Below are 138,519 nucleotides of genomic sequence, written 5' to 3' on the forward strand. Positions count from 1 at the left end.
GATCCATTCATTCTTGCCACCATTATTATATTTTTCTGCAGCTCTCATGAGAGGACCTTGTTCTTTCCATCTTTTAAGCACAAATAGGAGCGACGATGATAATGGGAACGTAGATTGAAATCAAAAGGGCAACTGTGCGCGGGTCAAATCAGAGCGCTTAAAAAATTAACGGCGAGTGACAAGATTTAATTAACGAAGCTGGTTATGTACGTTCTACTGGTGCACACCGCTGCTAAAATTTCATGCGCCATTTTGATTAATGACGAAAATATCTTCATTTAATAGGAAAAAAAAACCTTCTTTGGAGGACAAAACCAAATCATAAAAGGACTTAAAAGACATTTTCTTTAATAATTTTCAAAATGCCATGGACAGTTTTTCTTTTGGCGCATGTTTGTTTTAATAATTGTTGTAAAAAAATCGTTTAAATTATTTCCTTTTTCATTATTTTTTTAATACTTACAGAACAAAAAATGAAATTTTATGATCATTAAAAAGGGAGGGTGGGGGACAATTTTTCAAATCCCCAACCACCCCCACCCGCAGTGAAAACCACCACTTCAAGCGGCAGTCCACCAGTTCAAGGAATCGGGTTTCTTGGTAACTATGGGCAAACTTAGCGGGGTCAAGAACCAGTTTGGCTTTGGGCCCTTTCCCGTGGTTGTCCCAATAGCGGCCCCACTTGCCGGTTAGTCCATACCAACTTATCAAAAGTTAAATTTAGATCAATCTATACTTATATCTGTTAAAATGCTTTTTAATAAAAAATTTTAGCTCTGCACACTCTACAACTCGGCCGCTTAAGACTAAACCAGCCAAACTCCAGCTCATCAAATTTTAATTTCACATGACTTCTAAGCCCAAGACCTTGTATTTATTTGGGCACCTAAAACAGTGTGCTGAGTCTGGAAAATGGTTTTCCTGTTTGCCTTGAGATATTTTTGCTACCCTAGTTTTGGGTCCCTTGAGATATTTCTATAGGTCTCCTCCATTTATTAATTAAACAATTAAAAAATGTCAGAATTTGTCAATAAAACAATAAAAAAAGTCACAAACAGAGGCTTCGCTTACACAGGCAGACAACCACTTACTACCCCATTCAATGTGCCGAGTTCATTGAAAATTAGGGATGGTAATGGATCGGACACGAATTAGATATATTCTTAAACGTGAAATATTTATATTTGGATTCGAATTCAAATATAGATAAACAAAAGTTTTATCCGAATCCAAAACCCTATTTCACAAACTAAATCTATTCATATCTAAATTCAAATCTAAATATGAAGCAATTGTATGTCATTAGTGCTGACCATACAAAAAGTTGTGTCATTAATATTTCATTAAAGATCATAAAGAAAGTTAATTTCAATGACCATTCATTACCTTCTTTCAGAAAGCACTAGAAACTTCAAATTGGTGAAACTTCTAGCTCATTTTTAAAATGTAAGAGCATTAGATATAGGATGTTTGTTTAAAAATACATTCGATCCGAATCCGAACTAATGTGATTTCTCTCAACAATGTAATGGCTCCCATTAATGCAAACTCAATTATGAAAAAATTGCATATGGGTAGCAGTAACAACGCTGCACTCGACTTTTGAAGGCAAACAAAGGTGTCCTCAACATGAAGGACAACCCAGTCCACCAATTGGGCACCACCAGTTTGTGGACTAAACATGCTAACAACGTGACCGCATTAATGGTTGAGAGGAACGCAAATAATTAACTGACCTTTCGTCAAACGACAGCTCACAATCACGTCAACTTCGTCCACGATATCTGCATAAAGAGTTGGGCGCTGATTATCTAGCTACAGACAGAAACGTCTCGTCAATTTCTCTGAATGGAAATGCAAGAAAGTTGTCACAATTTGCGTCATCATTTGCCAAATTGATTCCATAAGCCAACAAATACTACATTGTTTTTCTTTTTTTTTTTTTCCTTTTTTCTTTGTATATATCCAACATTTTCTTAATAAAACATAAAAAGATAAAAGGGGATTTAAGATGCCGGCGCTTTCAGAAAATTAGTTTGGCAGGTACTTTGTTTAAACTAAAATGACGAGATAATGACTGCACCAAAATAAAAGGTATGATGAAAATCAAAATTCAAAAAATGTGCATAAAAAACAATTGAGGGGTGTGTATATATATATATATATATAGATATAGGGAGAGAGAGTGAATGAGTGAGCGAGTGAGAGAGAGAGGAAAATAACCTTAACATAAGTCCAACAAAAAATTGAACCTGAAAAGAATGTTGCATCTAAAAGTCCACTCTTAATTCTTGTAAGAAGTTGAAGATACAACCATTCCCCCACAAGTTAAGAGAAATTAACGAGACATCATACAAAATGATGGATGTCATGCACACAAGAAAGAGAAAGAGAGAAATTAGTGAATTTGAAACCATTTTGGTCACTGACAAGAAACCATATCTAAAGTTTTTGTTACAAATGTTTCTAAACAATTATGAGAATTTAATATAATTTAATTAAAGCAGTTGTGATGAACTATATGTTTATAGAAACTAATTTAATATAAAGCATGTTTTAATTCAAATAGTTATGAGTGGCGCAGTTCCAAACATTTTGGGGCTGTCTTACTAAATAGAGCGTTTCGAAAGAATTGGCAAACAAAAATAAACATACTTCTTTAACACTTCAATGAGAGTCTCTACAAACTCAACCCACTTCCAGTTCCGGCTCCTGGTTTGGCAGATTCCAACCCACCCCCTTAGCAGTTTCGATTCAAATCCTGAAAAGGCGAGGAACTAGGACAACAATGTCATTAATAGCCTCCCTTTATAAGCCCTTGAAGATCATTCACAATTTTCATACATGACTAAACACTTGAAGATCCTTCACAATTTTCATACATGACTAAATTTCTAGGATGTTACAGTCTCTTCCTTTGTTCCTTGAACGAGAATGAAAAGCTGGGTGACTCGGGAGTATCTTCTGCTAATTAAGAGGGAACTATATAAAAAGTGACAAGCTATATCGAAACAAGTCCACTCGCACTTGAAACCCCTTGAACCTTTTTGAGACGACATGGGCGATCGATCACACAAGCCCACTTCGGATGCGAGTTATACTGAAAGCAGGATCCTCAACGTTAGTTTTGAATACTATCGACACACAGGGATTGTTCGGCAAACTATAGAAAAAATGTTACATTCTGCGATTAACCTACCAAAAAGTTAGGATAGATTCATACGCCGATATAATATAATATTTGATGAATCTACCATAATTATTTGATTGGGAGCAAAAGCAAAAGCAGATATTTGGGAAAGACAGTAAATGGTGGGACATCGAAGCACGCTAGATCAGTTGAAGCCAAAGCAAGGGCAAGCGAACCTGGATTTTTTGTAAAGATAAAAATGAAAATAGAAAAAATAAAAAAATAAAAAGACAAAAAGAACATTTCTTTTTTTAAAATTACGTAAATGTCCCTGCACTCTTATTGCATATGTTAGTTGCGTGCAGCTATATTTTTTTAACATAAATTTTTTTTTTTTTAATATAATGTACATTTTTTATAATAAAATATACATTATTATTAAATAAAAATAATATGACAAAATAAATCGAATTGAATCTGCCCCCATCAGGTACATTATTGGGTCCGATGCCCAAGCTTACAGCCATGCCGTGGGTGCTTCAGGTCCGTAGTTCCACAACCCATTGCCGCTGTGCTGCAATCTTAGGAAACCCACCTTTAGACGACGGAGACCAGCGAAGCTCGGGTTTATCAAATTTTAATCGAACTCGAGTTCGATACATGAGAGTTTCGAGTTCAAGACCTTGAATTTGGGTTCCCTATACTACTGCGCCGGTTAAAGAATAAAAAAAAAAGTGATCACGAGCGAGCATTAAACTTGTATATTGGCACCAAACAGGACAAATTATTGCCGTCCAATGTTCAGCCATGGATAAATATTTTCCTTTCCGGCCAAGCAATCTCCATGCCATTTTGTCCACCGATGGATGTGAATCCGAATATTTTTAAGTATTTTTGGAGACCCAATTATGTCACTGACAAATGAGTAAGGGGCACAGCTTAAGTGGTTGGGTAGATCATAGGTATTGAGAGGTACTATTGTTATCGCTGACACTCATGGAGCTAATTGAATGCATAAAAATCACTGATTGGCCAGGCAGCTCGAGTGGGTGCGACTCAGCCTGATGATTCATTTATAATATTATTTTATTTAAAAATATACATACGTCTTATTGTAATATATATATATATATATATATATATAATCAAAATTGCAGGCAGTTTGGGCTGGGCCTCGGTTTCTTTCATGGGCCGGCTGCACCCCAGCCCTATGGCCAGTCGTAGGTCCCATGGATGAGATAAGAAAATTTTGAAAGATCAGATTACACTAGAATTAGAGGTGTCCATGAATGTTACTTAGACATAAAAAAGATATGGGTATTTTTGCTAGCTTTTAATCACGTATACTACATCCATAATTTTAGAGTGTAACTGAAGCATTATTTTAGTGTTACTATCAGGTTACATCGACCGCATCCTCACAATTTCCCCACCCCAGACCTACTTGCTTCTATACACACCACTTGGCTTTGTATTTAACGTTGAAGCTCATCTGAACACTTTAATGTATCTTGTTGCGTTCATATGTTCTTCGAATCCTACTGCAGTTATTTTGGTTCTTGTACTAAGAAAACTCGTCATTGTTGGTTATTTATCTATTTGGTGTGGTTATTTATTTAATTTCTGTAAATTTGGAAAATCTGGAAATATATTTTTTTATCATCAAACATAGAAATATATTTCTGAAAATATATTTCTCAATCATCACACACATATCAAAATAGAAATCAAAAAGATTTTTCTCATTCCATTTTTCCAAGAAATATATTTTCAGAAATATATTTTCAAGCCATCAAACGGCCCTATAATGAAAATCTCTCCTTAAAGTTACTCAATAGTTAATTTGTAAAGTCCAATTCGTTGTGGCCAAAATGGGAATCTTGGAGCAGGTGATTGAAATCGCATCAATGCCCATTTTATTTCGTCGTGGTATAATTCGCTAGTGAGACGTTCCATATTTTGTTGATTTCCCTGTTTCATTTAACTGTAATGAAGTTATTTGTGGCTCTGTAGTTTCTTACAGAGATACATCGTTGGAGGCCATCTTTTAACGGCAATGTATTATATGAGCCAGAGACTCCACTTAGCCTGCAAAGGCTTCCCTAATGTACCACTTTGCTAAAACAATTAAAAAAGCATGAGATAACTTTATTTTTAAAAGGAGCGTTTGAGATGATAAAAATAAAAATAGTTTTGCATCGTAAACACCATTTCAAGTAAGCTGGGCTATATGAAAACTGAGTATGAGTTTGCCAAAACTTAATCAGGGGATGTTTGGATGACACGACAAATCTAATTTTTAGAGGTGCAATTGAATGATGTCCAAAATAAGTTTTGCCAAAAAAAGGTGCTTTAGTCCTAATACTCAGACAAGCGTTTGTTTGTTGCAAAGCTTGTCTTTTAAAAAGAAACGAGTAACCGGACACCCCTAGAATGTTCACAATATATATATATATATATATATATATATATATATATATATATATATTTTGGTTCTATTGCCCAACCATACTAATAACCGGTTTTTCAAAACTGTTGCGAAACTAGTTTCCAAATAAGTAATTTTTTTTTTAGTGTCATCCAAAGCTACCATAATGTTCTTTAAGAGAGGGAGAGAAAAGGTACGAAATGCACTTTCTTAGGTTTTTTCATGAACTTTGACATGTAAGGGGGTGGAGCCAAGGTGTTGACTGTAGGGGCCTTGGCCGCCCACCCTCGGTCTTCAAAGTTTAAAAAAAAACAAATACGTGCAGTTTTTAAAAGTTTTCATTTATCATGATATAAAAATTTTAAAAATTATATTTCAACTCCTGTCCTGCTAAAATTTTAAAACTATAGTTCGACCCTTCTAATAAAAAAATCTTAACTCCATCCCTACATGTAAGCAAAGGTACATGGATTTGTTAGTTTTTTGAATAGTAATCACATTGGGACAATTCGATCAGTCCTTAGAGTGTAATTGACCCATTATTTTAGTGTTACCAAGTCAAAGGATTGATTTTCCGTCAGCTGTGAAGAAGTTATAGACATGGTCGGGGATGTTTCTGCTTTGCATTCATATAGGTGTTGTAACCAGTCGACCACTGATTTGAGTGGTTAGAAATCCTAATAAAAAATATAGGGCCTTTGTGTCTGAGTCTGGACAGTGCCATATAAAGGGGAATATATAAACAGTGAAAGAGAAAAAAGCAGACTTGACATATATGATACTATTGTCCTGATCTAGTTATCAAGATATTGGAGCTTGCTAGATCAGGCTATATTTGCTGGTTGTCACTTTGTGAACTTCCATCTTCCCCACTTCAAGCCAGATGAATATTTGAAGCATCTGGTAAATAAAATCCTTCCGGTTGCTGCCAAACAGGGGTAAGCTAATCAGCTAAATAATGGAAAAAATGTGTGCCCTCATGGCTTTGAAGAAGTCAGTGAATTTACATCTCATGCACAAGATCATGACTTTGTGAGATTGGTTCTTCAAGGTGCATAGGTATAATCAAACATCTGTGAGATTGGTTCTTCAAGGTGCATAGGTATAATCAAACATCTGTTGCAGAAAAGATTGGAGAGGTATTATATTCCCTACGTCACATGCACCTTTCAATGATTAATGAAACTTGACCTTTTACCAACCAACAAGGACAACTCAATCAAAATAGCTTCCTTCTATTCTCCCCCTAGCCAAAGCCAGGGTTGGAAGAAACTTTTACTTATGCATACGCACCATATTAGTGCAGGAATTTTCATGCACCAGTATGGTTAATAACTAAAACACCCTTAGTTCAGACTTGAAAAAAAAAATGAAAATGAAATAAAGAGAGACAGAGAGAGAGAGGAAGGGAAGGAGAATAGAGAGGTTAAAAACTTAAACATCAAACGCTGGATCCTCGGCGTTAACTGTAGGTACTGTTGGCAAATTTCTATCTTGCGATTTCAATTTCCTTGTCACCAAACTTTTACTTGTAAGTATTTTTTTTTTTTTAAAAGGCTTTTCTATGGTTTCCCGATGGAAGTTGAGGCCGATGGAGACGAACGCCACATTCTCCGAATAATTAACGGACCTTCCATCAAACCTTGTGTTTGCAGCGCGGCTTGCAATCACCATGATCACGTCAACTTTTTAATCCTCTAACAATGAGCCGTCAACGGCATGTCCAACTACTTGACCAGCTTGCTTAGCATAAAAGCATTTTTGGAACTCCCATCCATTCCTATCAGACCCTTGAAGAGTTCTGCGTCGATTATCTAGTTAAAGAACAAAAGGTTCCATCAATTTCTCTCCATGGAAATGCAAGAAAGTTGTCACAATTTGGGTTATCATGAGTTGCTGGCAAATATTTTGGTTTTCTCTGCCCTTCCTGTTGCTCATCTTCTCTTGATCTCCTGTCTCATTTTGTCTTTTGCCCTTGGATTACGCAACGGTTTCTTATTTATATATTTAAGTGATCTGGTACTTTCTCAACGAATACAAGGGATGGAGCCCGACCTCCAGTACTAGCGTTGCAGTAGAACCGTGTTGGGACACTATTTGCCGCACATTTTGCATAAATTGTCAATATAAGCATGCGTAGAAATACACAAAGGCACTCTACATATAAGCATACAGAGACACACGAAAACACATAGACATAAGTTTTATATATATATATATAAGGCATTTTTTTTATCCCTCTATGCGCATCTTATCATGACTTTAAGATCAGCTATATATTTCGCTCAAGCATAGCCACGAATGACATGCTTCCGAAGGCCATGAAGGTGCTCGTTGACAATGTAATCCCTCCATTCGATCGCTGCCACATCAAATGTGAAGTTCATTATCTCCTCTCGAGACATTTCCTTCATCAATTTTTTGTCATTGGCGATATCAAACCTGCAATTCATCAATCATATGAAAATCCACTTTTTCCATTTTAATTATTGCAGTGAAAGAAGCATGTAGTGGTTCATACATATGTGTGAGTGAGTGGATTGATTTACTTGAACACCTTACCTTCCTTTGTAACTTGTCTATGGCGCGTATGCCATCGATAACTTTTTTAACATCATGTTCGTGCCCTTCACTTCTTTTGAGCTACCATTCCTCTCAGCTGACAAATGTGAAGATATGGCTGCCAGTGTGTCGAAGAGCTTCACCCTCTCCACTCGAACCGCTTTTCCTTGTGAATCAATGAAAGGAAAGGAGTGATAGTGCTCATAACAGTGTTCAAACAGCTCATCCCATCGTAAGGGGTTTATGGAACTTGTTCCGGTGTGATAAATGTTCAGCCCTGCAACACCTGACGATCCATGCCTTGCTATTGCAGCCAAGATTGCGTTTACGACCATGTCTGCAGGCACCTAAAATGATTACATATACAACCTGAACATTAGTTTTGTGCCAAGTTGAAAGAGAGAGAGATCAGAGAGAGAGATGGGTACCAAGTCAGCAATCGTTTCTCCTCCTGCCGTGAAGAAGTTCAGTCGGCCTTTCCCGTAGTAGACCATAATCGGGTCTAGCATCCTAGAAGGCCGAGAGAATGCTTTATTTTACATACATAGCTATGGAAAACTTATGACGAGGGAGGCTTGATAAGATGATGAGTTTCGAGCATCGCAGTTGGCAGTTTCAAGTTTCAACGCCAGCGGCATGCTATAGATGATTTTTTATTTTTTTTCTTTTTTTTTGGGTGTATGGTAGGTAGATCCATTCATTATTGACGTGGGTAGAGTCAGAACACTTAAAAAGTTAACGGGGGGCGACAAGTTTCTAATTAATGATGGTGAAAATTTCATGGGCCATTTTGATTAATGATGAAAATGTCTTTATTTAACAGAAAAAGCCTTTTTCTAAAAACAAAACAAAATCATAAGAAGACTTAGAAACATTCTTTAAATAATTTTGAAAATGTCTTATTTTTTTTCTTTTGGCGTATGTATGTTGCCTCGTACACGTGCATTTTTTTTTTGTCTGCTTTTCCCGGCAGAGCTGAAGCAGCAGTCCACCACTTCAAGGATGCAGTTTTTTTTTCTATGCTTTTGGTGTATTTTCCTGATGGCTTCGGTTGAGATATTTTCACACCCTTAGTTTTGGTCCCTTTGAGTTATATCTATAGGTTGCCCCCATTTATTAATTAAAATCACAAACAGAGGCAAAAAAAAAAAAAAACTAAGTTCCCATATTGCAAAAAAGAAGCTCACCGAAATATGAGAGAGCAAGAATTTTCAACAAGCAACTCCCTCCCCAAAAGAAAGCCCCATCTTGAGATCCAAAAAGTTCATATTACTAAAAATTTTTCAAAATCTCAATGATTTCTCTCAATAATATTATTATTGATAGGACAATAATGCCTCCCCACCCTATGTAAACTCAATTACGAAAAAATTACATCAATATTAGAGGTAAACCAAGGGAGCCTCAACTTTACGTATGACTTGAAATTTAAGCACTGATTTGTAATTCTTTTAATTACTTTTTATATATGTGCCTGTGGGAGGCATTTACGGACCCGCATCATTGAACGTATATAGCGGTGTTTGTCAAACTTTAAAAGAATGCAGAATTTTAAAGTCGTATTTTACTGCCTTCCCTGAAATTCATGACTCGCATGCATGTGCTCCGAGGGATTTCTTGAGTTTTTTTTTTTTTTGATCAGTTATGCAGGAGATCCTGGTAGCTGGAGACTCCCATCAACATAAATATAGATCCAACAAATATGATTGGTGCTTTTGTTTAGGTTTGATGGCCCCCAGATTTGAAGTCCATGGATACCACAGATCTTGAAACCGCGAATCACCCAAGTGTTCATGACTTTTATAATGTAATGTGGATTCGAATGTGATATGGAATGCATGGTTGTGACATCATCCACTGTTTAACTTAGTAGAACATATTGACATACCGTCTTCGTTTGAAAAAAAATGCGTCGTTATTGGTTTCTTCTCGAATTTTGACCAATAAATTAGTAATCAGAAAGATCTCCCGTCGTCCCGCGTCTGTTATTCGTTGAACGCACTCGCCACACCGTAATGTACTCATTTTCTTCTGAAAAATCCTTCGGCTCTAGCTTTTTGTAATTAACAACCTAAACGTCATTACTCAAACGGCGAGTGATCTAACGAAATCAATTTGTTGCTCCCGGCCCTACTGGGGTTTCCGTTCTTAAAAGGTTCATTGTCATTAAAAAAGAAAAGAAAAAAGGGCAATATTTCATTTGTATTAAATGAGTAAAATTTTTTCCTTAATTTTTGTGGTATTGAATGGTATTTTAATTTTTTTATGTTAATCAAATATTTGTCAAAAATAATTCAAAGTTTCAAGCATAATCGTTCTTTAAAATTAAGTCAAATTGAAATAAGTTCTACAGCGTCAAGGAGCATCAAACAATAGCAAACACAATACCTATGTACCATATGTTCATATAGGCCTCAAAGGAAGACATGACCTTCGAGACATAAACATTGTGGTGGTACGGCGGAAGTAATTTTTCCCAAATAAACATTCAAAAAATATGTATTATAAAAGAAAAGGAAGGATACTTTTGTTAGAGTAATAGATGATAATGTTTGGCCGCTGAAACTTTGGTTTTCAGAAATCCAAGGTGTGCATGGCCGGTGATAGGGCTGGGCTAGGGAAGGGTCCCTCCTTTTTCACTAAGCTGCCGGTGTAGGCACCTAAGTAAAGAGAAAAGAGGTCATCTTTTCTTCTTTCATTTATTTCCTTTTCCTTCTTCTACTATCACACCAACACTGTTCTTCTACTATTATATTAATAATTTTTTATTTTGTTTCATTTTTTTTGTTTTGCTTTTTTTTCTTCCCCTTCTTTCTCGTGGTAGTTTCCCTTCATATACTGTTTTTTATATGCCTATATATACAGGTGCTCCCTGGGCAGTTCTAGGGCCTAAGAATTTTTTTTCCCTTCTCTCTCCGTCTAATTTTACTTTCTTCGTTCTTTTTCTTTTGTTTTTTTCCTTAGTTTTCTTTTTTTTTTTTTCTTTTCATTCTTCATCTTCTTCCTTGTTATATTTTCCCATTTCATATACTGTTGTCTCCCTGCCTTGGCTTGCCTGGTGGGCCACCGCCGAGTCCCACCTCGTACTTCTGACTACTAAAGTAATGAGTACAAAGGCCTTGTGATGGTACACAAACTATTGGATGAAAATGTCGGCGTATTTGCTACGGATGTTTACATAAGAAACATCTAGTCTTAAAGGTGAAATGAATATTCAGCTCAGTTGACGACAAAAATCGCAAGTGAATTTAGGTTAAGCAGTGAAGGCTGAAAAGAAATATAAAAAAGTTAAATCACATTGTTGACTGTATCTGCTGTCCAAGTATCCCAATTTTTTTAGCATATCATCTGTGTGGATAAGCATGGATAAGCTTGCAAAGAAAAATGTCTGTTGTTATAGCTGAAGCATAATGCAGATTATTATGCAGCTTGTGGGTGTGGTTGCATGCTCCTCCACTTGGGTTCTCATTTGATATTCTTTTCCATATAAGCTTGTTTCTTATGTTAGATTTTGATTATATTATGAAGCCTCTAATAAGGCCTGCATGTTCGCTTGGAATGATGCTCCGATCATAATGAGCGGTGATTGGATAATTTGGATTGAAAATGACTTTTTCCTCCAATTGCCTTTGTGGTTTTTTCCCTTTCTTGTTTCCAGGTTGACATTTTCGGCTTTTTACTACAGCATAAAGTTCTACATGCAGGAAATTGTGTTTTTTCGGCATGATCTACTCTACAGAATGTGTTGATCTTGCCTTATTCCTCCTACAAAGGATGAGACAGATGATCCTTTGAGCATGTAAAGTTTCCTTCTGTTGTAGTTGCAATATTCTTTCCTAAACAGAACCTCTAATGAAAGCATCTTTGTTTGATGCAGCTTGTTGTTACCATTGCTGTTGTAAGGAAAGGATATTTCACCAACGTCTACCAAAATTATAGCAAGTTGTTGAAGGCGATCTTGCCTTATCTAGATTTTCCTTATCTAACTTTCCTTCCTCGTTTTTCTTGCCCTGTTATGGATGAGTCATCCAATCTGGAAAATAGCTGTTAACATGACGTTGGGACCTTACCTTGTATCATTATAAGGCCTGTGTATTTGGTAAAAGGAATATAGTGAGTGAGAGTTTTCTTCTCTCGTGGATGTAGGCCAATGGTTGAACCACGTTAAATTTCCATCTTCTTTTCTTCTTAACATTCCAACATGGTATCAGAGCATTAGGTGTGTTCCTTCTTCTTCCTGGCTGTTACAGGCACTTCTCCATGGCCCAGATGATGGAGAAAATTGTGGTTCAAGAACACTCAAATCCGGGCAACAAAATCACCTTCGCTTTGCTAAATGGCTCAAATTACTTGGCTTGGTCCAAGTCGGCTATGTTCTACCTCAGTGGCAAATCGAAGCTGGACTATGTCAACGATGATCTTCCCAAGCCCAATGAGAACGACTCATCCTACAAGGAATGGAGATCCAATAATCATCTTGTCATGTCTTGGCTCCTCAATTCCATGGAGCCCAAGATTGCGCAGGGATTCTATTTTGCTGAAACTGCGTCTCAAGTGTGGAAGAAGGCCAAGGATCTATATGGCGAAAAAAATCAACTTGCTCACATGTTTCACCTGTCCCAAAGCATTAGGGCTGCACACGAGCCGAGTCGAGCTCGAGCTTGCCCAGCTCGAGCTCGACTCGACTCAACGAGCTCGAACTCGACTCGAACTCGAGTCGAGCTACCTAACACAAGCTCGAGCTCGACTTGATTAAATAAAGTCGAGCTCGAGCTCGACTCGATTAACTCGATTAGCTCATCTAAATAAAATATGATCATTCTTTTTAAAATATCTAGTAAATTTCATGACGTGGGATGAAATTTGTGAATCACTCAACCGAGTCAACCCTGCCAACAGTTTAGAGCTGCAAATAGACACCATTTGGTATTAGACTGTTCTCATTATTAACTATTATAGAATCATAAGCTGATGACTGAACAAAATGGAAATAGGACATAATGTATATAAACGAGTCGAGTCGAGTATAAACGAGTAGAGTTCTTAAAACTCGAACTCGACTCGTTTACTCATTCGAGTTTCATTGTAAGCTCGAACTCGACTCGTTTATAAACGAGTCGAGCTCGAGCCGAGTTTAACCGGGCGAGTTCGAGTCGAGCCCGAGCTGGCTCGACTCGTTGTGCAGCCCTACAAAGCATCCACAACACAAGAAAGGATAGTCAATCTCTTAGCAAGTGTTTCGGGGAACTACAGGGAAAATGGGACGAGCTGGACTATCTTATGGCCATGTCCCAAAGATTGAGCTCAAAAGAAAAGATTCGTGAATAGCAAAAAATATTTGAACTTCTAGCCAGTCTCGGACCCGAGTATGAATCTACAAGGAAGCATATTCTTATGTCTCCTATTCCTTTGCCCCTATCTACGATATGTTCTCTTCTCTTAAGTGGTGAATCTAGAAAACTTGTGATGAATTCTTCGTCTGGAACTAGTGAAATAGAACAAACCGAAAGGACTGCCTTCATTGCAAACAACTTCAGTACTCAAGATGTTAAGGGTAGAACCAGACCCAAACGATTCTGCACTTACTGCAAAAAGGATGGTCACACTCGTGACCGTTGCTGGGATATTTATGGGAGACCTAATGACAGAAAGAGGGTTGACAAACCTAAGGATGCTACACCAAGTGCCAAAGTCGCCACAACAAATGAAAAATCAGACACTCTGGATCTTCCTATAATTCTAGGAAAAATCAATGAACTGCTTCAAAGTGTCAAAGGAACTCAATTTGTTGTTGCTGCCTCAGCCCAGTTAAACTCTGCAGCAGAAAACAAAGGTATGCTCATCCCTAACCGGTGGATTGTCGATTCAGGGGCCAGCGAACATATGATCATGAATAGCTCTATTTTACGTGATATTACTCCTCCACGAAAATACACTACTGTTACTATAGCCAATGGGTCGCACATAAATGTTGAAAGTATTAGAAATTTACGGTTCTTTGATTCCTCTGACACTTCCAAGGTCCTATACATGCCTGATCTGTCCTCTAATCTACTAACTGTCTCCAAAATCACTAGAGACCTGAATTGTGAGGTTATTTTTTCACCTTCTAATGTGATACTTCAGGACATAGTGACAAAGAAGAAGATTGGTGAAGGTCACATGGACCGTGGCCTCTACATTTTAGAAGACAAAATGCAAGCTCTCTCGGCAATGGTGCAAGACGATGGCTCAATGTGGCACCAATGCCTCGGACATATTTCGAGTAGACCTTTAAAAATTTTATTTCCTAGTATGCAATTTGATTCCGACCTTTGTGAGAATGCAAAGAGGCAAAAATGACAAGATGACCTTTTTCTCACTCTGAAAGCAAGTCTAGTGTTCCTTTTGAGTTAATTCACTCTGATGTGTCGGGCCCTGTGCCTATGGATTCTTATTCCAATTTCAAACATTATGTGTTATTCATTGATGACTTTTCCCTTTTCACTTGGATTTATTTATTAAAGTCCAAAGATGATGTGTTTTCCAAGTTCAAGGAATTATACAAGTTGATTGAAGTCCAGTATGGAGCACATGTTAAAATTTTTCGGTCTGACAATGAGACAGAATTTAAAAATCACCAGTTTGATATCTTTGAGAAGGAACATGGTATTATTCATCAGTATTCATGTGTTAGAACGCTCCAGCAAAATGGTGTCTCCGAACGAAAAAATAGACGAATTCAAGAGGTAACAAGATCTCTCTTGTTTCAAATGAATATGCCCAAGTGTTTTTGGAGTGATGTTGTACTTACGGCGTGTTATATTATAAATCGCTCTCCCTCAAAGGGGCTACATGGTAAGGCACCTCTTGAAGTGTTAGTGCAAAGAAAATTAAACATCTCTCACATGCGTGTTTTTGGGTGCACAATATACGTAAAAAATTCAGAGGGCGACAAATTAAGTCCTAGAGCTACTAAATGTGTTTTCCTAGGTTACTCATCCTCAAAAAAGGTGTACAAGTGCTATGATGTTAAGAATAGTCGTCTGTTCATTTCTCGTGATGTGGTGTTTCATGAAAAAACTCCCTTCTTTCACCCTATTGATTATGTTGGGCGGGGGAGGAAGCTTCACACAACCTTGTTCAACCTTGTATAGACGACTACAAGGAATTTGATGTTGTGATTTCTACTCATCATTCAGCTGATCAGTCAACATATGCATGCTCCAAAACCGGGACACGTTAAAATGGTGGATCAAATTTTGAGATATCTAAAGAAAACTGCCGGTCAGGAACTGTGGTATAAAATAAATGGAAACATTGACATCAAGGGCTATTTTGACGCAGATTGGGCAGGAGGAGTGGATAGAAAATCTATAACAGGCTATTGTGTATTTCTTAGAGGCAATTTAGTTTCATGGAAAAGTAAGAAACAAAACATTGTTTCAAGGTCAAGCGTAGAAGCTGAATACATATCTATGGCTACTGCTGCTAGCAAACTCATTTGGGTAAAGAATTTCATTCAAGAACTTGGCTTCAAGGTTGATTATCCTATTCCTATGTTTTGTGACAATCTGGCTGCCATTCACATTGCTGCAAATTCGGTATTTCATGAACGAACAAAGCATTTGGAAATTGACTGCCATTATGTAAGGGAAAAAGTGCAAAAGAAAGATATATGTACCCCCTATAGCAAGAGTTGCAATCAATTGGCTGATGGTCTTACCAAGGGACTCACGATCAAGCATTTTAATGAAATCAAAGTCAAGTGGGGCTGCTGGAATCTTTATGCCACACTTGAGGGGGAGTGTTGAAAGGAAATGATATTTCACCAACGTCTACCAAAATTATAGGAAGTTGTTGAAGGCGATCTTGCCTTATCAAGATTTTCCTTATCTAACTTTCCTTCCTCGTTTTTCTTGCTCTGTTGTTTTTCTTGCTCTGTTATGGATGAGTCATCCAATCTGGAAAATAGCTGTTAACGTGTTTATCTTTACACGTTGGGACCTTACCTTGTATCATTATAAGGCCTATGTATTTGGTAAAAGGAATATAGTGAGTGAGAGTTTTCTTCTCTCCTGGATGTAGGCCAGTGGCCGGACCACGTTAAATTTCCATCTTCTTTTCTTCTTAACATTCCAACAATTGCTCATCAAAGTCATCTCTGCCCTTTGCCACTGACTGTACAACCAATAATTTGGAACTATGACCACTGTATCCGATTGTACCCTACACCGCATACGGCAATATTGTAACATTGTGCTTTCACAGTTTAACTTGATTCTTTTGTGTTTTTCTTTATCTTATTGCCTCTTTATCTTGTTTGTCGCCAATGCAGATAGTATTAGGTGATCGGAGTGACCAGAAGATGTTCAAGTATATGGGCACTACTTGCCTCAACCCAGGATCGTTTTCTAATGACAGTACATTTGTTCCCTATCGGCCTTGCACTTAGGAAGTTGAGCTCTCGTCCTTATAGCGTCACTCCTTAGTTTCTATGATCATGACGGCAAGATGTGTAAGTGTTGGATCCAGCCGACCTGATACCCAGTGCCTGCATTATGGGCGTCTGCAGAGAACTCAAGAGGGGCGGTGCCCACGCCTTGTGGGTGGTCGAATCAGACGTGAAGAAAGAAAAAAGCCAATTGCTTCCACACTAGTTCCAGTTCATCTGTCAAAGGTTGTTTATCATTATGCGCTTGAAGGAAATTTTCTTGTGCTCAGAGTGTTTGTTCTTTTCATTTCATAACAAGAAGCAGCAAAGCTGTTGATCCCATGAAGCCCAACATTTAGCAAGCATTACAATCGTATACGACCGACACATGTAAGAGTAAAGATGCAATTTATTTGCACGCACAACATAGGCTTCTAAGATATATATATATATATATATATCTATATATATATATATATATATATATGGACTGTGAAATATTTTGCTCATGAAGCATCGGCATTGATGACATGCTTCCGTAGACCAGGAATGTGCACGTTGACAATGTAATCCCTCCAGTCTGTTGCTGTCACATCAAATGTGAAGTTGCTTCTCTCCACTCGCGACATTCTATTCATCAATTTTTTTTGCATTTGCGGTATCAAACATGAAATTCATCATGTCAGGGCTACCCATTCCTTTTTTAATTATTATAAAAGACAAGAATGTGGTGCATTATATGTACGTGTGTTTGTGTGGACTTGTTAACTTAAGCACCTTCACTTCTAATGTCAACTTGAAAGACCTTACCTTCCTTTATAACTAGTGTATGGCGCATATGTTACCGATAGCTTCCTTAAGATGTGCATGTTTTTTGCCTTTTTCAATCTGCCGTTTTCCCCAGTCGACAAATATGAAGATATATCTGCCAGCGTGTCAAAGAGCTTCATCCTTTCTATATGAACAAATTTTCCTTGTGAATCAATCAAAGGAAAGGAAAGATAGTGCTCATAACAGTGATTAAAGAGCTCATCAAATCGCAGGGGGTTTATGGAACTTGTCCCAATGTGATAAATATCCAGGCCGGCAACGCGTGACGATCCATGCCTTACCATTGCGGCCAAGATTGCGTTTACAACCATGTCCGCGGGCACCTAAAATGATCAAACATCCTCAACATGAGCTTATTGGGGAGGGAGGGATGGAGTGAGAGAAAAAGGGAGAGATGGCTACCAAGTCAACAGTAGCCTTTCCTTCCGCTGTGAAGAGGTTAAGTTGGCCTTTCCCGTAGTAGACAATGAGTGGGACTGCCAGTCTAGAGAGCGAGCGGATACGATGTTTTACTCAGTTTCCTTTCAAGTCAGAACATCAGGAAATTAAGTTAAGAGGGGCTGACCTGAGTCCTTGAATCCACCCCGGGAATGGGTCTTGGATTGTGCTTCCAATGATGGTAGGCCGAACAATGACTGTTGGGAGGTCGCTTGAGATGGTACCGATCACCATCTCACCCATCGCTTTTGTGAAAGAATAAACATTTGGCCAACCGTGGATCTTTGCCCTGGTCCACAGCCAACAACCACCATTAGCACAAACCCTGCCCTCCATTGAGCCCTCAGCATTAAGAAACACATAATAGTAAAATGGGAAGACAATATGTTAATAGGTTAAAAAAATATAATCGTCATCACGTGCTCAGAAAGCTGCAAAAAGTGTGAAGTAGTCTCATAGGCTAAGTAAAGAGAGGGTATGGGAGAGAAGGGAATTAGTCAGCAAGAAAGATAAACGCTTGTTATAATGTTGAATATATTACATTCTTGAGGTAGATTCATGAGACAATAATATTGTGTTATTGTTGCCAAACAGTCCCTTAAAACCTGGTTGTTGCCTTGTTGTTGCTCCCACTACTAGCCTTCCTTCGAAGATAGTAGGAAGAGGGAGTGAAAATTAAGGATCAGCTGGCAAGGGGTAGATAATTCAGCAAGATTGTTACAAACTATTTGGAAGTTTCTATTTTGAGATAGACTTTTGCTTATGATTTCAGGGGAGAACACCTTCAGTAATGTTTAGTGATTCTCACCTTTGATCAAAGCTGCCTAGTTATAAGAGATACCAGTGGAATTTTGTGAATTGAGAAGCAAAAAAAAAAAAAAAAAAGAAGAAATGGGGGTAACAACTTTAGAGAAATTTACATAGGCGGCCTCTTATTCAAAAATTTTCTAAACAGTATGAAATTCCCCAATAAATTAGAAATCATAGGCATGCATGCAAGGTAAACCGGAGAAAAGCGTTTTGCCGGTTGACTGGCTCTACTGCAACTTAGTTAATATTCCGAGTGTTTGTAGAAAAACAAACTATGACAAAAAACATGACGGTTTTGGATACCTTTCGAGACCCAACTCTTTCATTCTTGGAGTTAGAGATGCCGTGTTTTCCACCCGTCCTTCCAGAGTGTCGTTTATTATCTTGGTTTCGCCACCAATATCCAAGATGGGTGGGATTTCCTGAGAATGTGTTGCCATGGCTTCCTCTCACGCAATGCTATCTCCGGATAAAAATGGCTTTTCCTTTATCAGCTCAGTTCTCAGTCCATTCACAAAAGCTACAATTCGGAAAAGAAAGAAACAAGAAGACAAAGAATTATGTCCATTGACACCCTTGGCTAAAGAAAGGGTACAACAACCCATCAGTACTACCTGTGGAGACGTGCAAGAAGACCTGAAGTTTCCTGCATCCTCTTGCAAGCTTTACCAGCCTCGACCCCCCATTGGTGTTTGTATTCAGAGCAACATCGTACCTGTCTTGTGCTCAATTTAAAGTTTGATAGAATGGAGAAAATTTGAAGAGGAGATAGGCAAGAAATCCACATGCAGATTCTACGAAGTACTAACCTTTCGTCGAACTTGGTGTTCGCAGCGCAACTTACAATTACGTCGACATTGTCTGCAAGATACTTCTGCACTTTTTCCTCCATTCCCAAAGAGTCCTCTTGAAGATGTCCAATTACTGGGACCAGCTTGCTTAGCATAAAAGGTGCGTAAGAACTCCCGTGTACACCCTTCAAACGCTTGAAGAGTTCGGAGTTGATTATCTTGTTAAAGAACAAAAGTTCTCATCAATTTTTTTGAGAATGGAAATGCAAGGATCATGGTGATTTTTTCTGTCATTATATGCTGCCGGTCGCAAGTATGAAGATCGAAATGGCGGTGGCAGAAATTTTAGTTCGTGCCATATGTATGGCAATAAGTATTAAAAATATTTTACATATTATTGTTTTCTTGTATAGATGCGTCATTCTAACATGTGAACCCGATCTTAGAAGTCCGTAAATAGTTTCTTTTAAATTTTAAAGCGACAAGCTAAGGACTTTATGCATGCTACAGAAAGTATTTTTTTAACATTTTAAAAGTAAAGCAGATCATATTGTATAAAGTAAGTACGAATTTTTTATTATGATTATATTAAAATTATACTCTTGGCAAAGGTAAAATAGTAAGGTAACTAAGTGATTTTTTGATAAAAATTGTGCATATGGCCAAAATTAAATTTTAAAAAAAATGTGGAGAGAGCCACGAAGGACATGAAAATGCCTGACCAAGAAAAGGAAAAGGAGCCCAACCAAAGTGAATGAATAGAATAAATCAAAAGTACCTTTTAGCAATAGAAAAAGGGAGCCCTTGGCATATTAAACTATCCAGGACAAATTATAACAATACACAAAACATTTTTCCGAAACAATGTTGAAGCTTTCTAAGGAATCAGGATAAAGAGAAAAGAACAGAAACATGAAAACATGAAGGGGTGGTTCCAAACATTACGGGGGCTGTCTGTCTCTTACTAAATGGAGTGTTTCGTGTTAAGCTGTAAATCTGAGGGAGGGTAAGTGCCCACATGTAAACAAACAAAAAATAAACATACTTCGTGTCTTAATCTTTTGTTCACAGCCTCTTGGTTTGGCCCTTGAATGAGAAGGAAAAGCTTGCCCACGTCAGGCTGACTCCGGAGGATCTTCTCTATGAGCACTGCATGATATCAAGCAAATATTAATTCTTAATCACAAGAGCTAAAACAACCGTAGGAACAAGTTAATGATTGTGAAAGTTATACGTTTTCCAACAAAGCCGGTTGTTCCTGTGATAAGCATGTTCTTATCTCGGAGGAACTCCTCGATCCCTAGACCACATTCGTCCTCTTCGTCTTCTTCAGCCACCTCCCTATCCTTCGGCGTCGTCAATATTCCTGCCCTTGTGACGACCAAATCTCTTTTCGATTGAGATGTGCACTTTCGGTCCACCATTCTCACGAGCGGAGCTGGTTGCGTGATTTTGAGCGGCAAAGAATTGAAGGTGCATGAAGCCGGCTGTGGTGTGGATGAACGGAGATGATGGGAAGGGCTGATAAAGCTGACGGACTAATTCACGGGCACTTGCATAGCTGCTAGACGTGTATCATTCAATGTGGGAGAAGAGATGAAAGAAAGGTGGCTTAAGCTAGACATGATATGGTGATGAGGAAGGAAGAATATCTCGAGATTGATCTTTGCGGGAGGCTTGATAAGCTGAAGAGTTTCGAGCATTGCACTTGTTCTTATAGCAGTTCCAACGCCAGCGGCATGCTATAGGATGGATGATTTTCTATTTTTCTTTTGGGTGTATGGTAGGTAGATTCATTCATTATTGCCACCAATAGTATATTTTTCTGCAGCTCTCATAAGAGGATCATGTTCTTTTATCTTTTTAAGTACAAAAAAAAGCGAGGATGATAATGAGAAGAGCATAACGCACAAATTGAAATCAAAAGGGGAACTTTGCGATGGTGAAGTCAGAACGCCTAAAAAATTAACGGCGAATTAAAGATGCTGGTTATGTACCTCCTAGTGGTGCACCCCACTACTAAAATTTCATGCGCCATTTTGGTTACTAAGGAAGCAAGAAAATGATAAATGCAACCCGATTACCAAACAGGACATATGATCTCACTCCTAATTTGGCCACCTTAAACCGTGTGCTCACTGTAGGAGTCGGGAAAATGGTCTTCCTGTTTACCTTGAGACGTATTCGTTACCCTAGTTTTCGGCCCCTTGAGATATTTCTATAGGTCTCTTCCATTTATTAATTAAACAATAAAAAAAAAAAGTCATAAACAGAGGCTTAGCTCGCACAGGAAAAAAAAATCCACATGATGAAAACCCTAGCAACCACGTAGTACCCTATTCAACGTGCCGAGTTTATTGTAAATTAGGAATGGTAATGTATCGGATACGAATGGGATATATTCTTAAATATATCCATTTTTTTGAAATATTTACATTTGGATTTGAATTCGGATTCATATATGAATAAAGAAAAGTTATAATCCAAAACCCTATTTCCCAAGCCGATCTATTCATAGCCAAATTCAAAACTGAATCAGAATTTTGAACTAAATTTAGCTAGTTACACTAAACGAGTTTTGTCAGAACTGTCATACTAAACGAGTTTCCGTCAGATGTGAAGAAGTTCGTTGGCCTTTCTTGTAGTAGACAATGATCGGGCTTGCCATCCTAGATGTTTCTGCTTTACATTCAAATAAGTGTTGGGTCTTATGAAAAGCGGCAAACTTGAGTCCTTTAATCCACTCTAGAAAGGGGTCTTGGATTGTGCTCTCAATACAATTACTTTCCATTGGGCTCTCACCACTGGTTTTGTGAAAGAACACAACATTTTGTCAAGATGAAGGTGATAGGGGTCTCTGAAATGGATTCTCCAATCACTGAAAGTGGTCAAATGGGTAAACATGAAAAGATGAAAACAAGAAGTGAAAGTTGCCAATCTCCCTTGCTAGGTTTTAGGATTGCTTTGGTTCGTGGGTATGCACTTCAACTCCAGTGTTTTGCGTGCTACCATTTATAGTTCAAACGAGCATATATAATATTCAACTTGAGTGTTATACATGTCACCGACATCTATAGGGATCAAATTGATGAGACATTAAAGAAAGCGACACAACAGGCGAATCTGGTTATATGCATCACATTGGTGCATGAATTTTAGTGCACCAACATGATTAATGACTAAAATACCCTTAGTTCACCCTTGAAAAAAACTTTTTATTAAAATGAAAATGAAAGAAAGTAAAATGACTATAGAGGATATTTCTTTTTTAACAAATTACCAAAATATCTTTTCCTTTTACTTTGTACAAAGCGCACGGCGCATGCAACTTTCTCTCCTCAACAGGTAGCGGGACAGGAGAGAAAAGGGAGGGAAGGAGAATAAAGGGGTTAAATATCAACCAAGCTGATCCTCGGCATTGGCAAATTTTTATCTTGCGGTTACCATTTCCTTGTCACCAAATTTTCACTTTCAAGATTAGCTTTGGCTTATAAATTTTTTTAAGAAAAAAAAACGCCTTTCTATGATTTTCTGATCGAATTGAGGCCGATGGAGACGAACGCCACATTCTCCGAATAATTAACGGACCTTCCATCAAACCTTGTGTTTGCAGCGCGGCTTACAATCACCGTGATCACGTCAACTTTTTAATCCACTAACAATGAGCCGTCAACGACAAGTCCAACTACTTGACAACCTTGCTTAGCATAAAAGCATTTTTGGAACTCCCGTCCATTCGTATCAGACCCTTGATTCTTGAATAGTTCTCCGTCGATTTTTTGGGTGAGCGGGAGGTGAACCCCCACCGCCCAAGCAAGACCCGAAGGTCCCCCCATTTTCCATGTCTTCGGGGTTCTAGGCTGCGTCGGTGTTAGCAATAGCAGCGGTGCACCCTTCAGCTTGGATGTCGCGCCCTACCGCCTTAAGACACAGGAACATAGTGCCCACGAAAATCGAATTAGGAACTTGCCTTAATACATGCCCCTAGCTCGACCAGCTACGCTATGCCCCTTGAGGCGAAGAGTTCTGCGTCGATTATCTAGTTAAAGAACAAAAGGTTCCATCAATTTCTCTCAATGGAAATGCAAGAAAGTTGTCACAATTTGGGTTATCCTGTGCTGCTGGCAAATATTTTGGTTTTCTCTGCCCTTCCTGCTGCTCATCTTGTCTCGATCTCATGTCTCATTTTGTCTTTGCCCTTGGATTGCGCAGCGGTCTCCTGGTACTCTCTCAACGAATGCAAGGGATGGAGCCCGACCTCCAGTACTAGGGTTGCTGTGGAACCGTGTTGGGTCTCTATTTACCGCACAATTTTGCATAAAATGTCAATCATTGTTTACAGAAAACACATTTGAAAAAAAAAAAGAACACATATAATACTCAAAAATAAGTCAACTGTATAAAATGGTAATTAGATGCATCTTTTTTAAAAAAAAGTTAAAAAATTAAAAAAATGTGAAAATAACGCGTATAATACGTGTTTTGGCGCTTTTTGTATTTTCTTATTAATTTTTTTTATAGTTTTAGGATTTATTAAATTTTTTAAAATTTTGTTAGATTTTCACGAAATATATAAATTTCTCACTGTACAATACTCAAACACAATATATATAACAAAGATGCATAAAATTACACAAAGGCACTCTACATATAAGCAATCAGAGACATATGAAAACAAATAGACATAATGTATATATATATATATAAGGCATTTTTTTTATCCCTCTATGCCCATCTTTTGATGACTTTAAGATCAGCTATATATTTCGCTCAAGCATAGCCACGAATGACATGCTTCCGAAGGCCATGAAGGTGCTCGTTGACAATGTAATCCCTCCATTCGATCGCTGCCACATCAAATGTGAAGTTCATTATCTCCTCTCGAGACATTTCCTTCATCAATTTTTTGTCATTGGCGATATCAAACCTGCAATTCATCAATCATATGAAAATCCACTTTTTCCATTTTAATTATTGCAGTGAAAGAAGCATGTAGTGGTTCATACATATGTGTGAGTGAGTGGATTGATTTACTTGAACACCTTACCTTCCTTTGTAACTTGTCTATGGCGCGTATGCCATCGATAACTTTTTTAACATCATGTTCGTGCCCTTCACTTCTTTTGAGCTACCATTCCTCTCAGCTGACAAATGTGAAGATATGGCTGCCAGTGTGTCGAAGAGCTTCACCCTCTCCACTCGAACCGCTTTTCCTTGTGAATCAATGAAAGGAAAGGAGTGATAGTGCTCATAACAGTGTTCAAACAGCTCATCCCATCGTAAGGGGTTTATGGAACTTGTTCCGGTGTGATAAATGTTCAGCCCTGCAACACCTGACGATCCATGCCTTGCTATTGCAGCCAAGATTGCGTTTACGACCATGTCTGCAGGCACCTAAAATGATTACATATACAACCTGAACATTAGTTTTGTGCCAAGTTGAAAGAGAGAGAGATCAGAGAGAGAGATGGGTACCAAGTCAGCAATCGTTTCTCCTCCTGCCGTGAAGAAGTTCAGTCGGCCTTTCCCGTAGTAGACCATAATCGGGTCTAGCATCCTAGAAGGCCGAGAGAATGCTTTATTTTACATACATAGCTATGGAAATATTTCCATAAGTGGAGGAGACATCTTATCTTACCTGAGTCCTTGAATCCACCCTGGGAATGGGTCTTGGATTGTGCTTCCAACAATGCTGGGCCGAACAATTATTGTTGGGATGTCGTTGGACATGGTTCCGATCACCATCTCTCCCATTGCTTTTGTGAAGGAATAAACATTATCCCAACCATGGACATTTGCCCTGCTCCATCCACCAAACCCTTGATGCTTAGAAACCGAGTGGGAGAGGGGAGAGAAAGAGAGGGACAGGCATGCATGACCGTTTTCGTTACCTTTTGAGGCCCAAATCTTTCATTCTTGGAGTTGCCATGCTTTCTTCTAACCCTTTCAGAGTGTCGTCTATCATCTTGACTTCTTCTCGAATATCCAAGATGGGTGGAGTTTCTTCAGATTGTGTTGCCATGGCTTCCTCCCGTGCTAAGCTATCCCCAAATATGAACGGCCTTTCCTTTATCAGTCCAATTCTCGCTCCATGTACATAAGCTGGAATGTGAATAAGAATTAGAATTAAGTCTGAGAGGAAAATATTTGGTTCCCCAATATGCACACACCCTGTTGCTGCCGAAGTTGGAGGGCATGTATTCTGTGAAAATAATTGAAATGGTATTGCTGTAGATTGTGTTCAACCCATTTACACCCTCGCTATATAGCTACGCAGAATGTTCAATAACAGATCAGAGTTGTAGTACAACCTGTGGAGACATGCAGGAAGACCTGAAGTTTCCTGCATCTTCTTGCGAGCTTTACAAGCCTGGACATGCCATTTGTGTTTGTACTCATAGCAACATCATACCTGTGTGTTCAGTTAAAGTTTTAGATGAAACAGAGAAAAAATTGAGGAGCAGATAGATATTCATGAACGCCACACGTATTCTGCAAAGTACTGACCTTTCATCAAACCTTGTGTTTGCAGCGCAACTTATAATTAGGTGAACTTGGTCTTCAATAACCTTTTCGATCTTTTCCTCCATTCCCAATGAGTCCTCTTCGAGATGTCCAGCTACCGGGATCAGCTTGCTCAGCATAAAAGCTTCGTAAGAACTCCCGTGGATTCGCTTCAAACACTTGAAGAGTTTAGCATTGATTATCTAGTTAAAGAACGAAAGGTTCCATCAGTTTCCGTGAATGCATATGCCAGATCCTCACGATGTGGTCAACTAATGCTGCTGGCAAAGAGAATGAAGACAGAGATGACGGTGGCAGAAATTTTATATATAGATCTAACGGGCACAAGCGACTAGTTCAGTTGGAGCAAATTAATACCATCATCAAGCCAACAAATATAATGGCTGTGTCTCTCTAAACTGAGTAATATTCGGCATTAAGCTGTAAATGCGAAGGTGGGAACGTGAGCATGCAGACAAAAAAGAACATACTTCCTTTTTTAGTCTTTCAATCACAGCCTCGTGGTTTGGACCTTGAATTAGAAGAAAAAGCTTGCCAACGTCAGGCTGACTCCGGAGTATCTTCTCTATAAGCACTGCATCACATCCAGTTGCTAATTATTTCTTAATGGCAAGGTGCACGTAGAGCAAGTTCTGTAGAAAAGCTAATGATAACCAAGTTCTTGAATGCGAGAGTTATACGTTTTCCAAGAAATCCGGTCGTCCCTGTGATAAGCATGTTCTTATTTCTGAGGAAGGACACAATTCCAAGACCACAGCCATCCGCTTCTTCAGCCAAAGCGCTCTCGTTCTGCGTCAAAGGTGCAGCCCTCGTCGCCACCGAAGCTCTTTTCGATCCCGACGGCCACTTTCCGGCATCAACCATGCTCACCGTGGAAGTCGGTTCTGAGCTTTTGACTGGGAAGAAAGATTTGGACATGGCGCATGAAGGCAGCTGGTGTGGTGTAGTGGACGATGGGAGAGGGAGAATGACGACGGAAGGCCTTTGCTTAGTTGTTAGGCAAGCATTCGTTGGGAGAGAAGACATGAAAGGAAGATGGCCTAAGCTGAACATGATGATGAGGAAGATCACGAAGCAAATTGCAGAAGAAAGATTTACAGCGAGAATCTGTGAGGGAGCCTTGATTGGATGAAGGGTTTTGAGGTCTTTGTTGTTTTATATAACTTTCTGAGTTTTTTTTTTTTTCTTTTTTGTTCTTCAGCAACTTTAATTTTTGGTCTCCCTTCAAACTCCACGAAGGCTTTCTAATATCAACGGTTGACAACTCACCACGTGTCCTTTCTTGGAATCTTTGCAGCGGAAGGACGTCTGCCGTAGGCTCTATGCTTCACGTGCCCTTTGGTGTTAAATTTGCTCCACGTCATTTTACCGTGGTAACTTATTAAATTTTAATTTTGTTCAATGAAATCTTTTCATTTAGAAATCAGTTTCTTTACAATTTATTCTCGTAATCGGTTTTCAGGTTTCTGTTGTGTTATATAACATTCAGAGTTAAAGAAAAAAGTATGTATCGTATCCCCACGTCCAATCAGGCACATCTAGCTCAAGGATGATGTATCAAAACTTGGATTGAAAATCAATCCATTGTCATAAAAAACGAGTCGACCCTAAACCGAATCAGATCATCTCTGGCCCTTCTTAATTCCAACTACTGATTAACAAGTTTCTTTATTGCGGAAATTAACGCACGATGGATGAACGGCACTCAAGATTGAAAACGGCACACGTTCATTCAATGCAGAAATTCAAATTCTACTTATTTTTGACTGGTCGGTGTATGTTTTATCAGATACCAGTTATTTTCTCGAGTCGGTGGTTTAAGTGGGATCGATTCAATCAGAAAGTCCACATGTCAATTACTTATGTTATTTAATGTCAACAATAATTGTAACGAATATTGTTTTTTTTTTTTTTTTGGGAAAAATAATTAATTTTCGTGACGTGTTGAGTTGCTAGTAAATATTTTAATAAAACAATCTAAAGCTAAATCTTCGTTCCGTTTGTATTCACTTGAATCTTAAACAGAAGAAGTGAAAAGAAAACTTAAGGAGACGGAAAGTTAAAGAGTCTCCCACTGGTTTATTAGGCGCTTTTATGAAGCGTCCTTGTTCCCCAAAACTATGTGCTTGAGAGACAAACCTCCACATGTAATGTTAGCAGAAGAGGAAGAAGCTGATGTATTATTAAATGATGAGATAATACATTTGAAGCGGGAAGCGGGAAGCGGATTCTGCAGAGGGGAAGCGGGTTTTGTTGGTAACTGTGGGCTGAGCGAAGGGGGGCTGCGAGAGCGAGCTGCCGAAGGATCCGGGTCGGGCCCCACCCCCAGCGCATTGAGATCTGGATATGGTTGTCTGGACTGACCAAGTTCCATCGAGAGACCCGCCAGAAAGGGTCCCAATTTCCGGTGGGCTTCCAAACCCTCGGTCCCGTACGCCTCAGTTGACCTGAGGAGTCGGATCTCGGATCAGATCATAATCCAAAACATGTATCTTTTCAAAAAGAAAAGAAGGTTAACGATTTATCGTTTTTTAAAAACTTGAAAGCCTTTCATTTTGTTTTTTAACAAAAAAATGCACTTTTTAATTTAGATAATCTGCTTAGACAGTGCCTACAAAAATCAAAACTGGACATTCAGATGGATTTGGATCCAAGCTCCGCCTGACTTCCGGAAAGCAAAATCCAGATCCAACAGTAGTAGGATCCATCGCTCTCACTGAACGACGCTTGTCAGCTTCCAGACTCGCGGCCACCTAAAACGCTGGATTCGGTGGAAACGCCCAATCATGTTTCTCTTTTGGAAAATTCTCCACCTAAAACCGCGGAAAATTCCTATATATTTTGTTCAAAATCTCCTTTGATATTTTTAAACAAAAAGTGGATCTCAGATCCACCTTTTTATAAAATCATAATTGCCTCTAAAATACTTATAAATTTAAGAACCATGGATTTCAGATCAGGCCCATCGCTCCCCATCCATTTTTAAACCAAATCTTTTATCAATGTAAAACGATAAAAATAAAAACTCCAAGTGTTAGATCATTGATGAACCATGGATGTCAGAGCTCGTTGGATGTCGTCTCAGATCTTTCTAAAGAAAAACATTTACCGTCAGTTTTGGCTCCCTTCAAACTTCGAAAAGACAAAGTTCATGTTACTAAAATAATATTAAAAGATCTCGAGAAAATTCCAATATAATGATAATACCGGACCCACATCGTCGAATCAGGGGGTGCAATAACAATTAAATGGCGAATGAAAGGAAAAGTGAGAAACTACAAAATCATATCCTACGCCCGTCTTTGTGGCCGTATGAGTCTATGTGCCCTGAATCGGGATGCGCGGGAGATGTATCCGGTAAGCGGGCAGTCCACTGGCTGATTTGGATAGACTTTTATCTGCACATAACATAATGTCTCCTGCCAAACATTGTAATTTTTAAATTTTACAACAGTTATTGATCAAATAGCAAAAAGTGCAGAATACATCCAAAAACCTGATTTTGTAGGAAGAAGTTCAGTTTTCCATGTGCCATTCAAATTTTTTTTAAAAATATAACTTATTAAAAAACTTAGGTTTTATAAAATCTAGTTTTTACAAAACTAGATAAAAAGAAGGAGGTGTTTGGATCCTCCAAACGCCGGCTTAACTATTCAAGGATGAGTTGCCTCCGGCATTCGAGGCGCGTTCGAGTGACTCGGGATACCAAGATTTTGACAAAGTGCGGCTTTTGTGCGCATCGTTCACACGCTAACTCAGAAATATCCTTTGCTTTTCAAATGGTTTAGCTGTTACGTGACGAAGAAAAGTTTGCAAGTTGTTCAGTCAAATCGAGGAGGATTGCTCTTGACCAGACTTACTTGAAATGGGAATCGCATTTCCAGCGAAGATGGAAAACCAGTCCCCATCTCTCGGAGGGCGTTCTCTAATTTCCTGGCGAAAAGGAGTTCGACGTCTTCGATTTTTCCATCTCTTCGAGCTCCTCCAAATTCTAACGCAGGAATTCATCTTCTGTTCTCCTAAAACCCAGATATGAAATATTCGGTTATAACATTTCGAGATAAAAGGATTTCATTTCACCTCTGGTTATCGGCCGCTGATCGTCGGCGACATCCACGGCGCGATGAAAATGAACCATCGTTCACCGGAAGGAAGGAAATAACATAAAAAAAAAAAAAAACCGCCGGTATTCCAGTAAAACCTCCTCCCATGCTTTCCCACGAGCCCGCCCGTCTCGAGAAATCTAGGGGCCGAAGTATCTGACCGCGCTTTCGAACCGAGTCGTACTGTCTGCTTTCTTTTCTTCGTTCATGAATCATGGTAGCTTCCTTTTCTCTGCCCCCTTTTACTTTTCTTCCAGTGAGGGAAACTAATAACACCAGGTCAAGCAAAGAATATCCTTCGGAACCAAGAAAATGGCGGTTCACCGCGTCCTTAATCCCCGCTTGACCCTACACAGTCACCGAAACGACCTGACCGTCGCATTGATGGCATCACGTCAAAAGAATAGAAGAAGAGAGAGGCTTCATAGTCATAGAGGGGAAGTGGAAGGTGGGGTTTGTGCTCCGGCTCCGCCACTCCCTGGTCCGAAGTCCAGGGATCCGAACCTTCTGGTATAAAACCGCCCCCACCTCCGATTCCTCTGCACATCCCAAATTCGCCATTGCCCTTTTAGCGATCGAGTTCTCTCCCTTTCTCATTCCCTCACCGGAAAACCGCTAAGTGAGGACAATGGTTTTATCCAAAACCTTTTCGGAGTCGGACGTCTCCATCCATTCTACCTTCGCCTCACGATATGTCCGAACATCGCTGCCGAGGTCTGTATGTCTTCTTGTGTCTGTAATCTACATGTCTTCGCGTGATTGAGAGATGGGGAAAGTTTCTGAATCTCGAAAACGTTTGCAGGTTCAGGATGCCGGAGAACTCGATACCCAAGGAGGCGGCGTACCAGATAATCAACGACGAGCTGATGTTGGACGGGAACCCGAGGCTGAACCTGGCGTCCTTCGTCACCACCTGGATGGAGCCGGAGTGCGACCGCCTCATCATGTCCTCCATCAACAAGAACTACGTCGACATGGACGAGTATCCCGTCACCACTGAGCTTCAGGTACTCATATCGTCACGTCGCCGGCTGAATTCACGATCCCCATTTTCTCTGCTGTTCGTTCTTTCGCTTTCCCTTTTGCTCCTCTGCACTTTCTGTTATCAAGCCAACGGGAAGATTAAAAAGAGTTTCGTTCTGGAAGAATGCAGGATGTGCCGGCAAATGCCAACACCTCTCTCTCACTCCCGGAAAATGTGAAAGCTAGCCCATCGGCTGATGCTAAAGAAGGTTGCTGACTTCTCTGAAGCAGTTACCGGTTCCATGGCTTCCGCTAATGAACCGGTTCTGTTCTTTTCTGATGGTTCCACGTTGTGGTCGGGCCCCGGCCTCGGCTCGGTCGCTTCGTAATCGCAACCGAGCTTGGGGTCCGGCTCGTGGCTTACGCCGCTTGCCTCGAGCCCGACCCAGCAAGTTTCTCACAGAAAAATGGAGCCTCACTATTCGTTTTTTTAATAAGATTAATACAACTATTTTGTTTATCATTTTTTAGACGTATATGGTGAGGAAAAAAGAGAAACTTTTTCTGAAAATCAATCTCCATCTTTTATATAAAAGAGAATTCTTTTTCTTTTCCTAGTCGGGAAAAAAAAAAAAACTTCTTCTACAGTTCGGGAATCTGTTTCTTGCGAAAGCAAATTGTTTTATGTTGCTTTTTTTTATTTTGTTTGGAAGAACAACATGGTTATATGTTGGGACAACGTGATTCCAAATATCTTTGAGGCTGTCCTACACGGACGACAAACTATTTTTCTGAAAATTTTATTGAAAAGCGCTTCAAAGGGTTGACAGGATAGCAAAACTTGTTTGAGTTTTAATTTTCTTTCCGTTAATCGCTTAAATAACTGAAAAAAGTAGTTAAATAAAAACGAAGATTAAGTTTAAGCATGTTTTTTTAATCAAAAGTATAATTCCGATTTAAATAATAATAGATGGAAATCATGTGAAAAATGGTGGGGAAAAAGGTCGAGTTTATTTTCTTTCTAAAGACTTTACCAGGCAAATCAAACACGACTGAAATCATGAGGTAAGTCACCGGTGGATGACTTTTTCGTGTTCAGCGTGCCACTGGTCCGACTTTGCCAGGTCTCTTGGGAGGAGGCTCTCAACCATTTGACTGAAAATTTGCTAAAAAAAAAACTTTCTTGACCTTTTCAAACACGTTTAGAAAAATTTTACGAACTAACGGCCTTTAGGATAAAGATTTTTCATTCAACATAGAAATATTATTCTCTGCTCACATGGCTGTGGGGGAAAGGATTCCCTTCTGACAATGAAGAAGAAAGTAAGAAAGTCGAAGCACTTTTGAAGCCTGACAACACTATCCTAGCACCTGCCTTTGAGTCTTTTTCTTGAAAATTGATCTCCCTGTGGGTTGGAGGTAGTTTAACATAAAGGAATCTCGAAATGAAGGAAGGTAGATGTAGAACTATTCTTTTATAGATCTATGTATAGAGTGTCCTTCGTGCCCATTGCAAACGACCCCATAGGAGATTCTGATGTATGGGACACTTTGCCAACTGCGTCTGGATATCGATGTTATGGGACACTCATAAAATGTGTCTACTGTCGAACGATGATCCTGCAAGATCTCTTGTGTGGTCTTCTTTTAGAATACCAAGCAAGATCTTCTTGTCCAAATTAACGAACTCAAGTCATAGCCTTGGTGGCTTCTGGACTTGAGCTCGTGCTTGACCATAGATCTATGTTAGGTACTTAGTATTGTGCTTATTTGAGCAGTTGCAGGAATTGAGTCTAGCTAGCTGCTGCAGGGAAGGAATGAGGGTAGCTGATCTGAACTCCACACTTTGTATGACCCATTGTTTAAACAAGGATAGATTTGGGCGCTGCAGAATTTCAAATTCAGGTTGATTAGCAAAAACTTTAGTTCTGAGGTCCGACATGAGATTCTCAATGATCTCAGATAGAGCCAGTTTCACAAAGAAAGCCTTTGAGTGTGAGTGATGAATGCGCGTGATGAGAGGGAGGAGGGCTGTTTACTGACGGATGTTGTTGCAGAACCGGTGCGTGAACATGATCGCGCATCTCTTCCACGCGCCGCTGGGGGAGTCGGAGGCAGCGGTGGGAGTGGGGACGGTGGGCTCGTCGGAGGCCATCATGTTGGCCGGCTTGGCGTTCAAGAGGAAGTGGCAGAACAAGAGGAAGGCGGAGGGGAAGCCCACCGACCGTCCCAACATCGTCACCGGCGCCAACGTACAGGTGTGCTGGGAGAAATTCGCCCGCTACTTCGAGGTGGAGCTGAAGGAGGTGAAGCTGAGTGAAGACTGCTATGTCATGGACCCCCACAAAGCGGTGGAGATGGTGGACGAGAACACCATATGCGTCGCCGCCATCCTCGGCTCCACACTCAACGGCGAGTTCGAAGACGTCAAGCTCCTGAACGACCTGCTCGCCGAGAAGAACAAGCTCACTGGGTAAGATCTTGGCGCTACCAACTTAAATTCTCCCTGTTTTAGAGCAGAGATGGAAATGATGATGGGTAGAACAGAAATTAGTTGAAAATGGTTTTTATCTCCTTTCTTATTTCACTTTTACAATTCAAATCTATGCTTTTGATAGATATTGTGTGTGAAAAGGAAAAAAAATCAAGTACTTAACCGAAATCATCTTGAATTGGTTTCCTGTTCTCTCGATCAATCGTTTCCAATTACCAAACTGAACCTGTAAATGAGATTGAATTGGACAATCTAGTGACTTAACTTGGGGGTCGTTTGGTTTCTCTAGGTGGGATACGCCCATCCATGTGGACGCAGCCAGCGGTGGCTTCATTGCACCGTTCATCTACCCGGAGCTGGAGTGGGACTTCCGGCTGCCCTTGGTGAAGAGCATCAATGTTAGCGGCCACAAGTATGGTCTCGTCTATGCCGGCATCGGCTGGGTCATCTGGAGGGGGAAGGAGGACCTGCCCGAGGAACTCGTCTTCCACATCAACTACCTGGGTGCCGACCAACCCACCTTCACTCTCAATTTCTCTAAGGGTATTGAATCAAGGAACTTGCTTCTCTGCTCCCTACTAATACCACCAATGTAACTTGAATGAGAAATTAATGGCTCTCAAACTTTTGCAGGATCGAGTCAGGTGATTGCTCAGTATTACCAGCTTATTCGTCTTGGTTTTGAGGTGAGGCTCCCCAAGTGCTTCTGTTTTCCGTCCTCATGAACTGAGATTCTCTGTCATTTCAAAGGTTGTATTTCTTCTTATTAACTGATGAATAATCTGGTTAACTGAATGGGGAATCAGGGGTACCAGAACGTGATGGAGAACTGCCGGGAGAACGCGGTGGTGCTGAAGGAAGGTCTGGAGAGGACGGGGCGCTTCAAGATGGTGTCCAAGGACATGGGTGTGCCGCTGGTGGCCTTCTCCCTCAAGGACAGCAGCAGGCACGACGAGTTCGAGGTGTCCGAGTACCTCCGCCGCTTCGGCTGGATCGTGCCGGCCTACACCATGCCGGCCGACGCGCAGCACGTCACGGTGCTGCGCGTCGTCGTCAGGGAGGACTTCAGCCGCACCCTGGCGGAGCGCCTCGTCATGGACATCGAGAAGGTGCTCCACGAGCTGGACGCTCTGCCGCCCTCTAAGCCCATCGCTACTGCCGTCACCGGGGTCGACTTCCAAGAGAAGAAGAAGAAGCTCGACGGCAGTAACTGTAATGGCAAGGTCCTGGTCAGGAAGAAGTCGGACTTGGAGACTCAGAGGGAGATTACTGACGTCTGGAAGAAGTTCGTCATGCAGAGGAAGATAGCCAACGGCGTTTGCTAGCCGATCTGTCCATGCCCCTTCCCTTGCCTTCACCCATCGGATTCATCTTTACTTTTTTTCGCCTTTTTGTTTTCTGTTTTCGCCAACTCCCGGTGTCAAAATTTTGCCGTCAGTCTCGGTTCTGGTTCTTCCTCTTTTTCTCTTATTTGATTTACCGTCAATATCTATGTGAAAAAAAAAAATATGTATTCTTGGGGGAACGGGTCAACATACCAGTATTTAATCATTGGAACTTGTTGGCAATCAGAATGTCATATGTAATTGATCAATTGAATACGATTCATATTCTCTGTCTCAAAGCAGTTGTATTTTTCCTTGTTTCAGGCGTTGTTTTTCCTTTTACTTTTTTCGAACGCACCACAGATTAGAATTCTTTCTGCATTCATTCAGTTCAACGTCTATAACTTACAACTACGTGGATCAGATTTGAATTGAATATAGTTTTTTGCCATATTTGTTTTCCTTCGGATATTCGATTCAATGCAGATTTGAAAGAATAAAAGAAAAATCTATACTATATCTGAATGTGAATCCAAGTTTTACAATCCGAATTCAATTTCTTAGATTTGTATCCGACTTTTTAGACCAAATCGAAACCGTGTATTAAGATGTATATAGAGATTGGTAAAAGAATATTTATTTAAACCTGTTCTGATCGGATTACAAATACGATCAGACATCTATTTAAATATGAATCCTGAATACAAATATGATCAGAAATTTACCTAAATATGAATTCAAATTCAATTGGATGTAAAACTGTCTCTGGTCTGTACTATATTTCTATTGTAGATTCTCCAAATTTTGACTATGTAGATACACTAAGACAAATACCTGGTGCCATTGGACAATACCACCTCCTCCTCATTGTCAATATCTCCCCAAAAAAAAAAAAAAAAAAAAAAAACTAAAATGAAAAGGCTTTCAGAAACATTGCCAAATGTTTTTCGAGAAAAGTATAATAGAAAAACTTTATGACAAATTTATCTGTTAACAGTTATAAATCATGAACCAAAGTCCAGCTATGATGACAAAGTGTTAACAACGTGGTTTTTTACTGCTCTTGATATGCCCTTGCTCATGCTAGAGAGAGAAAAAATTGCACCAATGCAGCTGAAACTTCAGGATAAAAGTTGAAATTTCTTCATCAAACTAATATTTTGATAAAAATGATGAACACATTACATATGTACAGTAAGCACAAAACCTACAACTATAACTTTGTGGGGATACATATATATAGATAATTTTACATGTTATTTACTTGGCTCAGAACTTGATTTACCATGGTAAATGCTAACTAGTAAGAATGCACACTCTTGACCAAGAACTCTAGTTGAAGTGTTCTTAAGCATTATTAATTTTTTCATGAACCAGTAGTCAAGTTCTACAGCATGACTTTCAAGAGGCATTTTGCTGGACTGTGCATAAGCATGTGAAGCAAACCATACTATTGAAAATGTCAAAAAAAATGTACCTGAATCCATTAACTTAGTTCCAACCAGCGATGGAGCAAGATATTTTGAGTGAGGGCGTGTTTGTTTAATTAAACGAGGATCTTACAATGCACTCCTTTTAATGCAGCTTCGTATTTGAGATCCGAAGCTATCAAATTCTTCCTACAAGAAACCTTAGGCTTGAGAGACGAACACCAATATGATCAATCAACCCGATATCTTCAACGGATATCAAATGTTTCTTCGATATCTTTTTTTTTTTTTTTTTCTGAAAAGGTTTTGTTGGATATCAAATCTAAATCAAACTTATTGTCATCCTATTTACAATTAAATATCGTAGGTGACATTTCTCTCTCTCTTTTTTTTTTTTTTTACATCGGATTAGTGCGCCCTAAAAGTTCATGAAAAGCCCTAATGGCTTAGACGGAAGTGAAAAACTCTTAGCACTGCTGGTGGGGGTGAACAACGTTGGAGCTTGACTCGTTAAAGCTAAGCTCATGAACGAGTTCGAGCAGAGTCGTTTGCTTAACAAGTCGAGCTCGAGTTCATGAATCGACTCATTCAAATAATCGAGTTGAGTTCGAGTTCATTAAATTCACGCTCGACTTGGCTCAAAAATAATGTCTAGCGATTTTTTAAAAATCTGACTTTTTTTTATTTAAAAACCGGTGTATTGATGTTAATTAATTATGTAAATTTTTACAAAAGCTCATTCAAGTTTGTTGAGCCTCGATTTATGGCAAAGTAATAATCTATATATTCAAACAAGTTTTTCGATCCTTAATCGAGTCGAGCTCCACATGTAACTGTTTCTGTCAAGCAATTTTCGACGAGCTCACTGAACTCGGGTTCGACTCAACTCGTGTTCACCTCCATCCTCCGGCTGGCAAATAATGAATTAAGAAAATATCCAACCATCTATCAGAATTTGCGGTCATAAAGTTTGTCCTCAATTGATGCCTACTGTTGAAAGAGAACTCCGCCACAAACGGTGAAGTTTTGAATTGACCTTGACTACTTCTCTTTTTGATGTTTTGAATTGATCTTTGACTTCTTCTCCTTTTGAATAACTCTTTTGTATAATTTCCGCTTGGTGGTGATGTGTGCTTTCTTAAACCACTCGTTTCACTGTTGGATTCTGCGATGCTTTAAACCATACGTGCACATCAAGCAAGCACGTTCACACTTGTATAGATAGTATGCACCGATGATAATATGTTTCCCTTCCTATTATTTGATTATATATATATATATGTCCACTCAGGAGTCACGAGCACTCGCGGGTGTATTATATTAAGGTTGGTACAATCATAAAATGGCTGGTGTGATTAAACATGAATGGCTGGTAGGCCGGAGGGATTTACCCTTCCAAACTCAGGATTTATCCTTTCTTATTTTCTTAGTCCCTCAACTAATTTCCAACTATTTTCTAGTTTCTCTAATAATAGGCGAGTAGAGAATTAACTTTAAACAAATATGTAAGAGAATTGTATACAAATCAATATTTTTAAAAAATTGCAGCTACTAGGAGATCATGACTAGCACAATGATGTCATCCAAAAGGAAAGAGGTCCTAACTACAAAAATTGAAGTGTTACAGGATCTAGTTACTCTTACTCCAGTTAGATAAATTTAAATTAAAGTAAACAAGCCTGAAGAGTGGAGCCAGTGAATTGAGTAACAAAATAGAAGTCCGTTTGAAAAGGGAAAAACCAAACTGGGGACTGAACATATTACAGATTAGATTAATCCCAATCTGGTTTAGTAAAAAAGTAACAGAAATTCCAAAACCATATCTTAACGATCTACATGTCCAGAAGACGGGAACAAACATGATCATCCCAGAAGCAGATACAAGAGATACAAAGTTCAACAGATTACATCAATTGCACACTTATCTTACAACACACCGAGAAGTAGCATCAGAGGGTAGTGAAAGAGGCAAAACTAGTCCTTATCTGCTACTCCTTCCTTCACAACAGTTACAGCGCATGCTGCATTTGTCACGACGTAGTTGCTTACACTGCCGAGTAGAACCCTGTAGAAAAGAACATGTTGGTACCTTTCTTTTTTCTACCATGTTCCAGAATTGTTTACATCCATTGAATTGCAGAAAGAAATCTCTTGGCTTTATGAAACAATTTGATGAAGAAATTCTTTCTAACCAAACTGCTACACAAAAAAAGTTGTAGCAAGATTTGACGCTTTACATGGCGTTTGACAAAAGAGGAATTCGACAAATCGAAGGCTCCATGATCAATAGCAGAGGGGAAATGGTGGTCATGGAGATGAACACAAGGGGCAGAACATCTCTTGAAAATTCTCAATTTCAGAGAGGAAAATAAAAGGATCGAGAGAGATTGATTACCCTTTGAGTGGCCCCAGTCCCCTGCTTCCTACGACTATCGAGTCCAGCTCCAACTCGTCTACTGCATCGCACAACTTATCCCTTGGATCTCCCCAGTAAATTTTCGCAACCACTTGTGCCTGTTTGTGCAACCTATCAATATGCTTCTTATACAACGACAGTAATGAACATTCTAATTAACAACTGAATTCAGTGCCGCGCTAACCAACACCAATAACTCAATTTTGGGACATTTTCTCCAGGGGAACGAAATTCAACAAGAAGAAAGAGATGATAGATCCTGGGGTTTACCTTGTTGGAGTTGGAAACTGTCTCTAAGATGTCAAGAACCTCAGGATCAGGGTCCCCAAGTCCATACTGCTTCAATGAATTAGATTCCTTCAACTCATGCAGAGGAATGAGCGCTGCCAAATTTCGTTCAAACCATCAAGAACAAGAGCCGGACAATCAGAAAAAGAAGAAAAACAAAGCAAACAGGAGAATTCGTAAGATCAAAGGAAAGAAGAGGAGAAAAGACAGAAAGAGGGGAGCAGGGGTACGTGAGCCGGTGGATTCCCAGAGCTTCTTTTGAGGGAAGTCCGATTTGGTGGACTGCACGTCGATGATAACGAGCAGGTCTCCTTCTCCAACTATGTTATGGAATATGGACTGCCCATCTCAAAGCAGCCTTGCTGCTCCCGGAGTAATCCATGCCGATACCAATCTTTCGACGCCCAGACATCTCTCTCTCTTTCCCTCTCTCTGTGGGGGAAGCAGCTAAATAAAGACTTCTATGGCGAAGAAGAGAATACGTTGACGACGAAGAGACAGATCAGAAGAGGGAAGAGACCATGGGCCCCTTTCGCTTCTCTTTACAGACTACAGTACAGTGGAGGAAGCTCCGCGATCAGAATGAAGAGAAGAGGGAGCATCTTGTTTTATGGAGAGAAATTTGCTTTTTCCCGGCTAACTTTCGAACATATTCTTACCAGTGGTCTCACCTTTAGTTGACAATTGTTGAAAAGAGAAAACTGCAAGTGAACACGTGAAGGTTTATAACTTTATACCTTCCAACTTTAAAATTAGTTATTTATTTTTATAGAAAAATGAAGAATAGGTGCGTGTAATTTATTCAATTATAGCTAGTCAAAATGATAAGAAAAAAAACATTTTGTGAATATGTCATGAATATAATTAAGAGATTAAGGTAAATTTATTAAACATTAAAACTAATGTTTGATGAATTTACTTTAATCCATAAAATATTTTGAGAGTGTCCCTAGTAAAAGACTATCCGTAAGAACATAAATCTCTTTTTGCATCTAACTAATTTTCTTTTTTTTTCTTCTGTAATTACAAAGGGCGCCACGTAGAATAAAATTTCCGTTTTAAGTTTTAAAAGCTAATAAATAGGCATTTAACTTTTCATAGTAATTTCCAAATACTAAAGTTTGGTATAGAATGACAAAGTACCCTTTAAATATCCTTTATCAGCCAAGGAAAGGGTAGTTCTTCGAGAGTATAATTTTGTCATTTTAAAACAAAAATTAATGTTCTCTTCCGACAAATGCATTTTTTTAAATCTCTTTAAAAAATTAAGCATGTATTTGTTAATTTTTTAAAATCGAATGACGGGTAGTTATTTATTAAAAGATTAGGTGTTTTTCTATAATATTTTTTTAGATGCTTATCTTTTCATCTTAACGATGATGTGCAACGTTTATTTTAACAATGATTTCTCTTGACCAGCGACTTATTGGCCTGAAGTCGACTTTGTCTTCCCCCAACAGGCGTTGATGCACGCTCGTTTTGCCTTCTGGTGTTCACAAGAGCTGACTACAGACATAGGCGGTTTATATTCAGTTTATATTAAAATAAAATTACTTAGATTACATTTATATCTGCAGCTAAATTTATTTATAAAGAACAATTTAGAGGGCTGTGATCTTGATATGATTTAAAAAAAAAAAAAAAGTTGTATTAAAAATTTCAAAAATATGTTAAACCAGGCGTACACCTTACGGTTTTCACTCTTTGAAACGTTAATTTAATATTAAAACTTAGGTAAACTTGAGTGGAGTAGCCCCACGAGATCGGGATCACTGTTTCATGTTTAATTGAAAATTTATTAATCATATATCTAGCTAGCGTTTCATATATATATATATATATATATATATATATATATATTATATATATATATATATATATATATATATATATATATATATATATATATATATATATATATATATATATATATATATATATATATATATATATATATATATATATATATATATATATATATATATATATATATATATATATATATATATATATATATATATATATATATATATATATATATATATATGAGTCCCAGATGGCATTGCTTGGTTGGATAGTCAAGGGCAGTTGGGATAATAGATGTATGTCCAATAATTTGAAGAAGGTAGAAAGGCAGTGGAAAGTAAAGTGGGAGACAGTTGCAGAGCAAGCAGTGTTATCAAATCGTAATATCGAGTATCAAATTCTCTGCCACTGTTGGTGAAATGATGTTGAACAATATATAAGTTTGTTTAGACTTTTGTCAAGCACAGCTCTTTTGGGATGGCTAAGTTGGATGTTCTGTCTTTTTTCTGGTTGATTCTTGCATCTCAGTTATATATATATATATATATAGTTCTTTTACAATAAAGGATGAGATCCTACCTGCCAGACATCTTTCTTTGGAAAATATGCTTTGTCAAAGTTTTGAAAGTAGGAAAGAAATTTGAAATGTGTGCGTTAACCCAAATACACGAACCAAGTTTCAAAACTCACTAAAAGAAAGTTGATCTTTTAAAGATTAAAGTTTCACAAAACTTGGTTAAATCCAAATGCCCTCTTAAAGATCACGATAACGCCATTTTTTAAAACCTATTATCCCATGTAATGATGTGACCAGCCGATAATCAGTATACTTGCTTGAAGAAGGTTCTACCAAAGGAGGAATTGAAATCAACATCGCCATCGCCATCACCATCGCGGTCGGGGCAGGCAGGGTGGAGGGAGGGGGGGCCACCTAGGTCACGCTCGTTAATGAAAAAAAAAAATACATTGAAAACAAATAAATAAAAAAATTAATTGTGTCATGTATTTTTTGGATTTGAATTCAGTTGGTCCTACCCAAATTCAAAAGAAAATCTTGGCTCCGCCTCTGAAGAAAATCTTGGCTCCGTCCTTAAGGGCAAGAACAATGAGAGAAAGGATTTTGCCTGTTGAGCGTGAGTACCGGCGACGACTTCCACTAATAAAAATTGGGATAACAACTAGAAGGGGAATCAGATTCTGCCTGGCCAAATGGGTGGCGAGTTTGGTTTCTGGGATGCGTACTAAATAAACTTCTGTAGTTATCGGATCTGATGTAAGAAGCGTATTTGATTAAATGTTTATTTTTTAAAATGTTTATTTAAGGGAAACCGTTTTCATTGTAAAACCCTTTAAGTCATTTCATTATATAAGATTTTTCGTTCTTTCTGGGATTTGGTGAACCTATGGTTTCAACACATATTGTATCACACCATGATCTGCAACCATGAGATTTGAACCTCGAATCTCTTGAGTGTGAGACATCTTGAAGCTAGAGTCCTATCGTGGAGTGCTCTTTTTAGATGTTAGTAATGCCTTCTTAATTCGGTTCGGCATTATAAAAACGTCTCTTAAAATCTTTGAACCACAAAACCTTCAACCTATATCCTCCAAGTCTCTAAGTTTTCGTTTCTCTCTCTCTCTCTCTTCAACAAAAGACCGGCATATTGTTACCTTTTCTTTTGTTTTTAAATCTCTACTAATATGTTATTTGAAAGTAATATTCCGTTGATGATATATTGTCTCGAGAAATTAATAATTGTTCACATTGTTGCAGCTGGTTATTGAATTTTCTCACAAACTTTCTTTTTCACTTTTCTAACAACTTACTGATTTTAATTTTTTATCTCAACAATTTTTTCTCCGCCACAGCTGTCAAAAATGGGCTTCCTTTGCTTCTGAGGAGGAAAAAATGAATCCAAAGAGTGGAAAATTTTAAAGCTAGAAATAGGAGGGTGTTAAATGTTTTCTTTAGTTAAAGCTAGAAACATGTTTTTTTCTTAACAAATATGTAGTTAACTCTTGCTTAGGCACTTGAAAAGCAAGTGATGAAGAGCTGCAAAGAACGTTTATATGAGGATATTGGATTAAGTTTCAAGCATATTCTTTTAATATTATTCTTCTTTTCTGAATGCAACAAAGTCTACCCATAATTTAATCTTTCAAAGAGACGACGATTGAGTGGATAGGCTCTTGAAAGATTTCTATCAATCAACAGAAGAAGAAAAATAAAAACTTAACTGAGTTTGACGATGATAGATCAGTCGTGGATAAATCCAACCAATGAAAAACAACTCCCACCATCTGTATTAAATTTACAATATAAGTTCTATACGATTAGGAAATAGGAAACGGTAGGCAACATGAAGTATCCTGTGAGATATGATAAATATTGTATTCTACCGAAATGGTGTTTGCACAAGACATCAAAAGCATGCTTTGAAATTATCGGTAAAGAATATATTAAATTAAATAAAGTTCGGCGTTAATCTGGATTTCTCATATTACTGATGCTGGAAACACGTTGGCAGCGGGACCCTTGCTAATTTTCCTCATCAAGATCCTATCTCTCGAGCAACCATCTCCACATCAGAGCTTTGGTCAATCAACCACTGATACATATAACTTCAATAAAATTGATCTTTCATCTTATTAAATGGTCAATAATATAGTATTAAATGAGAATTTGATTTGTAGTGTCTTCCTCTTGCTTTCTTATCCACCAAGAACAGTTGGTGAAGCTCCTTATCCACATGGGGTTTAAATACGATTGTTATTTTACAAATTAAAAGTTATATATATATATATATATATATATATGGTCTGTCTGCTCTCATATTTTGGTGGTCAACGTAGAAAACTAATCATTTGGAGTACGTTTGGCAATTCTGGATCTCAAATGTGAGGCTGATCTGAAATCCACGGTTTGTGCGACATTTTGTCAAATTAAAAGCGCAGTTCTGCTTGCTACCTGTCAAATGGCATTTACAATCCAAACATAGTCCGGAAACGGTTAACACTGGTTTTTATATGCTCTCATATTTGGTAGTTACACAGAGAAAAAAATCATTTAGGTTCGGTTTGATAGTCTTGATCTCATATATGAGGCTGACACAAAATCCAACTTTGTGGGACATTTTATCAAATTAAATGCTTAGTACTGTTTGCCGTCAAAACTCTAATCTGAATGCAAATCCAGAACTTATGTTCCTTTGGCGTCGAGAGGAGATCAGGTCACAGAGTTGGTATCATGCAACACCACCGCAGTTCAAACAGTTTGTTAATGGTGCAGTCCAACTGATGGGAGACTGCGGAGAAAGTATGTGGTTCTAATCGCGTTTCACCTTCACAAGGTCACCCAACGTAGACCTCATCCGCTGCATGGCAAGGCGGCCCCCCAGTCAGCCCCGCAGATTGCCAACTTCTCATATATTTCAAGCAATAAAGTTTTCCTTCAGATGAATTAGTTAAGGAGTTTGGCATTTTTAGCATCTCAACATGTTTGTAGAGCAACTGAATCCGTGCTTATATGCACTGAAACAATCGGAAAAAAAAAATAAAAAAATCTCATGGCACATTCAGTTGTATATTTGAACCTGAAAATTTTGCAGAATCTGCAAATTGTGCTCAACAAAAGGGTGTGCAGAATTTCACATAGTTAAATGGGAAATAGAGAAAAACACTGTAAGCCACTGATCCCGTTACTTCTGGAAGATGCATGGCCAACTGGTCTACAATCTTCTCCCCCCAATCTTACTGAATCTTCTCGCAACTCCAAAGATCGTTGCCTTTGTCAAGAGCCTTTGGTCGAGACTGCAGGCAAGAACCACGGCGCTGCCAACAATAAAATATTTAGGTATATTTATCCGCCATGCCTTTTTTGGGGTTTCTACTTCTAATTGTGATGACTCCACCAGTTCCATCGGCCTCGAATAATTTGGATCAACTTTAGTGTTGATCTGCGCCATCGCCGCACATCGGGAAAGTGGTTCTCCTCTCGTCCTTGCAGCCTGATAGGCCCTGAGACCTGGTTCAATCTTCCTGACAGCTCCCCACATTCCTTGACGAACACCAAGCTTGGCAATTTCCCATGGGATCCCCATATCTTCGTGATGAAAGAGAAGCACTTCGCACGCGGTTAATTGCCCATCCCCTCTCCTGGATTCCACTGTTGGAAGGCAGATGAGCATTAGACCACGGGCCACAAAAACATTAACTGGTGGTTAGGCAAAATCAAATAAGAAATTAATGCAAGTAATTAGCTTACCAGCTCGAATACACCAACTTGAATAGTACAAATCCACCCGCCTTGGCTTGTTACGCCTTGGTAAGGAGGGGTATGCTACTCCCTGCAACATCAGTAGGAAGCCTCATAAGTCATAAATAAGCAAATATTATGCAGGGTGAACTGGAGACAACTGTACATGATATATGAGACGGGTTAGGACATGGTCTCAGTGTTCAGCTCTTCAAGCAACAAACATCAGTATTCGTTACAGGAACTCCTAGGAAAACAATTAAGGAAAAAAATTCATCTTGATAACTGTGACTTGATTGGTTGCCCAGAACAACTAAAGCCACAGCAATTTTTCCCTTTTTTGCCTCTCCTTTTTCCTTTTCATGCTTCTCCCAAACTTGGCAGTTCTGGGGATGGAGTTGGAACTCCAATTGCAGTTCAAAGTTCAAACTAATGTGCAAATACAGGTACATGTTTTGCAAAAACCAATAGAACAAATACAATCCAGGCACAGAAAATGCATTGCATGTTCAATCTTATGGCACCATAAGAGAATAAGAAAACAGTTACACTAACAGCAAATATAGTTTCTTGCAGTCAACTCATAGCAACTGACATTGCAAGAAAATCTCAAAGCATAGAGAAGAATATGGTCCATCAAATGCAGCTGCCGAGAGGCAATCGGTGTCAATATGAGATCTTACTGCAATATCTCACAAGTCAAAACAATCTTAGGATTGCAAAAATGCTTTTCAAAACTCTCCTAGTGACCCGGCCAACTCCAAAATCTAGATCACAGTCACACACAAGTTCATAGTGTAGTTGCCAATTAATACGCAAAGACACACTTCTTCCTCCCATAACTGGTAAGGCTTCTCCCGTTAATGTAGTGCATCTTCTTCGGCAATTAGCATGATTCCACAGATAGGGATGTTCATCACATAAGATGAGAAAATTTATACGCTACACCACACTAGAAGCAACATACAGCTACTTGAATTTTCAGCATAAATGTAGTCAAGGTGTGGGGAAATAGAGCATGCCAATTGTTTTCATACCTTTGTCACGCAGTAATATGATCCTCCTGATTGCCATATTCGGCGGCCTATGATGTATTCTCGGTCACTACAGAAGAAAGGGAACTGCCAAAAGTTGCAACCCATATGTGAGAAAAGAAGCACAATTGCTTCAGAAAGTGAAGGAGACTAACAAGTACATGGAAGGCCTATCTTTCTACCTTCCTGACCCAATGAACAATCATAGTTCCGGTGTCCTCCCATTCCTCCAAAGTCGCAGCATTTGCGAGCATGTCATCCCACTTTACCCTGAATTCATCGTCCCAGAAAAAATCCCTCACCAACTCTGGTGTAGCATCTTCATAAACAGTCCGGCTACGGTATTGGGGAGGTCCAGTCTAAATTTTGGCAAAAAAGACAGAAGAAAATCAACCCAGTTAGGCAACTCGGGGACCAACCTATTCTCCAGTTGAGATTCAGTAAAAAACAGAGCATTGCCTGCGGATCCCTCCGCCATGCCTGATACGTCATCGTCGGAGTTTCCCGGTCCATCATTTCATGCCAATCTGGACCTCCATCCCTCATCTCAACCAGCCGCCATAGGTGCTCAAAGTCGCTATCATTCACAACAGCCGATTGGTCTTTCTCTGGACTGTATCTTGCAGAGAAATGAAGTTACAAATGCAAAAACTACGAAAAAAATCGGAAGCGAAACCACCCGAATCCCGCAAAAATACCAAATCCCGGCTATGGAAAAGGACAATTACGAGGAATCCCCAGAATGAAGCAACCGAAAAGCATTAGAAATAGACCATAACTGAAGCAAGAGAAATACCTGGAATCCATAACCGCCGATGAACTCCCCTCTGACGTACCCTCTGAAACCCATGAATTGCAACTGCTGCACTGAGGAATCGAAGAACCGGAACTCGCCGACGAGCTCGAATCGAACACCGGCTGCTGCTGGATAATCTGACCGGCTCTCCTCTCCCTCCCGCCCCTGCCAACCGCCACCACTTTTTCCACCCATTTGGGTTTCCACATCCATCCCACCAAAAGCCCTACTGAGACCGCCACCCACAGCGGAGTAACGAAGGCGAAGAGGTCCCAGAAGAACCCATTCGTGAGCACCATCTCAAGAACAGCAGCCATGAACGCGAAGAGAAAATCGATAGAGGTGGGTGGTACGCCTCTCTGTTCCTCTTCCTAAGGTGAAGGTTTGGGGAAGAAGTCAGGCGAGTCCGCCGAATTGCTGACCGCCTACATGTGAATTGGACTCGGAGAGGCTCACCGCCTTGACCTCAGCCATTGCCCCTGCTGCTAGTCATTTTCCATCCGTCACACGACGAAAACCGGCGGCGAAAGAAGGAGAAAAAGACGATTCAGGCCACAAGCGAAGTAAATGAAGAGACGTCGTACGAAAAGCGACACGAAGAGGCTACAAAATGAAACAGGAGGCTCCAATAGTTCTTTACGTACATCAACAATTTCGTAAGCATGGTTCACAAGTTTCTAGAAAGCAATCTAAAAGCAAGCAGCCAGGATTTAAAAAGAAGCGAAGTTAGTCCATCGATAACCATGGACTGAGACAAAGATGACTATTTTTATGTTATTCTTAAGTGTTAGTTGTCATTGGTGTTACGGACACGGCCCTCGGAGTTCCTCGTTGTCAATTTTTATTCTCTCTATATTTTGACTGTGTTTGCGAGGGGAAGGAAGACTTGCAGGAGAACGTTTATCACGTTGGACGGTGACGCGACCACAAAACCTTTTCAAGAAGCAGCACTTTGATCTGAACCGACCGGATGGAGGAGCCACCGACCGGGCGGTGGAAGACTTTCCGGCGACGGTATACCAGAAACGATGATGGCGACAAAAGGGTTGATACCATATTTGACCGGTCACCGGATGCAAGTTGATGAAAGTTCGGTCATTAAACACTACTCACAAACATTATAAAAAATATTCTAGTTGAAGGTTTGATCACTTTTTACCAAAGACGGAGTTAAGAGGTAGTAAGGAATGGCTAGCCCCTCTTAATTCTTTTTAAATTAACATGTAAATTTTTAAAAAAAATATTTATATTATATAAAAATTTTGACTAGTAACATTTCGACTCTTATCAAAATTTTGAAACTATAATTCAACATCCTTCAACTTCAACTTTCCATCCAAATTTGAAAACTATGAAACAAAAAAAAGAAAGGAAAAGAAGCTTTGGCCTCTTCAACATATCTAATTCTCCATGTTTTTTTATTGGCTTCAAAGCGTGTAATCGCCAAAGCCTTAAGAATTAGGAAAGATTTGGCGGCACACGTAAGTGCATGCCCACCACACAGAAGTTCATGGTTCTGCTTGGATGCTCATCAATGCGTCGCGCCGTAGTTCATGATCATGAAATAAGATTTGCAAGCAAAATTCGCCTCTGTTCCTGCACAAATATGCTGGAAAGAATTACGCGGCTGCGATCTGGTTTGAAGGTTTTATTGTTCTTCATTATACTGAATCTAATTTTAACAGGTATTTTGGTATTCCAAATTCAATCCCATTTACAAACCTAGTGCTCAAGATGAACATTTTGTTTAAGAACACTGAAATAAATTGTGCGTGCGTGAGAGAGATAGAACTATAAAATTGAGAATCTTATATCAAAATTTAGGGACAAGAAGTCCCTTGGTTACAATAATTTGGGGATAAAAAGTCCCCTAGTTACAATAACAAAAGAGAGAGAGAATTAAAACCCGTTTTATTTTGGGATTAATTTTTTTTAAGATTCACAAACTTTAAGATGAGGAAGATAGAAAAAGCAAAATGCAGAAAAGTAAGTATATAATTGTACTTGTGTCCCAAACACTTGTCGTTTCATCCAATAATATTAGTAGCGATTTCCAAAACTGAGACCACTGTTCTTATCATGGCATTTCCTAATCAAATGAAATAAAGGAATGAATTCCCCTTGGCCGCCAGTTGTGACCAAGCAGGAATTCCATCTATCTACACCATGCTTGGTAGTTCTAAAACCTATAGTCCATAAACTTCCCTTCAAAATAAGTTATTGAAAGGATTTTGAAGAGCATGAAAGCGAAAATATCTGGTAAAATTGATTCATTCATCCTTGAAAAGTGTAATACATTTCAAAAGATGATATTACTTGAGAGTCTTGATACATTTAATTACCGTGTTGAACAGTTCAGATTGTGCTTCTTCTTCGCTCTTTCACCATTTCATGGAAGTATTTAGTATTGAAGTCCCCGTCTTACAATCACTTAAAAAGTCATTTCTTACAATTTTTCTTCTCCTTCAGGATGGCACCCATACATCAGATGTTTGCATTTTCTTGAGTATTTTGGATCCCATCTCTAAGATCAGCAATCTAGTCATTTAACCATTTCTTCCCAATTCTAGCCCAAGATGAGAGCCACCAATTTACTAATTAGTTTTCTTTTTTTTAACATGGGGCACCATTTCGCATTTATTTTTCAACTTTCGTCAATATTTTCATGCAATCTGCATTGTGCATTAAGAAATTACAGAATAAATATACAGATAGTTGGTTAGGGTAGGGGACATGTAAACGGCATGTCTTTGCTTTGATTCATGTGGATGATATTCCTCTACATTGCAAAAAGTGGGACTGTTCTGTGAAGCTGAAGCCAGCCGCTGCATACCGATGTTCTTATGCCAAGGTAACGAGATTTTTTTTTCTTTTTCTTTTTTTTTGAGAGAGGGGAGGAGCGCGTTCAGGCATTTTTGAAGGCAGTGGGTTGTTAATCTCTCATATACCAAAAAAAAAAAAACAAATTTCTCAAGCTGGATTTACTAATTGGTGGGAAAACGAGAATAATTAATGGACTGCAATCAGATATTGATATTTGCAATCACTTGCCCAGCCAGCTCATTGTGTTCTCTTGCCTTGTGCTATTGTTTGTCCATGTATGTGTGTGTGTATATATATATATATATATGACCGTTTTTTTTGTAATTCCACTGCCTAATAAACGTAATAAACCCAACCCAGATCTTGAAATAGACTTGGACCCTATGGCAAAGAGAAAGGAAAGGAGAGAGGAGCTCGTAGTCCCTCCCCTCTCCCTTTCCCGATCTTCACTCAGTTTCCGAAGCAGCCCTGAACCTTAAGGCAAAGGAAAAGGGAGGAAGACCGCAGGGGAGGGGTGAAGGGCTTCCACCCTCCAAACAGCTGCAGTTTAACATTGAACACACTAACAAGATAAGAACTAAAAAGGAAACTTCAGATAGGTCTTTCTTTTGTGAGTATAGAATAAGTAATGATGGTAGTTGCAGGTTTATGTGGTGCAATCAACCCCTAAAGTTCTCTCTAACAGGCGCCCTAAACTTTTAGCTAATTAACTTCATTTGTAGAAGAGATCAGACAACATGATCTATTGAAGCAGCTTTGCCACTTCATTTTTCATATTTATAGTCTATCTATCTATCTTCTAATCAAATCATGAGAAAAATGTCAACTGCTTTAGTTTTTTTTTTTGTCTTTCACATGGATCATCTACTTGCATTGTTAGAGCCACATCTTGCATCTCAGCTTTCCTATTGCCATTTGTTTGACCTATACCAACATCCTTAATCATGGAAGGCAACTAGCTCCATGAGGTCCAGTGGGTAGTCCTTTTCTTGAAAAGATGCCCCCTCTACTCTTTAAAGCCATTTTCTTAGCTAGAATGTTGGTTTTTCTTTTGTTGAGTGTCTCATCAGCTATCTTCATTTTTTTTTAGTTGCATTTGGTGCTTGGGATCTTTGACCTCTTCTTCTTCCTTTTTGTTGCATCTCTCTCTTTGATGCCATTGTCATACTTAGTCACTGGGGTTCATGAAAGGGTTGGTGTAATGAACGGAGTAGAGGCTGGTAGCGATTGTCATACTTAGTCACTAGGGTTCATGAAAGGGTTGGTGTAATGAACGGAGTAGAGGCTGGTAGGCAGCCAGCCTTTTTTTCAACCATATATAGTGTTAACTTCATGTGCTACAAAATGAGAAGAAAGGGAGAAGAGATACTTTTTGATGTCGTTGTTATAATTAGTCACCAGGTTTCTGAGAGAGTTGGTGCAATGAACAAAACAGAGATTGATAGGCAGCCAGCCTTTGTTTCAAGCTTATGATTGTCAACTTCATATGCTACAAAAGGAGATGAAGGAGAATGAGGATACTGATATGCAAGTTGTAGTATAATAAAAGTACCCCGATGCACCGAAATCAAGCTTGGTAACATAAGCGGATGGTAAAAAGTTGGGGTTTCCACTCTTATATTAGGTGGTAAAATGAAAACACTCCTCCTGCTCACCAAACATATTGAACCAAGTTTGATTTACTTTGATATTGTATGTATGAGTTGATATGAATGAACATAAAAAGGATTTATAGAAAACATTTTACGTCAGCCAAACTAAGAGAGATATAAATGATAAAGCAGGATGACAAAGCCGGAAAAGTGTGAGACATTAAACTGAAAGCCCTACTCATCTCACTAAAAAGATGAGCTAAGGCAAATTGCTACTAAACAAAACAAAAAAGGATGAGAGGTTCAACATCCCAAACTTGAGAGATGGATCTGTGACGGGTACAGGTGGGTTGAATTTAATAAGCTATAAAATCAAATCAATATGAACATGATAAACTGCAGACAAATTTTTATTTGGGTTCTACCCTTTGCCTATAATTGGAGAAAAAATTATAACCTTGTAATGACGCAATTTTTTTTTTCTCGCTGAAATACTGAGAGTGTAATTTGATGGTAAACTGTAATATTGAAAAAATATAATTTACCTCTTCGACTCTCAAGTTAACACAGAATTTTATTTAACAGCTTTCGTGAATATGGATTTTGTTATATAAGACCATTAAAGTTGTTTTTCTTTAAAATTAGTAAAATTGGGATCCGGAAAATAAATTTCCCCAAAAATCTTAAATTCTAGTGATGGGGTCTGGGTCGATCCGATATCCACTCAAACCCAAACCAACGAAATTTCCCCCCACGCGTGGAAACAGGGGGAGGGAGAGTGGGAGGGGACAGGGCACGTTTGCAGGCGTGAAGCCCTAAGACCTCTCTCTCTCTCTCTCTCTCTCTCTCTCTCAGAAGACAAACTAGAAGAAGAAGGAAGAGGAGGTGGTGGAAGAAAGGTAGGCACCCTCGCTCCTTGTCTCTCTCGTGCTACCCCTTATGTGACGCTGCAACCATGTCAATGTCTCAGATCTAAAAGGATGCAACTTGTTTTCCCTTTTTATTGTGATGAGATGCTGAATTAGATTGGTCGTACCATCACAAACAGGACCCCACTGAATTTCGTATTGATGTTTCGTTTCTATGGTTGATTACGAAGATGAAATGCTGAATTTTTGCATCTTATGTTAAAGAAGTCTGTTAGAGACTACACTTCTCGCCTCTATGTTTTGATGGCAGAGTATCCTGTTCCATATATATGATTTAATTGATTGTTTTCGGTAATGAATTTGCAGTTCGGTGACTATGGCAAGTTCAACGAACTCCATGCTATCTTCCTTCTTCCTCTTCACCGTGATGCTGTCACTGCAGGAGATGTATAGAGGAAAACTGGCCTCGTCGGAGTTGTTGACGATACTTGGAGGATTTATGAGTTCCATCCTATTCCTTGTCTTGCTAACAGTATTCATCTAAGGCTTTTCTGGTTTCATCCTTTTAGTCATCTTAAGAAATGTTCTCCTTAAACTTGTGAAGGAACTTGCGTAAGTGTTTTTTTTTTTCTACTAATAAGAGGAAATGATGTCGATTGTTCAAGGATTGCATTGAAAATGAATTTATGCATGCATTTCTGTCAAATAATTTCTCGGGATTCACCCGATTATCCTGATCGTGAGGTAAGATTGCGAAACAGGAACCGGTTTTAAGGAACTTTCCATTTATGACTAGCAGAAACTTGGCAATCTTATTGAACACGATAGCTGATGTGATTTTGGTGTCAGTCATGAATTTAAATCTTCTGACAGTATCATGATCATCTCATAACCAAGCTTTCAATTTTAGATGGCAGAATAGCTTGGTAACTGCAATTACTAGTTTCTTACTAATTATCAACATGCCTCAGTTAAAAGAAGAACCTGCTGCTTTAATTTTCTGACATATAATGTCATGGGTTCTTGACAGAGAATGATGTAGTTTCTATGTCTGTCATGAATTTCGATCTTTAGACAGTTTCATTATACTCCAATAACCAAGGTTTCAATTCCAGATGGTAGAATAGCTTGGTAAAACATTGACTAGTTAGTTTCTTATTAATAAATATAATCAGTGTTGCTCAGTTAGATGAAGAACCTGAAGTTTTAATTTTCTGAAAATATAATGCTATGGATGCTTCCAGTTACAGAGGACCATGTCCACAACCAATGATAGCATCAGTTCTGCAAGTTGTTTTAATGCTGGAAGAACAGCTTATGAACAAAAGGTTGTTGCTTCAATGAACTTGTAAATGGAAGAACAACTAGTTGTACCCTGGAATTGCAAGCTGAAAAAATATCTCGATGGTTTCATTGACTGTTTTATCCATGAATCGATCGATCACGAGGAAAGGAAAATTGACCATTTAAAACTTAGTCTATCAATGCCTTGTGGATAGGCTAGTTTCATCTAACCAATGCCTGTTTTCTGGAAGTTTGCTACTAAGAGTATCATAAATAAAAAATGTTCTGAAGTTGGGATACCGCCTTCGTCTCACTGTTTGACTATGGGTTTATAGATAACATACTTACTGGAAGGCCAAGAAAAAGAATTGATTTGAGCGGGGATTTGCAGGTGGATACTAAGAAACTCTTTGAAGACTGGCAACCAGTGTCTGGAGGAAAAATCTAGCTACAGATACTGGGAGATGTAACGAGAGCAAGTGTCCTGTTAGCTTTTGCTTTTGCAAAAAATTGAGAATCTTTGGGCTACAAATCATAGAATTAAGTTAATGTAAATTTCTTGATATAAAAAAGTGCATAGTTTTTCTCCTCCTTTTATAAGTTTATCTCAAAATTTTTGAATCTCAAGTTTTTCTTGTTATTTATGATGACTCAGTGTATCTGGTGCAAGGCTTGCCATGTCATTTTAGTAATGTTATAAAATGTGTATCTTGACTTATTATAACTATATAACATGGCATTGTGGTCTAATTTATCATAAAATTTACTTATGTATGTTCAAGAGATGCATTATCTGCTGCTATTAGTAATTGATGCTCTTCCTCTGCAGTAAGTGTGTGTCTCTTCAATGTATGCTACATATCTGAATTTTAAAATTTGTTTAAAGCAAAAATTGTGAGTGTTTGCACTTGCTTTTTATAATATTTAAGATCAACAACTCACATGTATTTTACATGCATATTGTGCAACCAATTTTTCATGTTAAGAAAAGCTTGTGTTAATGTTTTGACCACAAATGTGCATGTAGACTATAGAGTTTTCAATTCCACCAAAAGTAATAAACACCATTTACATGGCAATTCTTGCATTTTTGCATCATTCTCTGCTTCTTTCACCTTGTTCATGTGATCCTTTCGAAGTTGATGGAATATCTGCATTACATGCATTGTATAAAAGTTTGTTCTATTTCCAATTTTTCAATATTTTTTGGCAAGCTCAATGCTGAAATTTGTGTGGTTGCTCGTACATTGGCATTCAAGTTGCTTTGTTTGTATGTCTTGCAGTTCATTGGGAATTTTCAGGAATCATGTGGTGTTCGAACTGGATGGGGTGCTGGTAGGTTGCTTTGCCTCACATATTTCTCTTTTTCTTTCTCTATTATAGTAATCTGAAAAATTTGAATGGTTTTGCAGTCATAATCTGAAAATTTGAACGGTTTTGCAGTCATAATCTGAAAATTTGAACGGTTTTGCAGTCATACTAGCAGAGTTCGTTGCACTTGTTGCTGCTGGAACTGTTCATCGTGTTTGTATTACAACATGGTAATTCCGTGTCGTCATTATTTCTTTTCATGGCATGTGTTAGGACAAGTAGTCCAGGGTTTTCTATTTTTCTTCTTAACTGATAATCTGATTAGCATATTGCACAGGTTACAGGGACAGAAAAATTTATGTACTTCTAGCATTATCCCGTTGTTTTAACTATAAGCGCTTGTCTTTTCAAGTTCTCTCCACTTCCATGAATTATCTAGTACCTAACCTCAACAAGCTCTCGATCATGAAATTTTCAAGATATGATGCCATCGAGGGGAAACTCCCAAACGTAAGGACTCTTTGGACCATAATAACTGGTAGGAAAAACATAATAGGCTGGCAATATCAACTCCAAATCCATCAAACAGTGCTCCAGGAAAATGAAAATCTGTGCTTGAGCAGATGGAGATAAAGAATATATGGAGTTACTTCTTCTGAAGAATAATTTGTTTCTCTTTGGCATATTAGTATCAGTAGCAACTGAAGCACCTACTACCCAAACTTTAATTTGTCCTAAAGTCCTACCTTGAGGGTTCAGTTTCTGCGCCCAATTAGTATTACTTCAATCATTTAAAGGTCATGATTATGAAAATGCAAATGAGGTTGATCGCAAACTCTCTCTGTTTAAATTTTACTTCAAAAAGGCCATCCAGGATATCTGTTGGCTTCTTAGTTGATAGATGATAGGTCTTAATTGCTGGTGTGTTTCTATTCTTTGATCTTCCAAGACCAATTCTTCTTCCCGTCTTTAGTTGTCAGACTATGTTTTTATGCTTTGAGCTTAGTTTTTCTCTTCTCTTACTGGATTGGCATGTTTGGCATATATGATGCTCTAATATAATACAGCATTATGAAGCATGTTGTCTTTATGATCATCAAGCTTGATTTTTTGTATATTTACAAAAATTGCACCAAAAACATGATTACTCTGCATTCATGTCTAGTGCCAAACTGAACACTCCATTAACTGAATTTCTTATAAGGGACTTCCATAAGAATAAATGCCTTTGAATTGAGTTTTCCAATTCACTTGGCTAATCTCGGGTTACTAACATGAGGTTTTTGTTTGGTCTCTGCTCATCCCATTTTAAAAGAAATCTGCAAATATTTAGTTTGGTGGGTTTCTGATAGCAGCATTGACTTATTCTGGTTCTATTGTATATTTCAATGCAGCTTCCTGTTCTCAATGGTGTTTCTTTACGAGATAAATAAGCTGTCTGGCATGATTCATGGCAAAGCTGAGTTGAAAGCCAAGCGGTATTGAATTGACACGCTCGTGAAAGTGAATTCATGCCTTTCTGAAGCGAAATGTATTTGGCTGTCGTCATGCTTTGAGGAGTAGGTTAAATGTTTGTAGGCTTTTTCCTTGGAATGATTATTTTACCACTTGTAGCAATTAAAGTATTAAACCATTTTTGGTGATGCAAACTTGTACCTTTGCAAGGTTCTGCTGCTGTCTCCTAAGTTCATGTGCCTTATTGCTATTGATGCTGGTCTAAGAAGAACCAACGATGAATCTGTGGGCATGTCTGAAATATCCGTTCTCATGCTTTTGCAAGCACATTTTTATGCCTCTTTACGGTTTACAAACTCACGTGGAACGGGAGGTCCTGTCGCCTGTGACAGCGGCTGGTCTAAGCCAGTAAGCCTGTTGTCCGACAATCACAGTCATGGGGACTTCACTTTCTCAGCTCGAAAGCTTGCGATAATCCAGAAAAGCTATCAAAAACTTAAATTTGAGCTTAAACCTTATCCCCATTATTTTGATCTCATCGCGAAAACATTAAGCATTTCCAATGTCGGTACTTTTCGTGCATTTTCTAAATTTTTTTTTCAGGATTTTCCTTGGAAACCAAATTTCTTTTTTAACCAGAAGGTTGCTCGCTATAGAGACCGTCCAACTAAAAATGTTTCAAATCATCTAGCTACCAGTTTGGCTTGCGCCTCCGACTAGCAAAATATCTTCCGAGGAGTGGAAACGGATCGAGTTCAGGACGACGGTTTTGTAAATTGTTACTTTCCAAATCCAATTTTGCTCAAACTCTTTATATATGTAGCATATCTGAATCAGAGCCATCTGCAGATTTAGGCCTCGACCTCTTTGATAGCACGAGCTGCATTCCTGAACCCAGTTATTAGCCAGAATTTTGGGCTTATAATGACATTGGAGAGAGGGAGAAAACTCTCGAGATATTGCAACTTTGCAAGGAACCTTTTCTTTCTATAAGAATGGTCAAAATAATTTCTAAAAGATGTTCCTTCTCGTTAACATATAAAAAAAGGTAATACTTGGATGGTGAGTCGGTATATTGGAGATATCTTAAAGATCGAAGCACTTCTTCTTTTCCTCCACTTCAGAGGTAAGAGACTGTTTTGAAATTGGGTTTTCAAACTTGGGTGAAGAAAGTTTGGGTTTTGAAACTTGGGTGAAGAACAGTATGCTCATTAACTAGAATATTGTGGATATTATACTCATCAACTAGAATATTATGGATAAGTATTGTGTATCCACTAATTACAGCACACAAAAATAAGACCCACAAGAATTTCTGACAATCAGACTTTCGTGACCGACGCATAACTATACTAGCGTGAGTCTGCTAGCCGCGGGGCGTGAGTTTACATACTGGAAACAACAAACTTTCGCCGTTATATAGGCTTTGTCAAAACTAGGCTATGGAGACGTTAGAGACTCACGATATTTAAGACCTAGTCTAGGAGCAGATGGAACTGCCTGCCCGGCAGCAGCGGGATATTTGCTTCCCGGCATCACTAGTTCACTACTGCACCACCACTACTGGCCCTGAAGACTGACTCTGCGGTCTTGTTCTGCGCGTGCCTCGCCGATCTTTAGAAGTAGAAGGCGGCAGAGCGGCCTTCATCGATCTCTACCGTCATCATCCGTCTCCCAAGCGCGCTTCTCCCGTTCACCATGGGAGCGCAGGGGGCATCCTCTACCTTCCTCTTTCTTCCCTTCTACTCGCCGTCGCCTCCCAAGCCCACCGCCGTCCCCTTCTTACCCCATAGGTCTTCTCTCCATCTTCCTGCTGCTACCATCTTACCTTTGTCTTTCAAGAGTAACTCTCCTCGTTTCGTCTCCGCCAAAATAATAGGTATTTGTTGACTCGCTCGTTCTTTCTCGTGGGATACTGTAACATCTTCTGTTGTGCTCTCCCTCATTTACTCTGGCTATAATTCCCCAATTGACCATAATTTAGATGAATGGTAGTTGGCTTTATCTTTTGCTTATCCAGATTCTTTTGGGTTTGTGGCTGGCTGGTGCCAGGTTCGTGTTCGTTTCCGCTGGATGGATCCGTTTTCATGCGTCGATCATGTCTTCAGGCGGTTTCTGATGACACGGCAGCAGCACCAGCACCAACAACAAGTTCAAAGGACGGAGAGCCATCTGGTTCACATTCTAATGATGTTGCAGAACTCGAGAAGGAGTTTAATGAACATGGTAATAGCGATAACGAGCAAGCTGAATTTGGGGAGCATGGAGATTCCGATTCTTCCGTCGACGAGAAGATGATTAGAGTATGTGATAAGCTAATTGAAGTGTTCATGGTTGACAAGCCCACTACAGCAGACTGGAGGAGATTGCTAGCTTTCAGCAAGCAATGGGATGACATCAGGCCTCATTTTTATCGCCGTTGTCAGTCGCGAGCAGATGCTGAAAGCGATTCGGACATGAAACATAAGCTATACAGACTAGGGAGGAAGCTGAAAGAGGTAATTGTGGATTGACGGTTATACTGTAAGGTTTTCTGTTTGCTGTTATCATGTTAATGTTTTGTGAAGTTTGTTGTCGATTCACTTGGTTTCTTCTTGGTCTTTAGCTTTTTTAGGGAGCAAACCCTTGCAACTGTAAAATTAGGAAGAATAATATGTATTAGCATATTTGTTGAGCCTCTTAGCAAGAAGAACGGTATATGTCAGGACGGCTTTGTTATATCTTGCTAGTGACTTGGGTGAACACCCTCAATGTAAACGAATGTCCATAGTATTCCATGTATCTATATAACCAAAAGAATCATTGAGGCTAAAAATTTCAACAAGCTGGAAATCCTCACATCTGGGCTGGGTCTACGTTATTGCAAGGTCAATTTGAATTAGTCTATTATTCTTCAACAGTTAACTGCATGGTCTTTCTTTGCCTTCAACTGGGGTGTTTATCGTTTTGTCAATGATTCTTTCAGTAAAAACCCTTCTTAAGACATTCTTTTCTTATTCAGTTTTACATGCAATGTGCTCAGGTGAATGATGACATGCAAAGGCACAACGAGCTTCTTTCTCTAGTTAGACAGACGCCATCAGAGATAAATGCGATTGTTGCCAAGCGTCGGAAGGATTTTACTGCAGAATTTTTTGAGCATATGCACGTAGTTGCTGAATCCTATTACGATAATCTTGAAGAGCAAGATGGTATTGTTCGAAACAATATTTTGCACTTCACATTTTGTTTAAGGGCTCCATCTCCTACATGTTCTCATGTCTGTAACCATTAACGGAAACTGGGAATTCCCATAAAATAGTTCCTGATGAAAGTTGAGCTAAAGAAAAATCAAACTTGTGCATCTAGCATGTCATTTGATCAGCCATAAATTTATTATTATCTTACTTGATGAGTGCCTCCGATTAAGCCATGTTTATGTAAAAGGATTTTGGTCGTTTGGAATGGTGAACATCTGAGCATAGTGAAAGACAGACATCAGTTGGAATGGTGAACATCTGAGCATAGTGAAAGACAGACATCAGCTTTATTTTGGAAAATATGATAAATATGATAAATATCATTCATGTTAGAGGGGGATTTAAAAGTGAGAACATTTGTGTTGTTTTAAAGATACTTTGGCATTTTTTTTACGAGAATACAAACACTATTATGATGAGGACATCAGGTTGTACCCTACATGAATATCAAGGAGAAAGAAAGGTAGTCATTTAAGATGTTTATGAAGTTACTGCTGCCTAGTTATCGTTTAATTCATTGATGGAGACCCTTTTTCCTCTTTTCTTGACTAGTTGGATGAAAATTGAGGATTGTGGCATACACAATAATTCATAAGCATAAATGTTGTCTGCCCTTGTCAAATTGAAATTGATTTGGTAAAAGTGAAAAGAAGGGGAGCTCAATTGCAGCATGCTCAGTTGAGGGAGTTTTTATTGATATGAATATGATTAATAGGAACTAAGCATATGACATGCTGCTTATTGAATTAGGGCTCATCAACCTGCGGCTTACATGCTTAGCTGCCGTACAAGCATACGATAATGCATCTGAAAGTGTTGAGGCTCTGGATGCTGCTGAACTAAAGTTCAAAGAGATCTTAAATTCACCATCTTTGGGTGAGGCATGCAAAAAGATTGATGCTTTGGCTGAAAAAAACCAACTTGATTCAGCATTAGTATTGATGCTTACTAAAGCATGGTCTACTGCCAAGGAGTCAACGATGATGAAGGATGAGGTATGGTAAATGTTCATTTCATATTTCTCCAAATTTGCATGCTTGGATATTAACTGATATAATATAGGACTGCAATAATTTTGAATCCTGTGTTACTGCTTTTTCTGCTGGAGCAAAGTAATAGTAAGTCTACCTCTGCATGTTATAGATTCACACGTTTTGTTTTTCAAATCGAATATTCATGCTTCCTGTGCACCCAAAACATTTTGATTTCTTATTTTGCTGGAATCGTTCTTTCCGTCTAATTTTTGGTGTTCACTGGTAAGTTATATAAAAGTGTATATTTTATCTGGCTTTGGTTTCTGTCCATCATGTTGTTTCAGTGGAATCCGTCTTATGGTTGACTTTTCTTTCTTCCTCCCCACAGTTGACAATTTCTTAAGGTTACGCGCATCACATATGTTACTCACCCTGGACAATTTGTCATGTTCCTCTTTTTCTTTTCTTTTTTTTCAGGTAAAAGATGTATTGTATCACTTGTATGTTACTGCAAGAGGGAACCTTCAGAGGCTTGTGCCAAAGGAAATCAGAATATTAAAGTATCTCCTTACAATAGAAGACCCTAAACAGCAACTATCTGCTTTAAAAGATGCTTTTACTCCAGGAGATGAACTTGAAGGAAACGATGTAGACTGCCTCTACACGTACGTCTCGAGCACACACTATGCAGTTCCTTTGCTTTTGTGAAATCATTAGCTTTTCAGTCACACCATACAGTTCTTTTGCTTTTCTGAAATTATCAGCTCTTAGCTAGCAGCCATTCTGATGTATATCTTGTTGGCTTACTGGTATGTTGCCAGAAAATAGCCGCTTTGTGCGTGATGTCTGTTTAGGGCTGTCCTGATCGCATACCAACAGAGCTTGCAGTTTGGTTTAGAGGTCTTGGAAAAGTTGAGGTCTTATGAGTTTTCCCTTTCCATTTAGGCTAGCCAGATGTTTTCTGCCTCACCTGATATTCTGTAGTAACACTAGTTATATGTTTTTGGTTCTTCTCATCCATTGCTCATGCCTTCGATGTTTCCGTTTCAAATTTTTATTTGCAGAACCCCTGATAAATTGCATACGTGGATACGGACAGTAGTGGATGCATATCATTTCAGCAGAGAGGGCACTCTCATCAGGGAGGCTAGGGATTTGATGAACCCAACGATCATGCAGAGACTAGAGCAACTGAAAATTATGGTTGAGAAAAACTTCATGTAGAAGCAGCTCCACGTCTCAATCATATAGAAGGTGCTATTATTTTCTGGTACAGAATCAACATCGGCATGAAAATGCAAGGAAAGGTGGATTGGAGAACTCCAGGGGTCTTCAAAAGCTTGCGTTTATCATCTGATCTACTGTTTGCGAAAGCGATGGTCGGACTTGTCCATTTGCTGATCTCCCATTTATGCCAATTCACCAGTGCAATTTTCTCTTTTGCGCGAGCACAATGCTTGAACTTGGAAACTTCTTGCTTTAACATAACGTGAAAATTAGTGAAGCTCCCTGACGAATCATCTTTGCCAATCTTGACCACATTCAGAATTACTTTTTGGCCTAACGCAGATTATGGATGCCACTCCCCATTTGAGTCGATTTTGGTTTCTCTCATCAAAGTCGTGTACATGGTTAAACATGGAGGAAGCATGATTAAAATCTTCGAGTATGGCTTCTCTCTGTGTTTTTACGTGTGGAAAAGCGATGAAAGATAAGAAAAAAGAAAACTACATATAAAAAACTGTTTACTTAAAGGTCAGTCAGAGATGAAATTTCAAATTCCCTAAATTTCAATAGGCAAAAAGATGGTGATACTCAATAAGGAAACCGGTGGATTTAGCAAACCTTAAATTAACACAAAATTGTTGTTTATCTTTGAGGCGCATCAAGAGGTCAAATTTCATTCCCTTCTTCCTGTTCTAAAGGTTTAGAGCTGCTTTGGAGATTAGGAGATCTGACGACCCAGAAACTTAACTGTCGATTATCTTTGAAGTTTGGTATCTGATCGTTTTAGAATGGTTGATTATCTGTTAAGCTGAAGCGTGTAGCACAATTTATTGGAATAGCAGCTCGGTAAACTGTGTGGGATGTTAAAAAGTCCCTCAGCGATCTTGCATGGGAAGTGTGAGAAGACCAAGGGGCTTTACACTCCTGGCAAGCAACCAGCTCGAGGTAGAAAAGAGAGAAAACAAACATGCTCAAGTTGGTAGAAGAAGACATGCTGTTGATGTTGATGAAGTTAATCACATGTTGATGAAGAAAACAAACATGCTCAAGTCAGACAAGTTTATATTAAAATTTTTTTTTTCGATATGTGTCCCCCAAGTTGGTTGAAGATTAGGACTTCAGAGTTCAGACTTGGCTAATGGAACAAGAGTGGCTCGTGTTTGTCCAATGAGGAATCTCCCGGTTCTAGAGCGAAATGTGCAATAACAGAAACTATGGTAGGAGAAAACATAAACACATTCAAAGCAGCAGCTTGAGGATTAATATCTTCTTAGAGAAATTGGTAAATACTAAACCAATTTGGTAAGAGATAATAATCAAACTCATTAAAATAATTATTAAAGTATATTTTTTGTAATTTAATCCGATTTGATGAGGAACATCTATTAAGTTAATCATTTTTATTTTAATAATAAAAATATAATTTTTTTATGGCATCAAAATTGTGATAGTAAAAAAATCATTTCTTTATAAAAATAAATTGAAGTAAAACATGATTTATATCGAGTTAATTGTTTATAAAAATAATGGGACGTTCACATTTTATCTGAAATAATTTCCAATATAAATTTAAGTGATCATTTAACAATTAGTCCATGTTACACCTTTTCTAATTAATACATTTATTTTTCCTATATGTTCCGTATTTTGCAAAAGTCTCCTTGGAAAATGGGAGCACATTTATCAATTCTTCCGCGATGTCATCTGCGGGATGATGGCGGGACGCTGCTTTTGTTTCTTGTCTACCGTTCCGGTTCCAGTCGGAAGGAGACAGATGCGACCCAGCGGATTCTTCTCGACCTCGTGAAATCTAATTAATTTTTTACCTATTCGTATCGTCCGACAGCGAACGGTACTAAATCCGCCAGTTACTTTTATTCGACTGTTTGTCTTCTTAACGCATAGCTGACCTTGCTGTTCATGCCTCCATTAATCCAACGGGTGGAGAAACAAGGTGAAGGTGAACGAGGAAGAGGAGGGGGAGAGAGTGAGAGAGAGGAAGAAGGAGGAGGGAAGAATAAAGCCAACTCAACTGTCAATTGTAGCGCAAGGCAATAGAGTGGTCTCTCTCTCTCTCTCTCTTTCCGTTTCTGTTATCATAACTTCATTAGTTCATTATTATTAGAAGCTTTATTGGGAGAGCGAAACTGCTTGCTTCTTACTTCCTTTCTTCTTTCCATTTTCCTTTGTCTATTTTGTCTTTCCGCAATACTGGGAGAAGTGAATGGAGTCCACTCCGTACAACCCGCGAACTGTGGAGGACGTCTTCAGGGATTTCAAAGGACGCAGGGCCGCTTTGATTAAGGCCCTCACAACCGGTCTCTCTCCCTCTCTCTGTGGATGTCTTTTTAGTTTCTCTCTTTTGTTGTCGTGGTTGTCGGTGTTTCTTGAGGAAAGTAACACCTACTAGTTTTTGGCTCTTCTGCTTTTCATTAATTCGTTTAATTTTGTTTTATGTGTTGTTCTCCAGAGGTGGAGGATTTCCACCGGCAGTGCGATCCAGGTTAGTAGCTTCTCGTCGCTTTGATTTTTTTTTCCAGACTTGTTGTTTGTTTCTCTGAGTTTCAAGTTTTGATTCGCAGTGTGGTTTGCTTGTTGGTGTGCTTGTTTTGGACTTTTGTACGAGTTTTTGCTGCTCCCCTTCTTACTGTCCATTCTGTGGCATCATGATTTTTCTCCTTGCATGAGTTTTTAAGTTACATTGCGAGTGGCTTGTTGTTTTCTTTTGGCACATAGATTTTTATTTTTTATGTAGACATATTTGCAAAACTTCGTTTTCTTTCTTTTTTTGGTGGTCTTTCATAGCAACTCAAAATTTGAAAAGTTATGGAATGTGTTCCTTTTCTTTTTTTCTCCTTATCCACTCAATGCTTGCATGTTATTTTAGACTTCGAAGTGCATATTATGTGAAACACTTTTGTATAGGAACAGTTAGCTTCTTTTTCTTTGAGGTTTCAATGAAGCTTATTTTCCCAATTTCTGAGCAGTTTGCATATAATGGTGTTTTCCTTTTTTTGTCTTGTGGGGAAGGGACTAAACCTTCAAATTTGAGTTCAGGGATCATTTTTTTCATTGCGTGCTACCAGATTGTAGTTCTCGTGCTTTTCCTTTTTTTTTTTTCTACAAAGATGTCGTAACATAGGTTTGCAAAATGAAAGTAAATTTACTAGTAGTAGATGTAGCGGTCACCACTATGCTCCATGCTGTCACTTCTCATCACCATCTCTATTCTTATTTTTCCTTATATTATTCTGGATACTGTTCTTGTGGTGGTGGTGGATTATTTTTAGGAAGAGAATTGTTTATTTTATTGGGTTTGGATGAGTTTTACAACTATGCAGAGAAGGAAAATCTATGCTTGTATGGATTTCCTTCCGAGACATGGGAAGTTACCTTGCCTGCAGAGGAGGTGCCGCCTGAGCTTCCAGAACCTGCATTGGGCATCAATTTTGCGAGGGATGGAATGCAAGAGAAAGACTGGTTATCTCTTGTTGCTGTACACAGTGATGCATGGTTGCTTGCTGTGGCATTCTATTTTGGTGCTCGGTTTGGGTTCGATAAGAATGACAGGTAATTGTAGTCATTTTGTTGCATACAAAAGTATGCACCCAAAATCTTGGAACCTATGCTGTTTCCCTTCAATCTTTGAAGTCACATATTGGATCAATGCTCTATTGTCTCTTTTTCTCTTAGGGGTTGTGTAACATTTAAGCTTCCTAGCAGAGAAATATAATTCTGGTGATATTTTGTTTCTTCTAATTGGTGCACGTTTACAAAGTTAATATAGAGATTATGACCGTCTTATGTTCTGTTAATCCCCATCTAAATTTTTATCTCATTTTTTATGTGCTTTCCTTTGGCTTATGGTGCTTTATTGGTACACTTGTAATGCAGTGTATCATGTTAATCTTTATTGCCATCTCTGAAGATTAATTAGCAAAGAAGCTTCATCTTTTCCATGTAGTTTTGTGCATGGAGCTTGCATGAACATTTTTCACCTGCATTTCCAGTACTTTGGTTCGTGGAGTTACATTTTCACTCACACTTGCAGTACGTTGCTTCACCCTGTCACACATTTAAGCAGAAGGTATTGCACCTACATGCAGCTTGCATTGGAAGAGGTGGTGGGTATAGTTGGTAGCTTGACAGCTTCTTTCAACGTGAGCATCTTCTTTTGGCTCATTACAATGTGTTGCATTGGTGCATGAGTTGGCAAACTTTCAGGTTAGTCTGCAAGCTAATACGTGAGAAACACCTATTGAGGAACTACTTTTAATGGCAACAGCAGTAAGCTTACTGCTAGAGACCCTCCATCTTGATCCTGAGGATGAAGCCTATGCAACAAGTATCTTGAGTATATTCATGCCTTGGTTCCTGTTATTGGCTTGCAGTGCAGGCAGATGTGAGCATTAATACATGCACTTAGCATGTGTTGCTGAGCCTATGTGAAGGAGGTCAAGCACGGGCTCTTGGTGTGTGCATGCAGAATACAGAATGTGCAAACTAAGGGGAAATGCACATGGGCTGCCTGGCTCATGGGAAATTATGGTTCAAATGGCCCTTGCATATTGGGAGACACCTCTGAGTTTGAAAGACTGAAAGAATAGTGAACTACTTAGGTGTGGCTGGAATGCCACTTGTCCTCTTGAGTCTTGTACTTGTTACAACAAAGGCTTTGTACATCAGACCTGGCTTGACCTCTGTGTGCATATAGGAACAGAGTGCAACTGGCAGACCTGTGCATTTCATAAAATGATTCCAATTTTTTGTATTTTGACTTGTAAGGAAATGAATTTAGCAACAAATTCCTGAATGGTGGAAAGTATGATTTTGGTGATTTGTTGGTCCATGTGCCAATTTCATGTCTGAGCTTTGCTATAGCCTAGAAGCTAATTGATTAAGTGAATTGTCTCGGATCAATTTTGTGCAATAAGTGAATTGTTTTGCATTAGTTCCTGGGCAATCATAATGTCTGCTTTTGGTTTCAACTATGAAAAATTTGCCTCCTTTGTCATTGCTTTTGGGTTTCTTGCCATGATCTGTACTATGTCTATATATGAGAAACAGTACCTTCTTTAATATTGACAAATATTCTGGTATATCACTTTTTTCAAACTTCGAGTTATTTTCATTGTTAGGGTTCTGTTGTTTTAATATAAGTTCTGGTGACGCAGGAGGAGACTCTTCAATATGATAAATGACCTCCCAACCATATTTGAAGTTGTGACAGGGACTGCACAGCTAGTGAAGGAAAAATCATCAGTCACAAGCAATGGCAGCAACAAATTGAAGCCAAATGCTAAAGTGGTAAAGTTTGAGTCCTTTTCCTTGTTACCAAGTTTGGCATTGGTAATCATCATTGTTTCTCTTTCGCAGCCACATTTGACTGAATCTCAGACCAAGTACCCTAAAGGAGTGCAGCAAAAGGAAGTGGACGAGGAGCTAGAAGAAGAGGATCATGAAGAAACACTTTGTGGTGCATGTGGTGAGAATTATGCTGCTGATGAATTCTGGATCTGCTGTGATATTTGTGAGAGGTGGTTCCACGGAAAATGTGTGAAGATCACTCCTGCACGTGCTGAGCACATTAAGCAATATAAGTGCCCCTCTTGCAGCAGCAAGAGAGGCCGCCAATGAAAAATTCTAGTCGACAGATGTTAATATTATCAAACTCTACTAACACCATCTAGTTTTCACTTTTCTGTTAAGGTCGTCACGTTGTCTTCCGCTCTTCCCCTAGTGAATAGTGCAGTCTAGTTTTTGGAACTTCATGTGCAGCTATGTATTCCTTGACGAAGACGTTTGTATGCCCTTCTATGCTTTTCAACATGTTAGGTATATGGATACTGAACAAGGCGCCAGCCTTTTTACTCTTTCAGTGGGCTAATGATCAGGAAACATTGGAACAATTCTGTGGAATCCGGAGCTTTTCATCACATTCGGCTACACGACAAACAGCAGGTACTGGTCTTGGGATGACATTGAGACCAACTAATTAAATCGTCTACCACCACATATCAGTCAGAACTTGCAAGTGCACTAGCAGCAACTGTTCCGACCTCCGCTGCTGCTCTGGACTGACGCTATTCTTAGAAGTGCAAATGCCATGGTGACTAACTATGATTCGCCACACGCAATCGAGGCAGAAATGGCGGAGTATCGAAGCATCCAAACAACCTTCATGGAGTGAAGGAATCCACAGTTTCCACGTTATATGCGGAATACACAAATCCATCACCATCCTTGCTTTCAAGAATAACCTTACGAGTCGATAGCCGTCTGCTCAACGTGATCAATATACCAGCAACAAGGACGGTGCTCAAAGTTGTCATCTGTATCCCAAACCTGTCTCGCACCGAACCTTAATTTAGCAGGAGAAAGAGTTCCTCCTGGTTGACAATTCCACTGGCAGTATAATTCATGATCTTGATGGACTAGAAATATGGTGATGCCCTGTTCCTAGTACACAGACAAGCACACACATAGAAAGAGAGGGAGAGAAATGTCTTGGAAAAGATCCAGGCAAGTGGGAGAAAAAAGAAGGATTATGGGGTCCTCAAGCGGGTCCATGAAAATGATAGCTCAATGTCTGAAAAGGTTGCAGTTGTTCCCTTTTACATTACAGAGGCTTTCTTGATTTTTCTCGAGGTAGGAGGGTGGAGTTGGCCGACGTCTGAGCTTTTGCTTGTTCACGGGATTCGATTTCCGTGTGATGCTTCGCTTGCCGGCGCACATGCATGTTGAACATCACGGAAAAGTGATCAATTCACGGATGCATTTGTTACTTTGGCGTGTTTCAAGTGGTAGAAGAACCGAACTTATTGTATTTTGTTTCCTTGTCCGAGATTTGGTGTCGATATTTTGCTTCTGGTGTTTCTACCGATGAATAAAAATCATGATGATGGTGGCTTCCGTATGGCTGTTCGACTTGGGGTAGATTGACATAACAAGGTGAAATTGGTGAAATAAGCACGGGAGTTTAATAATAGTCTCCCTGTGCCTGAAACAACAATTACAAATAACATTCTTCTTATAATTTTGTTTCACGTTTTTTCTATTCCATTTACGGACGATAAGAAGCAGTTTTTGATCCAAATTCAAAAGACATCAAGCGGCCATGAGATGTACTAGTGTTGATTTATGGTATAGCAAGGGTTTCTGGTGTCTTTAGCAATTGTTTATGGTGTTTTCAACAACTGAGTGTAAGTTTTAGTCGTCCAGCAACATCGAACAGTCCGCTGATTTCAATTCTTCTATATTTTTTAAACCTTTTCATTTTTCCATCGCAAGCTTGCATATAGCCTAAATACTAAGTCTTACAAAGCGCAGCCAAGTGTATAATTAGTTAATTAAGCTAGACCACCGGCCACCGGCTGTTTGAAAATACTACAAAAGCTTAAGATTAGGTTAATTAGAGTCCGATCCACTCGAAAGTAAAAGAAGGGTCTTCCTTTTCTTTTTCTTATCAAATAACGACGAATGTGGGACCGGACAGTACAGAACCATAACAGGAAAAGGAATGGTAGGATTGAGTCTTGATTTAAAGGCTTTAAAAAACTTGCTACTCTTCACAATCCCTTTCTTGTTGTCTACCGGTCATGATAAAGTAGAAAGCTGTGATTTAGAAGAATTAGGCGTCAGTTTCTTTTTCTGAATGTTTCTCCCGCACCCCTTCCTTAACTTGGGCTTCACCAAAAGACAACTGAGGATCAAGTTTTCCTCGTTCAATCCAAGTTTCTTTTAATCTATTTTCTAATGCATTTTCATTAAAAATAAATGTTTTCGAACAAATTAGTCTGATTGAAAAAGTGTACCATTTACAAGTTAATGTAATCTAAGTTTTTCCAACACTCAGTAGAAAGGAAACATACGTAAACGTTCAAAAGAGTTGATCTAATTCACGTCTTCTACGAAAAAACATCTATCAAATTCTATTCACCAAAATCACCTTATATTTTTTATTGTGTCCTAATTTGAAACCGATATCTCGATTAAAGCATGTTAAATACATAAGATTACAGACATTTCAGTGTCTTAAGTTTTTTATCCCGAGTTTTTAGGAGCAGTGATCAGGTACCCTTTCCGGAGTACTCCATTAGGAGCAGCTCTGAGAAGAGCGTGTTGAAAGGGCCTACCCTGAGTCCATGACCTACAACTCGCGTCACCTGCGGGACTCTCTCTCTCTCTCTCTTTGGCCCCTTGCCCTCTAGCTTCCCATGGAAAGAAACGAGCTGGCCTGGTGATCTCTTGTGCATCTGTGCCAATCTCTCATCACCCCATGAGATCGCCTCTGCTTGTCTTCAATATTTGATCCCGATTGCAGCAAAGAAGGGAAAAAGAGGTGAAAGACAGGAACGGAAAGAGAGTGTCGGAGGGAGATAGAGCGAGAACGAACAAGAAGCAAGGCGAGAAGTACCTCGTCCTGAAGTGCAAGGGGGGTGGTGGGGAGGGGCAGAAGATGGTGAATTACGTAAACGCCTTGTTGTATGGGGTAGGAGGGATCGTGGTGGCGGGGATGTCACTGCTGGTGGCTCTTCAGGAGAAGTTGGTCTACGTGCCCGTGGTCCCTGGCCTCACCAAGGGGTACCCAATCACCCCGGCCCGCCTTCATCTCAAGTTCGAGGATGTCTGGCTCCGATCCTCTGATGGCGTCCGCCTCCACGCCTGGTTCATTAAGCTCTTCCCAGATTGTAGAGGTAAAGGGAACCCTACCTCTCTCCCGCTGTTTGTCTCTTCCTTCGCCTGTCCCTTTTTTTGTCTTTGGTTTCCTTTCTGTATTCGACTTGCTTGGGGTAAGCCAACAAAAGGTTTCATGCTGGATCACGGTCTCTGCGTACTCAGTGCCAGCTCTGAACTCTCTCACATTGCTGATTTCATGCATTTTTTCCTCTCTATCTTGCCTGCTCTGATTTGTTGCATTTGTTCTCTTGCCTTCTCTAAAGTGAATCCGTCATGTCTCGTAGTTTTGGGGGAAACGAGTAGTTGTGAGATATTGAGTTGCGACGGAGCAACAATTTTCTTGGTAGAGTGTTCTGTAAATGTATTCCCAACTTTGAAGAGGATGTGACGAAAATATGGTTAGGATTTTCATTTTGGAACTTTTGCAGCTGAGACAAGCGCATGGAAAGGCCTGGTAATGTTGTGAAGAGTTTTGAATTGGATATTACTTTCACCCACCAGATGTTAATGTGGCTTGTACGGATGTTTCCAGCGTTGATCATTTTCTAGTGGAATGGAGATACCAATTGAATCTGAAAATTTTATTCAAATGTGCTGCTGGAATTTGTTGTCTGATCATATGCTTACTGTAAGAATGTTAATAGTCTGTTGAGTGGGCATCCAATGGAAGGGTAGTTCATGATTGAATGTCTAGTTGCTTCCAACTGAAAGACACCGTACAGGATCTATGATTCTGAAAGTTATCCTAAATGGATAAAGCTACTTTGGAGGGTCGTTTCTGTTTTTCTTTCACTGATGAACATTGCGAAAGTTATGTTCTGTAATGTTTTTAAAGCGTCCAAATGTAGGTTGACATGATAACTTGTTGAGGTTTGACTTTGGCTTCATTCTTACAATTTTATAAGTCGGCCCCTTTTGTCACTCTTTAGACAACTTTCTTCATCAAAAAATGCCCTCAGACGATATAAAAATAAATATCACTGCACTCGATTACCTTTACAATTATATACAAGAAGAAATTCAACATTATCAAGTCTGCCTCTAATAACAGGTCTAACTTTAAAGGTATACAAGTTTAACTGCCTGTCCAACTCAAGATGGTGCAGTGGATACCATGTGGTCTGTTTTGTGAATGTACTAATCTAACTTTTAAGTTGTTCTCAAAGATTTACCAGATAGACTGGGTTAGGTGCAATCACAACCTATCTTGCCATAAGATTATATAGAAACCCAACCAAGATATCACCAGGTAAGCCAAAGTATGAAACTATCGAATAGCTGTCTGCATACTCTACGGTCATCAGGCAATTTTCCTTCTGTATATTGAGCTTGTGACTGTTAAACAGGATGATATCCAAGGTCTATATAATATTTGAGTCTAGTTGGACTATCAAAATTGCTGAGTACTTTTGTGAGGAGAGTTAGCAATGCAGTGTGTTTAGATCCTTTGTTTCAAGAAGCTTTCCAAGTTTTTGTTTCACCTGCTCAATATCACACATCCTCTCGTGTAATTTGATAACTTTGGTTGATTCTAGGTTGTTTTGTTGTTGATCTAAAATTTTCAAACCATGCTAATCGTTACTCCTTATGGCCATGCAATTTCCTGGCTCGATGGCATATATTCCTCAGGATCATTCACCCTTGGAATTTTTTCAATGCATCACTCAGATTGTCATGAGAAGAATGTCTCTTACATTAAGTTGCCAAAGCATCTATTCTAATTCCTGCAACTGCAAGCAATTTATTTCTAGTGATTATGTCTGCGACATGAATTTTTTATACATAGTCAATGTCAATCTATGGAGTGTGCCCTTTGAAACTTAACATCTCTTCATGTCTTTAATTAAGATACTCATCTACAAAGTATAAACCATTGCTGTCCCTGAACAAGTAGTCATTGTTATCTATAAAGAAGTAATCCAACTAAATTTCATGTATATCTTTCCTTGGACATTGTCTATTGCCACTCAAAGATTATTTGACACGCTAGATGACAATATGAAGCATATTCGCAAATGCACAAACCTGAAAAGAAGAAAATCGGGAACATGATTAGACAATCCATGATCAAACAATCTTTTCTGGAATTTGTCATGACCTGAGCTTCCTTAATATTGGCAACTTTTTCCTTAGCATATCGTATGGAATATTTTCTACAATGGAGTAGTGAGTTATGGCTTCTAAGATGTATAGTATTTCAATGGCACCATTGTTTTTCAAAGATGCAATGACATTAATTTTAGGGTGTTTTTTTTTTTTGCTAATAAGGGACTGTTGCAATAGGATTTTATTACATATTTATGCCTTGAATTTGGTGTGTAAGTTGCACATAGGCTCAGAATAGAAAACTATTCTGGAATATCAGAAAAATTCACTGCCGCTTTCTATTTTTGAGCATAAAATCATACATGTATACTCTAAGTGCATTGTACATTTATGTATGTCTGCTCCTATGCTTTAGATACAAAAGTTTGTTGTCCTACTCATTTGTCATTTTCGTTGTGGATAATATTGTTGTATGAAAATTTCTTATTACTTTTGGTTCACTTTTGTGATGTATCCCTGGTGTCTTGTACTTCTAAACATAGAAAAGTTTCATCTTTTGATATTTGCAGGGCCAACGCTCCTTTTCTTTCAAGAAAATGCTGGCAGTATCCTATGCGACCAATTTAAAAAATCTTTCGATAATTTGCTTGCAAATAAAAGATTTGTCATTCCTGGTTCTTGCAGAAAGGCCTTTACTATTTTCCTGTAGATATTGCTCATCGTCTGGAGTACATTCGCATAATGCTGCAACAATTGCAATGCAATGTTTTCATGCTATCATATAGAGGGTATGGATTTTCTCCACACTGAATGGTTAACTAGGAATTTTTGCCTTTTAGCATTCATTCCATGATATTTTGTTAATGACCTTATTACTCATGCATATCAGATATGGAGCAAGCGAAGGCTATCCTTCCCAACATGGTATTATTAAAGATGCCCAGGTTTTGTTTTCCCATCCAAATGTTTGCAAACCACGTACTTTACCTTTTTTAGTCTGGAGTAATGGCAAATTTGCTAAGATATGTTTGACTCATAAATATTTTCCATCAGGCAGCATTGGATCATCTAACTCAACGTACTGACATTGACACTTCTAAGATCATTGTGTTTGGAAGATCTCTTGGAGGTGCTGTTGGTGCAGCTCTGGCAAAAAACAACCCTGATAAGGTGCTCACTCTTTATCCTGTTTTTGTTGTTGTTCTTTTGTTTCTTTCTTTATTTGTTGGCTGCTTTCCCGTGTTAGTGCAACTTCTGATCATATGAAAAGGAAAAACATTTTTTTTTTGTTTTTTGTATAAATTATTGTCTATAAAGCAGTTCAAATACCTATTTTCATGTTTGTTTCCTGGGACAAAAGCACTTGCGGAGCCAAGCATCAGGATTCCAGGACAGAGGCTACGTGCAAAAGAATTCTGCATTTCTGTAAAATATTCTGGGGCAGAAGCTGTTGCATTTATGAGCGTGACTCATTTTGGTCTTTGATTGTTTTGAGTTACTTTATGTGTCATAAGAAATATCTTTTACTTTCCATTTAGATGCATTATTCTAGTCTGGAATTTTTTTTGGACCATTCATTTATTTATGTTTATTATGTTTTTTAGTGTAACTGGAGTGGACTACATGCTGTTGGGTCATATCCATGTTTTCTGTCTTTGATTTGCAATTGCTGCCAATGGCCAGTCTAATTGCTGCATATTTGGATTTCACTTTCAGAAAAACCGTGGATAGCATGACAAAGATTATTAAGCATCTGCAGCCCATTATGTTGATTGCTTCTTCTGAGTCCACATACCAAGTTGTTGAACCTCAAAAAGTGTTTACTTTTTGCCAGTAAACAGTTTGATTTCAGTGGAGAGAGACAAACGAAATGGTACTGAAGAAGAATTGACAAGAAAATGAAAAACAGTTGTCCCTGATGGGAGACGTTATGCTGCTGAACTCATGTCTTGTTGGTGCTGATAAATTTGATAATCTTACATGTCATGGCATGAGTTCTTATTCACAAAGGGTTATAATGAATAGTTATCTGGCAAACCTTTTTCTTGACTCATATGAATTGTGATGATTGTCATAATTTTTTTTTTTCTTGTGTCTAATGTTGTTAATGCTTGACACTAGAGTATCTCTCGTGGAATGGGGTGGTTAAACATAGCATCGCTACTGAAAATTGGAGAACAACATTCACGTAGCAAAAGCAGCAAACTTTAACTAGGCCAACTCTCATATATTCCTATTTACAGGTTTCGGCATTGATATTGGAGAACACTTTCACTTCTGTCCTGGATATGGCAGGCGTTCTTCTACCTTTCTTGAGGTGGTTCATTGGAAGTACTGCATTCAAGGGGCCAAAGATTCTCAATTTTCTTGTTCGCTCTCCCTGGAATACGGTTGAAATCATTGATAAGGTGCAATTTCATTGTACTTTTTTTTCTATGTCGACGCCTCCATCTTTTGTTGAGCAAAACTTGAACTAGTATCACACTACTGAGATTTAGCTGTGGTGCATCTCTGCTGGATACCAAAAGCTAGAATGAATCGAAGAGCGTTTTTCTTTATTTCAATCAAAATTTAAGCATTTGAGGCATTTTCCTATTCCTCTTTCCTTTATAATCATGTATTTTGTAGAAACAGGGAACTCAATGGCTTCTGCAGAGCTTTCAGTCCCAGGGCTTTACATTGACTTGTTTGGTTTTATTTGTTCAGATCAAACAACCAATCCTCTTCCTATCCGGCTTGCAAGATGAGATGGTGCCTCCAGCTCACATGCGGATGCTTTATGAGAAAGCGTCTTCAAGTAATTCACGTACTTTATTTGTAGACTTCCCCGATGGGATGCACATGGACACTTGGTTGTCAGGTGCAGAGCGTTATTGGAGATCAATTCAGTTATTTTTTATGCGATATCTTCCACAGGCGGAGGCGCAGATGGTGCGCCCTGTAGGTGATTCCATACATGAAGGTACATAAAGTATATGCTCGCTATTTCAGCAAAACACTCTTGGTTCTTAAAGAACCGAAGATACTAGAAAGAAGGAAAGAAAAACTATAAGGCGGTCTATTTATTTTAAGATTTTAGTGTCTTCAATGGAAGGTTACTGTGAACAGCATAATATCTTACCCGCCGATCTCCTGTCTGACTGGTCTCTCAGGGGCATGTCTTTTTAGGCTTTTTGTGACAGCCTCTTAAATGGGCCAAAAGCTTTGGTCCCATTATGTCTTTTACTGAGAATTTGATCTTAATAGTCTTAATCTTTCCATGCGACAGTTGTAGGCGCACCTCTCTCTCTCTCTCTCTCTCTCTCTCTCTCTCTCTCTCTCTCTCGTGGGTTCTGGTGGAGCTCTAGGTACCAACTCATGATGAAATTAAGCTATTTCTGTATTCATTTAAAAAAACTACTTTTCTTTTCTTTCTCATTGGAGATAGTTCTACATTTCTCAATAAATCTTTTATCCTTACAACTCATGCTCCCTTTTTTATCCTCGTGGAAAAGTGCTCCCAAATGATGCTCATCACTTCAAGGCTTAGGCATTTAAGATCCTTCTAACTTAGACTAGGTAAATTGCTAGAGGAAGTGGTAAGAGGGATTCTGTACCTAATTAACTATTTTCCTTACAAATGCTAAAGCTCGGTATTTAGTGTTTGACTTATTATAGCGGGTAGATCCATCAATTGAACTTTTGCTTTCTTTGTGTGACAAATTTCAGACATTCAAGAAAAGTTATGAATGGTTCAAGACAGCTAACGGAAGTGTGAATCATGAAGATCTAGCGCACCAAAACCTGCTACAATGCTTTAACGATTGCAGAACCCATAAGATCTCTCTGGAGAAAATTCCTTTTTCCCTTGGGCTCCTCCTTTTATGTGAAGTCCAGGTTTGTAATGCAGATGCTGAACAGAGATGTTCCCCGCCAGTGTTCTCTTCACATCTCTGTAAAATGTTATTAATTGTGTTCCGGAATGTTGATGACAAAATCACGATTTGGAAACTGCCATTATTTGATTGTGCTGTATTGTTCACGACAAGATGCCGTTCCATCATATTGTTTACTTCCTATTTGTTTCTCCATTCAAGCACGCAAATACCCAAGGGCCCAAATCCAGAGCCACGGTCCAATCTTCAATATCAAACCGTCTGAAAGCCTTGAATTCCTACCTTTTGCTTTCTATGTCGAGTATCCAGTGTTGGCCATATAAATACTGATGAAGGTGGCATTTCATTCCTTTCAACAGACCCAGATGTTGGATCAAAGCGGTTCAGACTCGGAGATAATCAATTACAGGATGCTGGCTAATGGCACTGCTAATCATGCCGCAACTTAAGATCTAAAAAAAACATGCCGACTTTTGAGTTTCAAACTTCTGAACACGTGAAAATTTTAACACGGGATGAACAGCATTGATGAAGCTAAAGATATTGCTTCTCATTCAAAACCACTTATTGACGTTCTCACTAGGGAAAGGGCCGGTCTCCACGAGACTTGAAGCACTTTTTTTTCTTGCACGGAGACAGCAGGAGGCCAGGTACAAGGCGACAGACTTCATAACCACAATGTTGTATCAGGTCAATTATTTTATACTGAGAGAGGCGAATCCTCTTTCAGCGCCCGCCAGCCAATGTCTTTCCGGAAGAAGCCCTCCGGCCAGTCTACTTCATTCACGGCTAAATATGCTTTATCACGTGCCTCGGATATGTTCTTCCCCGTGGCTGTCACTCCAAGGACACGCCCGCCGGTTGCTATAAAATTCCCGGCAGCATCCACTGAAGTTCCTGCATGAAAAATCTTTACATGTGGAGCCACAAGCTCGGCCTCGTCCAGGTTCCTGATGATGGTACCTTTCTTGTAATCTCCAGGGTACCCTTTGCTTGCCATGACTACCACCATGGCTGGCTCTGAAGACCAACTCAACGACACATCGGACAACCGGCCTTTGCACGCTGCAACTAAAGCTTGAGCAAGATCTGATTCAAGTCGCATCATCAAAACCTGCGCACGGCGCCTCAGGGTCATTGGAGCTATCATAAAGCAAGCAAACAAAAGCATGCGATGACGTTCAAAGGCTTATCGTTTCGCTGTAAAAGTTTTACAAAGAAAACTGAAAAGAAACATATTTTGAACATTTACAAAATATGCAACTCCTTTACACGTAAAAAATTCATGGCATTAAAATAGATACATTTTTTTGGACATCAGCATTTTACATCTTTTGTGCATGATATCATACTTCTCTGGGAAATTGTGTGGAAGTATCCCCGACCCGGGTCTCAGAAAAAAAACAAAGAAAAGAACAAACAAAAACCCGTGGCCAGTTCGTGAAATGGTGAAATGGAGCCACACTATCATGGTGAGAGATGCGTTAAGATTAACACTCATGCGTCTAAGAGAAAGCAAATGCAGTTGCAATCTAAACACGACATTAGAATCCACAACAGGTTGTATTTCGTTTTAGAAGCATAAGATTCTTTGATGATAAGAGACTCATGCAGTTTAACTTAAACAGGTTTACCATTAACATGAGGTTTAGCTTCTAAGTTCTAAGAAGCTCAACTGCTCAAAATATAAGTATCATTCAAATCAAGGTGTAATGCATTCGTTTTCAATATTTGTTCAATGTGAAATTGAATCCCTTATAGATGTTTAACTAAGTGAAGATATATTCGTGATTGATATACATTCGTCATTTGCTTTACACAAATCGAAGATAGTAGCTTCTACTTTTCTCCCGTTTGTCTTGGACTGGTAGTTCAGATGTATATATCATACTTAAATACAGTAAGCATCTTCTTAACCCTCCCCTAAGTACAGTATCTTGTATATGAAATGTATCTTGAAATTGTCAGAACAGTTAGCTTTCTAAAGCGACATAGGAGTACAGGAAAGAGTTTTTTTTTTTTTTTGCTGCAACAAGTGGATGACCATCAAAACAAGATTAGTTCAGTCCTTATGAAATGAAACCAATAGTGACATACATGATACTTCCACATTTTTAGTTTAAGTTAACAGAAATCACAGATTTGTGATCCACGATCACCAGTCAAGATATCATGCAGGATGGTGTAGGGGAAGTTTTCATGAAAGACAACAAGCCAGTACACAAAATGGTACACATTTCAACAAGGTAAACTATTAACAAAAATAAATAGAAGAGAACAAATTCCAAGAAACAAGTAAAAACTCCCCAAGTAATAAAGGAAAAAAAAAAAATTAAGCTAATTAACATTTACCTGGCATTCGGGATCTCCAAACCGAACATTATATTCAACAAGCTTTGGTAGACCAGACTTCTTATCAATCATCAACCCTGCGTATAAAACACCCACAAATTTGTGGCCTTCTGCAGCCATCCCCTTTACAGTGGGAACTATAATTGTTTCCATTACAAGTGACTGTAATTCTTTTGTCAACACCGGGGCAGGTGAATAAGCTCCCATTCCACCAGTGTTTGGACCAGTGTCACCATCACCCACTCGCTTATGGTCCTGTGCAGATTCAAGAGGTATGGCATTCTCACCATCCACAAGAGCAAAAAATGAAGCTTCTTCTCCTTCCAAGAATTCCTCAATAATGACTTTGCCCCCAGCAGAACCAAAGATTCCTTTGACAAGCATATTGTCAACAGCTTCATAGGCCTCCTCTAAGGTCATAGCAACAACGACGCCCTTCCCTGCTGCTAATCCATCAGCCTTCACAACAATAGGTGCCCCTTGCTCCTTGATGTACTTTTTAGCATCCAACGGATCTGTAAAAGTTTTGTACTGCATATTTTATTACAGTAAGAAAAATTAACCATAGTTGATAAAATTCATGAAACATAATAACGTGCATGGTAAATGAAAAGTAACACCCAGCTTTTGAAAGTCCCAATGGTGCTTGTAGATCAAGCAACAAGACACCCTCTAAGCACATCAGATGTTCAGCGACAGATAATGCCTGACATGAGAATTAAAACATTATTGAGATCTATTTTTGCTATCATAAGATGGCTCCTAGCCAGAAAATTGGGCAGGCTAGCCCAGATTTAGGCATATACAATTGCATATATTCCTTAGCCCCTGCAAAAGGTCCACCTAAAATGCTTGTACAAAATGAAAAACCAACCTACAATTCCATGCCCATGGTCCGAACAAGTTATAGTCTTAACTCATACACCTAAATCATCTAATATGCATGAAGTCCAGCATTAAAGAAATTTGGAAATGCAACAGACAGATCTGATAAATGTACAATATTTAATGTAAATGTAATCTGCAACACAAGCAAGAACAACAAGGCCAACAACAAATAATAGGATAATCCACGAAAGTCCACATTTTTAACCCAACCGTAATGATCAAGGAATTGTAAAGTAAGTCGGTAGTAACAATAACAAAAGACCACTACTGGTTGCCCTTTCCATTATCAAATCCATACTTTACGACCACAAAATGGAAAATATTGAAACATACTCATCTAGTTACAGAGAAATTCTTGACAGGATAGAACACCTTAGCAGTAGGAATCCCGTATTTATCACACAACTTCTTCATGAAGTCTTTTGACCCTTCTAATGCTGCAGCCTCTGACGAAGGGCCAAAGGTCGGGATTCCAGCCTTAACAAGATCATTTGCAAGACCAGCAACCAAAGGAGCCTCTGGGCCTATCAAAACCAATCCAACTGACCACTTCTGACAGAAAGCTACAACAGCTGAACTGTCTGAAACATCAAGGTCTGGTACACAAGTCGCATTCCCTGAACTGGAAATGCCTGCATTTCCAGGTGCACAAAAGACTGCATCACAAGATGGTGACCGTTGCAATGCGTAACACAAAGCATGCTCCCTACCCCCGCCTCCAATGACCAATGCAACAACTCGGTCTCCTGTAATGTAAACACCCAATTCAACCATCTGTCTTTGATTTGCCAAATGAAGGGAAAGGGAAAATTAAAAAGCAGACCCGAATTGACATAAGAAAAAAAAAGAACAAGATAAGATCTCTGAGATATAACAAGATAATTTCTTTCTTCGTATGCCCACCTCTCCTAGTTTTCTGGAAAAGTGGTTCATGTAGCTTTACTCATCTAGGCAATGCTTATGCAATATAAGCTGATGAAAGTCTTACCCATATAGTAATAATCAATATAAGGAACAAATACTTCAAAAAAAAAAAGTCCAAATCTATAGTTAGTTCAATCAAGCTACGGCAGCAACCTCCGAATCTGACGTATAGGTATAGGTTGAACTTGAAGTGTTGAATCGTCAAGAGCATCAGAATTAATATGTCGTAAGGACGCAATGAGAGGCCCAAAGGAATCAGGAGCCGCCTCGTTAAAGGATCAGACACAACAGTTCAGACATAATTTAATTGGATTGAATCAAATCAGTCGGACTCGACAATGCAAAAAAGCGAAACTTATAGCAGAATGTGTGAAGAACACATCCTGCATGTGAAAAAGAAATTACTTCACACAATCTAAAGAATGAAAACAGATTACCTAAGGATCCTCGAAACTGTTGAACAACATGCACCGAACAAGGTCGACGATAACAAGCAGAAAAAACTTCAGAACCATATAAACGAAGTAAGGAAAAGTAACTTGGTCAATCAGAAGAAGAAAGCAAGTTCATCAGAATGGGACGGCCTCGCCGCTTTCCGGCACCCACGAATCCACCACCCAAGTTTGCACTATGACTCACCAGAGGAACCATTTTCGGCCTTAACTGCGGCCCCCGACATGGACCTCACCACCGGGAAACCCATGGGCAGTCGCCTTGAGAAGCTTGCTCCGCCGCACTGCAACTTCTTCACCCCACCAAAGCACGACTCTTGACTCTCGCCAAAGAACGCCAAAGAATGCCGGAGCTTCCCACCATCGTACTTCCGAGGGAGGAGGCTTCCTTGGAAACCCACAACCCTAACGTTGCAGGAGAGGCTAGCCATTCGACAACAGCCGCCGAAGGAGAGACAATCTTGAGATTTGACTAATACTATCTATTTGGGATAATCAACAAGGTATGGAGAGAACCCTGTTCTCGTCAGAAGCTCCAGCAAACCTCCTTACCACGCAAACACGAAGACTAGAACAGAGGAAAGGACCGAAGTATAAGTAATACAAATAATACGAAGATATTGGTCGATGGGAGGAGCCAGGAAAATCCCCAACTTTCGTTTACTCTGTCCCAGAGAGAGGCGGGTTGCCTGTAGAAGAAGAAAATGGACGGGGAAACACGGACTGGAGAGAGGTTAACTTATAAAAAGTATAAAGGAAACAATCAAAATCCTAAATCCATGGAGCTTGCAAGTTGCAGAAAACGACGACGACGAGGCGCCGGCGCTCCGCCCTCGATCAAAGAGACGACCTTTCCCGCCCTTCCAGTCGCTGGAAAACGATGGCGCCACTGGTATTCTTGCAAAATAGCGCCCGCAGGAACCTCTCTGTATGTGCGCCTCGCACGAGCTCCTGCAGCGCGCCCTTTCCCTTTCATTTTTTTTTATTTCCTTCGAGTTTGGGATGGTTTTATAATAAAATCATCTTTCTAGCTTGATCCACTACTCGTAGGTAATTAACATATAAATCTTCTCTTTATTGTTATTGACGATATGCTCCCTGATGTTTGCACTTTAAAGATGGATTTTCCTTTTCGTATTGTATCCTTTATTTATATTAATAATTTCTATTATGATATCTAGCACTTACCTGAAAAACTATTATGCTCTTGTGACATTTCAGCGGAAGAAAGACAGAGAACATGATTATCTTTAGAAACTCACAGTAAAGAGAAAATTTGTCAGAGGTCAAACTAAATTAAAGAGAAAATCTCCTTTCCTAACATGTTCTACATTAGGGTTTGTAACATTGCCAATCACTGTATGTTTGATAGATTACTTGCAAATTCAGCATTCATTTATGGTCACATGAGCTAGGCAGGACTTAGTTGAGCGACTCACCTAAAGTGCCCTATAAATTTGGTAGAGTAGATAAAGAATCCGCTCTCTAAAAGAAAGAAATTTTTTTTATATGATGTGTGTTGCCAAGATGTGTTTTGACATGAAAATTTTGCCTCAGAGAATTGAGTAACTCAACCCTTTGTTTGGAAAAATATTGTAGTTAGGAGAAACAAAACCTGCAAATAGATCATGACATTAGTACTCATCTTTAAGCAAAATATTATGTTCACAGTGCAATTCAAAGTAGATATTTTTACATGATCACAACATCAATCGGGTTATATGGAGTTAGTGGTCGTTTGACAATAATAACAGAAATGTTACCATTCCATGCAATTTGCTCCAAAATTGGGACGGGGCAGATACATGAAACACCTTTAAAAGTATTCAATGAATCTGCTTCATTTTTTAGGGTACTTGAATTCAGCTTTTTAATTGGGTCTAGTAATTAGTTCACAACTTGGTTCAATTTGATTTAGTTTTGAGTGTTCCTTGGATTTTGAAGCTGTAAATGAATCGATTGAGGCGATTTAGTGGGTTTGTCTATATGTGAGCCCTGGGTTCGGGTCCAAATCTCTGATCAGCTCATGTACTCTACTTGGACATTACGCTTGCACTCCAGTCGGGTCAAATCAGCCCACAACAAATTTTCCAGAGATCCAACAGCAACAATGCTCTTCGTGAGGAGAACAAAGAGAGAGAGAAGGAAAAAAAAAAAAAAAAAAAAAAATTGATGCCGATTTGAATTCTTATGGTTAGTTATATTTTGGATCCATATTTTGAGTGTCATTATCCATTTAACTTTTGGATATGACTTATATTTAGATCCATATTTTGAGTTGGATTCAGAACTAGATTAACCTGTTCACCTTATTTGTATCGGATCAAAAAACGCTGCGATATTTATTGAGTTATGGAATTCAATTATTCTAGTATATTGATCTTAGTATTCGTTTATGAGGTTTTCCTGAATGTGGCAAGGAGTCAGCTTACATTAACAAATGATCTATAGCGCATGTAAAATCAGAGGTCCTAAATTTGATAAGTTGAATAACAGTTTTATGCATATGCATTGGGTACCCAAGACCCAAAGAATCAAATTGTTTCATGAAACTTTGTGAATCATTCAGAGTAGAGATGTGGAGTTCTTGGAATAACTAAATTGTTTCATGAAACTTTGTGAATCATTCAGAGTAGAGATGTGGAGTTCTTGGAATAACTAAATTGTGGATATAGTGACTCTCTTGAAGATCAATTTGCACTACTCGGATAATTTTTTATGAACAGCTTGGCAAAGAACTGGCTATGGATCGATTAGGCAAATGACCAACTGAGTCCGAATTATCTACTTCTCAGACCATGACAGGTCATAAAAGTCTAGAGCTCCTTAATTATGTTTGAATGACTATTATTTGTTCATCAATAGACCTTAACGTCTTGGTTGATTCTGACATGTTAGGAAGCAATTAATTCGCATGTTATGACCTAGATTGGACATATAAACCACCTTTAAAATGGAGAGTTAGAAGAAAATTGGAAAGGTATATTAGACAGGTCGGAAAACGCCATATATGGTTTAAAACAGTCTCCAAAACATTGATGCTTTGCTTTTTATGAAGACATAAATGAATTAGACTACTCTTCGGCAGTTCTTTTAAGTTGACATCCAGGCGGACATGAGTAGCAAGCAATAAAAAGTATTTTTGTCTATTGATATAATTGCCAGCATTTTGATAAAAGGAATTCTGATGACAAATACACATTCAAAGTACCTGTGAATACGTTACGATGGATAAACCTGAGTATGGAAAACCTCATTAACTTTCCATAACAATAGAGTTATGAAGAAAAACATAACCACATAACCATCTTTGAGAGAAACTCATAATAGTTGGAGCTGGATGGCAATCTCATGGCCAAATGAGAGTGTTGGTTTATGGCCATAAGTCATGCCTTTTTTAAAATGGTTACCATAGCGTTGGTATATATATATATATATATATATAAATAAAAGGATAACTCTGGTTATCTAAAGTCACCCAGTCATTTAACTAATGTTATTGATCTAAGACGAATAGTTGAGAGAAAAACAAAGATAAATATTAAATGATAATTCTCTTTATTTTTCTTTTAACTGTCCATTATGTTGATTAAATGGTGCATATTAAATAGCTGGAAAAAAGCTAGAGTCCCCATTGTCTCTCTCTCTCTCTCTCTATATATATATATATATATATATATATATAATATATGTGTGTGTGTGTGTTGGTAGACCAAATTCTTTAGATCACAAAGGGATTACAGAACTTCGCTAACTCCAATGTGCCACGGCAACACCACTCGAAGAAAACACATGCTCTTACCGAGTTCTTTCAGTCCCAATTTGATTTGCAACAGATGAAAAGCGACAACCTACATGAATCCAAATTCAGTTATGCGTCTAGTCACAGTATCAACCTTTTCGCCAATGCAGATCAAATCACGACTCTACTTAAAAGGATGGCACACCACTACATCTGCTCATTAATTTATGTTGTATGTCAATTTATCTTTATCAGGACACTGACAAATTGGAGACGACCAAATCTCTGGGTTATAATATTACTTGTGGGCCTTTTTACTTGAAATGATTGATGCTAAAAAGGTGTATATGATAAGAGTATTTAGTAAGCTCATGGGCAGGCTTGCGGGAGATGTAGTCATTTGAATTACATAGTCTCCATTTCCGTGCACAAGTTAAAATAATTGGTATGGGCATTACATTCAAGAACTGAAATCTTTCAAATATCCTATCTTGTCTTCATTGCTGTCAAATATTGAGAAGGATCCTTTTGGGTATGGAAATAACTTGCAGATCTTGTTGACTCTACTCCTTCTGCTTCAGGGCAATCTTCCTTTACTTATTTTTCAACATTATCCGGCCATAAAAGTAGCATTTCTTAAAGATGCATGCCTAGAAAAAGAAGACAAACCATTTAGTTTGGGATGTTTAATTATTTGAGAGCATGGTAGCTTCTAAACGTGTATGCTGTCACAAACTTTTACATATTAAATGAATGATACTTAATGCCCATACCATTTTTTTAAAAAAATGTTCTAACTAAAGAAAAGTTATGGACAATATAACATTTCAATATGGGCTAGAATCTTTCAGGCGTCATGCATATCTTCATTTAAACCCAAAAAGGGTAACTGATATTCAAGTAATTTTTATAAGATATTGAAACCTTTTAAATGTGTAGTAATTTGTTTCTCAAACTAAAGAGCGAGACTGCTTGGCGCGAGAGGCATGCATAAGAGTTAGGTTTTCGCTAATCTAAGTCTATCCAAAGCCAGACTCAGAGGTTCGGATCACTTTTGATCCAAAGTGGTCGGTTTAGAAGAGCTAAGAGAACCTCGGTTGCATTACTCCGGCAATCTTTCTAGGAGTGTCTTCGAAGCCGTTGGAAAAGAAACATAGTAAAAAACAATAATTTTTTTAAGTATACTTTAAGAGCAGAAAATTTTTTGAAGGACAAATTTCCAACATGTTTGTTTGTCTTACTTGTTTCTAGATTAAAAAATTAATACAATTTATGCTACCATGGGGAGAAAAAAATTCACTCGTTTACCAAAATACAAAGTGAGCATTTACTCGGGTGTATCTAGTTTAATTGCTTTCCAAAACTTCAACTTGACTGTCCTATGTTACAGAATATATTTATGTGCGCAATGAAACACTACATGAAAAGAGGAAGTTAGTCCCACTTCAGTAGCCAAATTTTGTCCGAATGTTCGCAAATGGTTTATTCATGTAAGGTGCGTAAGACTTAGATAACGAAGTTTACAAATGATGTAACTAAACGAAGAAGAAAGTGCAACAGATGGAAAATGCAGAACGGCGGCGAAGTAGAATTTTCTGCGGAATCTGCAACAGACAGAAGTAAATGAGATGATGCGTGAATCAGAATAATCATAATCGGCAGCCACGAGGGACAACCTCAGTAGCGAAGGAGGGCCCCGATAGCAACAATCGAGGCTACCATATACAGACAGTTGTGAAGGGGGCCGCCATTTTTCCGCGTGAGTTTGTTGCCACACATTGTTGGCCTGCCCTTTTCCCTCCAACCAAACAGGGCGTTAACGTCCGAGGCGGTTGATTGCTTCTACTGATTTACTACGCAAACTCGAGAAGCCCTGCATATTTGTGGAGCCACCGAGCCCCTCCCCATCTCTATAAATCTCGAGCCCAACGATGGGGGATGGGAGAAAGACGAAAGGGAACGAATAAGAGAGTGAAATATCAGACGACGTAATCGTCCTGTTCGAAGAGGAAGGAGAAGACAATGGGCAGTGGTGATAGCGAGTTGGTGGTGTTGATAACCGGGTGTACTCTCGGTGGCATAGGCCATGCTCTGGCGGTGGCGTTTGCATCCAAGGGTTGCAGGGTTGTGGCCACCAGCAGGTCGCTGAACTCCATGGAAGCCCTCGATCGCACCAACGCCGGCATCTTTCTGGAGGAATTGGACGTCTCTTCCCCGGACAGCATTGATCGGGCTATCAACAGTGTTATGAGCAGGTACGGCAGGATTGATGTGCTTGTTAATAATGCTGGGGTTCACTCCGTCGGCCCCCTTGCTGAGCTTCCCTTGGAATCGTTGCAGAGCACCTTCGATACCAATGTCTTCGGTATAGTCCTCGAACCCATATCTCTGTCTCCCTCCCTCTCTCTCTATCTCATCCATTTTTGCTGGCTGGCCAATTTTTACTATTTTCTGATTTGGTTTTCTTATACGACCATTTGGATTGGAAAGTCTGAATTCGCATTTATATGATTCGTTAACAGTACCCTTTCTGGTTTTTACTGTTCTTTTGCACCTCTTGCAGTCGTTTAACTTTGCGTTTCAAGATCAACTCTAGTCGACCAGGGTTTAAGAAACTTGATCCGTTAGTCCTGATCTGATAAATGGTTTGGGTTTTTGCGTTCATACCTGGTTTTTCCAAGATTTTCGCGCCCAGTAACGAAGTATTTCGGTACCAAACTCTTATCACATTCCTTTGCTGAAGTTAATTGACTCGGACATCATGCTCTCTCTCTATACACACACATTCTTGGTGCCACTGGAGGAATAAAAATTACACGTTTTCCAAATACGTGTAATTTTTGTCAAGTATATTGTGACTAATTTTTGGAGTTGTGGTTTGCATGATCCGTTTAGAAGAGGAGAAATCGTGAGATCTTTGTTGAAAAGAGTAATAACGTGTTTTCCTTCTCTGATTAAAGGGTGAAGACAGATATTTTCGTGTTATGCTTTTTAACACCACTTAAGGGATAGTCTGATGGAAATTTGTGGGTAAAAGGAAATACAGGCATTTGTAATCAGCCTGTCTCGGAATCTGAGTTCCTAAAATAGTCATGGGCTGCAGCCTACTAAGGTAATGATTTTATTCAGAATTGCTACTCTGCTCGATCGTACTTGCTTGTATTTCAATCGTGCTACTTTTAATGAGGGCAGGTTCCGTTCTCTTTCCATGTTCATTGTTAATTATTAGGTAGAAAGCAACGACAAGAGTGCCAAAACATGGGAAAGCTTCCTTTTGGATGACCACAGAGAACAAGTTTCGACAATCTTTAGAGATTTTATGAGATTCTTTCTTGAAGGAAACAAGCAACCAAATGCAGGTGGTGATGAGCACATGAGAAATGACTCCTAGTTATATTAAGAAGCTGAAATTCAGAAGTTGGTCAGCTGGGAAAAAAAAAAAAAGAATAAAGAAAATAATGGACTCAAGGCTTGTGAATGCATATGTTGGAAGTTATAAACAAGGAAACCTAAACCAAACATTGCCGAATGCTAATCAAATTTGGCATCAAATAGCTCATCAAATAAAAACACTGAAAGATTGGGAAGCTCAAGCTCCAAAAGTTAACTGGAGAGCAGCATCCATGGAGTTTTACATGCTCAAGGATTTCAAATCATTACTGGATTTTCCTGAGCCTTCAAAGAGAAGGAACCATGAAATTTTTACAATACTGCAAAGGATAAAAAGTGGTTGTGGGGTAAACAAGGAAATTGTATCCACTGAAGAGTAGTTTGGGTTGCTTTTGTTTTATAGGCCTTTTGGATTACAAACTATATTCTAATCGTCTTATGAGCAAAGAACAGAGATAATTCTCGATGTCTTACACCTGCACTTTTTCTCTTTTCTCTCTACTGCTAGCAGCTAATTTCTTTCTATTATTGATTCTGTCATTCCTGTTTCTTATCCATTTTATACGCCAAATCAACAAGCCAAAGTATGAACATCATTTTCTGACAAATTGGCAATCCGTAGCTTTGGAAAGACGAGCAATGTTACTCATGGGTTCTTTTTCTTCTAGTTTGTTCATCTTCATGCTACCTTGTGTAGTCTTACAGGACACTATTATATTACAGACTTCTTCACTAGTAGAATTATCAAAGTTCCCTATCATAGGAAGCAGCATTCTTCTATGAAAATTGGCCTCTCTGAATGAAGTTATGTGGATAAATACCACTAGATTGTGGAGTTTCAAAGTTTGTTTGCACTTATATTTGCTTTGTCCTATCATACCTCTGTTCATTGTGCCCTCTTTATGCATTTTGTTTTTGTTTTGCTCTACTTTTTTCCTTACAGGCCCCATGAGAGTTATTCAAGCAGTGACCCCACACATGCTGAAGAGAAGGTCAGGCAAGATAGTAAATATTGGAAGTGTTGTTGCTTTGGCACCTGGACCTTGGGCTGGTGCTTATTCTGCATCTAAAGCTGCGCTTCATGCTTTGACTGACACCTTAAGGTTTGCAACACTTCCTTATTTTCCCCTGCTCTCTCTTTTATTCTTTAACACATTGCATTGCTTCGAAAATGTGGACCTTTGTTAGGTATTTTATTCAATGAGTGAAAAAAAGGTTGCAACTTACACTTTCTTGCCAACAAGACTTAACACGACGTGTTTTCCATGTCAATGGAAATAGAATTCTTGAACCAATTCTTCTGATTGGGGAATGCAAAAAATAGTGGAGCTTAGCAAATCATTGTGGCATTAAGTCACGCATAGCTTGGTGAACTGATTTACACACCTATAAAGATGAATGGAAGCATGGTACTAACTACTAAGACATGTCCAAGTAATTCTTGTACATTTTCATGCAACAGGCATTTCTCTTTAATTACAATGTAAACACTAGTATGCAAAGATCCAGATTGGGCAGGATAACCAAGCAGAAATTCTATCTATGAGTACTGTATATATTCAGGTGATAATTAGAATTTTTTGTGCATCAATAAACGGAAACTGTAAATAGTTCAAGCAGGAGAATTGTGACATGCCTATGGCAGTGGTAAGTTATGAAATAGCTTCATGAGACTTGCGTAAAACTCTGGATTGTGCATTCTCACAGTCAGGCTTAAACGTCAATAACAATACGTGGTTACAAATTGGCTAAATCACTGTATACTATAAATTGAAAGGTATGGTTTACTTCACATTTTTCAGAAAGGATAAAATTGTGAAATATGATTGGTATTTTTATAGCACGTATCAAGTAGTGGATTTTTCCTAATGGCGTCAACTCTAATGAGACATTAGTGTCGGACAAAAAGCTTTTAATGGGCATTTCCAAAGGGTTCTGCTACTGCTCCATCAAGGCTACAGGACCAAAATTTCCTTCCTAACTGATTAGGAAAGGCATGCACATATTCCTTATGCCACTTCAGAGACTACTGGAAGTTTTTATATTTACACTTCCTTCCTTTTACGTTAGTCCTTTATATAACTACTGTAGCAATTCTATGTGAATTTTCTCATAAGATGATGATGATGATAAGTAGACTAATTTCGTTCCTTGTTGTGTTTGGAGGATCCATTCCTTCGATTGTTATTATGTCTCTGGGCTTTTTTATTCTCATTATTTTGAATTTGAGATGTGGTTTCACAAAAGGGTTGTAGCTGAATCTCGTCACAACTGTTGGGGGAGAAATCAATTAGAAGTGTCTTAAATTTGAAAATACTCCACTTGCAACACCTTGCATCACCCCTTTATTTTCCAGTTGCATCATCCTGGACTCACGGTTGGCGTTAAATGTTGGGTACCTGAAGATTGGATGAATGAATAAATAAGCGAAGTCTTCAACTATGGTTCAAAGAAGAAATTTCATCCTTTCTCCTTTATTTACAATATAGAAGATTACTTAGTTGCTTATTAGTGTCTTACATGTTTATCCTCGTCTTACTAAAGCCAAAACCATTTTATTTTCTCATTGCAGAATGGAACTGAAGGGTTTTAACATTGATGTCATTACTGTTGTACCTGGAGGTATTAAAACAAATCTTGCAAACAATTCATTAACCAGTTACTCTAAGTTGCCTGAGTGGAAGTTCTACAAGCCATTTGAAGCGGCCATTCAAGCAAGGACCCATGCCTCACAGGGCAAGAAATGCACTCCAGCAGAGGAGTTCGCAGAGAAGACTGTGACTGTTGTGCTTCGAAAAAATCCACCAGCATGGTTCTCTTATGGCCGATACTCCACTATGTTTTCCATTCTATACCATGTTCCTCTGTGGGTGCGTGACTCGCTATTCAGACAGATAATGAAATGTTGATATGTGGCTGATTAATATCGGTAGGGCAGAGTGTTCGGTCACGAACTAGTCATCAGATATTTTGGCAATGGTAATCGCAGCATTATCCCTTAATCAATAAGATGGTTTCCTTTGATTGAAAATCCAGAGAGTGGAGACAAGGAGAGGCATAAATCTATTATTGCCTCTCAGCAGGTCTCTATAAGATGGTCACTCTGGTTCTGGTTGTTTATTCTCGGTATCTAAGATGTCGTTTAAGACATTGTAATAAAAGGCTCTTTTATGGAGTTTTGGCGTTGGGAACCTTCTATTCGTTGTTATTGTTTGAAAATAAGATTAAAGAAAAGCAGTTGGACGTTTTCTTTGCTTCTGATCTGAAGAACATTGTGTCGAAGGGGGCCACCCAAAACGTTTATGTGCTCCAGTAAGATCTTTAACAGGTTCAGAGCATGTTACCTGATGCATAAGCTGGAAGATGTATCCGTAAAATGAAAAATCATATTTTCTTTGTTAGGAGGCATTTGAGCAGGTGAAATTTGTCTTGAACAAGTTTATATTACTACTTATATCCAATCTGAGGGTGAAAATAGTCCCTGACTCGGTGAGCATCACACTGCAAGATCATAACAATTGGAAGTACATATAAGATATCGACAATTAAGAGATATCACTACATCAGTAAATTTTCAACATATTTCTTAAAATTGTTTAAGCTTAAAACATAATTGTTTGCTATTGGATCTCTAACTTTCCAAATCAATTTCTTACTTAAGGTTGGCTCTGTCGCCTCAAGAGAAATTTGCTTTCCTCTTGAAGTCCCACACTTGAAGGACTTGCTCCTTTGTGGAATCTTGAGACTAGTGACCATTTTTCTTTTTCTTTCTTGCGATTAGTGACAATTTTTCTTTTTCTTTTTTTTTAATAGAAGACTTGTTCCTCGCCCTTAGCAGGTCATGCTCCTTGCGTGCTATCATTGGTCACCACCTTTAAGCAGCCCTTGCAGCCAATCATGATAGAGACTTGCTGAAAGTTTTATTAAAATTCTCATATGAATATGAACTATTCTAAGATGACTGCTTTCTCACCAAACAAACCTTCACAAATATAATGAGGCAAAACATCTTCAAATAGCTATGACATCTAAATTTCTATTTGCTTAGCATAACTTATCAAATCATGAAATTAGTAAGTATAGCAAATGGAGCATGATAGGCATCTTGAAGATACTATTCTTCTCATTTGAGATACGAGAGAGTGGGGAAAGTTTTTACTCGTGTTTGACTAAGGAACAGAGACTGCTCAACCCTATGGTGCAATTTGACGAAGGTGGCAATTCTTCTTACTTCCAAAGCACCCTCCTTCACATTGGAACTTGTTTATTGAGTAACTGGAAATCGGAGCTCATCCCCTTTCTCAAATTGAAACCATTCCCACTGGGCAATTAGACTCGAGTTAAGTGTTGGACCAGTATAACTTTTTATGTTCCGTTAATTCATTAAGTAACCGGACCTACGATCCAGTTTGAGTATTCATTACGCCCCTATTATTTCCAACTGCAGATTGTATGGAACTCTTCTTGACACCTTTGCTTTGGTGCTGGATGATGAGGACAGCTAATCACTGGTCAGTTTGCTTCTCAAAACTAAGCAGAGAAGAGGGGGAAAAGAGGAACTTCCGAGGGCTTGTTTGACTGACTAAGCATTAAGTTCATGTGCAAAAAACTTGGATTTTCTGTCAGACCCTTTCAAGGCCTATTGAAAGTTCAGAAAAACTTTACTAACTTGTATCAAACCAGATGCAGAAGTTTTATTCTTTCTAAGGGGGCGTTTGGATGACACCCTCTTCTAACCCAGTTTTTTAAAGGTTTAGTTTATGAAAACCAAGTTTTTTAATGAATTTTAGAAACTTGTTTTTCTTGTTTGGGTGACACATTCTAACCTGATTTTTAAATAACCTAAAGGGAACCAGGTTTAAACTGAGTTTTTCTTCAAGCCCAGTTTTAATGGCACCCTAAAAACATGCTTTTGCTTTCAAAACCTGGTTTTTGAAGTGTCAACCAAACACCCCTAATTCATTTGCATTTCCATGAGTACTACTGTACATCTCTCCACCGACCCACCTTCAAATAAGGTGGACCAAGATATTCTGTTTCTTTTTTCCCTTTTTAATTGAAAGGTTATGTTTATCAAACCGATGTGAGATCAATACAGTTCCGTGGAAACGAATGGTGGACACTAAGAAGGGACGTGAAGGCTGAGTTCATGTTAGGCAGCTGTAAATGCTGTGATTGCTTTACAGAGTTTATGGAAAAGAGACAAGGTTACGGATGAAAGGATTTCTCAAAAGAAAAGAAACTTAAAAAAATGTTCCCTTCACAAAGCTGTCCGGCGGGGCGCTGGTTCCAAAAAAGATGAAGAATGAAGAACACAAAGCACCAAACATACTTTCTCTCGGGATCTTCAAAAGAAACCGAAACATCCAATTAAAAGAAAGGAGTTCTTCTCTCTTCTGCGAGAGCGGAACGCGACCAGTGGGGAATGGCAGGAATGTGGGATATCTAACTCGCTTCTTTACATGCAACCAAAGCTGCCATTTTCATCTGTTGCTGCTGCGGCTCTTGTGTCAGTTAAGTTCTCCCTTTTCCCATTAGTGGACTAGTACTTGAGCTTTGGGAGTATTCTCGTCCTTCACCTTTCTTTCCTTGCACTGTTCGTTATCCTCACACTTTTTTCCTCGCTGTTCCTCCCTCTCTCTCTCTCGAGAACTTGAGCTTTGAGAGTATTCTTGTCCTTCACCTTTCTTTTCTTGCACTGTTCGTTATCCTTTCGCTTTTTTCTCAACCTCTCTCTCTCTCTACGTGGGTGGCTCGCTTCTTTTGCTGCGGTTACTTAGCTGCGGAGCCTTGAGACGTGCAGCACATCAGATTTTGAACTTGAAATAAAGCCAAAAGAACAAAAGGAAAAGTAGTCTAGAAGGGAGGGAATGTGATGGAACGGATTGGACTGGTGCTTCTTTTTCCCTGATGCTCTTGAGAAAAAATTACGATTTACGATGGCGGTAGGGTGGCCACACCACCACACTTCACGGCATGCGATGGTTCCTGTGCAGCTGTGCTAGAGCATCTCCATAGAAGAACGATTGCTCATCAACGATACATCACTGCAGCATCTGGAATTTGCTTGAACCCCCTTCATCTGCATTACCAACGTGTCTATAAGTTCTTTTGATCTACATGTTGAGGGAATCCAGTGACGTCTTTCAGACTCTGTTAGTTCTACATGTTGAGGGACTCCAGTGACGTCTTTCAGACTCTGTTCGTTCACAAGAATATCGTACATGACATTAAAAAGAATTACAAGGACGACCAATCTCTTCCCCTGACCTCATACTGGTTTTGATGAGTTGTATCTCAGTGTAAAATGGCGTCTATTAGCTGCCAATCAGCCGATCTTACAAGTATACCGGATATCATTGTTCTAATTAAGACGTGCAGAAACGAATTTCAATTGCCAATATGAGTCCAAAACTTGAGTTTCCTTAGCATTTCTGAACGATGCACGGTCATGAAAATGACAAATGAACAGAAACATATTTTCACATTCATCGAATGGACCGTGTAGTGATCTAGAGTACTGGAAAATACAGAGTTACAGCGCAAATAAGTAGCCAATCTAGAGCACTAATAAACGCTGACATTTCCTGTTCCTAATCAGCACGCATTTACTGGTGGGCGTACCGTTACAAAGTAACTGAGAAGCCTATCCGTGTCAAATCAGGTCTATTACTGTCACGCTTCCACTAATGAACTTGATTTGAAGCCACCGAAACGCAAATTTTTTTCGTTTGAATACATACCAAACGAGGACAAATTTCATAACTCTGCCAAAAGTAACTGCCGGATAAACCCCAGCCGTCATTCAGTAGATCACTAGATCAGACAAGATCTTAAAATATTTCAAGGATGTGATCGTTAGATCTTGTCGCGGCTGTTCCCATCTGATCTTGATGTGAAGGGTGAGAGAGAGGACACAGGCGTTTTCAGAACATGGAATTCCGTTTCCTTAGCCACCGATACGATGAAAAACTCAGATCAACCGATAGTTATTGCGTACCAACAATAATTTTTTTCGCCCAAAACATAGGGAGCCCTTCGCACTAGTTGAAAGCTTTGAGTAAGAAGAAAATGGAAAAAGAGAAATTAAGCAAGCATGGTTATTTTTAGTTCTACCCACAATAGTTACAGAATCAACCCCTTGGCGATGGCGCAGTTCGTCTCAAGACTGGTGGTTTCGTAGACGGGCAGCTCCGTCAGATTCTCCAACTCAAAAAGATCGGAGCTCGAACAGCTGGACGCGTCAAAGTCTTCGTCCTCGGCCGGTTTGGAGCTCGGCGAGAGGTCGAACAGGAAACCGGCGGCCGTGCTCGATTTCATTTGGTACTCGGCGATGAGGTCCTTCACTTTCACATCCTTGCGCGGCAATGGCAACGGTGAAGACAGCAGCTCCTCGTAGAGGCACTTGTGGCCGCAGGGTCGCGAGTTTTCCCTAACAGTAACGCTCGTCGGGAAAAACCGAACCGACCTCTTCATCCCGTCACCCCTCGTCGACGGCGTCTTGCTCAGGCAGGACCTCGACGACGGCGTCATGGTGGTCGTCGGCGCCGTCGACGACGAGCGTGAAGCAGGCCGCTTGAACGTGTCAACGGGCAAGGAGGAGGGCGGCTTGCTCGGCGAGTTCAAGGTGGTGGTGGTGGTGGTGGCGGTGGCGGAAGAACGTTTGGCCTTCTTGGCGGTGGCAAAGAGGGAGTTGAGGAAGCCGGCGATTCGGCTACCGGGGGAGATGGGCTGCTTCGCCTTCTTCAGTTCGTTGTAGAGCTTTGACACGCGAGCTCCACGGCTCTTCTCGGGTTCTTCAGTCTTCTTGTTCGCGAAGAAGTCAGGGGCGGCGATAGGGTGGTGCTTCTTTGGCGGAATGATCACCGGAGGAGGGCGGCTCTTCTGCTCATACTGGCTCTCTTTTGCCGCCAGTTTCTTCTCTGTGTGGGACAATACAGAGTCGGCCTCAGAGGAGGAGAAGCCGCTCGACTCGGATGATGAAGAAGCGGTACTGGAGTTGGCGCGGGAGGCGTTGGACTTAGAATTCAGCCTGTACCAACCTGTGGCGTCAAAGACGCCGAGCTCGGAGACATTGGGGCGTGAGGGATGCTTCTCAGCTGCTTTCTTCCCGTCGGTCGTCCACTTGAAGAGGCGTGGGGTTTGCTTCGTGTTGTATTCGTTCCGGTTGGTCCTATCATGCATGACGGTGGCGATGGTCGTGGCGTTCATCGTCTTCCGGCAAACACAGAGGCTTGCACCCACGTCGTCGTCTGTGGACCTATAGATGGCGTCGAGCAACGCAGAGGAGAAGGATGTATTCCTCGGGTACCTTTCTGCTTTCATTTCTGAACTCCATTTCTCCATCCTCTTCGCCTCACATGTATATATGTACATGAGACGACAGAGACACGGAAGAAGACAGAGGAAGATGGTGTCTGCTGAGATGGAGTCAAAAGCTGCACAGAGTCGTCCGGTGGCAGCAAACCGGAGGACTAAGAGTGGGACAAGGAGACATCCCGGCGTCTATTTTCTTAGACTATATGATGATCGATGAGAAGAAAAGAAAGCAAGGGCTGCGCCCGCAGGTCGCGCAGCAGGCTCGCGCGATGGATCACACTCGCAAACCAGACGGAGTGAGTTAAAGAGAGAGAGAGAGAGAGAACAGCATAATAAAAGCAGAGAAGCTCACGCTTTGGTCCTTTCAGAATCTTAGAGCGATCGCGTTTTTTTCTTTCCGTTTTTTCTCTTGCAATTTCTGAAAACAACACATCTTCTTCTGCCTTTTGCTTATTTTCTACATAAAGCGGCTCTATACTGATCTCTCTCTCTCTATATACATATATATATATCTCTCAGGTCTGCCCGAGATATTCGGTCAAGTGGGGAGGGAGGAAGGATGGCCTTCCAACTCAGCCCTGCCCACCAACATTCCTGGCTCTTCTGCTTTCTTCTTTTTGACGGAATGGTTGTTTGGTTGCTTGGGAGTGCCTTTTCCAACGCATGTGTGGCTCCAGTAAAAAGTTGGTGGGAAAAGAAAGAGGTGTTAATGAATGAATGAATGAATGAATATGCAGGAAGAGGCCGAGTTGGAGGGAGAAGCGGAAAAGGGTGGAGACGTCGGAAGTTCGAGAAACGAACCGTCTCCTCGGCGGCGGTTGCAAGGGTCAGGTGGCCGCTGCCGCTGTCGTTCGTCGTTGATGAGACGATCTACGTATCTGAGCTATTCCTTGTAATAAACTCCGCCCCCTTTTGTGTACTTGCCACTGCGCTTGTCTTCATCCTCTGCAATTCCTTGTCAGTCACTCCCCCATTCCTGTCCTTTGTGTAACTTTGTCTACAATTCTTTTGCTTTCTTTCTTTTCACATCAGTAACGTAAAACAAGCTGCGGGATTCAGTGAATCATCCCAATTCAGCTCGATCCTTGGCGAACGACACGTATTGTTTTATTTGAAAATAAACAATTAAAGATGAAACAAGAAATATTTAAAAACATTTAAAAATCATGAATACATAAATACATAGTATGTGGACGGGAGTTTATGATTGGAATCGATTAATATTCACCGATTTCGTTTTCAATTGGTTTGATTCAGTCTAATTTTTACGACGACGCCATAAAATTATACCCGTCAACTAAGTGCCGGGCACCCAAAGAGTCGGTGTGTGTATTTGATTGCCTCTCAACTAAAATATTCAAATTTGAAAACTATGGATTTAAGATCAAACCCTCTCTTCTTGGATCTTAAATTATGTCAATACAATCAATTCTAGCACTAGAGATGTTTAATCACTGCCGCAAGCTCCTTCCACAAAAAAAAAAAAAGAACAATTGCAGTCCGAGCCCTGGCGCTACAATAGCACTGGCGATCATGTTCAGTGATGCTATTTGAGCGCCAGATATGATGTCAATTGCTGTAGTATTTGCATTTCCTATAGATCTTTAGCCACATCAACAAAATCGTGCAATATCAGATCCATGCATTTCAAATGTGAAACAATGAAACGCCTCTTCAAGCTCTAATGTCAGGCTCTAACGTCAGGATGGACCTAATGCTTCCCCAGTTTTTGTTGTCTTTCTAAATTGTAGATGGTGTCTCTCCCAGACTCTTAACTCAAATGACAAATGACTAAAAAGGGTGTTTAAGAAGGAACATCTTAAACAAAAAGTTTGAGACAGCTACCATCTGTTCCTCACTTGAAATAAAACATCTTTCCAAACAAGATTTAGTGAAAAATATCATAAACGTCCTCTACTTCATTCAAATTATACGGTTTGCGTTTGACAGAGAACGTTAGTAGGCTCTTCTCTACCATTCAAACACTAGGTAGGTGACTCAACAGTTTATAATGGTTGGGCAGTGTGAATCCCTGCTGCTGTTGCAGGTGCAGTGGAGATTGTTTGTGATAAAGAAAAAAAAAAAAAAAAAAAAAAAAAAAAGGTACACAAAGGCCCCATGGATGCTGTGCTGCACGACCCAAATCACTAGAGGAGAGTGTGCGGCCATCAAAATAAGAAGATGAAAGGTGGATCCTTTTGAACCAATCGCCAACCCGCAGTGCTTGATTTCTTTTCTTATGGCAGTGGCAGTGTGGAAGACTTGGATTGAGGATGCATCACACTCAGAAACCCAACTTGGTTGTGGTCCGGGCGCGTCTATTAGACTTTTTTGACTTGACTGATCATGAAAAGAAGAGAAGAGATGCTAATGGGCCTGACTGCTTTCTCACTAATTTGCATACAAGAGAGAGAGAGAGAGAGAGAGAGGGAGAGGTCTAAGCCCACGGTTCCTTTCAGTTCCATACGAAGTCTGTCGGCCACCAACTGTTCTGATTCTCAGTGTGTTAACATTGACCTTGTTCAATGGACTTCAAACTTGAGAGTAATATCATATATCGAATTTTGAAGCTTTGCCAGCTTTGCTCTCTAAGAATTTTATAAAATAAATAAGCAGACCGTGTCTTAGGAGGATCAGGATCAGATATTGTGGTGAGAGCTTTCGCTGAACCAGAAATAAGCAATGGTGATCGGCCTGATATGAATAAGAGGCAAGTGCAGTTGAAGGACTCGGCTGTATGCCATGAAGGGAAGGCACACGTGCCGTGGGTGACCCCTTGGTGGCCCATTTCTGCAAAATGCAAACTTAGTGCGCACTCAGTGGAGATGACCTTTCCAGCAAAAATTATAGGATAGAGATCAAACATCATCCCACGGTTAGATCCTTTTTCAGCCTCCTTCTTGATAAGCATACTGCGATCGGCCGGATCTCCATCAGATTATGCTAATGGTGACGCGTCTTGATATTGAACCCTTCACCTTCTTCAAGGCTTAGTTAACTCCATTAAGCTCCCAGCCTCGGGTCCTTTTGGCTGCCGATAAGTGCAACAAAGTTTCATAACCCGATTTCAGTACCCTGGAAAAGAAAGTTTAACCTGTTAACTACGTTGATCTAGATCTTGTTGGGATCTAAAGTTAGAGTTCAGATTGCTAAGTTTAAAGAAAGCAAAAAAATTCTGCTGGCTGTAAAATTGTACAATAAATTAATATAATAATAACACTGATAGTATCACCCACAACAGTAATAGTAATGATAATAATAAACAGAGAAGTTGAACGTGCTACGTTTCCCTTCACTTTTATATCCACTTCTGATATGTTGGTAGTTAATTAATTGGTGCCTTTACAACGTCACCGCACTGGTGTAACATAAGCTAAGATAATTGGGAAAAGAGAAAGGCCATTGAAGAAGAAAATATGGAGAAGCAAGAGCACTGACGAAAGCAACGAGAAGTGATGCTAATCGGCCATAAGAAACAATAAAAGTGAGACCTAATGGTTAGACCTATAAAACTAATCCCAGATGGTTGGGATAAAAGATTGACAACGGTACTGGTTATTGATGTCGAGGTAGTTTTAAAAGGCTTGCTTATACATAAGTAAATTATTGTAGCTCATGGCGGCTGACCTAATAAAGCTGAAGAGATCATAATGGCAGATTGAATTAATACAGTTTTCTCCTTTTACTTCCCTCAGAGAATAAACTCGAAAAGAACAATTCTTTTTTTCCCCCTTTTTATTTTGTTGGTGGAGTTGACAATGGTGGTTGATTGAAACAATAAACAGTAGCTAGGAGTCTATGAGCAGAATGGCGTTAGCTCTCATGCTTAGAGTGAAAGTGGGGCGTCTACTTTTGACCTGTAAGATTCTCTGAATGACTTCAAACAGAAATGTCAACGGATGGGATTCGGGTGGCATCAAGGCATTACCATATCCCACTTGATCTGATTTTATGTGATCCAATTGGGACTAAGCTGAATCTTATATGGAATTACGTACTTCTTTTACTTGGTTCATATACATGTGGAGAAAGCAGTAGAGTCATAACCTCTTATAACCTGACCCTCTTGAGTGGGATCATGTTTCATTATGGGCATAACAGCTCCCACATGGAAAGAGCAGCCTCCTGAATCTATTTAATACAAATGGAACTGCAGATTATCCTTTTCGAAAAGTTAGATATAATGAAAAGGGAGAAAAAGTGGTATCGAGTCCCCATCCACGACACCTAGCTAACCATCATTTCAAAATGCAATGAACCTTTTCTTTGCCGATTCTCTTAGAGAAAAATGGATCCAAAATCTTTGTTCAGCACATAGCACAGCATAGCTGGTCGGGTCAGTTCGATTTCCATGAGCACTACTCTATACTGCAAATAGTAGCAAACCACTTTCAAATTGAACAAAGTAACTATAAGTTCACCATGTCCCAAAGCAGTCTGCATTTTACATGCGAGGAGAATGGAGAGGAGATTCAGCCTCTTCGGTTACGTCCCCCTTCCAAAATATTTACTCACTTAAGTTTTCATGGTTTTATCTTGTAAAGGGTTTCGCTGGTTGTGGCCCATACCATGTGAGATAATAAGCATGACTATAGCAGAAGCATGTGTTCTGTAAAAAACGAATTTGTGGTAACAAAGAAATAGGAATATGCAGGATAAAAAAACGGATCCATTTCAAACACATGGTCTGCCTGTATGAAGCTGGTAAACGATCCAAGCAACTCACTGCTGGGTCCGGCAGGTTCGTCGGAAGCTCGTTGGCTCATCTAACCTTAGTAAATGAGCTTAGCATAAATGCAGGGTCTTCATATGGGTTTGGCTCTTTCTGACAAACGAGCTAAGCCCAACATGGCTTGTTCGAGTTGTTTGTTAGCCCCACCATCCACTAGCGGTCTTGCTCCATCCTCTCTTTTGATCAGTCCACAAACAATGGTCAGCGCTCAATAAAGATGTGGGCATTGGGTGAGTGGGTTTGGCACCTGGATCTCACTGTATGGTTGGCATCACTGGGAGGCCGTGGCCATCCATTTGGGCGATATTTTCCACTAGAAATGATCCCATCAAAACCCTACATGAAAGTCTTTTAGTTTTTTCATAAGGTGGGCTGTATATGAAACCTCATGTCATGGTTCATACACGTCATTTTCCGCATGACTTCCTTTGGGACGGTCGTTATCCCTTCAAAAAGTACTCTACATTCACCATGATCATCCTATCACAAGAAAAACTTTCAATAGGAAAAATTCCCCAATTAATTAAACGAGGAACAATGTGGAACTCGTCTTCTTTAGTTATGTCCTTTCTCTAGATCTATATTGTTAGGTGAGCAGGGTTATCTATAGTTTGGATGAGGCCCAAACGCCTTCTGTCTCATCTTCCTTTGGGGTCCTGGACTGTATCGGGGCTTGGGTGGGCAGCAGACCACCTTTAACTTGATGGACCTTTAATGAACCAAGAGAGTCGCACCCACAGAAATCAAAACAGAAACATGTCAGCTACGAGCCTTAGCTCCAACCAGCTATGCTACCCTCCTTGAATCTCTCTTTGATTTATATTTGTTTATAACTTTCCTGATAGCATAACGATTCAAGTGTTTAGCCTACGGCTTTTCTGTCATCGCTTTCTGTGCTTGCAAATTGTGTCTTAGTTTATCTCTCATGATTCAATGCATGTTCGATAAAGGCTTAAAAAAAGATGGGGTCACATTTTTTTTGTATATAATTGGATTCAGGAACATAAAGAACGTGCATTATCATCATTGAATCAATAAACCTAGTTGGGTGGGTGGGTGAGTTTCAGAAAAAAGTTGAGGACCATACACTTGCTTTCACTGTTTCTGTTTGCCCATCAAAGTGGGGCATCGCGCATGATGCCTGCACAAGTAGTGACATTTATGGGAATTAAATTTGGATCAATTAAATTTCGATCGGCCGAACGATAGTCAATGTCATTAACACTGGTGATTCAACAAAACTTCCAATGAAAAGCTTTCCCATTATTAAAAAAGAATAACCTGTGAACAGAAAAGAAAGTTTACATCATCCAAATAAGAAAAGCTACTAAAACCTGTAGTTCCCTACAAGGTAAATAGAAATAGCAATCTAAAGCGAATTACTTTCAGCTCACCTTTCCCCAATCCACTATACTATCCAAAATCATATCTACCACCAAGAGTTCGACCCTTCATGGCCACCAAACCTACTCTCATGCTGGTAGGTTCATTTACCAAAACAATGCTGCCTGCTATATTCTTAATATCCATCCATCTTGATCTCCAAGGTCTTCTGCCTTCCAACAGCCCTCTAATTCTTCTAATTCACCTCCTATTCTTAGACACTACCATCATTTTCTCAATTCCACCCCCTCCCTCAGCCAAACACCATCTTAACAGCATCAACCCCATCTTGCACCTCTCTCCAAAACTTTATTCAAAATCCTCGACACTTTCAGCAACTTTAATAACTTTACAAGGATTATGGCTTATGTACTTGCACAACAGTGATGGTCTCACATAAGTCAGACCTTTGATAACTTCCAAGGGTCAAACTCACGCAAGATCTTAACAGAAGATCTTCCATAAGTCCATGCCTGACTGCCACTTACCACCTAAGTGATCATGAAAGCATATACATTTGCCAAATCCTGCCGGAGACCCTTTGCCTTTTGTTATCTTCTTGAGAAGGGTGGTTCTGTGCAAGGATCCTCTTAAATCTGAACGGGATAACGAAAATGCAAAATCTTCCAGCGTCCGACCGATCACTTCCGGGACTCGAACAACAAAAGAGATCGAAGATTTAAACATACAGAAGGATCCTTTACACGTTACAGCAACTATGGAGGAAAGAACAACCTACAAGTTCTACGCAGAGCAGACTAAACTTGAAGGGATGCTAACGAACAATTTGAAAGGCCGTCGAAGACATCCTGAAATAACCCAGAGTTAAATCCCGTCGGATTAAGGAAAGGGAGAAGAACACCTAGAGGAGGCAAGAAAACAAAAGGTTATTTTCCGATTCTGGAGAAGCTGACAACAATGAACACACGATCTTTAGATTAACAATTGAATGCACGTTACTGCACTTTGTTTAAGGAACAAGGAAACAGGTCAAAACTTTATTTTACAGACTCGGGGCAAAACTCTCTCAGAAGTCATCTTTTGGGGTTGTGACTCAGTGGCCTCAAATGGCAAGCTCACTGTACGAACAGCAAAGCCAGTTTACAATACGTGGATGATAGCTAAGCGTCTTGGGTAGGTTGTAATTATTGTAAATTTATGAACAGTCATGCAAGATGTACAAAAGTTATATCTATCATGTGATAATTCCTGGTTTGTTATGTACATTTTTCCCGTTCTTGCCTGTCAATTTGACATACTGCTTGGATGTTGGTGGTGTGTGTGTTGCAGCCAGCTCTCTCACTCGTACAAGGATTTGTGCCGGAATTGGTATAGAAGAATGCTTCCTCGAACTCTTGAACTGTGGATCAAATAAACTTTAGTTACAGGAGTAACTTTAACAATTTTTGGTCGCCAGACACTGTAACACCACCGTAACAACAGAACGTGAAACTGCCAAATATTACTTCACCATGAAAGACAGGCCCATTTATCTGTAATGCACATTAAAGGAACTCACCGCTCTGTCCGTCAGTGCTTGAGCACTTGCCCTCAGTAGGTTCCTCCATTTATCCTACATATGACAACATTTTGCAGTCATTCAATACGATCCAGCTCCAGGATACACAGAGTCATCATACGGCTGAGAAAAACCTACAAGTTGGCTTTCCAAACTCCATAATTGGCTGGAATTGTTTGCTTGAACTTCAGGTTCAGTCATGGTAACAAAAAAGGCCTCTATCCAAAGTACAGATTTTTTCAAATGCTTCATAACTACAAGATTATGAACAGACAAACCTTTAGATCAACGGATGTACGGTATGCACATGATGCAAATGCAAGCCTTTTGATCTCAGACCATCTTCCAGCTCCACAGCGAGATACACCTTCAACAAGCCTCATTACCTCAGATAGAGTCCAGGCACGATGATGTTTCCGTCTAGTCCCACCTTTTGCAGTCGGGACCGTCAAAGGATACTCCTCCAGATCCTTTACTGGATCTAGTTTTGTAACCTCCAGACCTTGCTGTCTGCGTCCCAAATATGGGACCAAGGCAGTTTCATTGTTTGAAGCTTCAACACCAGCCTAAAGGAAACATTAGATCAAAGTTTCAGGTGAAAGCTAAATGTCGTTTAGTTTAAAAGCTAATTATGATCATAAAGCTACCAAGAGGCCATAAAAAGTAAATGATTCCACCATGAGATGACCCTCACATTTCATCTAGAACTCCATACTCAAAGATGTGACTTCATAAAAGACATAAAAACACAAAAAAATGTCCTATCTTTCATATCATTTTGTAAAACAAGCAAAAATATTATCATATAAAATTCCAGGTTCTTGTAATGTTTTTCGCAACATTTTAAACTTTTAAAGTATGAAAATATTGCTATCTTTCATAAGATTTTGTACTACAAGCAAAAATATTATCACTAATATTCAAGGTTTTTGTAATGTTTGTGATAACATTTTAGACTATTACAGTATAAAAATATAACCAATGAAAAAACATACATGTATTAAAGATCATAAGCTGACAGTGTAACACACGAATAGGTAAAATGGTAAAACACCAAAATTTCAACAGATGTGGAATATGCAGTCAGAAATAGAGCCCGTGGGGAATATACCTCACAGCAAAAAAATTCATATATAAAGATATAAACAACGACATGTACATGTGCTTGCTAACAATCAAATACAACGAGTCTGGCAAGGAAAAACATAAGTTCTAATGATCACATGAAAAGTAAAGTGCTTGAAATCTTTAGCATCAATTTATGGATATTTTAGTGTGTGCCTACATGTCAATGCTTTAGTATCAGTGCCTCACTACAAGTAAAAATAATATTGCAGACTACCCATAACACATCGGATTGATGTTTCAATAGCAAAAATCCAGAAGACAAACAGGAGAGCTGTGCCCATAAAATGATGCCAGTTAATTTTAGTACTTTCTGTTGCACAGGAGCTGAAAGAGCTTTCGGCTTCCATGATCTATTGTAAGCTTCGGCATCTTGTCGCCTACTTCGAGTTCCACGGGCTTTTTTAACTAATGTGGCAGACATGCCATTTTGATGCTTCTGCAATTTTTACACCACCGAAGGCATCAGGAAAAAGAAAAAGCAAAAAGAGATAACTACATCATCTGTAACGAGAAAACAGCGAGAAGGTAAACCATATGGAGCACAGCATTAACAGGCATATGCCCATTTTTAACGAAGTATCATGCAAAACACTGTAACAGAATAAGTGGGGCAATTGTATTGCCTTCAACCATTGAGACCTAGCACTAATAGTCACGCTAAAAAATGAAAAATGGAAAGTGAGAAAATGACAGAGAAGTTAATTTAATATTTTAGCAGCTGCCACTGCTTTTAATAGTTTATGTCCTTTTGATAAGTTCCAATAGAAAGCTATGTCACCTGGGTGCTTCTAAATGGCCGCCGCACCCATGTCGACACTGGTGCTTCTCTAACACAGCACATTCGGTTCAGTCAGCTGAACCAGGTCAAAACTGACCACTTTAAATGAACACATAACTAAATTATCTTTAATACAAAATTTATATATAAATATAAATGAATAAGGCTACTAAACAGTTAAATAACTATGTAACAAATCATTTATATACATATACACACACACACACACATATATATACACACCGTCACTGCACCCGCACCTAACCTTTTTCTGAAAAATTGCTGCATCTGCACCCGCATCTGCACCCACACTCAGGTGACATAGATGGAAAGTTTAAATCCCTTTGATAAGTTGATAACGACTAGACATTCTAACGATTTAATTCATCTGCCTAAAATTTGTGAATCATCCAACATAAAATTTTTACATTATATTGGACCGCCAAGAAAAAAACACCAAAAAATATGTTCACAAAAAATTATTGAAGTCCACATCAGCAAATTTATGTATCAAGGGAAATAAATAATTATCCACAGCACACAACATGTTCATGCAGCTTTTCTGATACTACTTCCAGTGAAATTTGCAATCAAAGAACAACAAACAAACACCTCAAGTTTGAAAATAAAATGACATACCAGAAGACCCATGAAATTTTTTCTTGGACGACCTCTTCTTAATCTTGAGACATATGGAACTTGAACCCCAGAACCTCCAAAGGAGTCTTGCCTGGTCAAGATAGCCGCCACTTCTGCTGATCCAGTACTACAGACAACCGTTGATCGAGATTTTTGAGAAGGGTACCGATGTGCAGATTTTTTTCCTGTTAAACTTGACTTCTCATTACTTTCCTTGGTATCAGCTTCTGACAACTCTTCTATATAGCGTTTTGTTGGTTTCCTGAGTCTTTTAGCTCCTCTTTGCTCCATTTGTGGATCTTCACTTGAATAATTTTCATTCTTTGCTGCCGTTGATTTCCTCTCTGGACCAGCTAGTCTACCTTCATTTTCACTATCAAGTGCCACTGGCATTTTACAGCTCTCCTCCTTAACAACATTATCCCCAAGTTGAGCATCATCTAGCTTGTTATCATTTGCAACAACATTCAACTCATCACAAAATAACAATGACTTGTCTATGATAAAGCCAGTAGCAGAGACATCACATGAGTTAGACAAACCCATTGCAATGCGGCGCTTGAGCCACAATTTGTCCTTAACAGATGTATCTCGCCCAAAAGTTGCCCGGAAAGTTTGCTGAAGTTCTCTTATGGACAAGTTATCCAAGCAAATATCACCTTTGGCAGAAGAAACTTCCGATTTTGTACCTTCAGAACCATTTGAAACAAAATTTCCATTCACAACTTTTTCAATTTTGGGCTGAACACATGCTTCAGAGTGGTTCTTTAGATTTTCAATTGAACTGGTAGGGAATGAAGGAAGGGTTGCCATCACAACAGAACTGGGTAGGAAGCTTGCATCACCAACAGGCAACTGTTCACAATGATCAGACGATATTGCAACAGAACTTGCAAATTTTGGAGCATCATCAGATACGCCATGCAACAGCCGAAGCCTCTCCTCTTCTTTGACCTTTTTCAACATGTCCTCAATATACTAAAAGATGTTAAAGGTGATGAAAGATAAGAAACAATAGTATAGAAAACTGGGCAATAGATTCCCCAATAAAACAGCTGCAAGGCACAATACTGGACAGCAGAAAACAATACTCATCCTTATGGAGAGATGGCCTTTGTTAGAACAACCAGCATGAGTCAGGACAATTTAACTAAACAGTTCGCACTGTGCCCATCAGGTATACAACTTCAATTAAAAAATAAAAGGGCAGAATACAACAAAGTTTTGTTTCTTAAAAAATACCACATTCAAGTATCTCAAGAAAGAAAAATTTCAAAAATACATATCAGATTGCTGGAAATGGTAGGCTGCCACAGCTAATAAATACTTGGAAGCAACAGAAATAACCAAAACCTACAGTAGCTAATATACATAACAAGAAACTGTAAATACAAAGTATACGTAGCTACAATATATGTATGTATAAAAGCAAGTGAGACGATACATGATTCAATCGTCCAGGCTCTAACCAAGATGAGAAAAAAAAAAAAAAACAACAACAACCATAATAGAAGATCAAAAACATAACAATGGTACTGACAAATGCAATGATATTCCAATGCAGGTGCATATGATGCAAAGTTGCAAATGTAACACGCACCTCACGTCTAGCATTCCGTTTCTTGGGACCAGAATCCAAACTCTCAGACTGAGCAAGCCCTGTCATTAAAAACACACCATTTTACCATCAATTTGTGCATGCAAAACAAAATAGTCTACCAAAATAATGTGAACATGACAGATGATGTTGTTGCACTGTCCAACTCTTTTAATTTGTTCTGTGGAGAGCTGGATAAGACAGACTATCACGAATTCAGAAGAAGCAAATGTACATGTCAAAGTTCCCTGAGATGGAGACCCAAGTTCAAGTATTTAAAAGAGACCCAAGTTCAAGTAGTCAAAATATTGCATATGCAAGGAAAAAAGAGTTCAAAAGGAATTCAGTTACAAACAGTTTATTTGGAGGTATGCTTGAACTTGTAAGAGACTTAAGGGGCTCATTATGAACTTGTTGCAATAGCACAAGCATATTGTGATATTTCCAAATTAATCAACTAAGAGCAAAATGCATATATTCAAGGGCAACATCAGTAAAATTTTTGACATATAGGTTATGCAGTCAGCAAGTGCACACAAGATTTGTTTTGAAAAATCACAAATGCAACAATGTTGTGTCACTGATATTGTGCATCCACTACAATTTAGGAGGCATATTCAAATGAAGATTAGAGAAGACATGTTCATAAACCATTGGATCATATCCATACTCCTCAATTAATCCTAACACTTTCGAATCTAAAAGAACCCAAGTATAATGCGCCATGTTCAAGGGCAACATCAGTAACATTATTTTATCAAATAGGTTATGTGGTTAGCAAGTGAACACAAGATTTGTCTTGATCAACCACAAAAGCAACAACGTTTCATCACTGATGTTGCACATTCAATAAATTTAAAGGGAAAGAAAGTCAATATGCACATTCAATGAAAATAAGGGAAAACATGTCCAGAAAACATTGAGTCCTAGAAAAGACAATTGCAACAAGAACAACCTTCCGAATCCTCATCATCACCACCCCTATAAGAGAGATCATCACTAGAAATGAATCTTTCATTCTGCCCAGATGCTTCAAGTAGTGGCTGCTCAACCTTGTCTTCTTCAAGCAAATCCTCAACCTCTATAACCTCATCATCTGTAGCAGGAACTAGAGTTCCATCACCTTCAACCTAAAATATACATGCAACATAAGCACAATCAGTAGATATTCAGGGGACAGAATAGGCACAACAAGTCACCGATTGCAATCCTCCACACTAAATAAACTACAACAAGAATACAAAATATTATGTGTATATGGTCTATAAAGATAGATCAATGAATAGCTGCACAAAGTTCAAACAGCAGGAATGTAAATAAGCTCATAAGAATTTCGAGTTTGATTTACGAACAGCAGTTCCAAGTGTGATCGCTAAGCTAGAATTATGTACGATACTGGATTCAATGATGGCCATAACCCAGTACACAACAAAGAATAAAAACAAACAGAAATAAATGCAAGCATTGTCAACACTCCAAGATTCACTAGTCTCCAAATCTCTAATATATTTGCTGCAGTTTTTTTTTGTTTAACTTCCAGGCAAATAAACAATTAAATTGAACTAAACTTGAACTCTTATATTTACATGTGGGTTGTTTATATGGAAAAAATAACACATAAAGAATATCCAAAAATAATTGCTAACATGCTGAACTCTTGTAATTTCTCTACCATAGAAAACCTTCTCACTAACTCCCTCATCAACACCCTACCATTTCATCTCTCTCTCTACACAGCCACACCCACAGTAACTTCCACTCTCCATCTTTGTTTTCTACTCTCCCCATCTATTAATCTTTTTATCTCCACCAGTTTCTCATTTGAATACAAGAGAGCACCAACTATTCTATCTACTTGAGATCCATATGTGCTTTTATGTAGCATCAAGTGGGCAGACTTTACACATTTCTCCCTTCTCCAATAGGCACTACCATATTTTCTAATTGAGAACAGCCACACATTCTCTCATTATCTAGAGGCTAGGCATGCATTAAGCATGTGAAATGTCATCTTTCCCCTGCTGAATCACCTGTGGTACCAATTATTTCATTCAGGCAATCCACACACTATTGAATGGTGAGGTGCGAATTATTTGTGCTATGTGCATGTCAAACCAAAGAAAGGGTGAGAATGAAATATTCATCAATGGAGGACGCTTCCAAGGGCAAGCATAACAAAGAGTAAGTTCATCCCAAATAACATATTCAATAGAATAAATTTGTTTCATAATTCATTTCTTCTCAAAGATTATTACTGTATAGTGTATGTCACTTACGAAAAATTGTCACATAAATTTGTTATTTGTTTTATGTAATATGTATAAAAAAACTTTGACAACTACATGTGAAATTTAGGCCCTACTAGAGTTTCATGCCTAATGGGCAATGGGATATGTAAATCATAGAGAAATTTAAATTTGTTTTATGTAAGATCATATAGGCACGATTAGATATTGAAATCACAAGCAGCATTTAACTCCTCAGTCTGTGCAGGTTGATCTGCCAGTTAATAGCTCACTTAACTAATGATCCTAAATGAGTTAAGCCCGAACAGCAACAATCTGTTCATTACGTCAATAGACCAGTTGAGTTTTCAAATGTTTAACTCATTTAACAGAGTTGAGACGAGCTTTGCATGAGCTGAACCAACCAATTCAAAACAGGACCTACATGATCGAAGCACCAGACCTTAGTGAGAAAGGTTACATGGGATATTCATGCTAGCGTGCAAAATCAGATGACAGCATTAATAACAGGAGGATGGAAACTGAGAACAAGACCAATGATAAGTCGACAACAAACATGAGAGAGAGTCTTGAGGCAAACGAGAAAACAGAAAAATCATGATGATAAGGACTGTGTTCATAATACAGCAATAATAACAAGAAGAGGAATGACAATGATGTTGATGATGATTACGGTCTAGTTTTGGTATGTAGAAAAAATTTTCAGAAGAACTAGACACAAGAGAAATCTGGAAGTTATCAAAACGATGAAAGCCAATGACAACCATTTCAGAAATGATAAAGAGATAAAGAAGATGCTTATTGTGATTTCCTTTGTAACCACAAAGCCATCACTTCTAAAAGGTTATTTATCTAACACATTAACAAAAAATCATAATGATTAAGAAAATGTGGCCAAAGTGACACTCATACGATACAGATGAATCAACATAGTAGGAAATCCCACCTAAAATGTTTTATCCAAATAAAAAAGGTTAATGATAAGGCTCGAATTGAACTATAGATGAATGGGGTGGTGCAGGGGCGCATTAAAAAGATCAACCGGAGTAACAATTGATAGAAATCCTATCGACTTGTTTTCATGAGTATGGGACAATCAATAAGCGAATAATAACCTGAGAGCCCATCCTGTATTGTGTCTAACAAATCCCGCTGGTAAAACAATGGACTTAAGAATGGAAAAGAAGCTCAGAGAATGATAAAAGAATGGATACGGTGGAGAATTCTCTCCAACATTTAAAGCTGATGAGCAAGTTAAATGGTGAATCCCCATCATCTGTAGAGAAAAACATGGGCAAGTTCTCGACCTTCAATTTCAATTCTCGTCGACGGGACGTTGATAACACCCACAAACATATACATAAACACACACAAAGCTAAAGAACAAAGAGTACGCCCTGATTCTTGCATTGCAAAATATAGCTGCTTAGTGAAGAAACGATCAAGAACTTAAAACCGACAGTTGTTGCATGATACGTAATTTTATACTCATCCCGGTGCATTGCTTACTGCAAAAAAAGCAGAAACTCGTTACACCATTAAATGAAAAAAAAAAAAAAAAGATTTCCTCCACAAGCATCTTTCAACTAAAGTACCGAAAGTCACAGCACAAAGTTCATAAAAACTGAAAAAGGAAAAAAGAAGACGAGAATTGAGTCACTAATAAAAATTGCAGTTTCACCGAAAGCTAAAAAAGAAAAAAAGTGTCATCAAACCAGCGGAGGAAGAAGAAATTACCCGAACAAGTTTATAAACAACCGGGTCGGCAATCGGCTTCGACGACGCCAGGGACCCATCGGTCCGAACTACACTCTCAACGTCGAGATGCTTCCCGCCACTCCCAACTTCGCCGCCCGCCATTTCTTCCATGGCCATCCCAAAGCATGCAGCTCTCCAGCATGGAAAACTGAAGCCCCTCCCCAAAGAAAACAAGAAAAAACAAAACAAGACCAAATTTTACAAAAGAAGCTATGCTGCAAGATTTTTTTTCCAAAAAAAAAAACATAAAAGAAAATAGACTACCCACTCCACAAGCGGGAGGAACTCACCATAGGACCAAAGCGATCAACGCACCACAAACGCTAAAAGACACTCTCCAGGGAAGAGATTCACATTCTTCCCCGATGGTCGGACGACAAGAAGCAACTCATCGAAAAATCAAGAACTTAGAGGTGGCCGGAATTTCAAACGATCGGACAAACCGACTCCCTTCTCAGTTATCTCTTGGAAGGTGGGAAAAAGGAAAATGAAAAGAAGAGAGTTGGGCGTCTTTCCCTCTGCGGATTTCAACCACGCTATTACATCGATTTAACTTTTCGTTGAGAAGTCCACTAATAGACGACGATCGTACCTCCCTCGGCCTCTCTGCTCCCGGGAACTGCAGTGACCCTAAGTTTAGCCGACAAAGTCTCTTAAATTACCATCACTGCCACCATTCACTTGCCAGTCACCTCTATAGTGCCGAAACTTTTTCTTTTGTGTGTTCCTTTTCTTCTCTTTCACCTTCGTTTTATTTTACATGCTCTTTTTTCAATGTGCCATACAACATGTTTGATCTCACACATGCAATGTCAGGATTGATCTAAATCTTTTCCTGGACAGATTACAAATTCATGACTTTTGCTTTTGAACCAACTAAATCGAGCAATCGAACTTGGCCTTAGTTTAATCGCTTGATTGTAAAATAAATCATAAAATCCATATATTTCCAAATCATTAGTGTAAGCTTATATTCATCGGTCACGTCATTTTCTTGGCAAAATCTAATCAAGCCCCATGTATTCAAAAGAGTGACTGAGCGTCTCATGGCACTCAATCATAATCTACGGCCTTGTATCTTGTGGGTAGCTCAAAAGAAAGTTCTTGTTAGTCTTCAAGAGCAGCCTGCCCAATGCTTTCTTTGCTTGTGTTCCATACCCAACTCATTCTCCCTCCGCATTTAGTAAGGCAGGCATAGATTTTCAGTAAACGCCACGACCCCCTGCCAAAAGCAGCTCCAAAGAACAGGTGTTCTGTCGACGACGCAGACTTGCTTCTGTAAATGTGGCAAGATGCAAGTAAATATCCATCCTTGTGAGGTTGGTGGGTCGGTTTTCATGAAGCAGTCCTCCACTTGTTGGGTCCGACTGGTCGAACTGTTGCCCTGATAACGTCCACTTTTGGTGTCAGTATCTGGAAAAATCAGTGAAACGCAAAGTGATGGGGCATTATCCGGAGAATCTATCTTTTCCCACTCGACAGAGAATCCCTGTTCATCTTTTTCAATATTAGATGCACAGATCATGCCCACTTCGTCTGTGAGCTCCTGCAAGACATTAATTGGATCATGACTGCAGGAAGCATGGCAATTTTGAGAGAGATGAAGAGGAGTTGGTGTTGTCAAGACTCGCGTGATTTGCATGGATGATATTTTCCGTGCTGTCTTTCTTCTTTTCCTATGAGATCCAAAGTGAACCTAATTAGATTATTGGGGCTTGTTTGTTTCCAGGTAAATGGATAAAAAAATGTTGAGTTGGCTGAGAAAATTTTAGCACTTTCCCACCAGCTTTTGGAACATTACCAGAAAGTTTCAAGTTGGCCAGCTAGTTCTTTTCTGCCTTGCAAACCTCATCAAAGTGGAGCTACCTCTGTTTGGACGTTCTCAATTGAATCCCGATAGTAAATGCTTGGGGCATCATTTTACTTTCACCTTTCCTTTTTCACTGGTTGAGCATCAGCATGTTAAAAAATTAGATCCAAATCTGACCGAATTGATGCGGATTCACATCATGCATGGTATGAGGACTGTCAGGCAAGAAAAGTTATTGAACTTTACTTTGAGAAAACATTCACTGACATTTTCAGATTGGCTTCATGAAAGAGAGCAAGTAGCCATTGACACCTCAAATTTCTGGTTGGTTCTTTATAAATATCGTTTATTTGTTCCACTCCTCCCATGGTGCACTCTGGTTTTTGGCAATTCACAGCTGGGTTGGCGGAGGGAAATTGTTTATCCATGCCTTCTATTACAACCTCACACAACTGCGTCTGGAACTTTTATTAGATACTGCGGTAGGATGATACATTTACCTCAGGCAGAGAACATCTGTGCGAATATTTCAAGTGGTTTAGGACTCGCCTTTTATTTGCTATGCATTTTCCCACACAATCACCTAAGCTCACGCGAGAAGTCAAATGTACATGGCTCCAAACAACTGCTTTTGTACAAGATTCCTTTGCTGATCACTACGCTGAGGCTTTTTCCAGTAGCTAGCTAATGGGGAAAAGAGGTTAGCCACCTGTTTCTGCTTCAAAGTCTAATGAATGTTGTTCTACGGCATGTTTCTATGCATTTCTTTCCAAGAATGTTGTGATGGATGCTTATTATTGACTAGTCACTTTTGAATGACAACCATGTCATAAATCATAATGCTCTGTCCTGCACATTTATATGGAGGAATCTGTTTGACAGTTCATGACTGGCTGATCTACTTACCATTATGGAAGTCAGACGCAACAAAGTTGAACCAGGGTTGAGATCAGCTTCTAAGAACTCAAAAATACTGCACGGGAGTGCCACCAAGTGCTCATGATGCAAAAGAGTACAGGATACCATTTTCTCTTCAAAATATTTTACAGTCAGTTTAGTAAGAACGACTATCATTACTTTATTCCAACTATAGCACCTGAATAAAACTAGCTACCCAAAGTCTTCATTAGTCAGACTTGTCACGATTTACTGCTGCAGCATCAGAAACGTTCACTGGCTTTTCAGAGGTTCCTAACTGTTGCAGAAAGGATTAAAATAAGTCAACATTTAAAGGAAAAGGAACAAGCGAGCACAGAGACATTGGAAATGCAGTCTCCCAGGGGCTCATACTAACAAATCATGGAGCAATAGAGCAAGTCTAGAGAATCATGGATCATAATTTAGTCATGACTACAAAGAAAGGTGTATTTTCACGTGCGTGTGCATGTGCTCGTTGGTGCTCACTCATGTACATGATCCTATCATATAGACACTAGAAAGTTATTCCTGGGATAGTCCTATGCAGAAGGAGAATCAAACACAGACATGGACAGGCAATATGGCGTTTAGCAATTCCTGAACTCAAGCCCCATAAAGGTTCTTGAGAACATTAATTCATAGTTTCATATCATATGCAACTTGGATCTTATGCACCATTCCAGCTGACAAGCTTTGGACACTTGAAACAAGTAGACTCGCCCAACCATAAGAAGTTCCCGTTGCCTGATCAATGGTGTTGTTAATGACGGGACAACTTCCACTAGTTGTGACGCATATAGCAAATGCTCATCATCTTCTTAGATGCTTCAGTATCTAAAATCCATAACATGAATTTCATGGCCCATTTTAGTCATGGATCAAAAGTCTTAAGTATAGAATATTTTAATAATTTTCTCATTTTTTTCTCAAGAGTCAACAAACGGTGCCTAACTGCATAAACAAATTTTATAAAATCCACAAGTTGCAGAGAGTTAGAGTATGAATGCAAAAAACATGTGGTTGCAGACCAAGTAAATATAACCAATGAAGACAGCTTCAAAATAACAAGGGCAAGACCAAGCTGTGTTATGTGAAAGTCATAACTTGCAAATATTCAATGATGATATCTCTTCAGGACACAAGGAGGGCACTAGCAGATATTCATCTTACATATTTGGAACATCCTCAGTGGGTCTTCTGCTTCTACCATAAGCCAGACTTTTTAGAGCAGAGAAGTAATGGAGAAAGATCGGTAAAACTAATTTTGTTTACAGGTATCAGCACAAGATTAATCACCAATCGTTGACTTCTTGAGATTTTCTTTTCTAATAATTTTTTTTTGTTTCCCTTTAACTAGCAAAGCGGAGATTTCCATTAAAATGTTACAAATTCTGTTGTAAATGAAGCACTTGCACAAATACAAGCAATAGTGTAAAGCATCATAACCCTAGTCTTTTGAGGAATTTCAAGTCACTAACACGTAACTTGGATAAAGAAATGAAGAATGGATCTTTTGAGATTGCCATATTTGGTGGAAAAAAAGAGGAACAAACACAAGGTGAAGGATCCAAGGTAAGCAGGGCTGCAGGGCATTGGAAAAAAAAAAAAGAAACAATAGTTTATATTTTATTCATAAATTTACAATTTATCCAACCAATTGTTACTATAAATGTTTAAATTAAAATACCATAAGTGCAGGAAGCAGTAGCTAAAGCATGCCCAAAGAAAGGAAACAAAGAAAGAGTATTTGCTATGTGAAAAGGTAGGAAAGAACAGCCAGGGGAATAAAATGCAAACACAACACACAAGGAGTATAAGAGATCACTAATTTTTTTAAAAAATGAGTCCCAAGCAGATGCAACAGGACAGTGCTGCCGAGGGGGGGAAATAAAATAGCAGCTGTCAGTTCACAGGAACTTAAACATTTGATAAAGCAGAAGCTATCAAATCCTAGTTTTTGTAGCTACCAAGTCTTTAAGGTTAAAATGCTAAGTCCATCTCCCAATGGAAATGCAAAGGTAAGAGGGCCTCACTTCCATTTCCAAATGAATTAGCTAACGAGGAAGCTGCCATCTCCCAAAGGACCATCATCAGTTAGTTTAACAAACATTTTACCAAATGCACATACTTGCATCCCTGATACTAGTTTCAAAACAAAGCAACAATTTCTTAGACGGGATAACTGCATTACCATTTACTGTTTCCACAATATTTGTATTTCTCCTACTATGCCAGAGGAAAGCGCATTCTTTAAGGGCAAGTTTGATAGCAGGGAAGAATTTAACGTGATAAATTTACCATAGTAAATTTTTCTGAAAAAATTTACAGGATGAAATTTCTCCCTCTTCCAATCTGAGTTCCTGTTTGATGCACAGGAAGAATCTAACCTGGTGAATTTAACTATGTTTGATGCACAAGGCAGTTTTTTGCAAGGTAAAATTAACCCTGTTTGATGCACAGAATAGAAAAATTGAGAGACTTTTTCAGAACTGTTAGTAGTAGTTGTCTTTTTTCCTTCTCCTCCCCAATTTAGACCTCCAACTCGATCCCTAGAGCTTGTTGGTTCACCTATATTGCCAGCTTTTGCAGGCTGCAAATGGAAGCTAGGGCTCAACGGCGGTCTGGTATTGCCTTAGCTTGTAGATGTGCCATATGCCACTGCGGCAGAGGAACCAAGTCGCTTGCTTTTTTTATGCTACTTTGCCAAATCTATTTGGTGGCACATTTCCACTTGGTTTGAGGTTCCAAGAATTCCAACCAAGGATGTCTATATGTGCTGAATTATGGTGGTGGTTTAAAGGAAGATTTTCGTGTGTAGAAATTAAAAAGTGCTGGCGTCCACTTGAGAGGGGCAGCGACGATGTGGCATGGTTCGGCAATGGTGGCCACTTGTTGGCATACTGTTAATGATTTGATCTCTTGTGAATCTCAGCTAGGCTGAAAGGGAACTCCTGCGAATTAGTGTGAAATGTCGGGTTTCTTTTCTTAACTACGGTAAAATTTAGCTTGTTGCGGTGTCTAGAAAATCTGAAAGCGTCATTTATGTCTATTAACAATTTAACATCTAACGGAGAGATCAAACGGGCTTTCTGCCTTTATCTAAAGATTTAAACACGAGTGATGGACAAGATCCCCATGCCGCCAAGGCGCAAAGGGGAGCTTGAGTCGGTGAGGGAGTCCGTGAGAAAAGAGCGAGGGATGGGGGAGGAAGGAGGTGGGTCTCGCCGGTACTGGCTGGTGAAGACGGAGGCCGGCGACTGGTCTTGGGCGGATCAAGCGACCAACGGTGGCGTTTCTCGATGGGACGGCGTAAGAAACACGCAGGCCCAAGGGTTCATGAAGGAGATGAGGGAAGGCGACTTATGCTTCTTCTATCACGGGCGGCAAGGCCAGGGAGGTTGTCGGAGTGACCAAAGTCATCAAGGAGTGGTATCTCTGCGAAGGCAATGACTGAGGAGCGGTGGACCTGGAGGCCTGTGGAGTGCAGCGAGAGAGGAGCCCTTCCGTCGACTGTGAGGGTGTAGCGAGAGAGAAGAGGGGAGACATTGAGAGCCCTAATGGCTCTAAAAAATGTCTCCACCAAAAAGTCGGTCCTGTGAGGACCGACTTTTTCACGGGCGAAATTTCACCCGATGACAAAGTAAATTTCGGGTGAAATTTCACTGTGTTTGTTGCTAAGAAGGGTGAACGGGTGGAATTTCATCCTTTCGTACGATTTTCAACCGATACACAGGATTTTTCTTGTGCATCAAATGGGCCCTAAATGTTTTTTCTGCCACTAGTTTTCTTCACAACTTCCAAATGATGTTCTAGTTTGTTAGTGACCTTCAAACCCCTGCACACAAACCTTTTACATCCACCAAATCCTCCAGGTTATGAATCTGCAATATCTATCAGCAAATAAATATTCTGAAGTAGCCCTTAGTGCTTCCTGACCTTGTGGGTTGCCTAGGAAGACTTTCTGTGAACTAACAAATCCTTAAAGTTGCATTAACTCTCCAAACTAGATCAAAATACATGCAGAGTTCTTAAGTTAAGCTATCCTAATTTGATGGTTATACAAGAATGACTCAATCACGGTTTGTCAAAAACTGGCGTAGGCCAAAATACCATGAATTGTGAAATTCTTAAATCCATTTATAATCATGCAACATGGAAGTCTTCCAAGTTCCAAGCTAAGAATTATTCTGTAACAGTACTATGTGCAATAAACAGTAACTACACAGGATAGCAGTCAGCACCTACTGCACAGGATAGCAGTTAGCACCTATATTGTCAATTGGTCAACCGCTTGAACTAGATGGTACTACATCGAAGAGATCAAATATATATATATATATATATATATAATGAATAAGAAGAAAAAATGAGCAGAGAGACAAAACAAGAAACAACAAAAGGGGAAGTTGTTCACATGAATTTCACGGTAAGAAAGGGCAGTTCATATTCATGTTGCATCTTATGCAGTTAAAAGCGGTCGCGGGTCTAGGCAGAAGAACCCATAAAAGGACGTAACTTGCGCTTAAGCAGTTCTGCTCAAAAGAAAAAAATGGAGAAATAAGAGAAGGGGCGTGAGGGGAGGCAAAGTGGGGGTGTTGGAAAAACTGCACCGCAGTCAATATATTAGAAGATAGAACAAGCAACAAAAAATTTTAAGAATAATATTTATTTGGCCGACTAGGTGCCTCGAACTAGGCGTCTAGATTACCGCCCAGTGCCTAGCTATACCTTTAACTACTACAGTAAACCCAAACGTAAGTAGAAGGGAAGATCTTGCATGAATGGCCCTCGTCGACTATTAGAAAAGCAAAGTCAACCTTCAGAAAAAAAAAGTAAATTCCGTTGTTTTTCTTCAAAAAGGATAAATATGAAAACTCAACAGAATACTTGTGTTTTGACAGCAAACAAATAGAATAAGTAGAATTTCAGATTCCTAAAGATACCATTTTCAGCCACTTTAATGTTTCACATCCTTACCGTCTTGAACTGTTGAAATTCAAGGGAAATGACCACTGACCCGTTAACAAAAGTTCAAGAAATCTATCAGGAATCAACACACATCTCATATGTGGGTTAATTCAATGTTCAACTAAAAATCCACGAAAGGAAAACCCTTTCTTTTTGCTCGGCTGCAACAGCAAGTCTAATTCAAATGCAAACACCAAACGGCGACAAAACCAACATACGTCAACTCATGAAATACAGGCAATTTCGTGCATAGCCAAAACCACAGCGAGGGTTATTGATTTTTAAGATCGAATGAACAAAAATCAGATGAACACGAAAAATTATGTCCCATGGCATGAAAAAGAAGACATCCATGAATACCTGTGCTGGGTGGGCGTTTGTAATACCACCCGTGGCTTGAGAAGAAGGCCGATAGGGACAAGCAGGTGGCGCCCTCTCCGGCTTCCTGTACTCCCAACCGAATAGTTTATACACCCTCGCCTGTCGGAAACACGAATCCGTTTAGACAGCATAGAATCGGAAAGAGAGAGAGAGAGAGAGAGAGAAAGAAAGGTTACCATTAGGAAATCGAACAGGAGGGGTAAGATATTGACAATAGGCACCAAGAAAAGTGGCAGCAGACATGCCAAGCAAACCTGCAAGATATCCCCGTCAACCTATATCAGATAGCAAAAAGAGAGAGAGAAGGAAAGAGAGAGAGAGAGAGATTCGCACCATGTCTAATAACCTCCAAAGACCAGCAGATCAGAGAGTGAGAGAGGAAGCCCCAAATCTGCACGGCCTTCCGATCGCAAATCCCTTTGGAAACGACCTGAGACAGCAAAAAGTCAGCCCCTGCCGTTTCCCTTACGTGAATAATGCCTTGGCCGTAGCTTCCACAAAGGTGCTCAAGATCTTAGGATATTCACAAAAGTACGCTCAACATTTGCACTATTTTGTTAACCTCTTCGTTGAAAAAAATTTACACAGGAGGCCTGAGTGTCACGGGCCGACTCCTTCGACCCGTGCGGCGCGGCAAACTCTCGTTAGTAAGCCGCAAGCCTTCACCTTCGTTTAAGTGGGCGCAGATCACTTGAACGCTTTCTCAAAAACAAAGACACAAAATACACAAGAGTGTCGAAAGAAAACTCGCAATATATTCATTTTAACAAGATAGTACATTACGAGGGAAGCAAGTAAGCTTTTCACTTCACTTACAAAGGTTGGCTGAAGCCACTTACAAAGTTCCCAAGCCGACCAACCAAAGCTAGAAACCCCAATATGAACAATTACAAAGGACCTTGGGAGGGTACTCCTACACAGATGAACACTCAAACTTACACCAAGATCCAAACATACACAAAAGAAATCAACTAAAACAAAAGGAAAGACTGTACAACCTCAGCCTCCGCCTTATTTGGGCTGACATCTCAAGCTCTAAAGAGTTCACAGCAAAGAGCCTGGCTTAATAATGAGCAATTAAGTCAGTGGCCATTAACCAAAACGCCAAAAATGTCACCTTCACTCTATTTTTTACTGAGATCCACTAAATGCTCATGCAAAAGGTTATTTCTAAATATTTTTAAACTTAGATTTATTTTAAGAGTTGATAGACAATTGGCAATGTCGATAGTGACAACACAACAGTTAAAAGCCTATGAAGACTTTGGAGGCTGATTTTGGTGGTGATGAAGCATTGGACAGAGGGAGTTGGATTTGGTATCAATTTGCCACCTTTTACTGTCTGGAATCTGATTCTTACCTACCTTCCAATGCATTCAGCTGTCCCATATCTGGGCGGATGCGAAAATAATAGCGAAACTGCTGTGAATTTCAAGATGGAAACTTGGTTCATGGAAGCCCCTTCTTTTTTACCCAACAAGCTGCTCCCATCACTCTCATTTTCTTCCTCTTCAAACTCCTACCACCTTCGGCGATGTTGGAAAACTTCCGGCCAAGTTGGTTGATGATGGCTGGAACGGGGACCTATGAACTGAGTAATGTCGGTCCGGTCATCGTCCGGCCAGCCATCAACCAGAAACGATAAAGAGAAATTTGCATGTAGTCACATGAACCCTTTTTTCCTTTGGCCAATGGGTAGCCAGAAAAGATATCCCCCTTCTTTTCCAAATTTTCACTTCACAATGTTGAAACTCTGCTTGCGGACTAAGAATACCATTCCAAGGACATTTTCGTGGAATATGTAAGACAGTTTTTGATGGCTCCAGTAACTTTTCTACAGATGCATTTTCTTAAAACAATAATACCAAAAGGTCATCACCATGGTATAATGGCTATGTTTAGTTGGTATGGATCAAGTACTTAGATTTTCCTTTTTCTTGCGTTTGACCTAATGGAGATAAAATATATATCACCAACTACACCAAGCACTGACCTTCTACTCATTTACAAACTGGCCTGTTTAAATCAAATATGAAGATGGGGAGGTCTCTCCCAGCAGATTTGCATCGGAAAATAACAAACATGAAGTCTGTGAGGTTAATGGCTCACATCACATTTGGTGGGAAGTTTTTGTAGATTAGCTTCTTGGCAGAAGCGAGCTAGCTCCAGTCGGTGAGTGATGGCAGACCGAGCTTTCCAATCTAATTTTCATTTCTGACATCCTGAGGCCATTGCACTTAGTTGCTTCTGTTGTTGTGGTCTTCCAGAATCCTGCTCCTATAACTTTGTGGAGCAAAAGCAACTCATGAAGAAGAGAAGCAAGGGTTCTCCTCTTAGTGAATGAAGATTTTCTAGATTTTATTTGCTCAGAGTAAGAGATGAGGAACATGGACAAAGTAATGCAGTATTTACTTTTGAGATATAGACAAAACAATGACGAAATAATTTCGTTTGGAGAACAAAGGACTAATAGCAGCAAATGTTTGCCGAATTTTCAGGAAAGCCAAAGAAAATAACACCTTTTTGTTAAGCATTAATACGGGTGTAGTAAAAATAAGCTTTTAGGGGGAAATAACTAAGATGTTTGACTGTGGTGCATTATTCTGAAAAATAAGACCATTTGCTAACAATCTGAAAGCTGACTGAGTCAAGTTCAGATGACCCAAGAAAGGGAGAACACAGAGAAAGAAAGACTGGAAAGCATAGTCATTGATGTATATCTATTTGAAAGCTACTTTCCCATGTAATATGATCACATAATGGCAAATACTGCAAGTTACCACATCCGTTCCATAGCAGATCTCCTTCTATTACATCACTGATTGGTCGTCTGCTCAAAAACACAACAGAGAATGGGAAGAACGATCAAAGAAAACATTGGGGACTCAGAATTTCAATGTTGGAATTTTATGCTGTTAGGATTGGGCATAAAAAAATCCTGGCATCGTGTCCTGTCACTGGTAGTTGGTGAGAGCTCCAGGCGGCTGGCCAAAAGGGATCAGTCTTCCCTTGGCACCGGAGAGATAGTACCATCAGGAGAGAGAGAGAGAGAGAGAGAGACCAAAAATTCACCTACCACCGGTGCTGGCAGATGACTATGGGCTATGCTCCTGTATCAGGAAAAGAAGTGGATCTTACATGCAAGTTGCTCGCAGAAATTTCACCACCTGGTGCCAATTCAACGGACACTAGGGAAAAGGAGAAGGGACAAGGGACAAGGGAGAAGGGGTTTCAGCTTGACTTGGGCGGTGGCATTAATCTTCGTGCTCACCTTACTAGGAGGTCAGTAAGGGCAACGGGTTCCAATCAATGCAATCCAACTTAATTCACTCGCGATTAACAAAGCTGTAAGTTATGCATGTCTTCATGATTCGCGCTACTGCAGGTATACTATCGAATTCATTTTGTCTGATGCATCAAAGACACGTTATGTAGACATTTGATTACTCTAGATTCTAGATCCTAAGATCTGATTTAACAAAGCGTTACCTTATGTTCTAACACACTGAATTTGAAAAACAATGAATTTAAGACCAAGGCCATCATTACGTCTTAAATCCAAAGACATTTCGCGGGAAGTATCTTAGCATGGAAAGGAAAAGCTATGCATTTACGCTGAAGGAAGGAAAGATTCTCACTACATAAAGAAAGCACGTGGTTTCAGTCTTACGAAACCACGCTGCCCTGTAAAACTAGCTTCGCTTGTGAAAACATGGAAACAGAGAGAGTGCAATTTAAAAAAAATCGAAAACTGTAAGACTGCATCGTCTGGCTCTAAGAGCCGGTCATTTTCCTGCCGGCCATCGATTGGAAATGACAACATCAACAACCTTAGCTACATCACATCTTCCACCCGGTGAGTGGCCAAAAGTTATTTAACATTTTTTCCGAAAAAGACTTCCTTTTTTCTACAACATTCGATTTTCACATGTAAACGAAATTAAAAACCGGTTTTAGGCAAACCTGGTTTAGGAAAAACCTGGTTTGTAGGCAAAACCTGATTCATTATACCAGAAATTTTTGCCCTTTATCATCCAAACGGAGCCTTAGCATGATTAGCTAACTCCAAAGTCCAAGCCGCATGTGTGGATGCCTGTGCCCGCGCGCACACACGAACATTGCAAGCCAAATAAAACGAAAATTCAATCGTTTGATGAGTGAAGTAGACACGGAGAAGTCACCGAACGGAGAGGCGAGGAACATCACCTAAGTTTTCTGAATCACAATCAAATTACCAGAACTGTTGGGTCGGGTCCAGCCTCAAAAGAGGACCCGACCCGGCCCGTCACTTAAGTGACGGGCGGGTGAAGGAGAAGGCACCCGATGGTGCCCCTCCCTCTCGCGACGCCTCACACATCTCTCTCTCTCGTTTTTCATTTGGGGAAAAAGAAGAGGGTTTCCTCTTGTGGCTGCTCACATCAAGAGGAGAGGAAGAAGAGAAAGGCAAGGAGGAGAAGAAGGAGAAATCGCAGCAAGGTGCGTGGGTCGATTGGCACGCCAAGAAGAAAGAGGAAAGACAAAGAAGAAAGAGAAAATGAAGGGAGTCTTCATTGGGTGATTTCTTTCTTGAATCTTTGGAGCTCTTTCTTTCATTCGTATAAGAGATATATATTGCTCTCTTGAGTTCACTGTTTTTCTTAAAACAGTAGGGATATTGTTGCTCGTGTATTTGGCTCCTTTTCTTGATATATAGAAAGTCTCTCTTGCCCGTGGTTTTTTACCCCATTATTGGGGGTTTTTCCACGTAAATTGGTGTCTCCTTTTTCTTGCATCTCTAGCATATATTTTGATATATATTGCTGCAACATTGGTGTTGGAATCTCGATCTTATGCACGCTGCCCTGTAATTCCGTTTTTCAGCAGTTTTGTGGTGGTTTGCCCTATTTTATTGTTGTTCAAGCATTCTTGTTGGGGGACACGACTATAACAAAGTGGTATCAGAGCCAGGTTAGCACCAGGTTAGCACCAAGTTAGCGCCAGGTTAGCGCCAGCGTGGTTGTGAGCATTCTTATTAAAGGATGGAGTCGACCCCTACTAGAATGGTCTCTTTAAATGGAAACAATTGGACTATATGGAAAGCGAAAATGGAAGATTTGCTGTATTGTAAAGACCTGTATGCACCAATTGAGAACCAAAAGCCAGCGAATATGACAGATGAAAAATGGAAGTTATTGGACAGGAAAACCATTGGCACCATCAGACAATGGTTAGATGACTGTGTTTTTCATTTGGTATCCGCAGAGACGAGCGCTAAGTCGTTATGGCAGAAGTTGCATGATCTTTACGAGAGGAAAACAGCTGGGAACAAGGCTTTCTTGATTAGGCAATTGGTAAATCTGAAACTTAGAGAGGGAAAACCAGTGTCAGAGCATTTGAATGAAGTACAAAGCATAATCAATCAGTTGTCAGCCATGAAAATGATATTAGATGATGAGTTACAGGCACTCTTGTTGCTCAGTTCTCTTCCCGACAGTTGGGAGACTTTAGTTGTTTCTTTGAGCAACTCCGCTCCAGATGGTGTGCTTACGATGAAGCATGTAACCAGCAGCATTCTAAATGAAGAAACAAGGAGAAAGTCTCTTGGTACTGGTAGCTCGCAAGTGCTAGTGATGGGAGACAGGGACAGACAGAAGAACCGTAACAAATGGCAAGACAGATCAAAATCCAGGTCCAAATCAAGACCAAAGATGACAGGTAAATGCTTTCACTGTGGTATTCCAGGGCACAAGAAGATTGATTGCAGAAAATGGAAAGAAGAAAAAGAGCAGAAAAAGAAGATTCAAGAGAATGTGAAGCCAAAAGAGTACACTGCAGTTGCTTCAGATGATGAGGTAGTGTTATTTTTATCTGAAGAAAATGATTGTCTTACAGTTCAGAATGGTGATTCTACATGGATTTTAGATACAGGGGCATCATATCATGCCACACCATGTAGAGAGTTATTCTTATCCTACAGAGCAGGTGATTTTGGAGTAGTTCACATGGGCAACAGTGACACTTCGAAGATTGTTGGGATAGGAGATGTTTGCATTCAGACGAGCACAGGATGCAAGTTGACTTTGAGAGATGTGAGACATGTTCCAGACTTGAGAATGAATTTGATTTCTGCAGGAAGACTAAGTGAAGATGGATATTGTACTTCGTTTAGTCAGACAGGTTGGAAACTTACCAAGGGGGCACTAGTGTTGGCTAGAGGTGACAGATTTGGCTCTTTGTATGGGATGAAGTCTCGAATCAGTAGTGTAGATGTCAATGCAGTTACTGGTGGTACTTCGTCAGATTTGTGGCATAAGAGGTTAGGTCACATGAGTCAAAGAGGAATCGACTTGCTTACCAAGAAGAATTTGTTACCAAAGGCAGATGGTGCACAGATATCTCCATGTGATCATTGTTTGGTTGGTAAGTTGCATCGAGTTTCCTTTCAGAAAAAGCGCTCTTCAAAAACTAAACATGTTTTAGATTTAGTTTATTCAGATGTATGTGGACCTATAAATGTGACATCTAAAGGTGGAGCATCCTATTTTGTTACATTTATTGATGATGCATCTAGGAAGGTGTGGGCCTTTACAATGAAAAGCAAAAGTGAAGTAAGTAGCATCTTCATGACTTTTCATGCAGCGGTTGAGCGCGAGACTGGTAAGAAGATGAAGAGACTGCGTACAGATAATGGTGGTGAGTACATAGCATCTTCTTTACGAGATTATTGTTTAAAGCATGGTATTAGACATGAAAAGACAGTTCCTTATACTCCACAGCATAATGGAGTTGCAGAAAGGATGAATAGAACAATAATCGAGAGAGTTAGAAGTTTGTTATCTAGCTCTAAGTTGCCAAAATATTTTTGGGCAGAGGCAATGCGTACTGCAGTTTATTTAATAAACAGGTCTCCTTCAGTGCCTCTAGATGGAGACATTCCACAGAGAGTTTGGTCAGATGAAGAAGTTAAGTATGATCACCTCAGAGTTTTTGGTTGCAAAGCTTTTATGCATGTACCTAAAGAACATAGGACCAAACTAGATGATAAAGCTATTCCTCTGATATTTCTTGGTTATGCAGATGATGAATTTGGTTACAGGTTATGGGATCCAAAGAATGACAAAATCTACAGGAGTCGTGATGTTGTCTTCAGAGAGGATCAGACTATTGAAGATGTCATGGGAGACACGAAGTCAGGTGTGAATGCTAGTGGTGTTCATGAGCCAACCTATGCAGAACCTGAAGAACTTTCATCTGAGCATGGTGAGACTGATGAAGATGTAGAGGAAGAAGAAAGAGAGACAGATGAGCAGTATACAGATGGCAGCCCTATAGAGACTCAAACTGATTATGAGCATGAGTTGGAGGGGGAGCTTCCTTCGCATTCAGAGCCAATTGAGGAGCAATTGGGTAGAGGTAAAAGAACACGTATACCATCTACTAGATATTCTACTGATGAATATATTATGTTTACAGATAGTGGAGAGCCAGAATGCTATGCAGAGGTGCTAGATGATGTGCATAAAGATGAATGGATTAAAGCTATGAAGGATGAGATGAATTCTTTATACAAGAATCACACTTTTGATTTGGTAGAGCTACCAAAAGGTAAGAAAGTGTTGCAGAACAAGTGGGTCTACAAGCTTAAAAATGAAGGTCAAGGCAAGTTGAGATACAAAGCTCGGTTAGTGGTGAAAGGTTTCAAGCAGGAAAGAGGTATTGATTTTGATGAAATTTTTTCTCCTGTTGTTAAAATGTCATCTATCAGGGTAATACTTGGTTTGGTGGCTTGTCTAGACTTGGAGTTGGAGCAGTTAGATGTAAAAACTGCTTTTCTTCATGGAGATCTAGAGGAAGAAATCTACATGACACAACCAGAAGGTTTTGTGGTTGCCAGGAAGAAACACATGGTTTGTAAGTTGAAGAAAAGCTTGTATGGACTTAAACAAGCACCTAGACAGTGGTACAAGAAATTTGATGCATTTATGATAAATCAAAAGTATCGCAGGTCAGCTGTAGATCATTGTGTCTACATCAGAGAGTTCTCATCAGGTAGCTTCATTATCTTATTGTTATATGTAGATGACATGCTTATTGTTGGACAGGATTGTCAATTGATTAGCCAATTGAAGATCGATATGGGCAAGTTCTTTGATATGAAAGACTTGGGGCCATCACAACAATTGTTAGGCATGAGGATTGCTCGTGATAGGAAGACCAAGAGGTTGTGGTTATCACAAGAGAAATACATTGAGAAGGTGCTTAACAAGTTCAACATAAAAGATGCCAAAACTGTAAGTACACCTTTAGCAGCACATTTTAAATTGAGAAATGAACAATGTCCTTTTTCAGTAGATGAGAAAGAAAGAATGGAGAATGTTCCATATGCCTCCGCAGTAGGGAGTCTCATGTATGCTATGGTTTGCACACGCCCAGACTTGGCTTATGCAGTTGGTGTAGTTAGCAGGTTCTTGTCAAATCCAGGCAAGGAGCATTGGGCAGCAGTGAAGTGGATCCTAAGGTATCTGAAAAGTACTTGTACTTACTGTTTATGTTTTGGTGAATCTAATCCAGAGATACAAGGATTTGTTGATGCAGACATGGCAGGTGACTTGAACTCTAGGAAGTCTCTTTCTGGTTATGTTTTTACTTTTGCAGGGGGAGCTGTATCATGGCAGTCCAGGTTGCAAAAGTGTGTTGCTCTTTCCACTACAGAGGCAGAATATATTGCAGCAACTGAAGCTTGTAAAGAGTTGTTGTGGATGAAGAGTTTTCTTCATGACATAGGCCTTAGTCAGAAGACCTATGTGTTGCATTGTGATAGTCAAAGCGCTATACATTTGGCGAAGAATTCAGCGTTCCACTCAAGGACCAAGCACATTGATGTTAGATATCATTGGATTCGTGATGTGCTTGAGCAGAAATTGATTCAGTTAGAGAAGATACAGACAGAGAAGAATCCTGCAGATATGATGACGAAGTCTCTACCTAGAGAGAAGCATGACATGTGTAGAGACTTAGTTGGGATGACTGCCTTTAAGGCAGTGTATTAATTTTTGTTCATTTTGCAGGTATGATCCCTCTCTTGAGGCTGGAGGGGGAGTTTGTTGGGTCGGGTCCAGCCTCAAAAGAGGACCCGACCCGGCCCGTCACTTAAGTGACGGGCGGGTGAAGGAGAAGGCACCCGATGGTGCCCCTCCCTCTCGCGACGCCTCACACATCTCTCTCTCTCGTTTTTCATTTGGGGAAAAAGAAGAGGGTTTCCTCTTGTGGCTGCTCACATCAAGAGGAGAGGAAGAAGAGAAAGGCAAGGAGGAGAAGAAGGAGAAATCGCAGCAAGGTGCGTGGGTCGATTGGCACGCCAAGAAGAAAGAGGAAAGACAAAGAAGAAAGAGAAAATGAAGGGAGTCTTCATTGGGTGATTTCTTTCTTGAATCTTTGGAGCTCTTTCTTTCATTCGTATAAGAGATATATATTGCTCTCTTGAGTTCACTGTTTTTCTTAAAACAGTAGGGATATTGTTGCTCGTGTATTTGGCTCCTTTTCTTGATATATAGAAAGTCTCTCTTGCCCGTGGTTTTTTACCCCATTATTGGGGGTTTTTCCACGTAAATTGGTGTCTCCTTTTTCTTGCATCTCTAGCATATATTTTGATATATATTGCTGCAACATTGGTGTTGGAATCTCGATCTTATGCACGCTGCCCTGTAATTCCGTTTTTCAGCAGTTTTGTGGTGGTTTGCCCTATTTTATTGTTGTTCAAGCATTCTTGTTGGGGGACACGACTATAACAAGAACTTCAGGCTACATATCAGAGTAGTTCTCATTCTTTCAAATCTAATGAATTATTCATTGCCGTTCTACTCTATGCAGAAATGCAAAAGACATTACTCTGACATCCCTTTTGAGGAGAACCAATGAATGAAGCGTCTTACAAGGAATGTCAGAACATATAGAAAGTAAACAGAACAATGTTTCTTGCATCTTAAACGCAAACTACAGAGATGCACAAGTATACGAGTTCATCTTGGTATTTTGTGAACTGCCCGCTATCAGAAACCAAAGAAAATCCATGATCCACAATGCTTATAGAGCTACTTGAAAAGCAAGGGTCGTAAATTATGCAATCATTGCTCTCAGAAATAATTACATGGCATGTAAAAAACGACACAAAGTTCTTGTAGAGGAAAACGACATGTTTGTCAAATGCAGGGTAACCTTCTACAGATTACGATTCTCAACAAAAGACCAACATGATAACCTTCCTCGTTTATCATTTAGCAAGCATCATTTCTATGTTTTTGTTACAAATTTCCTACCAGTTGAGAGTTGCGACTCAAGGCCCAAACATTTGGTAAACAACTAATTACATAAATCAACCTTCCTCTAAAAGAAAGGTGATATATTTGCAGAAGAAAACAGATCAGATGTCTAACACCTGACAGCTAACCAGCTCAGAAGAACCGAAGTGCTTACTGGCAACGGTTATCCATGTATCTTCCCCTGACTCAGTTGATGCCTCTGTAACATTAGAAGGTTTGTATGGTAAAGATGACGGCGATTGAGATGATGATGACGACGATGATGATGATGATGATGCCGACCAGGAAGAAGAAGACGGAGATGCAGATGTTGAAGGGTATGAATCACAAGACTTGCACAGATCGGCCTGGAGGATTGCAATATCATGGTTGGCATCTTTTGTGACAACATGAAGTTTACCAAGAAAACCAGCGAGTAGGTATGGAGATTCAGAATCAGTGAAATCGATGACAGGAACACGCCCCAAGACTACCCGCCAAGCATCCTCCTGATGATCATATATCTTGATCCTGCCACTGTCCAAGGAACTTGAAGGATCCAATGCATACAGTTCTCCGTCGACCACAACACTCAACTTAGTCCCTGCTTGCCGAGCAGGCCAGCCCTCCCCCATTCCGTTTGGCATCTCAGTCCATGCGTTTGCTTCTGGATCAAAGATCTCACCACCAACGTCCACAAAGAAAGGCCAGGAGTACAAGCTCTGGGGGACACATAACCTTCCTCTATAGGAGGCCATTCCTGTTGCAATGGGCTTCAGCATGTCTGCCAAGAATGCAGTTGGCAACACCTGAGCTCTGGAAAATGGCATGCTTGGAACCTGCTGCCAGCTCTCCGTTTTAGGGTCGAAAACTTCAGCAGATTGCAGAGGGGTGAGCCCTCCTTTTGCCCTGCTAACACCTCCGACAACATAAAGCTTGTTGTTCAGGAGGCCAGTCTTACAATAAGCCCTTCCGACACTCATTGAGCTCACTTCACTCCATGCATTTACACAAGGATCATAGCGCCAAACACATTTCATGGCAGAAGCCCGTGAAAATCCCCCCAACACGTAGAGGCAGCCATCAACAGCACCAATTGAACAACCACAGAACGGCATTCTCTCAAAAGAATCCCTCCGTCCAAGCCATCCCTTGATGACATCCGCTATCCTCAGGCTGGAACCTACAACACTCCATGTCCGCAGCCCAGAGAAAATCTTACTAGGGTCATCGTCTTCATAATTGGCTTCCGGCATTGGTGGCAACCTCTGCCATTTGCCAGACAATGGATCAAAGGCATGCCATGAGAGCTTATCTTCATCAATTTTGGTCAGTACGTAAAGCCATTCTTCGGTGGTGCCGAGCTCTTTCCTTATACTGTAAACTTCAGTACCTGTGAGAGCAGCCTTCCAGCTCCGAGAAACCAATCTCAAATTCAAGTAGCATATACGAGGCAGCCTTGCAAGAATCTGAACTGATATCTCATCTGGTAGGCTAGGGATGAGCCGGGGGTGCTCACCCAAGCATGTATCACCGCAGGATAGCCGACGACGCTTGCTCGGTTCGGCCTGAGGATCTGCACAGTAATCCATCGTCGAGTTCCTGCTCCCAGCCAAGCTCAGTAATTGCCCCATCTCAGTTTCTTCACAATTCGAAACTGTCAGCACCACGACAGCTGCGCTGGCAACAAAATTGATTGCTGAAAAAGATCAATCAATCACTGAAAGATTTTAGAACCGGACACCGTAAAATTCTTGACCGTCTAATAGTAGGAGCACATGCGCCCATTGGATATCCATCAACCAGCATCAAACTCCTGTTTCAAGGCGCATAAAAACGAAACCAAGACCGATGCCTAGCGAAAGGGAATTCAAAAGGTTACAGGATCATTTCCGGAGGAACCACAAGTCACCACCAACAAGTTATCGAGATTCGTAACTTAAACAGAAACTGAAAAGCAGATTTCTCATTATTATAAATTCAAGAAATCATTTCCGCCATTACACACTCCCTCTCGAATGTCAAATTCAGAGAGAGAGAGAGAGAGAGATCTTTCGCCCAATATCTTCGAGACAGAAGTGTAATAAAGCAGAGAGGAATCATCCCCTAAAGAGACCCAGAATTGAGGAGATACCGTCTCACAGAAGAGAACATGCACACCCCCAAAATCAAATCAAATCATCCAACGAACCATTAACAGGAAAATAGAAAATAAAAGATTGGGCAGAAACCCTATAGCGATAAGGCCAAGATCGACGCTCCTAATATATGCACTGGACGAGGAAGGGAAGAAGCAGATTGGGAGGAAAAGGGGGTGAAAGACGGGTGCGAAAATTCTTATGACGAGGGAGGGAAGCAGCCCCGTCCAAAAATTCCATGAGAGAGATAACGAGGAAGGACAAAGAGATTTACCTGAACAGAGAGCCTCAATTTCGAGGAAGCATGCCCGCCCTCTCTCGCTCTCTGCCCCCCTCCCCTCTCTCTCTCTCTCTCTCTCTGAACGAGAGAATGCTACAACGACGTCGTCGGCTTTCTAATGAACCTCTGCCTGCCTAAAATCTACGTAAAACTTCAGTTGATGGACTAACTTTTAGCCATAATTCCAGTTGCCGTTCACTTTTGTTAGTTTTCAGAAACATCCTCACTTCAAGCTGCTGCCAAATGTGGATCTCGGGGTTAAACGTTATCATTTTTACGCTGGACGGATGAACTTTGGCAATTGACACATGAAACTAAAAAAAATTGAGTAGATAAATTGAGGATGGTCAAGATATTATTAAATTTTTTTTTTTTATTTTACATATATATTAAATCTATTGCAAATTGTTAAGATTGTTAGGCTTAAATCAATAATTGAAAAGTGAGTGCATGATAATAATAGAGAGAACAACTTGTTCTCCAAAAGGTAATGTAAATAATGTTTTCTTTATGAGTTAGGTTTAACCCCATATATTTAAATTGAATTAGGAGGGTAGTGGGCAGGTTGTCTGATCTATGCCTTGTATAATCCCTCTCATATCAGAGATAGGATTTCATAATGCATTTCTCCACATTAAGGCCCGAGCAGATAACCTTCTGCAGTTTTTACTTGCTTGAGAAACGCTTCTTCAAATTTGTATGTCAACATATATGACTTTTTTAGTGTTAAAAATATTAGACTTTTTTATGATCCCCTCTGATTTTTTACTCATTTCATATGGTTTTTTACTCTCTCTTTTTTTTGTTTTATGATTCTTGAACATTTTCACTTTCCTCTCCCTCAACAAATCGTTCTGCAAATATATTCTGGGCTGCCCAAAGATGGCATATGTGCTGGAGTATCGTGTTCCTCATTAAATCAATACTTGAAAATTCGCAAGGCATTTGAAATGCATCTTTAGCATCTGTAATCTAAATTAAAAATTCATGAGCCAATTGGGTCAGGTTGAATTAATGTCCAAGCAGAATCATAAAAAAAAAAAAAAAACTGTCTATATAGACCAAATGACATCAAACTCTGTTTTATTTCCATACGTGGACATGCAAAGATCACCTAACTTATGATACCCTTGAAAAATAACTTCTTCTTCCAATTACGATTTTGCTTGCATTTATTTCTTGTCATGGTAACTATTTTAGTTGAGTAACAATTGGATTTTTAACTTTGAGCTCAAAATGACCTGCGGATGCAAATGGATTGGGTATACCCAATTATCCATCTGATTTGAATTTCTTTAGTTTAGATTTGGTAAATCAATTTAGATTCCGCAACTAATCAGATTTAGATTCGATATGAATTTTATTACTGAATCTGAATTGGAGTTGTGTGATTGAGATTGAGTAGAGATCCAACTAAATTACGTAAAAAAGTGGGAAAAAGGAAAAGGAAACCGGTTGGTGAGCTGTGTGGATCTGTCCCTTTTTCAAGGTTGGACTGTGCCTATGTCCAAAAACCTTGAAAAAAAGGAGACCGTCCATGGGATAAAGACCAAAAGGTTGGTCTCCAGGTGAAATTCTTTGCAGGAGATGACGTCCTTTGAACGCTATATGGAGAAGGTTAACCGTTGACGCCATTACAGATCGCGAGGACCAGTTCGCTGTGAGACGAGAAAAAAACAGCCGAACGTTTTGAAACGGCAATTCGTGCCCTAGATAAGTAGGGAAGACGAGGTTGAAGCTTTCTCTTTTTTTTTCTTCTGAATTTTAAATTTTAAGGTTATTTTGATATTTGAGATGAACTTACAGTTAATCCCTCAATTTGAATTGTCATGACATAGATGTCAGCTTTACATTCTAATTATATATATATATATATATAGAGAGAGAGAGAGAGAGACTATGTTCTCAATCCCAATAAAATATTATCCTTTTCTTCATTTTTTAATAACTGAGACATTGGTAGGGTTATATGAACCATTCAAGTATTAATGCTACGCATTATATCGATCATGGTGGTAATAAATTATTTGGGTATTGCATATAGAAGGGTCCAACTACAATTATTCTCACTATTTTTTAACTGGGTCGATGCGAATTAAAAATACATGCATTTCTTCCGTACTATTAGAAAGACAGGTAAGTTTTGCATCATTAATAAAAGATGACATCTTATCATGAAGACTCTAGGTTGCTATTGAGTTAAATTGGGTTAACGAGATCAAATAACTAAATGTTTTTAAGGAGAGTAAAGTTCATGTTGACTAGCCTCTTCAACTATATCAAAATAACATTATAAATTCGAATTTAATTGTATGCAGTATGGTTACTTTCATCAAAATTAGCAGAAAACTTATGCAAGGGAAACTTATCAAAATAAAACAATGTTCTAACTCTTTGAGGGTGTCGCGTGGAAAGTTCTCAGCTTAATTAATTATCATGCTCACAAGTCAAGCCACCTCATGACTTGAGCAAGGCAGGCAGCCAGTCGAAGAGGAACTTTCTTGGTAATCAGTTTCAGTTGCACAGTCATACAGAAAACCCAAGGGGCAGGTGACACTGAAACAGCACCACCACAAGTTGTGAGAAGGGAAATAAATATCGAGAAAACGGGCCAAGCTCGGGCCCAGTCCTCATCATTTTCCACATTCTGCTTTTTCATGGTGTTGTCTCCGCAACAAATTCTGGTCAGGACTTTTTAATGGCGTTAGTTAACCAAGTTGGTAGAGGATTTCTGTTCCTCAACATCAAAAGAAGGAAACATCGGTCAAATTAGTTCAATTTAAGCGTTAATCTCATTGAGATTAATCTGTTTGTAGGTTAACTCACCGCTAAACCGCCACAACTGCTACCACCTGTATACGATCACTAACAGTGCTGTAAAAATCGATGTGTCATACGCTAATGATCTTTCACTATTAATTTAGATACTATTGCGACTTCGTTTCAATTATTTTATATGTTTCTCCTTTGAGTCGCGAATCATCTGCTGAATCGTTGAATCGGGAGACTGACAGATCTCATTTAATTTCTGAATTTTGCAGCGTCGATCACTTTTCAGGTAAACGAGGTCATCATCTAAATGATGGGATGGGTGTGACAGAGCCAGACGGCCACGGCCCACGCCTTATCCCCACTGGCCATCGATCACCCATCTCATCCACACAAAGAGTGAAACTTGCAAAAAAGAAGGAAGAGCAGAAGCATGGCCTGGGTTTTGCTTTAGCCTTTCCAGATCTTGTCTCCCCAATGGCGTTGTCTGCGTCTGCAGCACTCTCGAGGGATTGCACTGCAGTACGACCATGTTTGTCCACGCAGATATCGTTTCTAAGTCGCCATTCCTTCTCTACCATCCCATCATTCAAATCTGAAAGGAGGAGGGTCGTTTTATGCTCTTCCAAAAACGAAATGAGCTTCACGGATAGAATTCTCGACTACATTGAAGGTAATTTACCCCAAGATTGTGAGTTCTGCTTGCCTCTTACCCTGCGATGCTCCCACCTTCTGGAGCAAATTGATTTTGGTGATTGGCTGACAAGAGTTGAAAGGCTGTAATGTGATTGCTGTTATCGGGCCTGTGTTGTTCTTTGAGTACTGCACGTAAAGGTTCTTCCACGCTCCGAAATTTGCACTTTTTGTTTGTCTTGCAACTTAACCTTCGGTTGCAGGTGGACCCAAGTTGAGGAAATGGTATGGAGCAGGAGATGAGCTCCCTAAAGATGGCAGTTCTGCGACAGAGGAAGATGAATGTGCAGGTATTCATGGATGGTGAAGAACTTTCAAAACTACATCTTGCTTCTCTTTCAAAATGTACTTAGTGTAAGATATTTGTTTTGGTGATGAGACAGAATCAGAGGAAGTTCGAGACGCCATATTGGTAACGGATGGTGACAGTGAGATTGGTCAGGTTTGTGATAACCAGGTGTTTTTTATGCCTTTTTCTAGTGAATTGTTCTTATCGTTCTTCTTTCTTGGAATTCAATTTCGAGAAAATCGTTTTCAAGGTTTGGAAATTTAAATTATAGGATGAAGTTATCAAGGCCTGTCCACCTTTGGCTTCAGATGGTTTTCTTGCTTTGTCGCAAATTGAACGCCATCCAACTTCAACCCCCTTTCCTCACAAAAAAGAAAAGAATATGTCGTTCAATACCAGAAAGCATCAAAAATCAGTCTGACGGCTCAATGCCTTTCCTTCTGAAGCTCCCATTTCCATAGCATTTGTTTTCAGTTGTGTTATAAGGCCTGCTACTGTTGAACAGTTTCTCTGCTACAACTGTATACTAACCTTGACACGCTTTTGTGGAAACCAGATGGTGATATTGTCACTGATCCTTAAACGAGTTAGGATAAAAGCAATTGTGAAGGATAAACAGTCAGCTGTTGATTCATTTGGCTCTTATTGCGAGGTGAGAACTTCGTGCGATTATAGCAATTGCCTTCTCATAGCTAAAAGCATTTCATCACTTCCAGTATCTTATTTTCCACTGTTTTTACATGTTACAATAGCCAATTGGTGGGGACTCAAAGGACAAATCATGGGTAAAGAAGGCCATGAAAGGTGTTCGTGCCATCATTAGTACCTCAAGTGTATGTGTACTGACGATGTCCATAAAGCCAAGCACTCCATGGATGGCTCCTTACAGTGACACATTGCTGCTTTCCGCAGGAAGGTTTCTTGTCGGAGATTGGTAGCATGAAGGGGGTGCAACATATAATCTTATTATCTCAGGTTGTCATTCTTCCAGGAGACTGCTGCGTCTAATTTAGATACAGTGATTCTGAATGGAAACAAAATCTTACATGGCACGGATCAAATTGAAATAGATGCTAGGTCTGTTCCTCTTGGTTCACATTGGAACAGATGTCTAATCTTTTTGCTTTTTTCAACTAATACCATTGCTCAGTTCAATTGTTTCGGAATTTTCAAGTGGATTGCAGTTGTCTGCGTATAAGGGTAGCAGTGGAATCCAAGCTCTAATGAATAGCAACGCCAAGAAGTTAGCTGAGAAGGACGAAGAGGTGGTGAAAGCAACAGGAATTCCTTATACCATCATTAGAGCCGGATCATTGCGAGATGTTCCCGGTGGCGAGTTTGGCTTCAGCTTCCAAGAGGTTAGCAACTTTTCTCAATCATTCCTTTGATATGGCAAACACAAACAGTTCCATAGTTCTGTCTCCATTGTCAATTTTCTGTTATGTGAAGCACTCGTAGGGACACTAAGAATGCATTTGAGTGCTTCGAAGAGTTATAAGTGGATGCCTCCATCCTGGATAAAGTCGCATCCCCTTAAGTTCTGATTCTTTCACTTCGTTCCCCAACGAAAAGGATTATCGCCATGAAGTTGCCTGCAGATACTTTACCCTGTTTGGATGGCAGTACCCAATTGCAGCAGATGGGCATTTGATGTAGATTTAAATTATTTCTTAGAGAAACAAATTCCCATCTTGGTCTCTCATATCTATTCTCTTCCTCATTCTCATCCTCACCACGACTCATGGAACAAGCTCCCATGTTGTGTCTTCAGAGCACTGTGCCCGTGTGCGGTTCCTCCATGTACATTATATTTATGCTCCTCTTTTTCTAGTTCTCCTCAGCCATTTCTTCCTCTTGTTTAGGGTAGTGCAGCACAAGGAACACTTAGCAAGGAAGATGCTGCTACCATTTGCGTGGAGGCACTTGACGTCATTCCT

General features: G+C 39.4%; 14 protein-coding genes and 1 pseudogene across 25 annotated transcripts in view; 7 read left to right on the forward strand and 8 right to left on the reverse strand.

Moving 5' to 3' along the window:
• Nucleotides 1-7,837: 7,837 nt before the first annotated feature.
• Nucleotides 7,838-27,034, reverse strand: LOC116259579 (uncharacterized). Its single transcript, XM_050079360.1, has 18 exons — nucleotides 26,609-27,034; nucleotides 26,399-26,502; nucleotides 25,911-26,110; nucleotides 25,715-25,815; nucleotides 25,295-25,505; nucleotides 25,042-25,203; nucleotides 24,879-24,960; nucleotides 24,471-24,797; nucleotides 20,638-20,890; nucleotides 20,449-20,552; nucleotides 19,422-19,621; nucleotides 19,227-19,327; nucleotides 19,128-19,132; nucleotides 18,916-19,034; nucleotides 17,930-18,091; nucleotides 8,549-8,630; nucleotides 8,121-8,467; nucleotides 7,838-8,000 (listed from the first exon to the last, which is right to left on the reverse strand). Exons 1-17 carry the CDS (start codon nucleotides 26,979-26,981, stop codon nucleotides 8,138-8,140), a joined length of 2,916 nt encoding a protein of 971 aa, XP_049935317.1. The 5' UTR covers nucleotides 26,982-27,034; the 3' UTR covers nucleotides 7,838-8,000; nucleotides 8,121-8,137.
• Nucleotides 27,035-29,914: 2,880 nt separating this feature from the next.
• On the forward strand, nucleotides 29,915-35,106 carry LOC116259045 (glutamate decarboxylase 1-like). Of its 3 annotated transcripts, none has more exons than XM_031636643.2 (6): nucleotides 29,915-30,745; nucleotides 30,834-31,038; nucleotides 33,052-33,467; nucleotides 33,778-34,031; nucleotides 34,122-34,174; nucleotides 34,295-35,106. In XM_031636643.2, exons 1-6 carry the CDS (start codon nucleotides 30,660-30,662, stop codon nucleotides 34,811-34,813), a joined length of 1,533 nt encoding a protein of 510 aa, XP_031492503.1. In that variant the 5' UTR covers nucleotides 29,915-30,659; the 3' UTR covers nucleotides 34,814-35,106. The 3 variants fall into 3 exon arrangements, with proteins under 3 accessions (XP_031492503.1, XP_031492505.1, XP_031492504.1); XM_031636645.2 differs by lacking the exon at nucleotides 29,915-30,745 and adding an exon at nucleotides 31,185-31,263 and having other exon boundaries at nucleotides 30,901-31,038; XM_031636644.2 differs by lacking the exon at nucleotides 29,915-30,745 and adding an exon at nucleotides 31,178-31,263 and having other exon boundaries at nucleotides 30,902-31,038.
• A 2,904-nt stretch (nucleotides 35,107-38,010) lies between these two features.
• LOC116259258 (universal stress protein PHOS32-like) lies at nucleotides 38,011-39,513 on the reverse strand (annotated as a pseudogene).
• A 4,700-nt stretch (nucleotides 39,514-44,213) lies between these two features.
• LOC116258323 (uncharacterized) lies at nucleotides 44,214-47,564 on the reverse strand. The gene is made up of 6 exons (XM_031635413.2): nucleotides 46,839-47,564; nucleotides 46,502-46,655; nucleotides 46,225-46,401; nucleotides 46,046-46,129; nucleotides 45,018-45,099; nucleotides 44,214-44,918 (listed from the first exon to the last, which is right to left on the reverse strand). The coding sequence occupies exons 1-6, from the start codon at nucleotides 47,153-47,155 to the stop codon at nucleotides 44,482-44,484; spliced, it is 1,251 nt and encodes a 416-aa protein (XP_031491273.1). The 5' UTR covers nucleotides 47,156-47,564; the 3' UTR covers nucleotides 44,214-44,481.
• Nucleotides 47,565-51,988: 4,424 nt separating this feature from the next.
• LOC116259670 (uncharacterized) lies at nucleotides 51,989-56,426 on the forward strand. Its single transcript, XM_031637542.2, has 5 exons — nucleotides 51,989-52,152; nucleotides 52,489-52,654; nucleotides 54,690-54,741; nucleotides 54,881-54,947; nucleotides 56,112-56,426. The coding sequence occupies exons 2-5, from the start codon at nucleotides 52,499-52,501 to the stop codon at nucleotides 56,200-56,202; spliced, it is 366 nt and encodes a 121-aa protein (XP_031493402.1). The 5' UTR covers nucleotides 51,989-52,152; nucleotides 52,489-52,498; the 3' UTR covers nucleotides 56,203-56,426.
• A 1,202-nt stretch (nucleotides 56,427-57,628) lies between these two features.
• On the forward strand, nucleotides 57,629-61,889 carry LOC116259746 (uncharacterized protein At4g37920). Its single transcript, XM_031637670.2, has 6 exons — nucleotides 57,629-58,051; nucleotides 58,225-58,670; nucleotides 59,195-59,363; nucleotides 60,162-60,406; nucleotides 60,863-61,050; nucleotides 61,450-61,889. Exons 1-6 carry the CDS (start codon nucleotides 57,871-57,873, stop codon nucleotides 61,607-61,609), a joined length of 1,389 nt encoding a protein of 462 aa, XP_031493530.1. The 5' UTR covers nucleotides 57,629-57,870; the 3' UTR covers nucleotides 61,610-61,889.
• A 1,415-nt stretch (nucleotides 61,890-63,304) lies between these two features.
• Nucleotides 63,305-68,528, forward strand: LOC116258884 (PHD finger protein ALFIN-LIKE 4-like). 4 transcript variants are annotated; one of them, XM_050079163.1, is made up of 7 exons: nucleotides 63,312-63,464; nucleotides 63,567-63,674; nucleotides 63,834-63,930; nucleotides 64,083-64,115; nucleotides 64,954-65,182; nucleotides 66,787-66,919; nucleotides 66,989-68,528. In XM_050079163.1, exons 3-7 carry the CDS (start codon nucleotides 63,837-63,839, stop codon nucleotides 67,247-67,249), a joined length of 750 nt encoding a protein of 249 aa, XP_049935120.1. In that variant the 5' UTR covers nucleotides 63,312-63,464; nucleotides 63,567-63,674; nucleotides 63,834-63,836; the 3' UTR covers nucleotides 67,250-68,528. The 4 variants fall into 4 exon arrangements, with proteins under 4 accessions (XP_031492184.1, XP_031492185.1, XP_049935119.1 ...); XM_031636325.2 differs by having other exon boundaries at nucleotides 63,307-63,674; XM_050079162.1 differs by having other exon boundaries at nucleotides 63,309-63,464; nucleotides 64,083-65,182.
• Nucleotides 68,529-69,670: 1,142 nt separating this feature from the next.
• LOC116258605 (alpha/beta hydrolase domain-containing protein WAV2) lies at nucleotides 69,671-76,341 on the forward strand. The gene is made up of 8 exons (XM_031635828.2): nucleotides 69,671-70,308; nucleotides 72,907-72,942; nucleotides 73,047-73,125; nucleotides 73,227-73,281; nucleotides 73,391-73,507; nucleotides 74,581-74,745; nucleotides 75,044-75,299; nucleotides 76,046-76,341. The coding sequence occupies exons 1-8, from the start codon at nucleotides 70,071-70,073 to the stop codon at nucleotides 76,063-76,065; spliced, it is 966 nt and encodes a 321-aa protein (XP_031491688.1). The 5' UTR covers nucleotides 69,671-70,070; the 3' UTR covers nucleotides 76,066-76,341.
• Nucleotides 76,342-76,536: 195 nt separating this feature from the next.
• On the reverse strand, nucleotides 76,537-81,796 carry LOC116258604 (phosphoribosylamine--glycine ligase). Its single transcript, XM_031635827.2, has 4 exons — nucleotides 81,016-81,796; nucleotides 79,825-80,198; nucleotides 78,565-79,095; nucleotides 76,537-77,326 (listed from the first exon to the last, which is right to left on the reverse strand). Exons 1-4 carry the CDS (start codon nucleotides 81,257-81,259, stop codon nucleotides 76,913-76,915), a joined length of 1,563 nt encoding a protein of 520 aa, XP_031491687.1. The 5' UTR covers nucleotides 81,260-81,796; the 3' UTR covers nucleotides 76,537-76,912.
• A 4,336-nt stretch (nucleotides 81,797-86,132) lies between these two features.
• On the forward strand, nucleotides 86,133-91,210 carry LOC116258298 (short-chain dehydrogenase virD). The gene is made up of 3 exons (XM_031635378.2): nucleotides 86,133-86,935; nucleotides 88,904-89,063; nucleotides 90,533-91,210. Exons 1-3 carry the CDS (start codon nucleotides 86,593-86,595, stop codon nucleotides 90,867-90,869), a joined length of 840 nt encoding a protein of 279 aa, XP_031491238.1. The 5' UTR covers nucleotides 86,133-86,592; the 3' UTR covers nucleotides 90,870-91,210.
• A 3,233-nt stretch (nucleotides 91,211-94,443) lies between these two features.
• On the reverse strand, nucleotides 94,444-97,270 carry LOC116258311 (protein BIG GRAIN 1-like A). The gene has a single exon (XM_031635398.2). The coding sequence runs from the start codon at nucleotides 96,334-96,336 to the stop codon at nucleotides 95,086-95,088; it is 1,251 nt and encodes a 416-aa protein (XP_031491258.1). The 5' UTR covers nucleotides 96,337-97,270; the 3' UTR covers nucleotides 94,444-95,085.
• A 6,034-nt stretch (nucleotides 97,271-103,304) lies between these two features.
• LOC116258800 (uncharacterized) lies at nucleotides 103,305-112,599 on the reverse strand. 4 transcript variants are annotated; one of them, XM_031636198.2, is made up of 9 exons: nucleotides 112,350-112,599; nucleotides 112,039-112,207; nucleotides 109,011-109,185; nucleotides 108,059-108,117; nucleotides 106,459-107,412; nucleotides 105,349-105,477; nucleotides 104,192-104,479; nucleotides 103,914-103,967; nucleotides 103,305-103,754 (listed from the first exon to the last, which is right to left on the reverse strand). In XM_031636198.2, exons 2-9 carry the CDS (start codon nucleotides 112,174-112,176, stop codon nucleotides 103,590-103,592), a joined length of 1,962 nt encoding a protein of 653 aa, XP_031492058.1. In that variant the 5' UTR covers nucleotides 112,177-112,207; nucleotides 112,350-112,599; the 3' UTR covers nucleotides 103,305-103,589. The 4 variants fall into 4 exon arrangements, with proteins under 4 accessions (XP_031492058.1, XP_031492056.1, XP_031492057.1 ...); XM_031636196.2 differs by having other exon boundaries at nucleotides 106,459-107,436; nucleotides 112,350-112,598; XM_031636197.2 differs by having other exon boundaries at nucleotides 106,459-107,436; nucleotides 112,039-112,216; nucleotides 112,350-112,598.
• Nucleotides 112,600-114,869: 2,270 nt separating this feature from the next.
• LOC116258334 (uncharacterized) lies at nucleotides 114,870-120,621 on the reverse strand. Its single transcript, XM_031635433.2, has 4 exons — nucleotides 120,470-120,621; nucleotides 120,313-120,390; nucleotides 120,116-120,235; nucleotides 114,870-115,064 (listed from the first exon to the last, which is right to left on the reverse strand). The coding sequence occupies exons 1-4, from the start codon at nucleotides 120,470-120,472 to the stop codon at nucleotides 114,996-114,998; spliced, it is 270 nt and encodes an 89-aa protein (XP_031491293.1). The 5' UTR covers nucleotides 120,473-120,621; the 3' UTR covers nucleotides 114,870-114,995.
• Nucleotides 120,622-130,366: 9,745 nt separating this feature from the next.
• LOC116259273 (F-box/kelch-repeat protein At1g22040) lies at nucleotides 130,367-132,935 on the reverse strand. Of its 4 annotated transcripts, none has more exons than XM_031637004.2 (2): nucleotides 132,826-132,935; nucleotides 130,367-132,112 (listed from the first exon to the last, which is right to left on the reverse strand). In XM_031637004.2, exon 2 carries the CDS (start codon nucleotides 132,045-132,047, stop codon nucleotides 130,536-130,538), a length of 1,512 nt encoding a protein of 503 aa, XP_031492864.1. In that variant the 5' UTR covers nucleotides 132,048-132,112; nucleotides 132,826-132,935; the 3' UTR covers nucleotides 130,367-130,535. The 4 variants fall into 4 exon arrangements, with proteins under 4 accessions (XP_031492864.1, XP_031492865.1, XP_031492866.1 ...); XM_031637005.2 differs by having other exon boundaries at nucleotides 130,367-132,088; nucleotides 132,826-132,929; XM_031637006.2 differs by having other exon boundaries at nucleotides 130,367-132,093; nucleotides 132,826-132,929.
• Nucleotides 132,936-135,457: 2,522 nt separating this feature from the next.
• The window catches only part of LOC116258747 (uncharacterized), a 4,011-nt gene continuing 949 nt past the window's right edge, over nucleotides 135,458-138,519 (forward strand). Inside the window, exons 1-9 of the mRNA XM_031636113.2 lie at nucleotides 135,458-135,515; nucleotides 135,890-136,273; nucleotides 136,497-136,583; nucleotides 136,677-136,735; nucleotides 137,139-137,234; nucleotides 137,335-137,415; nucleotides 137,495-137,557; nucleotides 137,767-137,940; nucleotides 138,445-138,519. The exon at nucleotides 138,445-138,519 is cut by the window's right edge and continues 21 nt beyond it. Of these exons, the coding sequence (XP_031491973.1) occupies nucleotides 135,919-136,273; nucleotides 136,497-136,583; nucleotides 136,677-136,735; nucleotides 137,139-137,234; nucleotides 137,335-137,415; nucleotides 137,495-137,557; nucleotides 137,767-137,940; nucleotides 138,445-138,519 (990 nt within the window). The 5' untranslated portion in view covers nucleotides 135,458-135,515; nucleotides 135,890-135,918. The remainder of the gene's footprint in view (nucleotides 135,516-135,889; nucleotides 136,274-136,496; nucleotides 136,584-136,676; nucleotides 136,736-137,138; nucleotides 137,235-137,334; nucleotides 137,416-137,494; nucleotides 137,558-137,766; nucleotides 137,941-138,444) is intronic.

This window comes from Nymphaea colorata, chromosome 8 (genome assembly GCF_008831285.2).
Source record: "Nymphaea colorata isolate Beijing-Zhang1983 chromosome 8, ASM883128v2, whole genome shotgun sequence".
NCBI classification, from domain to species: domain Eukaryota; kingdom Viridiplantae; phylum Streptophyta; class Magnoliopsida; order Nymphaeales; family Nymphaeaceae; genus Nymphaea; species Nymphaea colorata.

Excerpts from the sequence above, each read along its gene's own strand:
- LOC116259579 (XM_050079360.1), bottom strand. The coding sequence starts at position 26,981 with ATGTTCAGCTTAGGCCATCTTCCTTTCATGTCTTCTCTCCCAACGAAT. Across the intron at positions 25,816-25,910 it reads AACACAAGGTTTGATGAAAG|GTATGATGTTGCTATGAGTA; the intron begins GTCAGTACTTTG and ends CTGAACACACAG. Across the intron at positions 25,506-25,714 it reads CTTCCTGCATGTCTCCACAG|CTTATGTACATGGAGCGAGA; the intron begins GTTGTACTACAA and ends TTCACATTCCAG.
- LOC116258884 (XM_031636324.2), top strand. The coding sequence starts at position 64,764 with ATGAAAGTAAATTTACTAGTAGTAGATGTAGCGGTCACCACTATGCTC. Across the intron at positions 65,183-66,786 it reads GGGTTCGATAAGAATGACAG|GAGGAGACTCTTCAATATGA; the intron begins GTAATTGTAGTC and ends CTGGTGACGCAG. Across the intron at positions 66,920-66,988 it reads TGAAGCCAAATGCTAAAGTG|CCACATTTGACTGAATCTCA; the intron begins GTAAAGTTTGAG and ends TCTCTTTCGCAG.
- LOC116259670 (XM_031637542.2), top strand. The coding sequence starts at position 52,499 with ATGGCAAGTTCAACGAACTCCATGCTATCTTCCTTCTTCCTCTTCACC. Across the intron at positions 52,655-54,689 it reads TATTCCTTGTCTTGCTAACA|TTCATTGGGAATTTTCAGGA; the intron begins GTATTCATCTAA and ends TATGTCTTGCAG. Across the intron at positions 54,948-56,111 it reads CGTGTTTGTATTACAACATG|CTTCCTGTTCTCAATGGTGT; the intron begins GTAATTCCGTGT and ends ATTTCAATGCAG.
- LOC116259746 (XM_031637670.2), top strand. The coding sequence starts at position 57,871 with ATGGGAGCGCAGGGGGCATCCTCTACCTTCCTCTTTCTTCCCTTCTAC. Across the intron at positions 59,364-60,161 it reads TAATCTTGAAGAGCAAGATG|GGCTCATCAACCTGCGGCTT; the intron begins GTATTGTTCGAA and ends TTATTGAATTAG. Across the intron at positions 61,051-61,449 it reads GATGTAGACTGCCTCTACAC|AACCCCTGATAAATTGCATA; the intron begins GTACGTCTCGAG and ends TTTTATTTGCAG.
- LOC116259045 (XM_031636643.2), top strand. The coding sequence starts at position 30,660 with ATGGTTTTATCCAAAACCTTTTCGGAGTCGGACGTCTCCATCCATTCT. Across the intron at positions 33,468-33,777 it reads GAGAAGAACAAGCTCACTGG|GTGGGATACGCCCATCCATG; the intron begins GTAAGATCTTGG and ends TGGTTTCTCTAG. Across the intron at positions 34,175-34,294 it reads TTATTCGTCTTGGTTTTGAG|GGGTACCAGAACGTGATGGA; the intron begins GTGAGGCTCCCC and ends ATGGGGAATCAG.
- LOC116259273 (XM_031637004.2), bottom strand. The coding sequence starts at position 132,047 with ATGGGGCAATTACTGAGCTTGGCTGGGAGCAGGAACTCGACGATGGAT.
- LOC116258311 (XM_031635398.2), bottom strand. The coding sequence starts at position 96,336 with ATGTACATATATACATGTGAGGCGAAGAGGATGGAGAAATGGAGTTCA.
- LOC116258604 (XM_031635827.2), bottom strand. The coding sequence starts at position 81,259 with ATGGCTAGCCTCTCCTGCAACGTTAGGGTTGTGGGTTTCCAAGGAAGC. Across the intron at positions 80,199-81,015 it reads GGCCGAAAATGGTTCCTCTG|GAGACCGAGTTGTTGCATTG; the intron begins GTGAGTCATAGT and ends TTTACATTACAG. Across the intron at positions 79,096-79,824 it reads ACGGGATTCCTACTGCTAAG|TACAAAACTTTTACAGATCC; the intron begins GTGTTCTATCCT and ends TAAAATATGCAG.
- LOC116258334 (XM_031635433.2), bottom strand. Across the intron at positions 120,236-120,312 it reads TCCTGTTCGATTTCCTAATG|GCGAGGGTGTATAAACTATT; the intron begins GTAACCTTTCTT and ends TGTTTCCGACAG. Across the intron at positions 115,065-120,115 it reads CAAACGCCCACCCAGCACAG|TTAGGAACCTCTGAAAAGCC; the intron begins GTATTCATGGAT and ends TTTCTGCAACAG.
- LOC116258323 (XM_031635413.2), bottom strand. The coding sequence starts at position 47,155 with ATGGCTGCTGTTCTTGAGATGGTGCTCACGAATGGGTTCTTCTGGGAC. Across the intron at positions 46,656-46,838 it reads TCGGCGGTTATGGATTCCAG|TCCAGAGAAAGACCAATCGG; the intron begins GTATTTCTCTTG and ends TGCAAGATACAG. Across the intron at positions 44,919-45,017 it reads AAGTTGGTGTATTCGAGCTG|TGGAATCCAGGAGAGGGGAT; the intron begins GTAAGCTAATTA and ends GCCTTCCAACAG.
- LOC116258298 (XM_031635378.2), top strand. The coding sequence starts at position 86,593 with ATGGGCAGTGGTGATAGCGAGTTGGTGGTGTTGATAACCGGGTGTACT. Across the intron at positions 86,936-88,903 it reads CTTCGATACCAATGTCTTCG|GCCCCATGAGAGTTATTCAA; the intron begins GTATAGTCCTCG and ends TTTTCCTTACAG. Across the intron at positions 89,064-90,532 it reads GCTTTGACTGACACCTTAAG|AATGGAACTGAAGGGTTTTA; the intron begins GTTTGCAACACT and ends TTCTCATTGCAG.
- LOC116258800 (XM_031636196.2), bottom strand. The coding sequence starts at position 112,176 with ATGGCCATGGAAGAAATGGCGGGCGGCGAAGTTGGGAGTGGCGGGAAG. Across the intron at positions 105,478-106,458 it reads AAAATTTCATGGGTCTTCTG|AAGCATCAAAATGGCATGTC; the intron begins GTATGTCATTTT and ends TAAAAATTGCAG. Across the intron at positions 104,480-105,348 it reads CAGCTCCTGTGCAACAGAAA|GCTGGTGTTGAAGCTTCAAA; the intron begins GTACTAAAATTA and ends TGTTTCCTTTAG.
- LOC116258605 (XM_031635828.2), top strand. The coding sequence starts at position 70,071 with ATGGTGAATTACGTAAACGCCTTGTTGTATGGGGTAGGAGGGATCGTG. Across the intron at positions 73,508-74,580 it reads CAAAAAACAACCCTGATAAG|GTTTCGGCATTGATATTGGA; the intron begins GTGCTCACTCTT and ends TCCTATTTACAG. Across the intron at positions 75,300-76,045 it reads AGGTGATTCCATACATGAAG|ACATTCAAGAAAAGTTATGA; the intron begins GTACATAAAGTA and ends GACAAATTTCAG.